We start from the raw sequence: 144179 nt of genomic DNA, 5'->3' as shown, positions 1-144179 counted from the left end.
CTGATAAGGGTCTAATCTCTAAAACATGTAGAAAACTTTCACAACTCAACAACAAACAGACAAAGAACCGAATTACAAAAGGGGCAAAGGACTTGAACAGATACTTCACCAAAGAGGAAATTCTAGCAGCCAGAAAACACATGAAAAGATGCTCACAATCACTAGCCATTAGAGAGATACGAATCAAAACTACCATGAGATGTGATCTCACCCCAACTAAAATGGCACTAATATAAAAACAGATGACAACAGGTGTTGATGAGGATGTGGGGAGATTGGAACCCTTATCCATTGTTGGTGGAACTATAAAATGGTACAATCACCATGGAAAACAGTATGATGCTTCCACAAAAAACTAGAGAACTACTTCACGATTGAGCAATCCCACTCCTAGGTATATACCCAAGAGATCTAATAAAAGAGACACTGACAGACAAATGCACAACTACGTTCATCGAAGTATTACTCACAATAGGAAAAAAAATGGAAACAGCCTAAATGCCCTTCAACAGATGAATGGATAAGCAAAATGTAATACAAAGGAATACTGTTATTGTTAGGTGCCACCCAGTCTGTTTCACCTTGTAGTGATCCGATGTACAACAGAACGAAACACTGCCCCGTCTTCACCATCTCACAATCATTACTGTTGCAGCCCATTGTTACAGCCACTGTGACTACCCATCTTGTCTTCCTCTTTTTCGCTGACCCTCTACTTTACCAAGAATGATGTCCTTCTCCAAGGACTGGTCTTTCCTGATAACATGTCCAAACTATGTGTGAAGAAGTCTTGCCATCCTCACTTCTAAGGGGCATTCTGGCTGTACGTTTTCTAAGACAGATTTGTTTGCTTTGCTGACAGTCCAGCATTCTTCACCAACACCATATTTCAAATGCTTCAATTCTTCTTCAGCCTTCCTTATTCATTGTTTTCACATGCATATGAGGTGATTGAAAACACCATGGCTGGGGTCAGGCACACCTTAGTCCTCAAAATGGCATCTTTGCTTTTTAACACTTGAAAGAGGTCTCTTGCAGCAGATTTGCCCAATACAATACGTCAATTGATTTCCTGGCTGTTGCTTCCATGGGCGTTTATTGTGACTTAAAGTAAAATGAAATCCTTGACAACTTCAATCTTTTCTCTATTTATCATGATGTTGCTTACTGGTGCAGTTGTGAGGATTTTTGTTTTCTTTTCTTTATGTTGAGGTACAATTCATACTGAAAGCTATAATCTTAAATGTTCATCAGTAAGTGCTTCAAATCCTCTTCGCTTTCAGTAAGCAAGGTTGTGTAATCTGCATACTGCAGGTTGTTAACGAAACTTCCTCCAGTCCTGATGCCTCATTCTTCTTCATATAGTCCAGCTTCTCGGATTATTTGCTCAGCCTACAGATTGAATTAGTATGGTGAAAGGATACAACCCTTCTACACATCTTTCCTGATTTTAAACCACACAGTAACCCCTTGTTCTATTTGAAAGACTACCTCCTGGTCTATGTACAAGTTCCACATGAACCCAATTAAGCATTCTGGAATTCCCATTCTTTGCTATGTTATCCATAATTTGTTATCATCCACGCTCGAATTTCTTTGCATAGTCAGTAAAACACAGGTAAACATCTTTCTGCTTTCAGCCATGATCCCTGTGACATTGACAATGATATCCCTCCTTCCACATCCTCTGCCAAATTTGGCTTGAATTTTTGGCAGTTCCCTGCCGCTATACTGCTGCCACCACTTTTGAATTACCTTCAGCAAATTTTACTTTTGTGTAATATTAATGGTATTATTTGATAATTACCTCATTCTGTTGGATCATTTTTGTTTGGAATTAGTACAAATGTGGATCTCTTTTCTGTTGATTGGCCAGGTAGATGTCTTCCAAACTTCTTGACAGACAAATGAGTGCTTCCAGCATTGCATTCATTTGTTGAAACATCTCAATTGATATTCCATCAATTTCTGGAGCCTAATTTTTTTTTTTTTAATTTTTATTTTTTGGCAATGCCTTCAGTGCAGCTTGGACTCATTCCTTCAGCACCATTGGTTCTTGATCATATTCTACCTTCTGATATGGTTGAACATTGAACAATTAGTTTTTGTTCAGTAACTGTGTATTCCTTCAATCTTTTGATGCTTCCTGCATCATTTAATATTTTGCCCATAGAATCCTTCAATATCGCAACTCAAGGCTTGAATTTTTTTCTTCACCTTTTTTCAGCTTGAGAAATGCCAACTGTGTTCTTCTCTTTTGGTTTTCTAACTCCAGGTCTTTACACGTGTCATTATAATTCTTTACTTTGTTGTCAGCTCTACCACTTCATCATTTCTTATAGCCGCTTTAGCTACTCTCCATTCAAGAGCAAGTTTCAGAGTCTGTCCTGACATCAGTTTTGGTCTTTTGTTTCTTTCCTATCCTTTTAATGGTTTTTTGCTTTCTTCATGTATGACGTCCTTGATGTCATCCCATAATTTGTCTGGTCTTCAGTCATTTGTGCTCAATGAGTCAAATCTATTCTTGAGATGGTCTCTAAATTCAGGTGGAATGTACACAAGGTTGTACTTTGGCTCTCATGGATTTGTTTTAATTTTCTTCAGCTTCAACTGGAACTTGCATATGAGAAATTGATGGCCTGTTCCACAGTTGGCCCCTGGCCATGTTCTGACTGATGATATTGAGCTTTTGCATCACCTCTCTGCACAGGTATAGTTGATTCGATGCCTGTATATTCCATCTGATGAGGTCCACTGTACAGTTGCCATTTATGTGGTTGAAAAAAGGTATTTGAATTGAAGAAGTTGTTGGTCTTGCAAAATTCTATTGTGTGATCTCCAGAATCATTTCTATCACCAATGCCATATTTTCCAACTACCAATTCTTCTTGTTTCCAACTTTCGCATTCCAATCACCAGTAATTATCAGTGCATCTTGATTGCATGTTTGATCAATTTCAGACTGCAGAAGTTGGTAAAAGTCTTCAATTTCTTCATCTTTGGCATTAGTGGTTGGTGTGTAAAATTCATATTAACTGATCTTCCTTGTAGGCACATGCATATTATCCTGCCACTGACAGCGTTGTACTTCAGGATAGATCTTAAAGTATTCATTTTGAAGAGGAATATGATGCCATTCCTCATAAGTTTATCATTCCTGGCATAGTAGACCACATTCTAAACCGTCCATACCAGTCCCTTTCAGCTCACTAATGTGTAGGATATCAATATTTATGCATTTCATTTCAGATGACTTTCAATTTTCCTACATTCATAATTTGTACATGCCGCTTTCCAATTATTAATGGATGTTTGCAGCTATTTCTTCTCATTTTGAGTCATGTCAATGAAATAGTATGTAACCACAGAGAACAATAATGAGTCCGAGAAATGTATTATAACATGGCTGGATTTGAAGGGCTAAGTGAAATAAGTCAATCACATAGAACAAATATTGCATGATCCTACTTTGATAAGAAGATAAGAATAGATACATATACAGGTACCAATGCTCAATGATGATTACCAGGGTTGAGGGGGGAGGAAAATTCAATCTCTAGATTGTAGATACTTCTTATTTTTGGTTATGGGAGAAGTAGCACCAAATATGGGTGTAATGAACACAGCTTGACCAAAGTAAACGATGCCACTTTAAGTGTACAGGAGAAAAGGATGTTTGTGCTAAAGAACATGACATGTATAATCTGGCAACAACACCAACAATAACCAAAAAATGAGTGTATGGTTACATATGCATGCATATAGGCACATGTGTGTATGGGTAGGTCCAGGTGTGTACATATGTGTGCACAGATAGAAGTATCTATATGCACATGTACTGTAGATATGCATGTGTATGCACATATATTCATAGAGGACACAGTTACAAATACTTCTCATACATACTCAAACACCTTGTGAGATTGGTTTTCTGGGTTAAAGGCATAAGACCTTAGTCTCATGGGACAGCTCAATCAATTGGCACCACAGAGATCACGTTCTTCATCCCAGTGAGTTGAGTACAGTCTGGGGTCTTACAAGCTTCTGAGCAGCTATTTCAGATACAACTATCGGTCTCTACTCATTAGGAGAAAAAGAGGAAGAAGAGAATCAAAGTCTCAGAGAAGAAACTGGTCTACAGGGCTAATAGCCTACACAAGCTACCGCCTCATTTACCCTGAGATCAGAATAAGATGGTACCTGGTCACCAAACTGACAATTCTGATCAGGGCCACTATATAATAATCTGGATAGAATAGGAGAAAAACATGGAACAGAACTCAAATTCTTTAAAAGTCCAGAATTACCAAACCAGTCGAGACTGGAAGACTCCCTTAGCCTATCTCCCTGAATTACTCTTTAAACTTTGAATCAAAACTACCCCCCGAGGTCAACTTTTAGCAAAATAATAGATTGGCACACACAAAAAAAGGATATTACTTGTGAGTATGTGAGTACGGTGCTCCATTAAAAAAACTATCTACATGAGACCAAAAGGTCAACAATTACTCTAAAGCAAAGTTAAGAAGACTAGGGGGAGAGGGAAACTAGAGTATTGGAAATGGAACAGCCAGAACACAATTAATGAGAATGATGACACATTCGAAAAATGTAACTAATGTCACTGCATAACTTGTGTAGAAAACCAAGAAACATATCAACCTATTGCAACATGTAGACCTTCTTTGGATTCAATTCTAGCAACGATTTGTCAGATAACAGGGGAGATGTGAACACCCACTTGATGTTGAATGACATTTAGAGATCAATGGTATTTTTTTTTTTTAGGTGTGTTAATCATATTGTGTTATTTTTTTTTTAAAGAAATCCTTATCTTGTAGAAATACCTACTAAAATACAGTTGAAATGATATGAAGCCTGAGATTTGCTTCCAAATATTCCAGGGGGTTGTGGAAAGTGGAGAAAGAAATCAAGCGTTTATTGTTGAAACTGGGCGAGGGGTCAATCAAGTTCATTATCCTTTCTCGCGGTTTCTGTATATATTTGAGTCAGTGTCGACTTGACAGCAAATAACAACAACAACAACAATGAGTAGAACAAGGAAATGGACTGCAGAACTGTGATGGGCCAGGTCCATGGTGATGCTGCGGCAGCCTGGTATAGCAACAACTTGCATTCCCAAGGACATTCCAGGGAATTTTCTCCTCTGCTCTTCAGGAAGTTTGGCTGTTCTGTGACATCTAGGGACAGTTTCAGTGTCAGAAATTATAACCAACCATAAAACATGTTATTTTCGCCAAGCAGCAACCATCTCTGTTCTATGAATATGGTGGGAAGAAAGGTGACTTTGCCCAGGGATTCTGGCTGTAAACTCCAGGGCCACACCCAGCTCTGCCCAGTTCAGTCTCCTGACCCAGTTCCTGTGAAGTCCTCTGGCTCTCTCACACACTAAGGCTTTAAGGGAATGACTCAGATTCCCGTCCCTTGCCTGAAACCATCAGTACTGAAAGATAGAAGTCCTCACCCTTCAACTCAACTCGTGCCGAACTGAAGGCAATTACCTTTCTGCTGCTGGGAATATAGAATGGCTAGTTCCTTCACCCGCCACACACAGACATTTATTTTGCCGCACTTTGGGACGTGGAAATGTGAAGGTAGGAAACAATTTTCTTCTGGGCGAAGCAACTCAAGCTCCCCCGCTGTCAACCATTCCAGCCCCAACTCTCTCTGAAGGGCCCCTCCTCACATCTTACACTTTACAAGACCCTCCTACCTGTGGATGCCCCAAGGCATCCTATAATTTGACATTCCCAAACTCTACCAGAAGTCCCTCCCTCCACTCTGCCTCATTCCTTAAAGATGAATTCATGCTTTCTTTTGTGGGTGTATGAATATGTGCATTAAAATGATTTTTTTCTTCAGTTCAAGTACCACCTCCTCCAGGGAGCCTTCTTTGACTTTCCCTGGCCAATTTGGGTGTCATATTCCTTCTCTGGGTTCTCAGAGCACCTAGAGTTTCTCTCTATCAAAACAGCACAAAGCAGTAGTTATGGCCATGGGTTTGGGGACCAGGTACACCTGGGTTCAAATGCCAGCTCTTATATTTATTTTCTATATATATTTACTTGGGCAGGTCCCTAAGCCCCATATTTCAATTTTATAAGATCAAGTTCATGATAACACTTACCTACTAAGGGTTTTATGGCAATTAAATGAGGTACTGCATTTAGGGCACTTAGCATAACCCCTAACATAGGAATGTGCTAGCAAATGTTTACATGTTTACAAGTTACAGTTTAACACAGATGAGTCTGCAGTGAGACGACACCCATGCGTTTCCCCACTGGACCACGAGCTCCTTTCTAATCCCAACTCCCGGTTCTGCTCTGGAGCCCAGCTCTTCTAACGGGCCTGCATCACCCACACCCTCAGAAGACTCTTTGGAAATTTCAAACAGCCTGAAACCTACTTAACCTGAGTCATTAGAATCAAATTAGTAAGTATTCATAAAGTAGCTACCATGTCCGGGATGGTGTGAAGGATACAAAGATGAAAAATAATACAAAGTCTTATTCCTCAAGAGGCTTACACTTTATTTTGGGGAAAGGAAACATACACCTTTGGAAACTTCAACCAAGAAATGAGATTTAAATAACAAAGATGGTAAAGTGAAAATCTATCAAAGTGAAAAACAGGATTAATTGCCAGGTGCCCTGCCTCTACAGCAAGCCCTGGCTGCTAACCGAAAGGTCGGCAGTTCAAATCTCCCAGCCACTCCTTAAAAACCATATGGGGCAGGTCTGCTCTGTCCTATAGGGTCACTCTAAGCAGAAGTGGACGCGACGGCAATGGGCCTGCCTCTGCTGACTGTAGCTCCCCAGAGCTGAGTCCCAGTCCTCCAGCCTAGAGCCACTGTCCCCGCAGGCCCCACCATTCCCACTGCCCCCACTGTCCCCCTTCCCAGACCAGTCCCAGGGAAAGGTCTGTGAACAGCCTAAACTCCCATCCATTCTCACTGGCATGGTATTCAAGCCTACTTCCAGGCCCTAGGGAGGAAGTGTCTTTATGCCCATTTTACAGATAAGAAAACTGAGCCCATGGAGATTAAATAATTTGCTGAGAGCCCCAGATTCAGTAAGTGGCAGGACCTGGATCCCAGGTCTATTTGACAGCAAAATCTGAGCATTCCCCTCTACATGGTCCACACGGGAAGCATTCAGTGGGAGATACTCCTGAAGTAGAAGGCAGCATTCCTGCCCCTTGGGGGGCTGTAGTCCAGCTGTGGGAACAGTATTGCCTCACCTGGAACCGCTGGCATGATGCAAAGGCAAATTGCATGTAGCCATCAGGGCTCCAGATGCAACAACAGAAACCCAACTCTGCTACCAGGAGCTCAGAATTGATGGGAAGATGGAAGAGTGAAGCTTAGGAAATGGGCAGGGACTGCAGGGGGCCCAGGAGTAGAGGTTCAGAGTCCTCTCGGTAAGGCCCACAAGAACCCTGCTGTCCCCACCACAGCTGGATACTGGGACTGCTGTTGCCACCTGTGGGTGCTGCCCTGGGGAGCGGAGTCCATACTTAAGACTCTGAGCCCGGGGTGGGAGTGTCCTTTTGGCAAAGCTTGAGTCTGTTTGTCCAGGAGCTGGATGCAGAAGCTCTGCTCCATCAGCTTCCACAGTGCGTGGCTCATCTCCTGCCAGTCATCACATAATGGGGCCTTCCTCCCAATGAGAAGAGGGTAAATGAGCTGGGCAGTCCCCCTCCCCAATAACAAACATCTCCTGCAGTGATGAAGAGCTAAAAGGAGGGAAATAAGCTTAGAGAGCTTAGAAATAAGCTCAGAAAAAAAGCACAGCGAGGGCAGGAAGAATTCAGGAGTGCTTCGCGGAGGAGGTGTGCCTTGGACTTGGCCTGAGCACAGATAGGATGCGGTCCCTGCTTTGTCCCCGAGGCTTGGGCTGGCCTGGTCGGAGGAGCGGGTTGCCTTCCAAAGGGCCTGTGAGTGCACCCAGCACCTCTGCTATTGAGTCAGAAGCATCACCTTTACAACTGCAGGCTCTGCACTGGGAGCTAGGATGCGCGCCTCCAGCTTTCTCAGCACTCTTCCAATCTAGCTTTATTGGCTCCAATTTAGAGATTAGGAAACTGAGGCTTGGAGAAATGCCATGTTTGCCCCAAGTACGAGGGAGACCATCTGACTGTGAAGTCGCTGTCCTTGCTCTCCTGAGGCCTTCCAGCAAGTCTGGAGAAGCAGCGGTAACACCTTGTATTTCATTCCTGCTGGATGCTTTTCCCAGGAATTTCCACATCCTTCATGAGCACCTATGAGAGAGTGAAGGCCATGTGTGGTTGAAGGACCAAGGTCAATGTCACCCAGCTTTCACGGACTGCAGCTGCTCTGCCCTGCCTGCGGCTGTCTGGCCTGACCCAGCAAGGGGCTGAACTAGCTCAACACCATGAGCCTGCTGGTGGGGAGGAGGAGGGACAGCGGGAGTGGTGAGAGGTGGGGCCGTGTGGGGAACAGATCTCACTAAGCTAAGTCCATCCACAGGAGGGAAGCCCACAGTAAGCCATCCCCAGAGCAGCATAGTCACAAGTGCAGAGGGAGTATTTGTCTGAGGAGAACAATGGGCATTGATGACTCTGGCAGCAGCTGCTGGCAGGCTCTGGAGGTGGTTCGGTCTGTGGCTTAGGTGTTTTTCACTTGGACACCAGAGCACAATTACTCATCATCCTTGCTCTACCAGGGCCCCTGGGCTGCTGCAGGGCACAGTGGGAACAGCTCAATAGCCCAGGGCATGTGCTGTTCCCCTGCCATCCCCTGCGGCTCCTTGGAGTGACCAGGGGTAGTGCACTGGCTGGGCACAGGCTAGCCTGACACGGCCCGTTTTAAGACTGGGACAGGGGCCTGGACACCCTGGGCCTGGGGATCCAAGGCCTGGGGGTCAAGCCTCTAGAGAGGACTGTATCCGCGGTCCATTTCCTAGCCATCTATGCCTCACTGCAAGCACATACACACTCACATTGAACACTCTCACAAACCAACATATTCTCACAACACTCACAAACACTCACATACACACACTTACACACTCATACTCTCACACATTCACAGACACATATACACACTCACATACACACTCATACTCTCACACATTCACACACACATGTACACACTCACATACACACTTTCACACACATACATACATACTCATAAAACTCACAAACACACATGTTCACTCACACACATACTATCACACTCACACATATACACACATGCACACACTATCACACACACTCACTCTCTTACACACACTCACACACTCTTTTACACACAATCACACACAATCACACATACACACTATCACACACACACTGTCACTCGCACTCATACACACCTCATACAATCACACACACACTCACACAGTCTCACTCACATACACACTCTTTCACACAACTCACACACACACACTCCCTATCACATACACACACTCATAGTCTCACACATACACACACACTATCACACACACTCACACTCTGTCTTGCACACGCATACACACAGACTCCACTATACACAAAAAGACCAGGCCATCCCTGCCTCTCACCAGCATGGTCACCTCATCCATCTGGTCTGGGAATCAGGTGAACTCGAGCAAGTCCTGGAATAGCCCTCAGTCCCTGGCATGTCAAGTCCCCTTTCTAGCCTCAGTGTCCCCAGCTGCAAATAAGGAGAGTGGACGAATCAGCCACTGTCGATGCACCACGTTGGACCCTCTTGCTTTATCACCTCTGCAGGGACTAACTCTGTACCTGCTGACTAGCTTCAGGCAGGACCCCCAAACACAACTTACCTGAGGCCCACGCGTATGCAACCTGGAAGGGGCGGGGGACAGCTGAGTAGGGGCAGGAAGGTGGGTAAATCCTCCTCTTTTTTCCCTAGGAGGAATAGTCCTGAGCCGCAGCTTGTGCGTGTTCTGGAGCTGGCCCAGGGGTTGCTCACTAAACAAGATCTCACACAGACACCAAAAGCCTCAGGCTCTGTTGGCTGCAGGCCAAAACAAAGGGCTATAGGACCACTGAGGTCTCATTCTGTGACACAGGAAGGGTGTTCTTCTAACCCTTTGGTGACCCAATTATTTTCTGCTTTGACCTTTCTGTTGATACCATGTGTTTTCATTAATGGAAGCAGGCTGAGTCATTGAGTGCGTCTGAATTTTTGGTAGATTATACGGATTTTTTTTTCTTGTCCCCTCCCACAAGCCTACCCTAAGCATTTTTATGAAGCACCCTAAACCAAACCAAACCAAACCTGTTGCCCTCGAGTTGATTCTGACTCATAGCGACCCTATAAGAAAAGTAGAAGAACTGCCCCCGTAGGGCTTCCAAGGAGCGGCTGGTGGATTCAAAATGCAGACCTTATGGTTAGAAGCTGAGCTCTAATTATACCCCAGAGTCTCCTCCCGGGTCTGTTGGTACATATGTGTAACAAATGAAAATTTTCAAAATTTCTATTTTTCCTACCAAAAATTCAGACACCTCATACAATACCCTGAGAAAACAGTACTTTGCGGCACACGCCCATTTCTTCAGTTTCAGACAGTCAAAAAGGCCCCTGCCTTGCAGCAGCATGGACTGCCAGTGGTGCAGCAGCTTCCCAATGAACTCCAGAGGCTGAAAAATTCACGGTCACTGTAAGTACCACTGCGCATGAAAGGGTTAAGGAACAATGGCAAGACCTGGGTCGTATGCATCTCACACCTGAGTTTGCACCCCTGCCTTCCTTGCTCACTGGATAACTATTCTGCCTGATTCTCAGTTTATTCCTCTGCAAAATGGGGCTAAGCCCTTGCAGAAGTGCTTAGAGGATTCTGTGAAATAATGGATATGATGCACCCTGCACAATGCCTGGTGCCAGGCAAATCTGAGGCTTGCCTGGACATCCCTGAGGCAGCAGTAGCTCCAGGCAGTTCCCCTGGGAGGGTCCAGCTGTCTCAGGCAGCACTGCCTTCCCTGGCTGGCAGCAACAGCAGAGGAGCCCCATCCACCCAGAACCACGTGTGGAGCTCCAGCCTTGGCCCCCTCCTTCCCTCACCCGCAGATCCAGGTCCACAGTGCATAGCACATGCCTTGGGTAGAGAGCCTGGCATCAGAGCCAAGATTCCGGCAGACACTCAAGATCAACAAGCTTCAGTCTTCGCAGTGGAAGTTGGGCACATAAAACACGTTCCTTCTTTCCAGAGGGAGGAGCAGCTAAACTCAGTCCTCATGCTTCTCCGACCCCCTAACCCCCAGCCCACCCCTCTGCCCTCGGTTTCCCCTTACTGCCTCAGCTGTGCACCTGAGCAAATGGAGCGGGCTTGGAAGCACCTCCGTGTAGCTCTGGAGATGACAACCAACTGCTTGCCTGGCGCCTGCTATCCTGCTCAGACCAGCTTCTCATCCTGGCATCACACAGCCCCAGGCTTCACTCTGATGGGACCGCGGCCAGCATCCCTGTCCATTCATCTCCAGCTGCACAGGAGGTCAAGGCAGGGCTGGAGCCATGGGGAGGTGGGATACTGGTGTGTAGGCAGAGGCTCAGGGCCAGCTTCTGCTCTACAGGTGGCATCAAGCACTTTGCCAGGCTGTCACGCCTGACAGTGTCTTGGCTGTCTGCCTGAAAGTACAGTTTGCCCAACACAGCCGTCTACAGCCAATGACCCACACTACAAATTCTGCTACAGCCTGCACATGCAGCTCCTTAGGAGGTCCTCCCAACACTCCTCACTCTCCCCATCTTCGCTCCCAGCTCTTGCCCTGAGGACCCATAGCCGGAGCCTTTAGAGTCAGTGCTGCCATTTCTCACACTTTCAGCGGTCCTCTCCTCTCACTGCCCTGGGACCCTCCACAGGAATGCCAAGACCCCAGCCTGCCCACTGCAGTGCACCCTCTATAAGTCTCCAGAAAGAAAGTTCTAGAACGCAACTCACATCAGGTTGATCCTGTGCTCAAAATCTATGTGAGCTCCAGTGGTCGTTGCAGCACTGTTTACAATCGCCAAAAGGTGGAAACAACCCAAGTGTTCATCAGCAGATGAGTGGGTAAACAAAATGTGCTACGTGCATACGATGGAATATTATTTAGCCATAAAGACACAGGAAGTCCTGATGCGTACTACAATATGGATGAGCCTTCAAGACATTATGCTCAGTCAAATAAGTCAGACCCAAAAGGGCAAATATTATATGATTCCACTTAAATGAAATATCTAGAACAGGCAAATGCATACAGATCAAAGCTTGTTAGCAGTTACCAGGGGCTCAAGGGATGGAGGAAAGAATAGGGAGTTATTATTTAAGGGGCACTGAGTTTCTGTTTAGGGTGATGAAAAACATTCAAAACTAGATAGTGGTGATGGTTACACAATATGGTGAATATAATTAATGCCACTTAAATAAAGTTAAAAATGATATGCTGATGGCAAATGTGTTTTATACATATATTTATAATAAAAAAGAAGCACAGATTAGTGGAGGAGGGAATGATACACTGAAGAAATAGAATCTTTTTTTGTTGTAGGTTGGTTTTTTTAATATGTTTCGCCACAGTAAAATAAAAAAAAAAATCTTTTTGTGGCTCCCTTGGCTTCCAGGATGAAGTCTCCAGGTATGGCATAAAAGGCCTCCACCATGTCCTCTTGCCTACAAGGCTACCAAGCCTCACCTGCCCCTTCACGCTCCCTGTGCCCACCTTGTAGAGTTCCCCAAAAGTTGCACCATGCCCTGTCACCATGGATCTTACTCGTTCTGTGTCTTCTGACCAAGATGCCCTCCCCCTTTTCTGTGACAAATTGATGCCTGCTCACCTTTCAAGACTCAAGCTTTGTCCTTAGAAAAACTTCCCAGATGCCTACAGGCTGGTCTGGGTGCTTCTCTCAGGCCCCACAGAACTTGAGCTCCTTTCTGTCCCATTATACCGATTACCTGTTTGCTTTTCTGACTCCTGAGTTCTTTGAAAGTAGCCTGCACGTCTCCTTCAACACCAGTGGGCCCAGCAAAGTTCCCTGGACATAGTAAATATGAAAAAATGTTTCTGAAATGCATAGGTAGATGGACAGGAGGATGGACGGATGGGTGGACGGATGGGTGGACGGGTGGGTGGGTGAGTGGATGGGTGGGTGGACAGATGGATGAGTAGGTGAACGGTTGAATGGGCAGGTGGATGGATGGATGAGTGGGTGGGTGGGTGGATGGGTGGGTGGGTGAAGGATAGATGCCTATAAGCAGCAACCACCACCATCAGTTTCTATTGAGTCGACTCCACCTCATGGTGACTCCATGTTTATCAGAGTAGAACTGCGCTCTATGGGGTTTTCAATGGTAGATTTTTGAAGTAGATCACCAGGTTTTTCTTCTAAAAAGTACTAAATTTCTTTATATCCTCTTCAATCAAAAACTTGGCAAGTAATTGGATTTAAATAATTGAGTGAAGAAGATCCCATCAGAGGAAGAGTTCTGCCCTTGGATACCATCTATCATCTTCATTCTCGTGGTCAGCATTTACTGCAAGCCTCCTGGCTGCCCAGAAAGAGAATAATGTCCAGTAGATGGAAGGCCAGGCCCCTGCTCACAGGAAGCTGGTGAAATCACAGAGAGAAGACACAGCTGGGGATACTCACAAAAACTAGCAAGCCCTCTAATGATGAGTAGTGCTCAGTAAGTGCTGAGAGATGTGAGGGGGCAGGTCAGTGGGCAGCAGAGATGGTCCCCTCAGAGCTGCCCCCTGGTGAGCACTCAAGTCCTTTAAAACTCTGAATCCTTTTCAACTCCTTCTTCCACACCCCATCGGATGCACAAAAACATGACCCAAAACTTTGTAGCTGACGCTTTAGCCCTGGCTCTAATATTATATCTAAACCTTAACCATATCTTGGAGGCTAAATCTGGTCCTGACCTTAACCTAGACCCTGACCTAACCTCGAGAAATCCTTTTTTGGCAAGTAGCCATGCTGAACGCAGAAACTCTCTGAGAGAAAAGCCTTGGCAAATGCAAAGAAGATTCAAAGGGCGGCTCTGTTGAAGAAAACCTGCCTCCAACCCCTTACCACAGCCCAGGCCCTGTGCCAAAGACTCAACTGTCCCAGAGAGAAGCATCCCTTCACCCCTTCAGGAAATGGACTGAGGGTCACTTTGGGCACCTGGAGCCAGTCAAATTATCTAGGAACACCAGGGAAGGAGCAATGTCGTTGCTATTCTCTGGGTGCCCCCTCGTCCTTTTAAGCCTCCCCATCTACCTGCTGACCAATTATTTATTTATTCCAACATGTATGTTGAGGAACTCCTACATGTGCCAAACCCCTGCTGGACACTCAGGCTGTAAGGGACCAGCACATGCAGACCTTGCCCTCAAGAGCCCCACTCTAGTTGGGAGGCAAGGCTTACCCACCCATTCATTCAGCATTTACAGGACATCTTCTATAGCTCCCAAGCTCAAAAGATGAGTTTCCCATAGTCCAATGGTTTAGAAGCCTGATTTAGGGGACACTCCAGCTGCAGCTCCATCTCTCTAGGTGGACTCATGTATAAAGCCTCCATGCTGATCTACTCACTATCATGAGCAGTCCTGGAGACATGGATGGAAACCACTTGGCCCATGACTGACACCTTCTCCCCCAGAGGCAGACCTTCAACAGAAATTCACAACCACCCATAGGCTGCTCAGTGAGCATGGATGTGGAACACAGAGAGCTGGGTAAATTGAGCGGTGCTGCCAGTGGGCCCAGGACTCCAAAAGCACATAGGCTAAAATGCTTTCCTTTTGTGGCCACTGCCAGTATTTGCCTCTATGGCCCTCCCTTTCTCAGTAGCAATGACTGAAACATTCCTTCTTTAGATGTTGTAGCAGGTAGGAAATACATCTAGCTTCAAAAACTATTACAGCCTTTTCCCTTATGCTTATTGACACATGGTGACAAGATGGCTGCTGCCCCTCTATGACTCACAGTCACGTTCCAGTTAGAAAGAAAAGGGAAGGGCAAAGAGGTCAAACAATTTTTTCCTGGCAAAGTTTTGCCCTTCCCTGGGAACTTTTGCCTGTATCATTTGTCCAGGACCGTGTCCCATGTCTACTCCTAGCAGCAAGGGAGGTGGAACAATTGAATAATTTAGTCTTCTAGCCTCTGTATAGAGGAAGGCAGGGGGAGAGGGCTGCAGGTCGTAGCTGGGCAAACAACCAGCAGAGTCTGTCACAGATGAGTTATTACCTTGGTCAGAGTATAGCGGAGCGTCTCTTGTTTGGGAGCAACTTGTCCCCTTCAAGGGACTACTCTCTCCTTCCTGATCAGTGCTGTTTACCTGACACGTTAGTGCGGAGGCTGGTCTGCTCCCTCATTTTAAGTCTTTATTGAGGTACCTTACTAGAGATCTCAGGCATCTAAAGCAAGTCCTCTGGGCAGGTGCCCCTGCTCAGCTTTCAGGTGAGTGATGAACAGGTCTCAGTCTCTGCCTTTCCCAGGAACGAGTGTTCTCTGCTTGTAATTCTAGCCATTTGGTCTCTCCTCTTGCAATGCCCCCTGCTCCTGGCTGTGCCTGTGCAAATCCACTCACCCTTCCCCATTCACCCATGCCCCCTCCTCCATGAAGCCTGCCGGGATGGCCCTGCCTCTTCTCTCGACTCCCTTCTCTCAGCCCCTGACTGCCCACCCACAGCCAGGCCTGCCTCTGTCCTGAGTCTTGCTTCCACAAGCCTCCCTAAGGCGACTGAGAGCTTCTGTGGGCAGAACTCCAGGACCCAGCTGGGCAGTAAAACCCCCTCCTTCCCCACGTGCTGCCATACTGATTAGCCAGCATTTTCTTTGACTCTTCAAATGGCACAGGCTGAGGGGACAGAGGCTGCCCTGGGTAGCTCCTGGGCCTGGTCCCCATACAGCATGCATCATCTCAGGTGGTCTCTGAAACACAGCCTGGGTCTTAGCACATTCTCTTCTCCCTAAACCCTCTGAGAGCTCCACCTAAAACACCCATAACACAAGGCCACCCATTCCTCTGGCTGAGTGCCTTCAACTAGCCCTGCTGGCCGCCCCAAGAGTTCTGCCCAGGCCTTTTCACCTTCCTTCATCGGTAAAGAAAGCCGGCTCCCATGTGTGTTCATCCCCACAGCAGGGATAATGGAGAAGTATTGGAAGGAGCCAGAGTAATACCCTGAAGTGCCAGGGAGGGAAAAGGGCCTGTGACCGTGGGGAAAGCTGTCCCAGAAAAGCTGGGAGGCAGTTATAGAGAGAGACTGGCCTGAATCCAGGGTGCTGAAGTGTCTCCCATGATTAAAGGGGCTTTATAAGATCTGCTCTAAATCCTTCTCAATGCATTTGGCCACAAAAGGTCCTACTGAGCACCCCCTGCCTACAGAAGGATGTCCTTGGCCCCGGGGGAGTCCAGGCTTTCACAGAGTTGCTCTCACTCGCTTCTCTTTTAAGAGTTATGGTTCCCCTCCTGCCCTTCACCCAGATCTCCTGACTGCAGGGCTCTCACACTCAGATTTTCAGGTTAAAGCAGACGTCCTCAAAGGGTTTGCCTTTTAACACTGGTGCCTGTGAGCTGTCAGAGTGGTGGTGGGTTGGGAGAAAACTCTGGGAGATTGAACGGGGTGAAAGCATCTCTGCACTGCAGACCTTTTCAGAGTCTTTAATGTGCTCTAGCATGCAGTCCTCTCCAAGGGGAGACACAACAGGCAGTGTTTCCCAAACTGACTCGGACTATGAAATGCCAAAGGACACCCCTGGAGCACAGTTTGGGAAACTCTAGAATAAAGTAATCCACTCATTCTTTCGTTCACCCAACTAATATGTGTCAGGCCCTGCCCACTTGCAGGGGATAGTCCTATCTACATACTATTTCTTTCATTCAATACATACTGAGTGCCCCAGGTCCCAATCCAGTGCTAGACACTGGAGACAGAAATGGGTCAGACATGATTCTTGGCCCGAGGAATTTGGTAATTGGCCAAACTAAGGGACTCTTTCACTGGTATAAAATACAGGAGGTATAGTTTTTTGCAAAGGAAGTTTCATGTCTTTTTCCCTAATCCAAGCCACACCAACATTCTTCCCTGTTACTCCTTACACGCTCCTTGAGCCCCTCCACCGTGGACCAGGCACCCCTCTGAAGGCATCCCACCATAGCAGAGAGGGCACGTCCACCCGCACCTCTGGGCAGCCTGGTAGTGTTCCCTGATGGGCAGCCACCAAGCCTAGCTTTCTAGCCTCCTAGAGGCTCTGAGCTCCCTAATCTCTTTGAACCAACTAGGTGAGCTAGGGTGCTTGTAACCAGGCATCTATCTCTCCTGGGCTCCCCAGCAGCAGCTGTATGGTGGGAGATGCTCAGGCAGCACATTTATGAATGAGCACCCTAGAGTCTATAAGCGGTGGTGGGCCCAGTGGGGCAACAGAAAGCAGGGCTGGGCAGAGGCAAAAGCTGGACTGTGGTGCAGTTGCAGCAGACGTCTCAGCAGACCGCAGAGGCAGCTCTGGAGCTGGGAGGGCCCTGCCGAGCCTAGGGGCCTCATGGTCACTGGATGATGGAGCTGGGAGGGCCCTGCCGAGCCTAGGGGCCTCATGGTCACTGGATGATGGAGCTGGGAGGGCCCTGCCGAGCCTAGGGGCCTCATGGTCACTGGATGATGGAGCTGGGAGGGCCCTGCCGAGCCTAGGGGCCTCGTGGTCACTGGATGATGGAGCTGGGAGGGCCCTGCCGAGCCTAGGGGCCTCGTGGTCACTGGATGATGGAGCTGGGAGGGCCCTGCTGAGCCTAGGGGCCTCATGGTCACTGGATGATGGAGCTGGGAGGGCCCTGCTGAGCCTAGGGGCCTCGTGGTCACTGGATGATGGAGCTGGGAGGGCCCTGCTGAGCCTAGGGGCCTCGTGGTCACTGGATGATGGAGCTGGGAGGGTCCTGCCGAGCCTAGGGGCCTCGTGGTCACTGGATGATGGAGCTGGGAGGGCCCTGCTGAGCCTAGGGGCCTCATGGTCACTGGATGATGGCCTCTCCATGCAGGCGGGGAGGCAGGGCCTGGGTGGGCCATTCCAGTATCCCCACATGCCCTGACTGCAGGAAGCAGTGTGGCAGATGGAGAAGACCACGGCTTCAGGGTAGCCAGGCCTCCAGCCAGGCCCCAGCTCTCTGCTCTACTAGCTACTCTGCTCTCTGAACCTCAATTTCTTTGAAACTTTCAGGCTTTGGTGAGGTGAATCACGTCACAAGTGTGAACTGGAGGTCTCCTTGGAGGAGGCGATGCCTGAGCTAAGTGGCAAAGGGAAATGGGAGGTAGGAGTTGACCAGTCTGGGTGGGAAAACTTGCTCCAGGCAGAGGAGGATTGTGAGATGCTAGAGGCCTAGAGGGCTCAGGGAAGCTGGATGTGGCCAGAGTGGAGAGCGAGGGGGTTAGAGATGAGACTGACCGTGGGCAAGGGCCAGATAACGAAGGACTGGAGGGTCAGGCTCGGGGAGGCTGTCTCATCCCATCTTTGGGAGGGATCATCGAATGTGTCCTCATCCCATCATCATGGCTCTCATTTGTGTGGGGCACACAGTGTGTTGGGGCTCTTCTGAGCACTTTCCTGCATTAGTTCATCTAACCTTCACAACAGTGCTAGAAGTAAGGATTGTTATCATTCCCATTACCCAGATAAGACAAACTAAGGCACAGAGAACTAAGTCCATTGTCCAAGGTCACACAGCTAAGTAGCAAAGTGAGGATTCCCACCAGGCCATCTGGCTCCGGAGTCCATGTTCCCCACCTCTGCACCATTTGTCACAGGCACACTCCTGGTGGCCCTGGGCAGTGATGTGACCACTCGGATTCTGTTTAACACTTGTTCAGGCACCTTCCCCTCTGCCAGCCAGATGGAGATTTTGGCCACCCCTGTGCCCAAAGCAGGTCCTCAGCCCTCAAAGGCAACCTCTCTTCCAGGCACAACACTGCCGACTCCAAGCCCCCAGGGGCTGGGCAGTAGGCCAGGGGCATGGTTTGGCTCCAGAACATCCCAGCAACTTACAACCCTTCAAGTCTCATGGAGCAGCCGAGACAGGTGATGTGCAGGCCTGTAGGAGGATCGCCAGGTGTTGGGTGACTCCCCAGGGCATGGGCAAGGACCAGGCAGGAACAAGGGCCACAGCCAGAACTTCCAGCCAGCACACCTGCATTCTGTGCACTGCCAGGGCCCCCGCATTTGGGTAGGGTGTGCAGCCTGGCCCACCCCAGCCCCTTCAGCACCCCGTGTTGGTGCCCTGCTGCAGCCCTGCCTCTGACCACCTTCCATACGTGTCAGTCATTTCTGCCCCTATGGAGCACACACCCCCTGAGGGTGAAGATGGCCTGGCCTGACCTGCCCTGAGCTCCGATCAGCATGGGTGGGATAATTGACCAGGGCCACTGACCTCTCAGCAGATGAACTGGGTCATTCATAACTCTGGACAGCCAGTGCTCACTGTGGGCTGCCGTGTGCCAGGTACTGTCATGGGTTTATCTTCCTTGTGGCTTCTGCAAACATAGTCTGAACTACTATGTGCCATGTACCCTGACAAGAGTGTACGGGTAAGACCCGGGCCTGCTGTCAGGACCCTCACAGTAGAGTGAGGGCCGCCTCACAGGCAGGGGAGAGAAGTCCCTGGGAGCTAACAGGACTTGCCTCACTGTGATTCACATGGCCAGCGAGTGCCTGGACCAGGCTTGCACACTGAGCTTGCTTCGTGCAAAACGTGCCATCTCAGTGAATTCCCCCACAGCCCTACAAAGCATGTATTGTCATTGCACTTTAGAGAAGATGAAACCAAGGCTCAGAGAGGTCAGGCTGCTTGCCCAAGTTCACACAGACAGCTAAGATGGGATTTGAACTCAGTTTTGAATGACTCTGAAGCCCGTGTGCCTTCACTCAACCCTGGGAGCATGTCCCAGCAGGTGGAAAGCTCAGACAGAACACAGCGGCTGGAGCAGGAAGCAGAGGTGGGAAGTGGACATGAGAGAGGCAGCCCTTTGAGAAGCAGGGTGACTCACCAGAGAGACTGTGATTACAAAACAGGCCGGCCCGTGCCAGGCCTCAGCTCTCATTTCATGCTTTCCATTCCTTCCCTGCCCTTCCACTCCCTGTTCTGGGGCTCTCGGAGTACATTCTGTTCTCACTGAACTTCTTACCCAACAAGGCAACTAGAGTCTTCTTCGGAGGACAGAGGGCCTGTGCTGACTGGGATGACCGGCTCCTGCACAGGCCTCCACACAGGACCTGAGTGAGACTGGCTGGAGGGAGCGTCTACACCTGACACTCCCTGGCCTGCTAGTCTGCAGGGTCTCCAGGACCTTCAGTGTCAAGGTCAACCCTCTGCTTAGCTCCAGGCCTTTATGGTTAGTGCTGTCCACTCTGCAGCCTGGTCTCCACTACCCTTCACCTACCCTCGGCACACAAGTGCTTCACAGCTCTCCTGCATGCTAGCCTGGCTGTGGGGGCCCAGGTAAAAGGTCTGCAACTGAGTCGGAAAGTTTTTAGAAAAAATTTAGATAGGTAGATACATAGATAATAGATAGATGATTGATAGATGATAGATGGTAGAGAATAGATAGATATTTAGACATATGGCAGAGGATAGATAGATATTTAGATAGATGGTAGAGAATAGATAGACAAACAGATAGGTGGTAGAGGACAGATAGATGATAGATGGTGGATGGATGGATGGATGGATGGATGGATGGATGGATGGATGGATGGATGGATGGATGGGTAGATAGATAGGTGGGTAGGTGGGTAGGTAGGTGGGTAGATAGGTAGACAGATAGGTAGGTAGATAGGTAGACAGACAAATAGACAGGTAGACAGACAGACACATGGTAGAGGATAGATAGATAGGATAAAGAAAGGGAAGGGGAAAGGAGAGGGAGAGAAAGAAAGCAACCATGATAAAATGTTAACATTTTGGGGAATCTGAGTGAAGGATAGCAGAAATTCTTTGTACTCTTTTCGAAACTTTTCTGTAAGTTTGGAATTAGTTTCCCAAAAACGTTGCAGAAAAGTGGAGGAAAAAAACACCAAGCTCACACCTCATCTCTAGAAAGCCCCTGTGCCCCATGGCTAGGTGAGGAGTTTCTTGGAGGCACATCCCCAGTGCCTCCCTTACCTGTTTAGGTCCCGTCACACTTCATGTGAGTGGTCTGTGTCCCACATTAGACAGCAAGCATTTTGTGGACAGGGGTGGTGTCTAATTCATCTCTGTGATCCGGATGAAGGGTGTGTGTCTCTGGTTCTGTTCTCAGAGCTCTGAAAAATAGTGCAGCACAGCACGAAGTTTACACTCGAACAGAGAACTCAGATGTGTGTATATGAAATGAAGGGGCCAGCGGTGGTTCAGTAGTAGATTTCTTGCCTTCCATACGGGAGACCTGGGTTCAATTTCTGGCCAATGTGCCTCATGCACAGACACCACCCATCTGTCAGCAAGGGCTTGTGTGTTACTATGATGCTGAACAGGCTTCAGCAGAGCTTCCAGACTAAGATGGACTAGGAAGACAGGCCTAGAAATCTACTTTTGAAAATTAGCCGATGAAAACCCTATAGATCACAATACAACATTGTCTGATTCACTTATTTTGGACATTTCATCAGGAAGGATCAGTCAATGGAGAGGGACATCATGTTTGGTGAAGCAGAGGGCCGATGAGGGCGAGGAAGATCCTCAGTGAAATGGATTGGCACAATAGCCACAACAATGGACTTGAGAATGCTAGCGATCGTGAGGACGACTCAGGACTGGTCAACGTTTTGTCCTGTTGTACATATGGTTGCCATGAGTTGGAGTTGACTGGGCAGCAGCTATCTATCTCTCTATCATCTATCTCTCTGTCTATCTATCTATTACTGTATTTATTTTCCCTTCAGATTTCAAAAGAAATTAAAATTAAAACATGTTCATGGACAATTCAGAAAAGGAGGGTAAGAATAGTTACACACTTGAAGAATGTAATCAATGTCACTGAATTGTACATTGTACATGTAGGAGTTGTTGACTTGGTTATGCTCTGCTGTGTATATTCTCAACAACAAAAATAAAATAGACTAAAACAAACCTGACAAAAATCCATGTTCATGGGCTCCTAAATATATTGCAGGCCCTCAGCAGGCACTGTACCCAGTGGGGAAGCTGGCCTGGGTTTTGTGTCTGTGGCAGAGTATGGAAGGAGTGGGAATTGGTTAAACCTCCGATGGAGATGTAAGAGGAGCCAAGGAAAAGAGACCAGACAGCCCGCCTGCCCTGTTCTGACCCTTTTCTTGTTCCCATGTCAAGGTCTACTGGACTGTCAGTGCCATGAAGATAGGAGCAGTGTCTGTCTCCATCACCGGGTCTCCAGAGCCTGGAAGAGCCCTGGCCCCAGAAGCCCCATTGGCTTCCTGCAGGGCTGCAGTCACCCTCACTGCTCCAGCGACTTAGAGGGCCTCCTTGTTCCTTGAAATCAAAGGGCTTCGCAGACCACCTAGAACTGGGCCATGAAGGAGGAGGAAGATGACAGGTGACATGGAAGACAGGAGCATGTCCCAGGCAGAAGAAATTCCATCACAAGGCCTGTCCCCAGGGAAATACTTGCACACCCTTACCACAGTGAGAAGAGAAGGTGATTCTGTTAGTGGGAAATAGGGAGCAGATAAGGTGTCGGCCAGCTTCTAGGGCTAAGCAGATTCGGCAATAGTGGCCTCCATCATGGAAACAGCCAGACCCCTTTCTCAAGTTGCCTCCAGGAAGCTGGTGCTGGGTGAGCTCCCCTGCCTCCTTTCTCTTGCCATTTACCTGGAGGGAAGTCACATGGGCCTTTTAGCGCCCCTGGCCTGCACTGATATGCCAGCTGCCCATGAAGAAGAGGTCTTGGTTAAAGGCCAAAGGGATTTCAGCCATGTAAGAGTGGACCTCAACTGTAGCCTCCATTACTGTCCCCAGCCTCCAGGATTGTTTTCTGCCCCCCATACACACACGCACACACAAGATCACTGATCCTCCCCAAGGTCACAGCCAAGGTCAGCTATAAGCATGGTACTTTGCTTAGTGGACTTGGGGGCTCCCACTCTGCCCAGCATTAGCACAAGGCACTCAGAGAGCCATCATGCAGGATCAGAGAATAAAGCTGGGAGGAAGGAAAACGAGTCACAGACCAGTGTTTCAACTCTGACCCTCCATGATTTGTGACCTTGGGCCAGCCTTAAAACTCTAGTTACCTCATCTGTAAACTGGACATGAACCAACTGCTCTGCAGGGTAGTTAATGAGTGTGAGCAGTCACCCCTTCCAGATGCCTGGCTTAGGGAGCCTCTCAACAAATGATGGCTGCTTTCACCAGGAGAGGGCTCATCGCAGTGGTTAGCAGTGGTTTGTTTCCCATCATTATCTTCCACAAGCCCAGGAGCCCCCCAGGTGTCTTACTGACCCAGTGTCTCCAGTGCTAAGCACTGTTCCTGGTACACCATAGGTGCCCAGTGTTTGTCATTAAGGCCCGAGTGTCCACCCAGCTTCCATTCTGCAAGTTGGCACTTGCATTGGGGATGTTTCCAATGGAACCTAACTCTACCCAGCTCTGACCCCATCCTCCCTGGAAAGAGGCCCCTAACACAAGCCTTTCCTTTGTCAGGTGGTTGTCCTACCCTGTAACCCTTGCTTGTCAGCTTCAGAGGGGCCTCCCCCTAGATTTCACCCCTATCCACCAAGATCAGGATGAGTGTGCTGGTCAATAGAAAAACCTGGCCCCATGGGCTGGATTCTCTGGACAACCCTTCAGACCTACAGACAAGTTAGAGAGCTGGGTGGCAGAGGTGGTAAGGACTGCATGTGCTAGACGGGGAGCTAAGCAGCAGCATCAGTTCTGGGCACCTCTTCTGATTATCATCTTTCACCTCTGTTTGCTCATCTGGAGAATGGATGCACTGACACTCATGAGGGTATCCTGAGAGAATGAGTGTGAAGCACCCACCACAGTGCCTAGCACAGAGTGGGTTCTCAAGAAATTTGTATGTGATGGGAGTGGTAAGCCCTGGTGACAGCCCAGAGGCCCCTTCAGGGATGAAGGACTTACTCCCCAGCTGCTGGGGGCACTGCAGTCGGGCCTCAGCTGTCTACACCTAGAAGAGTTGCCTCAATCAAGGTCATGCCTCTTCCCCAGTGGCAGGCACCCCATGACTGACTCACATCTAAAGGACTGTCCCAGCTTCACGGTGCCCTATGCTGTGCACTGAAGCCTACATTAAGAAGATGTCACAGCTCAGCTGTCCCGTGTGCCCACACCTGCTTCCTGTGCCCTCACTGCTGTCTCAAAGGCTGCTTCCTGGGGAACCCAGTTCTTCACCCAATTCCAAAGTCTGAATTTATAGAAGGAAAAAACAGACTTTGTTACATTTCAAAGGAATTCTTTACTCTCCAGAAGAGCTAACTCATCTCAGGCTTTCTGTAAATAATATGAAGAATCAAAGAAATCTAGCAGAGGGGTGGGGATTGCTCTGGACAGCTGGTCAACTGCTGTCAATGTTATGCGGCTTCTGGGCCTCCGGGATTTCATTTATCCCAGGACCACGGATCATTCCCTTACTGTGCCCAGGTCCTGGGCGGGTGCTAGAGCACCTGGAATACAGCAGAGTCAGAGCTGCCTGTGTTGTGGGGGCTTCTAGGCCAGTGAGAGGACAGAGGACGCTGAGCACCATGGCTGGAGTGAGCCCAGGACTGTAGGAGCCAGAGGAGGGGTGCTGTGCCACCTGTGTAGGAGGAGGTAAGGAGGTCTTCCTGGAGCAGGTGGAAGAGCAGCATGGCCAGGTTAGTGTTTAGACAGCTTCTCAGGTCTGCAGATGGGAAGGCAACCCTGGGCAAGGAAACAACAATGACTGGGCCCTCTCCAAGCAGGCACGGTGCCACATGCTTTCCATGTGCCATTGCATTTAAGCCGCAACAGTCCTGGGGAAGTAGCTGTGATTATCCCTGTCCTACGGGCTGAGAAGCCAAGGCTGAGAAGTTGGCGGGGCGGATCTGCCAAGTCCATCCAGGTACCAGCTGGCCCAGGTGTGAGCAACTGGCACTTGTCCCGAACACCAGGGACTCTTGGGGACTGGACTTCCTGACACAGGTCGGGGCAGACCTGTCTCTGCCCCTGCACTACCAGCAGCAGTGGGCCTGGAAGGCAGAGGCCTGTTCCCACCCATTGTTCAGACACCCCATTCTTCAGAGCACAGAGGCAAGGTGGCACAGTGGGCAAGGACAATGGGAACCACCCCATTTTGCCTGGCATGACTGCCCAGGGCGTGAATGGGGCTGGGAAAGCCCTGGCAAGGCTCTGCATGGGGCTTCATGCGAATGCCAGGCACGTGGACCCCACCAAGCGCGGGAAACCCTAGTTTGTGGAACAAACTGGAGGGCAGGCAGTGGGTAAAGAGGAGGAGACAGAACTGCCCATCCCAGATGGTGGCCCTCCAGGGTGGGTCCTTCCACTGCAGAGTGACACATTGCATTTACTGAGCATTCCTTCTTGTTTTTAAACATATTTTATTGTGAAATGTAAAACATCTCAGAAAAGGTGCAAACCAAACCTACAACTCCCTGACTTGTCACAAAGTGAACTCCCATTAAGTCACCACCTGGGCCAGGAAATGGAGCTGCTGGATGCAGACCACCTCCAACCTCATGCCCCCACCTCCCTCCCCTCCCCCGAAGTTAACCACTGTCCTGACATTTATGGTAGTGCTTCCTTGTTTTCTTCCGTAACCTTACAACCCTGGCACACATCCCTGAACATCAGTTGGTGCTTGCCTGCTTTACCCAGCAAGGAAATCCTACAGCACACAGTCTGGTTCCTGGCTTCTTTCACTCACTGTCCTGTCTGAGGCTCACCCATCCTGCAGTGTGGGCTGTCACTGGCTCATCACTGATGATCCCTACTGAGGTTACATCTAGACTATTGGTTCAGATGCCATCTCTGGAGCCCAGCAGCTTTCCCTCCCCAGCCCCTCCAAGGATCTTTGTCAGTAGATGACCAGGTTGCTGAGCCTCTTCGTGCTTCAGTTCCTCATCTGTGAATGGTTTCCAACTGCTCTCTAGGATTGCCAGGTGTTGGGCTGGCACAGGAGAGCATGGCTGTCTTAGCTTCTTAGTGCTGCTATAACTGAAATACCCCAAGTGGGTGGCTTTATCTAACCAAAATTTATTTTCACACATTTTGGGAGGCTGGAAGTTTGAATTCAGGGCACTGGCTCTAGGGGAAGGCTTACTTTCTCTGTGGGCTCCGGTGGAAAGTCCTTGTGTCTTTTTAGCCCCTGTTCCTCAGTCCCTTGGAGATCTTCATGTGGTATGACATCTGTCTCCCCCCTCTGTGCTTTACTCTGAGCCTAATCTGCTCTTTTTATATCTCAGAAATGATTGGTTTGAGACGCACCTACACTGATATGGCCTCATTAACATAACGAAGAAAACTCTATTCCCAAATGGATTACATCCACAGATATAGGGGTTAGGATTTACAGCAAGTATTTGTGGGGGGACACAATTCAATCCATAAAAGTGGCCCAACTAAAGATTTCCAGAGCTAACTTTGAATCCATGCTCCACTGCTGTCTAGCTCAGTTGTTTTAAGCAAGATGCCCACTTTCTCTGAGACTCAGTTTTCTCATCTGTAAAATGGTGGTAATAATATTAACCTTGCCGGAGGGTTTTAAGAATTACAGATGCTTGAGTTAAGTACAGGTGCATGGTAAGTGTCATTTCCTACAGCTGTTAGTATTCTCAACCAGATCAGCAACTGCTTTCAGAGAGGGACATATTTTCTCCTTTGTGTTTGACAGCATGATACCAAAAAAAAAAAAACCAAAAACACCCAAACCCATTGCCATCAAGTGGATGTGTTACTTAGTAGAACTGTGCTCCACAGGGTTTTCTTGGCTGTAATCTCTACAGAAGTAAGTCGCCAGACCTTTCTTCTGTTTTGCCTTTGGGTGGGTTTGAACAGCCAATCTTCAGGTTAGTAGCTGACAGCAAGCCACCCAGTGACCTTGAAAGCACCATAGTATCAGTGAAATGCCCCCCTCAGCAACTGTTACAAAGGAGGCCACCTGCAAACATGCTTTCTGCCCATACACATTTCCTTGGATTGAAGTAAATGGGAGCAAAAAGCCTACCAAGTCCTGTCCCAACAGAAGCCCCCCTTTGCCCTCTGAATTCCACTCCCTTGGCACTCAAAAGTGCCCACTGAACATGTTACACAGCCCTTTGTGCTCTGCAAGTGTGGCTGTTTCACACTGACCTGAGCGCTGGTGTCAGAAAGAAAGGCAGAGAGGGTGATGTGCCTAGACAAGGCTGGAAATTGTGGAAAACAGGGGGCTTGGCAGGACTCTTCCTTCCCCACCAATCCACTCTTCCCCACTGAGGCACCTTCTGATTAGAGTGCCAGGCCACCTGGGAATGGGTGCGCCCTTGGTCCTGGCCCTGGCCCAACCCCGGCCTCTGAGTTTGTCCTCAAGTCAGCCAAGATGCTGCTTTGAAGTCACAGTGTTGGGAATCATGGCCAGGTAGAAATGAATTTTAAAATACAGAGGACAATAGTAAAAATAAAATAAAGCGAGATGAAATACAACGTACTCTTTTACACGTGCAAGCTCCAATTGCATTGCCGACTCTGCTTTATAATTTCATTCATGGATGAAGGTGTTCCACCAATGAAGAGAAATGGAACTGGCACCCTGGTCCCTACATGTCCCTCCGGTCCTGTGCTGCTGCTGGACTCTGATGAGGATGGGCTGGAGAAGGCAGGCCTGGGTCACTTTCCTTAAACTGGAGATGGGCGGCATAGGCCTGGACCACAAACACTAAGCTAATTTTCTCCTCAAGTCAGGAACAGTTCTAAGCAGCTCACTAGCCACGAGTAGGAGGGATAGGGCGGAAGGGTGGGAGCCAGGGCTCTGCAGCCAGAAATCCCTCATCCAGATGTTGGTCCACACTGATATTCTTACTGCAAGTGATTGACAAGGAACAGGACAAGGATGATAGGCCCTAAGTCACAGGTGTTGCAAAGATTTGGTGATCAACTTCTGCCATGTCCTTAGGGTGATGCCTGGACTGTGGTGAAAAGTCTCTGAAGTGGTCTCCACAGTCCTAATATTCCTGTCACTCCTCATTAAAGGGCAGCTGCCCCACTGCAGAGGGAAGTTGGGGGCTTGCTCCCCTCCAAGCCAGACCACCTTATCAACTGCCGCCATCAGGCAGGTACGCTGGTCCCCTGGGAGCCATCCGTAATGTTCCACCTCCAGCTTCCACCACCTCAGCTCTTCCAGCTTTGCCCTGCACCCCTAATTCTGGGAGGCAGCCCTCTCTGCCTGCTCTCCCAGGTCCAATGCCACTGCCTGTGCCAGCTGTAGCCCTCCTCGTGGCCGCACCGCCCAGGAATCACTCATTCTGCACATTCCTGATAACCTCGACGATTTAGGCTGCCCCTGGTGTGTTAGGGCCTGTGTGTGAAGGACCCTTGGCTTAGGGAAATGGGTACTTGGTTCCTTTGAGGCTTGGGTGGGCCACAAGTCACCAGGGGACCTAGGCATGTTGCCTCCTTTCTATGGGCCTCGATTTCCCCAGCAGCAATGACCATGACAACCAAAGAGGTTAGACAAGCTCCAGGTTTTTCCAACCCTGAACCACAGAGCCCTGGGGGTCCGCAAAGGCCCCTCCCTTAGCTCTGCAGGGTCTTGCCCTCCCACCTCTCAGGCAGTTCTGGGTTTTGAATATGCTGCCACATATTATTTCCTTTAATGAAGGTTGAAGGGCAAGTTTGCACACTCCTAGTCTGTAGGTTTCCAAGCTTCCCTGAAGCGAGGCTCCTCCAGGGCCATGTTAGGCTGGCTGTGGCTCAACTGTGCAATGTCACAGAGTGTCATCTGGGGAGCATCCTCTGGCCCACCTCCACCTCCTTTGGTGCCAGAGACTCTCAGGGTTGAAAACAAGCCTGGGAGCAACTAGCCTTCCCAACAGTGGCCCTCTGTGTGCCACTTGCCCCAGAAGCCATCCTCCAGGCTCAGCCTCTGTTTTGTACACAAAGACCCGTGGTGGGGCATTGGCGCCTGCAGGCCAGTTTTGTCTTCCCAACAACAATGCACTTTTTTTTCTTAAAGGCTCCTGTGCTCACATTTGGGTTTGGGAAGAAAGAAGACACAATAAAAAGGGTCTAGAGGAGGTGAGTGGCTACCATGGCCCTCTCATTACTCCTGCACCCCCCACACTGCACCCACCCCACATAGCCCAATACCTGACCCACCAAGGGCTCAGATGACTGTTGGCTTAAACAATGAATGAATACTTGGGGAGGAACAGCTCAGAAAAGGAGGGTGAGAATTGCTACATAACTCGAAGAATGTAATCAGTGTCACTAAATGGTAGTGAGACAGATAGGGTTAACTGTGCTGGCAGAACAAAAGAGCTGTTAAAAGATTACTATCAAGAAGTTGGGTAAACAGGAACCACATAAGGTTGAAACAACCCATGAATTATTATCTCCTTCTTAGTGTTTTTCTAGTCCCTTCCCCCTTTACAGGCTTTCCATGAGCAGAAGAACAAAGTGTGAGGGCTGTTTCCATCTTGGATATCAGCGGATCCCATCTTGGATTCCAGAAGTGCCCACAACCTAATTATCATGCACCTCCATTCTGAGAAGTACCCATCCCTTGAAAGAAGCCCACTAAATATTCATTCCACCTAACCCATATAATCCCTAGCCCTACTTCCCTTTTCGAATCAGGCTTTTGGAAAGGCTTAGTCCCCCACTGACCCCTTTTGCTTGACTCAAGCAAAATAAAGCTTGCTGAAGATAGTTTGTCTTTTCGTGTGTACTTTTACTGAGGAAAAGACAAGGACCCTTTGTGTCAGATTGACAATTGGTAACAAAATTTGGTGACCCAGCCAGGAAACTAGAGGCTCAAATTAGCCCCCGGTTAGGGGACCCACACCAGAGGGACTGAGCCTCTGGAACAGACCTCTACTCACATACAAGTGGCTGCCCAGACCTTTTTGTCTGGTGTCTCTTCGAAGTGGTAACTTCAGGCGACTCTGCCCCTCAGTCCTCCTACCACCTTCAGCAACATTTATTATCCTCTTTTTTTTTCTGCGTACCTTGTCTCCATTTTTTTTCTCTCTCTTCTTTCCTCTTTCCACCAAAAGGGGCATGAGCCCTAACAAAGGGGCGTTCACGGAGTGTGTTCCGGTCACTTGCCTTTCACGAAAGGAGAGTTGGGAACAAGGAGTGAGTCCTTGTGAGGGCCTGATCACCCCATATCCCAACGGCAGGTTGCAGATCTTGGACAGAGCCATGGAGAGCGCCCACCAAGTGGGTCTCGAACCCCACCAGAGGGCCGCGGAGAGCATCCCGGTAAATTGAGTGTGTTGCAAGACTCCGATAGGAGGAGGCCAAGGAGGATTCTCTGGAGCGGGTCGCATACCCCCAGGGGGAGGTCGTGGAGAGCACTCCAAGAGTCTACTTCCTTGACTTTTTTTCTTTCCTTTCATTTTTCAACTATTCTCTCAGGAGGCCCTTCTACTGGTGTCTATTGCTCCAATTTTTCCTCTCTTCTTCTTTCCTCTCTCCACCAAATGGGTCACAAGCCCCAATGAAGGGGGAGCAAAAGGAGAGTTGGGAACAAGGAGTGAGTCTTTGTTAGGGGCTGACCACCCCATACCCCAAGGACAGGTCGCAGATCTTGGATAGAGCTGTGGAGAGCACCCACCGAGTGGAACTCCACCAGAGGGTCGTGGAGAGCACTGCGGTAAATTGAGTGGGTTGCAAGCCACAGAGTGCTCTGGAGCAGGTTGCATACCCCACTGGGAGGTCAAGGAGAGCACACATATAGTCTATTTCCTTGGCTTTTTTGTCTTCTTTCCTTTCATTTTTTAAACTATTCTCTCAAGAGGGACTCTTGGTCTTGGTTACTGTAGAGTTTGGGCAGGCATATAAGTGGTGGCAGCCATTGTTTTGTGTGTCCAGATGTTGTCTGTTTCTGGTTGGTGCACCCTGGTTCTGAGGAATAAATGTAGAAACCTCTATCTGTTTAGATTGGGAGGTTGAAGCCCCTCCATCTGGTATTGGAGATAGGAGGTATCTGGAGGGTTGAAGTGGAGATTCAGATATTCCTAGTAAAGTGTCAGACCTCACTAAGATCAACCTTGCTCCCCCTTTCCCTTTCTGGCTTGTCTGGTTGAGCACTGTTTGTCTGTTCGTCTTACGTGTAAATCTTATGTGTGAGTGGGATTTCTGGGAAGTTGAGATTGCAAGATTATCTCAGTCACCTTTGTGTGTGTCTTACGTGTGATACATAGAAATTAATCGGTGAAAAAATTTCAGGTTGAATTAGAACTTACTTATAGAGATTCATGAGAATTTATTGACTGGGCTGAAGAAAAAGATAATTTTGTCTTAAAAGTAAAAGTAACAGTTCCAGAACAGTAAAAGGGAAAGAAATTAGTTCTCTTTTGCCTTTCAAAAATGTCTAGGTTGACTTAAACATGAGTAAATTAATTAGAATGACCTAATCTTGTCTTCTACCATGAGTTAAAAGGTAGGTAAGGGTGGGGAAAGATCAGGCCTTCTCAGCCCCCAGCCCTAGTCTCCAAGGTATAGCTCCAGCAAAGCTTTTAAAAGACCGTTTTCAACTAGGCAGAGACATTTTAAAAAAAGATAGGGAAAATTGCTGCTTTACTATAGTATCAGAAATTGGGTAAATCCTAATCCTAAAAGAACTGTAAACAAGTTCTCTCTATTGTAAAAGCACTTTAAGAAGCATATATGTGTGCGTGTGTGTGGGTGCGTGTGTGTGTGTGCGTGTTTTGGGTGTGCTAATAAGTTCATTTTTGCCATTTAAAGGGATGTAGTATAAGAGATATACAACAAAAAACATTTAAAAGGTTTATTGAGAAAAGAAATTTATTTGATAATGGTCAAAAGTTTTATCCACCTGACTAAAGCTTAATAATTTATGAGATATTTAAGAGCTTTAATGTTAAATAGCATATAAAACAAAGAATTAGGTTTCTTGCGGTTAAAATAAAAGTTTCTTTGATTATTGAGTTGAAGAGTTAATCTCTTCTTTGTGTAATCTGCCTCTCTCATTAGAATAAGATTCCTGAGCCAAGCCACATGGCTTTAAGAAAAAAGAAAAAGCTAAGGTTTTTATTTTAAGATCTTTGGTTAAATAACTAAAAGTACTATTTCTTGATGAGACAGATAGGGTAACTGTGTTACCATCTAGAAGTTGGGTAAACAGGAACCACACTCTGTCAACATAAGGTTGAAACAACCCATGAATTACTTTCTCCTTAGAGTTTTTCTAGTCCCTTCCCCCTTTACAGACTCCCGCATGCACCGCGCAGAAGAACGAAGTGTGACCGCTGTTTAACCTTCCTTAGCCCTCTGAAGATGGCGATGAAGTGCCAAAGATCCGTGCACTTGCACTATATCCCATAATAAGTGACGTCAAGGGCTGCTGAGAGGACTCCTTCTTGCATGTCAGCGGGTGCCATCTTGGAATCCAGATGCGTGTGCAACCTAAGTAACATGCACTACCACTCTGAGAACTACCTGCCCCTTGAAAGAAGCCCACTAAATATTCATTACTCTTGTTGTCCCCACCGAACCCACATAAGCCCTAGCCTTGCTTCCCTTTTCAAATCAGCCTTTTGGAGAGGCTTAGTCCCCTACTGACTCCTTTTGCTTGGCTCATGCAAAATCAAGTTTGCTGAAGATAAAGTTTGTGTTTCGTGTGTATTCTTACTCAGGAAAAGACAAGGATGCTTTGTGTCAGATTGGTAACATTGGTAACTTATGAAAAACTGACAAGTTTGAAAGTCACAAAAAAATTTTTTATTAAAAAAATTGCTAAAATGGTTTATTTAACATGTTGTAAATTACCTAGAACATATTGTTAAAATCAAGAGCACTATTAAGAGTTATGTTTATAAATTAATCATGGCCATATTAAGTTTTGTCATCTACAAACAAGTTTTAGCTGATTTTTTGAAAACGTTTGACCAGAATATCTCAACAAAAAAGATGGACTATATTGAAATTGTAAAAGACTGTGACTAGACTCAACCAAGATTTCCAAAACTCTCATACAGAAGCTGATGGTTTTGCAGACTGCAATAGACCCAGAATCACGTGGAACAAAAACTACCTACATAAGACTGAGTAAATGAAATGATACTGTGGGTTTTCATGTGAGAATGTTGCTAAAGTTTTAAAGTCTTTCTTTCTGGAAATAAGAAATGTTTTAAGGTTCTACATCCTGGAGATAAGAAACCATTTTCCTCTTTTCTTCTAACTCTCGAATTAGAAGTTTCTGGATTGGTAAACCTAGCAAATTTGTAAGTATTATAACCATAGAAGTGTCTGAAATTTGAGTTAAGATTTTATAAATTAGAATAGCATTAGATTTCCTGTTAGTTCGCTCAAAGAATAGTTTGTGCCTTAATAGATAAATGTTGCTGTGTTTATATGTAATCTTAGGTGTGGCAGAATGTAGTTGTTGCTGAGGCACATGAAAAACAGTTACATAAACAAACACTTCATGAGATTTGTTTCCTTGCTTCAAAGACCTTAGGATCATGGTTTCATTTATTATATCAGACAATTGGCCTAATATTATTGTTAGTGTTTTTATTCTACCTCCTGATTTACTGTATGGTGCCTGGGATCTTTAAAACCAGATGATGCCCAATTATCATTTATTGAGAATTTTTGATCAAAGATTCTATAACAAGATCATGATTCAAAGAAGGTAACCATGAGAGAGTTGTATGTAATTCTCCTAGAATCCAGATTTCTGACTTTCATGGAGGTTGGGGCAACCTACATATGCCATCTCTTTTGGGTGTCCTTTTGAACCCCGAGCTTTGAGAAAAACTGATTCCTGAAGCCACTTTGAGTCAAACAATTGTCCAGATAAACTAGCAAGGCCATTTTTCTCTGGGCATTGTGCCTTTTTTTTTTTTTTTTTAAGAATTCAGTCTGTTTTGAGAAGATTGGACTGAGAGTTATATTTAAGGTAACAGTAATTGTTTTAATCAGTCTTCAAGACAATGTTGTAAGAAATACCCGTCTAATGTTTGTATTCAATCTCTCACCCTCTTGCTATACAGAAAATTATGTATCTTAAATCAGATTCTAGGAAGAGATTGATCTCATGGGTCAGATTCCATTTTGTCTTAGGCTCCACTTCTGTTTCAGAGAAAGTGACCCATGACTGTTAATAGGTAAACCAAGAAGGGGCAGCTTGCCCTTGGGAAAAACACTTAGTATATTTTAGACAGATTAACTAGAGACCTCCAACAGGAGAAGTCCATCCTGTATTATTTTGTAATCATGAATTCTCTAATGAAAACTTGGTTGTCACATGTAAGTTCTTCTATATTTTCTGTTTTCTCTAGACAAACTGTGTGTTCCCTCTAGATATGTTTTTATGTGATATATCCACCTATACTAGTTTAGATGATCCCTTTCCAACTGGTAGTGAATTTACGTGGACAATTTCATGTTTAAATTCCTGATAAATGCATACACAGTACACTTTGGGAACTTTAGGGTTATCTTTAGATATCCATAGTAAACATTAGAAAGGTAATGTTAAATTTGTTACCCATTGTAAAACAAGAGTCAGAAGAAACCCCACTGGTCCAACAGTAAGGGTATGTTTGGTAACTTTAATTCCTACTTATGGTATATTTGAACTGGAGAAATCTTTAAGAAATTTATCAATCACTTTGGGACAAATAACAGACAACGTTGCTAGTCGGACACAACATTGATCTCTGACCTCATCAAGCCAGGTGACATGAGATAACAAAATAGCCTTAGACTTTTATTTACTGGCCAAAGAAAAGTGTAGCCTGTGCTGTAACAAATACCAAACCAAACCAAATCCAGTGCCATTGAGTCAATTCCAACTCATAGTGACCCTATACAACAGAGTAGAACTGCCCCATAGAGCTGTAACAAATACCTCTTGTTAAATAACACAAGAGAAGTAGAACACAAAGAGTTGGACAACAAGCTACTTGGTTACACACTGGAACACCCTTACAAACACCAGATTTATTTGGTTGGTTACTATCAAAAATAAGTACATGAGCTAGATCACTACTGCAAGGGATAGTCCTGACAGTATTAGATGTATTACGATTTATCCTCTATTGTCTTACACACTTAAAAGGCAAAAGAAAAGCCTCGGGCTAAAATGTTGATGTACATTGAGTCTGCAATTGATGAGAACTTTGCTCTTACTTAAGATCCTGGTGAAGAACCGGATGGTATCCAGTAGAAAGCCAGCACCGTGAGTTTAAAGGGCCTGCAATGGCCACCATCTAGGAGCTCAACTAAGTTCAGGTATTGATCATCGATGTGTTCCCTGTCCTTGAGCATAGAGAGTGCGACCCAGCTGGAGCTGGGCTCACAAGGACTCACAAAGACACGTCAACTGAGCCCTGAGGTAAAGACAATAGATGGGACAATCTTGAAAATTACCTTTTATGGAAGAAAAATATCTTTTAGGGAACTTTTCACATAAAGCCAACCAAACAGAACACAAAAGACTTTCCACTCTTATCTCTTTTCTATTAGTAAAGAGGAAATTTGTTGGACCAATGAAGACTCCTAAAATCCTGACAAACTGTCACCTAATAACCCAGTCCCTGGAATTGATCCAGAGTGGGACTACTATTCGAAGGAGGATATGAGTAGGCTAAGGCATTACTGAAAGTGCTTACTAGAAGGCCTTAAAACTGGGGTACAAAAACAGAAACGCCTCTCAAAAACTTAGGAAGTAATTCAGGCACCTAAAGAAAACCCCTCTGAGTTTTGCAAAACAATTTTTCAGGCCTTCCAGAGACACACTGACATAGATCCTGAAGCTACTGAAAATCAACAAATGGTTAATATCATCTTCATAGGACAAAGCTCTACAGATATCCAGAAAAAAACTCCACAAATTGGATGGAGGACCAGACTGTAGCTGGTGAGATAGTCACGTACCTCCAGTCACGGGCCCTGTGAACAAGGAAAAATACAGGGACCTGGTTTGTCAGTCAAGTACTTGAGTGTTATCTGGTCGGGTAAGATGTGAGTGAAGCACTGATAAGGTCCAAGCCTACCCCCACCCAGAAACTGCAAAGCAACCACAGGCATTTGTTGGGCTCCTAGGATATTGGTACCCCATATAGCCCACACCCTACGGCCCCTATACAGGTTAGTGAAGAAAAAGTGAGACTAAAGGAAAGAGAAACAAAAATATTGGATGAGAAAGTGATACAGGAGGATAGAGAAAAGAATGGGTGACAGGGAGAGACAAAGATTGGAGAGAGAGAGAGAGAGAGGTGAGACTGGGGAGAGTTCTAGAAAGTGAGCGTGGGAGAAGAAGAGAGAGCCCATAAGAGAGACAGAGACATAGAGAATGTAAAGAAAAAAAGTGTGAGATTGAGAAACAAAAGAGAGGGAGGCCAAGATATTTAGTGGACAGTGTGGGAGGCACTCCCCTCTATTACTTGGTTTATACACTTTCTGGGCCCCCTAGTTGCTATACTTCTACTTCTGACTTCTGGGTCTTGTCAGCTCAAGCTTCTGATAGAATTTGTATCCTCTAGGTTACAGCAATTCCAAGATGATGAAACTGAGACCACCAGTCCTAACAAAACTTTAGACCAGATAAGGAGAGATTTCAACTCTGCTAGGCCAAGGACCTAGTGTCAGCTTGAAAATTTTACAGAAGAGATCTCAACTCCTACACCCTCATAAAGAATCCTGACTATGAAATCTCTCAGGGGGGATTGAGACAGATAGGGTTAACTGTGCTGGCAGAACAAAAGAGCTGTTAAAAGATTACTATCAAGAAGTTGGGTAAACAGGAACCACACCCTGTCAACATAAGGTTGAAACAACCCGTGAATTACTATCTCCTTCTTAGTGTTTTTCTAGTCCCTTCCCCCTTTACAGGCTTTCCATGAGCAGAAGAACAAAGTGTGAGGGCTGTTTCCATCTTGAATATCAGCAGATCCCATCTTGGATTCCAGAAGTGCCCACAACCTAATTATCATGCACCTCCGTTCTGAGAAGTACCCATCCCTTGAAAGAAGCCCACTAAATATTCATTCCACCTAACCCATGTAAGCCCTAGCCCTGCTTCCCTTTTCGAGTCAGTTTTTTGGAGAGGCTTAGTCCCCCACTGACTCCTTTTGCTTGACTCAACCAAAACAAAGCTTGCTGAAGATTGTGTTTTCACAACTATTCTTACTCAGGAAAAGACAAAGACCCTTTGTTGTGTCACATTGGAGACTGGTAACAGTATAAACCATTGAATTTGTATAGTTTTGCTGTGTATATTCTCAACAACAAAATAAACTGACATACAAAAAAAATGAATGCATGGGTATTGATGCAGTTTCCTACAGATCGACCCCATTTTTTTTTTTTTCCTCTGAGTTTGTGTCTCAGAAAGCAGAATCCAGAATCGAGTAGTGGTTTAGTGCACAGACTGGAGTCAGACCACCTAGCATCAAATCCTATCTTGGGGGAGTCAACTAACCTCCCTTGGCTTCAGTTCCTCCTTCCTAAAGTAGGGATAATGGTGATGCCACCAAAAGGGGTTGTCATGAGCACTGGTATCTACAGTACTCAGAACAAACCTGGCCCAGAGGTGACCCCGCAAATGTCAGCAATTTCTTTTTTTATGCATTCTAGTGGGTTTTTTCTTTTTCTTTTTTTTTTCCTTTCTTAAATGCAGTTGTGGCAGAGAATGCTGGGCCTATAGCTAGAATGGTTCCCCTCTCCCAGCAACCCAGCCAAGCAGTTGGGTGGGGCGGTGTGACTGTAGTTTGCCCAACGTTTATGCAAACTTAAGTGATGACCTGGTCTTCAAAACCTCTTCCAACCTGCAGTTTTTGTTCCTCTACAAGGAGCAAGATGTTACATGGAGGACTCTGAGGCCCTGGAAACTGGCAGAACCACTAGATGAAGGGAGCCTGGGTCCCTGAAGGACTACATGGAGCAGACAACCCTGGAAACCCACGTTGGCCTGAGACATTAGGAAAATTGAGCCTTTATTGTGTTAAGCTGCCCATTTTGTGGTATTTTGCTATGGCAACCCTAGGCGACTAAGACACTAGGACTCTGGCCCTACCATCATAGCCCTGCTTTCTGTACTCTAAACTGACAAGTTCATCTGAGGTCCTGGAAAGGCGTGCCAGCGTATTCCCTGTGTAATACAGGCCTGCTTTTGTTAAGACCTCTGGGCCTCACTCCCTCACTGTCCATCATTCCATTGCCACCATTTACTCATCTAGCAAACCTCCTGGATAGGTTTCTCTCTGCAGGGCCTGGGCAAGACTCCAGAGCTTCAGTGACCAAGCCAACCAGACCCTGTCCTCAAGGGGCTCCACCAAATGGGAGAGACAAATTGACAGCTACAGTTCAAGCACAGAAGCCCTGGGAGCCTGGAGGAAGGACACAGAGGAAGGGCAGGGACTGGTGAGCTCCATGACTTTGTTGGTGCCAGGAAAGCACAGAGTCCATCCCTGGTGCTCAGTAAACATGTGTGGAATGAAGGGAAGGAAGGTTCTCTTCTACCCAACTTTCTCCACCCTGGATACATGTATCTGGCCCAGGCCCTTTTGGAAGGGAGAGAGGAAGAGAGGAAATGAGGGAAAGAAGGAAGGAAAAAACAAGGGAGGAAAAGAAGAAGGGAGCGAGAGAGGAAGGGAGGGAGAAAGGAGGGAGGGAGGAAAGGAAGTAGGCAGGCAGGCCTTCTTCTGCCCACATTTCTCCTCTCTGGACACAGGTTGGGGCCAACACCTTCCCCCACTCCCTGTCAGCCTATAGGGGTTATCAGATATCCCAATAGCTGCTTCTGCCAATAAGCCCTCTCCAGATAACCCCTTTCCCTTGTAATTGAGTTTAAATATTGATCCACCCAATCAAGGCAGGTTAATGTTCAACACAGGCAAGCCTCCCCACCCTATTCCCTGGGGCTGAGGGAGAGGCTGGAATGGGAAGGGGGGAGGGGGAGGAGCAGCCCTTTCCAGGGGTCATGTGCACTGGGGGCTTGGGCTGGGGACTAAGTCCTGGCTGTGGACACCTCTCCAGTGTCTGAGCATGGAAGCGGCCCCAGCAGCTCCCTCAGTGAGAGGACCGGTAAAGGGACGGAAGGGCCACGGTGCTGTGGGAAGTATACAGGGCTCCAGCAGGGGAAGGGCTCAGAAGAAAAGCCAGTTCTGCTCAGTTGGGTGAACCTGTCTAGACATCTCCCTTTGGGGACTCTGCTGTGGTTTTTTGGTGTCCACAGGCTGCCTGGATTCCTCAGAGCCATGCAGGATGATTTTCTCCTGCACACAGGGGCTGCCAGACAGCTGATCCTCAAGGATTGTAGGGGTTTGGTCCTCATGAGTCATCTTCCAAGGCCCATCCCCAATGACACGCTGGGCTGAGGCCAGATCCCACTCTGCAGGGACTTGGCTGGAGGGGCTGGGAACTTTCCCTGGTCCCTCCCACAGGTCCCTCCATGGGGACTGCTAGTCGGTAATCTGGGAGCCACTGTGCCCAGGATTTCCCAATTTGGAAAAAACGCCATGTTTGGCTGCCAATCCTGGGCTCAGAGCAAACAGTGGGGTGGAGGGCTAGTGACCTCCATGTGGCACCCAGGGGGTCCCTCTGCCTCCTCAGGGGCTCCGTCAACAGCTTTCATAACTCCAATCAGGTAACCCTGAAAATGGGTATGGGAGGGTCCTAAAGCTTTGACCAGCTCCTCAGGAGCCGGTGGCCTCTGTGTCACCTGGCCCTAACATTCTCCAATCCTCCTTCCCACTCTCAGCCTTGGTGCATCCTAGGTCCCACCTCAGAGCCTCTGCCCACACTGTTCCTGCTTCACTGGGAACCCTGTCCTGTGCCAGCCTGTGCTCACTGCTTCACAGGCCCTCAGACCACCTCACAAACTTGCAAGGCAGGCAGCATTCCCATTTTACAGATGAGAAAGCAAAGGTTTAGGAAGGTTAAGTAGCTTGCTCAAAATCATGCCGATCTGGATTCCAACCCAAGGCCCTCAGCCCCTCTCCCTGTCCATACCTTTCCCACTGCTCCTCTGGCAGGAAGCACAGGCAGGTTGGAAGGAGAGGGAGCACCTTACCAGCATGAAATGGGAAAGCAGGACGTACTCCACTAGGCCTGGAGGATGGGGGGACAGGGACAGGAGACATGGGGGTGACTGTGTACACAGCCACGGAGGAGTTACAGCTCTGGGCACAGCAGGCATGCAAATTTTAATGGAACAGGACACTTTGGAAGGCGAGGTCTGGGGAGGGGGTTTCTGAGCAGGGGAGAGACTAGTTTAGGAGGGTCAGTGAGTGGCTCACTTGCAGAGGCCTGCAGCCCTGACCCCATTAGGAGGTGATAAGGGACCAGGGTGGTGGCAGGGCAAACACGTGAGACATGCATGCAGCACAGCCCACCCACTCATCCAGTTTCAAAGACCCAGACCCAAACCACGGGGGCTTCTTACAAACAGTTTTATTTGCCCTCTGACTCAAGCACAGATCCACAGACAGGTTTCTCATCTGCACACCAGTACATACAGTGACAAGTGCAAAATATGCTTTATTGCAGGTACAAAAATGTGGCAGTATGACAACTTCAGTGCAGAAGCCCACCTCCCCCAGGATGTCACATCCACTTCCCACACCCCAGGGCCACACCATCCTAACACATGCTCCCACCACCTTCTGAAAAAGAATCACCCAATCTGAAGACACACAGGGCAGGTGCATTCCAGAGAAGAAATCACTTTAAATACACAAACATTAGAGAACACAGCAACCAAGATTTCACACGGCAAGGAGGTCAGGGGAGAGGCACAAAACAATCCTTTCTCTTCCGTCTTTAAGCCTGAGAGCCATTTGCCGCCAGACACACCCACCCAGAAATGAAGCAAGCACTGCAGTAGACTCAGAGTCTGCGTCAAGGCCACGGCACAGCTAGAACGGATGCCCGGGTTCTCATCTGGGCTCAACCATTTTCTAACTTTCAAGTCTTGATGCCTCGCCTGGAAAACTGGGCCCTGGGGCTGGGTGAGGATACATAGGACAAGGTAGGAAAGGAGAGGCCAGTCAGCACCAGCTGTGATGGCTACTACCTATAACTGTCACTAATGGGGGCTGGATAGCAGCCTCCACAGTCTACATGTGGTGGGGGCAGTGACCCACCAGGCCAAAAGGAGGGTAAGGCCATCAGCTGGAAGTGGGACCACAGCACACAGGATTCACTGTGAGGCTGGGATTCAGGTTCCCTCTAGCTTTTTCCAAGGCGTCCCAACTTGCAAGGGCAGAGCCAGATATCCGGGCACATGAAGCCCTTCCAGAATCACCAAGCTGAGGTCAGCACATGTGGTTCCCTTCCTAGGACGGCCTAGTCAAGTACCCCTGAAAGAGCAGCAGAATGTGTAAAGAGGGGTTTGTGGGGGCCCAGAGAGGCCCAGAGTACCATGGCCTTCACTGCACTAACAACAACGACAACAAAAAACCCATTGCCGTTGAGTCGACTCCAACTCATAGCAACCCTACAGGACAGAGTAGAACTGCCCCATAGGGCTTACAAGGCACGCCTGGTGGATTCCAACTGCTGACCTTCTGGTTAGCAGCTGAACTCTTAGCCACTAGACCACCACGGTTTCCCACAACACTAGCTGGAGGTTAATTCAGGCTGCACCCTCTGGGGACAAGAGTGTTCAAGTAACCTAAGTCAGGGAACCACTACCAACTGTTGGCTGTCAATACCAGACAAAAATCCTTCTTCGAACCACTTCTCTCCTCAACTCCCAGGAGCCAGTTCAGGTCAATGGCCCAAGAGGTCTCCAGGAGCCAGAGCAGGAGAGAGGAGCTATACGCCCACTCAGAGGCTAGGGCGGACTCCAAAAGAGCAAGCTGAAGGACCAGAACCTTCCAAGGTGGACTCGCCAGCCTTCACAGAAAATGAAAGATACACGACAGACAAGGGTATCGCAAAGACATCTCATCCAAATGCTTCTCTTGCTTCAAAGCTCAAAACAAAACTGTGTTTGCGATTATTTGAAACAGCTCTTATTGTCTGGGATTTTCTTCAGAATAATCCGCCAGGGCTAGAAGGTAATGGCGGTCTAGATCGCCATTCAACAAGCTCTTTTTGTAAAAGGCTAAATTGTAAATATTTCAAGTTTTGATGGCCAAGAGACAAAACAGCTACTACGAAGGTAGTAGAGGAAAAAAAATTCCAGAAACCTTTTATTAATGAAATTCAAAATATAATAAGTGAGCACAATTTTCCATAACAGAGGTCTACTAATGAGAATGGGTTTTTTTGACGGTGATGGGGATAACACTGCACTTAATTGGGCTCAAGAATAGTGTTCCCTGTCACCAAATCCACTGCAAAAACAGACAGTGAGCTAGGTTTGGCTGATGGGTTACAGTTTGCTGACCCCTGGTGACAGTGGACCTCGGTGGTTAATGCTTTTGGTTGCTAACAGAGAGGTTGGAAGTTTGAGTTCACCCAGAAGCACCTCTGAAGAAGTCTGGCAATCTACTTCTGAAAAGCTAAGTCACTGAAAAACCCTATGGAGCACGGTTCTACTCTGACACACGTGGGGTCACTGTGAATCAACTCAACGGCAATTGATTTTGCGGGGGGGTATCTTTATCCAAACCAACTTTGTCAATGGCACACTCTCCAGGAGTGTCACCTAAGGTAACCAAAGATAAAAAGGGAACCATTGTCTCCTGAGGCAGTTTGTCTCCCCCAAAATTCAGTACAGGTGCATGCCCAGATAAAGGAAAAACCACACCTCGCTAAGCCAAGGCTCTTTGGGGCAAGCCCATACCAAACACGGGGCAGAGGAAGGGTCCCCTGTGCACAATAAGCACACATGCACACTCCCACGTGGGCATCTATGACATAGCCACAAACCCGGCTGATGCTTGCAGCCAATCTCAGACTGGCAGACAGCTCAGAAGGCCACCCTGCACCTGCCCAAAGGATGGCTGGCCAGTTGTGAGATGCTTTAGTTCTCAGACATGGCCAAGACAATGACTCACACTGAACATACCTTGCAATGGGATTGGCCGAGTGAGAATATCAGGGTTACTACGTATAACTGGGATGAATAAACCTCCATCCATAAGCTGCCTGTTGTAGGATTGTGACGATGGGAACATCAAGAAAGCTGGGCCACCTCCAGTCACCACAAGACTCCCAAGGTCACCCAGCTCTTATTTTTAAGGGGAGAAGGCAGAGACACAGAGAGACAAAGTGACTTGTGCTGAGGGCAGGTTTGGGGGCCTAGGGCCCCTGCTTCTTGTTCTTTCCTCCTCCTGCACCTCTGGCAGTGCCAAGGTTTCATTAGTTTTTCCTCCTCCCTACCACACCCATCCTCTGCTTTTCCACCTTCAAGAGCCCAAGGGCTTTCTCCCTCTGTTCCACTGACAATGGCCAAAGAGGCTTTTCCATTTTTCATCAACTTGTTAATGATTTTCAGACCTTAAGTAACTCAGGCCAGCCCCTGCAGCAATACTGGACTTGGAAGCTTGTGACAGGCTGCTCAGCCGGCTCCAGTCTGTCCTCTGTAAAGCCCTATCTAGGTTAATGGCTCTTCTTAAGGGGGTAGGGGCTGCCTGGGCAAGAGGTCACTTGGGCAACCTCTGACCTTTGCTTAGGACTTCAAGGTAAGCCTAAGCTCCCCACCCCCAACCCCAGCAAATCCTACTGTTCCCCCACTCAGAAGTCTTTGCCTCTTTACTGTAAAGTTGTAATTTGGTAAACAGGAAAAGGTTTATCACAACCTTGCAAACAGACACTTCGGGTCTAACAGCAAAACACCGGGCATAGGCCTGAGCACATACATGTGTATCTTTTCCTCCAAGGTTCACTTTAATATGCTGCTGTCAAGAAGCCACAGCCTAGTATCTTTTTCTCTGAGGTTCACTTTAATATGCAGCTGCCAAGAAGCCACAGCCTAGAACACAGGGGTGAGGAGGAAAGACCTGGGGGGTAGAAGTGGAAGGGAGACTGACCTGCCCAACAGGTCCAGGCCTCTGGACTCAGAACTCACAGAAAAAAGAAAGGACAGGAGGGGAAAGGGTTATATAGCTTGTCCATACTTTGGTAAAATGAAAAATAAAACCTACAGCTTTAGCTCACCTTACCCCTTTGGAGATGACATCCTGCTGATATTTCAGGTACCCAATTATCATGTATAAGCTTTTTGGGTACTTATTATTTTCTACATCTTTGTAATTGGACCGGGAAGCATATTTATATACCTAAGGAATCATGCCGTAAGAGTTAACTATAACCATTATGAAAATGCAAGAAGAACAGACTCCAGCGGATGGTGTCACAGAATGGAAGATTCCACTCGCAGAAAGTTAAGGTGCCAGACCTTTATTAGACTCTGTTTCAGAATTAAGAAATAAAAAAAGGTAGCCCACATTTCTTTGAGTTAAGAAAATTTAGCCTGCCATTGTTTGGCTTGGATAATGGTATCACTTAGGTACAGTGACTTGAGGGACTGGAGGCAAAAAGACCAAGCAAGGTTCCAGGCCAGGTGTACCCTTGAGCACATTAGTCCACTTCTCCATGACTCAGCCTCTTCATCATCATTCAAGAAAAAAAATGATTGGTCCTGACCTTCCTTAGCATGGGTGTGTGGAGCTGGACTAGTGCACCAAGAAAGATTGCAGAGTAACATCATTCAGACAGGTAAAGGAGGAAGAGAGCAAGAAATAAAATAGAAAGCCAGTTGTAAGAATGCTGGAGCCAGGCATGGACTAAGTAAGAAGGTGAGCTTTCCAATGACAGCACTATGTTCCAGAAAAAAAAAAAGTCTCCATGAGAATTAGGGGACTTTAACAAAGGTGCTGCTCAATGGAGAAATAGTCTTTTCAACAAATGGTGCTGGGGCAGCTGAATTTCCACAGGTAACAGAATGAAGCTGGACCCCTACCTCACACCATATACAAAAATAAACTCAAAAGGGTCAAAGACTTCAATGTAACAGGTAAAACAATAAAACTCTTAAAAAAAAAAAAAGAGGGATAAATCTTCTTGACCTTGGACTAAACAATAGTTTCTTAGATACGACACCAAAAGCATAAGCAATGAAAGAAAAAATAAATTGGACAATTTCAAAATTAAAAACTTTCATGCTCCAAAGGACGCCACCAAGAAAGCAAAAAAACAACCCCCCAAAAAGGGGGAAATTTTTGTAAATTATACATTTGATAAAGGACTTACATATAAAATATGCAACTCATACAATTGAAAAAGAAAAAGACAACCCGATTACAAATAGGCCAACTAGCACATGAAAAGATGTCCAACATCATTAAATATCAGGAAAATGCAAATCAAAACCACTTCACACTCACTAGTATAATCAAAAAGACACAGAATAAGTGCTGGCAAGGATGTGGAGAAACTGGAACCCCCGTACACTGCACGTGGGAATGTAATATGGCGCAGCCACTTTGAGAAACAGTTTGGCAGCTCCTCAAAAGGTTACCATATGATCTAGCATTTCTACTCCTAGGTATATTCTCAAGGGGAATGAAATCATATGACCACACAAAAACTTGTGCTCAGATATTCACAGCAGCATTATTCATAACAGCCAAAAAATGGAAACAACCCAAAGGTCCATCAACTGATGAATGGATGAACCAAATGTGGTATATCTGTATAACGGAATATTATTCATCCATAAAAAGGAATGAAGTACTTACGCATGCTACAACGTGAATGAACCTTGAAAACATGCTAAGTGAAAGAAGCCAATCACAAAAGGCCACATATTATATGAATCCATTTATATGACAGGCAAATCCACAGAGATAGCAGATTTTCCGTTCCCAACAACTAGTGAAGTTAGGAGAATGGAGGGAAGGTGATTGCTAAAGGGTAGAGGATTTCTTTGGGGACTGATAGAAATGTTCTAAAATTGATTGTGGTGATGGCTGCACAACTGTGAGTATACTAATATATTAAAACCAAAGAACTGTACACTTTAAATGGATGAATTGTACAGTATGTGAATTATAGTTCAATAAAGCTGTTACCCTCTCCCCACCAGAAAGACAAAGAATCAGGGGCTGACCCTCACTCTGTAGGAATGCCACACTTGTTGTCCCAACATAATTATTAATAGAGCCTCCTTTCACTTTCAGAAGCGTCCTGGCTTGTAGGCTAAATTTGAGTTCCCCGTCACCTTATCACGTCACCCTATGACATTATCCCATCACTGTGACATCAGGCAGATGCCTCGCCTCTCTGTAATACAAAGTCTACTCAGTTCTGATCACCTTTGAGCCTAGTACTCTATTCCCCAAAAACTCCACTGCAGAAGCTGTAAGAAACTGCTCAGGTGGTCAGAGGGTTCACCACTCTTTGGAAGATGAGCCTAAATTAGCAAAGAGCTGAAGCCTGGGGCCAGTACAGATCACTGGATCCTAGGAACCAGAGGCAAGACAAAGACTAATTTTGGAGTCTACCATTTTTTTTTTTTACCGTACTCACTGATACTCGAATTGCCCTGTAGCTAGGCCATGAAGAAAGGTGGTCCGACTACCTTCTACAAATGAAAAAAGATAAACATTTAAATGTGGGGGGGGGGCGGAATATAATGTCCCTAGGAAACTTGGCAAATATAGCAGTGGTAACCAAACATCTTCTCCAAGTGGGATTTTGTAAATTCATCCAAGATGGTCTTTCCTATTCATGAGAATGTGCCTGAAAATGACTCATTCTCCCTCTGCCATCTATGTGGCTAGTCCTACATGCACATCGTGGGGGCTACCACACCAATGCAGGGATATGAGCCCATATCTGGTTTTTACAGTAGCAGATCCTTAGGACAAGGTCAAAGTGAAAGAAGCAGAAGGCACAGAAGTAACCCCATTCCCATCAATCTGGCCAAGAACAGGAGGGATGCTCACCAGGGCCACTAAGAACAAAAACAAACAGGATGACAGGAGAATGGTGACAGATCAGCCACCTCCATCCAGTAAGTAGGCCTGGTCATGGAGCCAGTCAGCAGAGAGGCAGCTGAAGGTACGGGGTGAGGCAGAGCTTTCTCTGGGGGCAGAAGAGGGGTCAAAAGGAGGTAACACAAATGGGACCTAGATAGATACCAATGACTCAGCCTTCAACGAAGGGGGCAAGGGGTCTCAGGGAGCATGCCCCCACTGTTTGCTTCTTTGAAACGTCAGGGTTGGGAAAAAGAACAAGGAATAGTTCAAAAGCTGAAGGCCAGGAGGAAGGGAAAGAGGAGCCTTTAGCTTCCTATAGTCCAGCGACTGTGCGTCCGTGGGTGTCTGCTGGCTGACGATCTGTAGCTGTCAGGGTCTGTGCAAGGTTCCTCCTCGCCTCCGCTAACCAGGCAAGCTGCCGTTGACAGTGGTGCGACTTCTACATCCAGGGGTCTGTGGGGCTGGGAGTCGGAGGCAGGTGCACATCTGGCCTCTGCTCAGAGTCCACATTTCAGGATGACATGGTAGCCGTCATTGCTCTCAGCTACAAGAGAGAAACACTGGGTGTTCGGCAGGAAGAGAAGAGCAGCGTCGTGGCATTTGAGAATCAAGGAAGACATGAGATTAGGGTACTGGCAGCCACCCTGCTGTGCATATTGGCAGATACCACTAAAATAAGACTGTGTACAGCAAAGTGTGCTGGTAAAAGCTGGGACTTCAACCCACACCTTAGCCTCTATCTACTAGTTTCTTTTTCACAGTGGGCCCTTCCACCACAGCCCTTGGTCCAAGGACTAAAGGATGAATGTCCAGAGTGGCTTTGGACAACCTGTGGTTCTTCGGGAGGTTACAGCCCTCAGCCCCTGAGGGCACTTGTCTAAATCCACAGAGCAAGAGGGCCAGTGGTCTCATTCATGGCTCAGGGTCTAAGACCTGGTTAAAAAAAAAATCAGTTGCCGTCGGGTCAGCTCCGACCCATGGTGACCCAACATGTGTCAGAGTAGAACTGTGCTCCACAGAGTTTTCAAGGACTGATTTATTGGAAGTAGATCACCAGGCCTTTCTTCCACAGCACCTGAGTGAACTCCAACCTCCAACCTTTCAGCAGTTAGCAGCAAGCGCATTAACTGTTTGTACCACCTGAGAACTCCTATGACAGGATGAGAGGGCTTTAATTCTGACACAACTCACGTGCCCAACCTCCCAGCCCTAGGGAAGGCCATCGCTTGTCTTTCCTTTCTCTACCTTCTCTGAATGAACTTGCTTCTGTCACGCATGTCCCTCCTTCAGGAGTGCAAACATGCTGATGCTCCTCTCACACCTTCCTCAGGTGGGCCCTGTGCCCCTTCCCAAGTCCCTACCTGCTCTGACTCCAGACTCAGCTGTTGTAGCCACCTTCGGTCTCCTAGGAGACACACATTTTCAAACAGCTCCAGGGCATCGTACTTCTACTCCACACTAGGTGACCTCACAGAGAGCACACTGCCTGGCCCAGGACTTCCCTTTCGTAGAAGACTTCGGGGTCAATTTCACAAAGCTCTAACATTTTAGGGCTGGGTTTCACAGGAAGCTCATGTCTGCTTTTCCCCAGGGGATCCTCCCAGCTAAGCATTCCCTCGAGGTGCCACCGTGCAGGCAGGCAGGCCCACCTCCCCCATCCAACTCTGCCCTCCTTCCTTCACTCCGAGGGGCATGGCCAACAGACTTCAATGAAAGGAGAGAGAAAAAGTAAGAGAAGGCAGTGGTCTTTACCTTTTAACGTGCTGAGGATAAAACAAGATTCGTCTTGGAAATTCTGCACCATCTAAAGGGCAAGAGAGAGAGAACACATGCCCTCAACAACGAGTCCATACAGGAAAAGCCACTTGCTGAGTATGACACGGCTGTCAGAAGGGACACCGTCCCAGCGCTCACACAAAATAGGAACATGTTCGTGCTGTATCATTCACTGAGAAAAGGATGATACAAATAAGTGCACAACAGGATTGCCATTTAAAGCTGCAACTAAAAATGGAGCATAAGGGAAGGAAAGAAGCCTGGAAGGGAATCAAGATGCTAGCACTTTCTGTGGGACTATGGATGGTGCTCCTCCTCCCAGTTCCCCCGAGTCGACTCCGACTCATGGTGATCCCATGTGTGCCAGAGTAGAACTGTGCTCCACAGGGTTTCCCATGGCTGATTTTTCGGAAGTAGATTGCCAGGTCTTCTTCCTTTCAAGGCACCCCTGGGTGGTGCAAATAATTACTGGGCTCAGCTACTAACCAAAAGTTCGAGTCCACCCTGGGGCACATTGGAAGAAAGGCCTGATCGTCTTCTGAAAATCAGCCATTGAAAACCCTACGGAGCACAGGTCTACGCTGACACATGGGGTCGCCAGGAGTCAGAATCGAATCAATGGAAACTTTCCCTTTTTTAATGGTTGATGAGTGTTTCATTTGCTTGTTTCTGTTTTTCCTTTTTCTAATTATACCATGTATTTCTATTCCTATAATAAACATTATAGGAATGCGTATTTGTATAACAAATCAAACCAAAAACTGTTGCGTTGAGTTGATTCTGACTCACAGAGACCCCACAGGACAGAACAGAACTGCCCCACAGGGTTTCCAAGGAGCAGCTGGTAGATTCCAACCGCTGACCTTTTGGTGAGCAGCCGAGCTCTTCACCGCTGCGCCACCAGAGCTCTTCATAATTAGCAGTATCTGCATACCAGAGTCCAGGGGGGCAAAATGTAAATAGAGTGCTACTCCTGTGTCCGCATATACGGCAGGAATCTCAGGGTTACTCATGAGCCTCTTTGAAGATCTATCTAATTTTAATTGACCACCCAGTGAGTAACTTTGGACAAGTCAATGTTTTTTCTTCCTCCATGGCTCTATCTGTAAAATGGGACTATTTCTATCACAAATATAGAACTGGCAAAATTTTTCAGTCAGCCAATACCAACATTGCACAGGATGCAGGGCAAGGGTGGTGGGACTATCAATTTATACATAAGAGTTAAGATGACCAGGAATTAATACAAAGTTCAGGCTAGCAGTTTACCTGGGGTGCAGGGCTGGGATATGAAACAGTCCACAAAGGGGCTTTTAAAGAAACAGAAAACATCTATTTCTTAACTTGATTCTTTAGAATGTACAGATAAGCTTAATAGATGCTTTTGCACATGTACGCTGTATTTTGCAACATAAATTTAAAGAATATTAAAAAAAAGTACACATAAACATACCCACAAACCAAAATGACAGCAAAACCTCTTTCCAAACTACAAAGTGCAACGAGGTTGTATTATTGCCTGCTCTGGATTATTGCTCCAAATCTTTCGAACCCCGCCCCTCCATGGAGCCCTGCCCCTCCCCGAGGGACCTAATGATGCATGCAGTACATTTATTCTATGTTGCTGGCCTGCTCCCTCCAGGACTCCTGGCAGCCTAGCCACCTGGGCATGAAAAACCCTAAGCAGAGCCCACTCGGGCTTAATCAGTAACTCCCTTGTCTAATAAAGTGCCCTTGCACCCCAGGAGCCGGCTCTACGGCCGGCCAGGCTGCTTCCAGTGCTCCAGGCAATTAAGAACCAAAGGTTTCCAACTGATTCAGGGTTAGGAGACAAGGAGACCCTGGGGAATACGAATCGCCTATTTAAGCTGAGGTGGCATTTGAGCTCTGTTCTCAGCTTCACTTGCTTAGCTGCCTACTCTTCAGGGCACAGGGCAAGCCGGGAAGGAACTTCCTTAGGGACCTGTGAAAATACAAGGGTTCTGCACATTCTTACTTTCATCTTCACAGAAAGAAATTCATCCTTAAACGCAAAGTGACTACTCTCCCCTGCCACTACGACTGTCCATTGCTCTGGGCACTTTAACCTTCCTGGCTATTTTCTAAGATAAGCACTCAGTTCAGGGCTTCATTTTCCTTCTCTGTAAAATGTGGGTCAAAAATAAATAAATAAAATAACCGCATTAGATTTGAATTTGATAGTATGGAGGGAATTCCAATTTGGTAACAAAAATAGCAAGTGGCAGATAAATACAGAGCCTGATCTTCATTGTGTGTTTTAAAAACCCACGAAACCACTGGGCCACATCTACCACGGCCTCCGCCAGACTGAGTCCAGTACAACTACATGGTGCCTGGCCACCACCGCTGACTGCTCTGACAGGGATCACAATAGAGAGTCCTGGACAGAGCTGGAGAAAAATGTAGAACAAAATTCTAACTCAAAAAGAAAGACCAAACTTGCTAGCCTGACAGAGACTGGAGAAACCCTGAGAGTATGGCCTCAGGGCACCCTTTCAGCTCAGTAATGAAGTCATTCCTGAAACCCATCAGCCAAAGATTGGACAGGCCCATAAAACAAAACGAGACTAAAGGGGCGCATCAACCCTGGGGCGAGGACTGGAAGGCAGAAGGAGACATGAAAGCTGGTAATAGGGAACCCAAGGTTGAGAAGGGAGAGTGTTGACATGTCATGGGGTTGTTAACCAATGTCATAAAACAATATGTGTACTAACTGTTTAATGAGAAGCTAGTTTGTTCTGTAAAACTTCATCTAAAGTACAATAAAAAATTTTTATTAAAAAAAAAAACCCACAAAACCCACACCTACACATAATCCCGTATACAGAACACACGTCACCTGACAGGATACATGTCACACCTGACGGAAGCTCATCTAGGAAGAGACAGTGGTGAAGGTAAGGGCCTTTCACCTTTGCTCTCTGCCGTTCCATACCAATTGACTTCTTACACTAATTGTGAATTACTTTTTAACTAAAAAGGAAGGAAAAAACTGCCTTGCCAATCTCTGAGACTGAAACGAAACTCCTGTGAAATAAGGAGGTTAAACGGGCTGATGACAATCGGAATTATAAGTGGCAATAGAGTTATTACTAATAATGACAATTTGCAAAATATCCAGACCATTAAAAGCTTCACATTTTATACACATCTAATCTAAAAAGATCTGTCCCCCATGTGCTTCCAGAACAACAAGTGCCCAGCATGAACATTGGCAATTACGACAAACCAGTTGTCATCGAGTTGACTCTGACTTATGGTGGCCCTGTGTATGTCAGAGAGGAACAGGGTTTTCAATGGCTGATTGTTTGGAAGTAGGCTGCCAGGCGCCTCTGGCTGGATTTGAACCTCCAGACTTTCAGCTAGCAGTCAGGTATGTTAATTGTTTACATCCAGGGAGTCCATCGGTTATTTAGTGTCTGCCAGTGCCTGACAGTATTTTCCCATTTATCCTTACTACAACCCTACCTTGTGTGGAAACTGAGGCCCAGACAGGTTAGGTAAATTTGCCCAAAGTCACTCAGCTACCAGGAGGTGGTACGAGGTGGGGAAGCCAGTTCAATTCTAAAGTCCACATTTTCTTTCTTTTTCCCAGTCACTACTCTTGTACCCAGTCTCCTCTATAATGCTCTTGTTAGCTGCTCACGCATAACAGGATCGGACCTTTGGGACCCATAGGGTTTTCATTGGCTGATTTTGGGGAGTAGATCACCAGGCCTTTATTTCTATTTTGTCTTAGTTTGGAAGCTCTGCTGAAACCTGTTCAGTACCATAGTAGCACTCAAGCCCCCACTGACAAATGGATGGTTGCTGCGTATGAAGTGTACAGTAGAGAACCGAACCTGGGTTTCCCACAGCAAAAGTGAAAATCATACCACTGAACCACCAGTACCCTCCTGGTGTCCTCTACACACAAGGTTTCAGAGTGCCTGGACTTGCTGTAGACTTAAAAGCTCCATATCCTGGTGGCTCTGGCTCTGCAGCCTACCTGCCTGGGTCCCACCATAGGTCCACCCCACAGCACCTGTGCATGTATAATAGCCCCCAGCCCACAGGGAGGCTTTTAGGGCTAAGAGTGTACTGAGAACACTAGCCGGAACACAGCCAGCCCTCGATAAATGCTGGCACTCATTTCTGTTGTTTATAGGAGGAAGGGTGACGTGGTCAAACAAGAGATTAAAGCCTCTCTCTAAATATGCAAGGGATACCTAAACTTGCCACACACCTCTTCAACAGCCCCCTCCTTAGCCATGAGTGGGGTCACATCACTCGGGCACAGTTCCACCAGGTCCTCAATTCTTGTGCCCTTCTGTCAGCAGCTGCTTTGCCCTGCACAGGTCTCTGTGGTACCAGGGACAGACCAGGAAGGCTGTGGCACCTTTACTGCTCCTGCTAGCCATGTCCTCTACATCACCTAACCCCCAGTGCACTTTTCCTCCTCCCTTCTATAGCTTCTGGAGGGCAGAGGGAGAGTTTGTGCTCCTGGTTTGCCATAGCACCTATCCCAGGTACCGTAAAGAGCAGGTGCTCACCAACTGTTCAGAGCCCAGGGGTGTCCAGAGCACTATCCCTCTCCAGCTCTCCAGGAAGCCACTGCAATCGAGAGCAGGGGCCATGCAGATGAAGCCTGCTGCCATTTTTGTAAAGTCATCCCAACCCCCACTGGGTGCATCTCTGGTCCAGGGCTCTGCTGCTTCTCTCCAAGCCCAAAGCCCCAGACTGTCAGAAGGGGGTGGACGATGACCCTCACCTCATTGTTCACCACCACGTGGATACCTGTGGGTCCCTGCCGGTAGACTCGGTGAATGTGCTGGGGGGAAATGCTGTACAGATTGGCAATCTTCTCGATCAACTCCAAGGCAGTCAGCTCTTCCAAAAAGATGGCATGGTACACTGAGGAGGAAGGAAAAGGTCCTTTCTGAAGACCAAGTGCCTGGTTTTTAAGTAGTCATTTAAATCAGCATGAACATGCCTGCCTCACCCCCCACCTGAGAAATCAATACTCATTTGTAAGAATGCCATGCCCTGTTTCAGGGGACATCTAGGTCAAATTGGGATAACAAACTTTATTAAGAAAATGCACTGCATTTCACTTTGGTGAGTGGCAAGCAGGGTCTTAAAAGCTAGCGAGCAGCCATCTAAGATGCATCAATTGGTCCCAACTCACTTGGAACAAAGAAGAATGAAGAACACCAAAGACACAAGGAAAATATTAGCCCGAGAGACAAAGGGGGCCACATAAACCAGAGACTCTGTCAGCCTGAGACCAGAAGAACTAGATGGTGCCCGGCTACCACCAAAGACGGCTCTGAGAGGGAACACAACAGACAGTCCCTGACAGAGCAGGAGAAAAGTGGGGTGCAGAATTCAAATTCTAGTAAAAAGACCAGACTTAATGGTCTGACTGAGACTGGAGGAATCCCAAAAGACACGGCTCCTGAACTAAAGCCATTCCTAAAGCCAACTCTTCAGACAAAGAATAGACTGGACTATAAGACACAAAATGATACTCGAGAAGAGTGTGCTTCTTAGTTCAAGTAGATACATGAGACTAAATGGGCAGCTCTTGTCCGGAGGTGAGATGAGAAGGCAGAAAGGGATAGATGCTGGTTGAATGGACATGGGAAATCTGGGGTGGAAAGGAGGAGTGTGCTGTCACATTAGAGGGAGAGCAACTAGGGTCACATAACAATGTGTGTATAAATTTTTGTATGAGAAACTAACTTGAGCTCTAAGCTTTCACCCAAACCACAATTAAAAAAAAAGTCATGCTCCAATCGATCAGGTGGAATCTAGCTGCCCTGGGTGCTTGCCTAGAAGTCATACAGCTGAGGGTGCTGGTACCAGGCCCCAGGGCAGCCACCCACAGTGAAAAGATGCTGGGCTGTGGTTCTTATGTCTGCTTTAGTCTCTCTTGGAGCTCTTATGTAAAATGTAGGGATTCCTGGACCCACCCCAGGCCCAATGACACCCATCTGGGGATTGGGCTGGAGGGAGAAGGGCTTCCGGTGATTCTGGGATGAAGCCAGGTGTGCAGCTCACTGCAGGGAGGAAGGAACTCCCATGCCCCAGGATCTTTTTCATTGTTGAAAGGGGTTAGTGATGGCCTCAGGTGGAGGGCAGTGAAACTGAAAGGTGACTCCGCTTGACTCCGAAGACAGTTCCCCCCTCACCCCTTCCCCACCACATAAGCAGCACTCACTGGCCTGGGCCCGCTGACCACAAAGAGAGGGGGCAAGGGGGCGCGGGGAGGAGGGGCACCAGGAGTGTGTGCGCTGTCAACACGTCAGAAGGTAAAGTGTTTTCTCATACAAAACCCACACCAGCAGGGTATGAGCAACCTCCCCAAGTGGCCTGGGGTGGATAACACAATTCGCGGGGAGCCTCAAGTTTCCAAAAGTAAAACACAACTGGATTAAATTAGAGGTTCCCAACTTCTTCCTTAACTAAGGAACCCTTGGTCGAAAAATTTCATCAGAAATCTAATATTTTAAAAATAAACAGAGTAGCCCCACAGTTAGAGCCACAAAACAGATTTGATTTTCCAGGATTTCAAACAGGCTGACCCACACTTAGATTTGTGTTCAAAGAATATGGTTACTGCACTGTGTGCCTCCCAATACTAACACCAGCTATGAATCCCAGGCCTCTTTTACAAAGCTCCTTTTTATAACAGAATCCTAATTGTACTTCCTTTTTTCTTTTCCAACTTTTCAGAGCCAGTTCCACTTTTTCTGTCTTTAGTCTAAAACAAATACGACTGCTGGCAAAAAGAATCCGAAAGACCTCAGGCTGGCACTGGTGTAGTCTTTCATCACTGGTCTTTCCTGCCCCCAGCTGAACTTGGCCACCCAGAGGTGCCCAGAGCACTCTGGAAATGCCAAGAGGCCCCAGAGCAGACCAGGCTGGGTTCAGATCCTGACTCTGCCCCCCACTGGACACAAGACCTTAGACAGTCTCTCCACCTCCTGGAGCCCTACCCACTCAGGGATGCTGCAAGATCAACTCATTCGCTGGGCATCAAGTACTGCACGGAGCAGGAGCAAATACTGGGCCGCCCTCTGCATATGGGTGGGAGCCCTCACAGCCTAACAGTAGAAGAGGAGAAGCGAGGATTTGGACATTCGCCAGAGATGGACAGGGGTCAGGTGAGGACTCTGAAGCCAGATGCTGAGGTCTGAATGTTTGCATCTTGGTTCTGCCACTTACAACACTGTGACCTTAGGCCAGCCAACCACTCTGTGCCTCATCTTCCTCCACAGTAAAACAAAGACAACAGCAACGTCTATGTCACGGGGGCACTGTAAGAAGCAAGTAAGTGCATACATGGAAAACCCTTAGGGTAGTGACTGTGCTCAAGAGGTGGCTGTTCTTACTTATCTAGGGGAACTTCCATTCCAGAGAGGTAGACAGGCAGGGCGAGCTCATGCTCTCTCTTTCGCACTCTCTGCAAATGACACACGGAGTGCTTGACCACTCAGGCGTTGCAACAGGGCAGCCCATCAGACCTGCAGGACTCACGGGGCCTCAGAAGCAAAGAGCTTTACACACATCACCTCATTTAAACCTCACACCTCTAGGAGGTGGGCAGTGTTATCTATCGTACACATGTGGAAGCTGAGGCACAGGCCTTAGTACCCAGCTCTAAGTCACACGGCTAGTAGGTAGCATGGCCAGCACTGATATCTAGAGATGGCTGACTCCAAAGCTTGTGTCCTGTCTCTCAAACTGCCTCAACACTGGCAACCCCAAAAAAGTTGCATACTCCTGAGGTCCTCCAGGACCTCCAGCTGTGCTCCTCAAGCCCCGTGCAGCAATCTTAGTAGAGCTTCATATGGCTGGGGGACAAGTGCAGGAGGAATCGCTCAGGTAAGGTAAGTCCAGCTTCAGAGTGCACAACTGTGGGACACTGATCACCAACAACAGGGGAGAAAGCCCAACTGCCAGTTCTGCTGGAGAGTAGCTAAATGGCCTTGGGGGAAGGGGACAGGGTACATCCCCTCTAGGGGCCTCAGTCTCCCCAGGTGTAAAATAGGAGGCTGGACGGATATTCTGGGAGAGGTCTCTTGTTCTAACATTTCAATATCATGATGAGGTCTAACCAAAACTTGTTGTACATGAAGACTGCTACCTGACCCCATGGTCGAGGTGCTCCCCAATAAACCCACCACAGAGGCCACTGTCCCCACCGCCATCCCGCTTCTGTTGCAGGGGGACCCGGTTCTGCTCCAGCTCCTGGCAGACATAGATGGTCATCTTCGGCCTCACGTTCCTGGCAAAAGAGGAAAGAAATGGCAGGTGAGTGGACCGGGCTCCAGGAACAGAGCATGGAAACAGTAGTAGGAGGGACCAGAGGAGCCAAGAAGGCTGTTCCAGAACTAAAGGAATGCGAAGCATGCTCCTTGGAGAGGAGGCGGGGGCATCCCACCCAGGAGGACCTTCAGGGTTTCACACAGCTTGCCTGGAGACGGAAAGTTGAACAAGATGACCCCTCCCAGATCCTGCAACTGCCAAGAGGTTGAATCTCAAGGTGAGACTCCCAGGATGGTAATGAGGTAAAACCCTCACTTGGGCTCACTCTGCCAGGCACTATCCTTAGGACTCCACGTACATAACTCATTTAGTCCCTGCACAACCTGTGAGGGAACTAGGGCCGCCCTCGCTTTACAGATGAGGAAACTGAGGCTCACAGGGGTTAAGGGCTTTACCCAGCAGCACAGAAATAAGAGGCAGATCTAGGATTCAAACCCAGGCTCTCTCACTCTAAAATTGCACTATCCACAAATGGCTATTAAAATTTTAATCAAATGAAATTTAAAACTCAGTTTGTCAGGTGCAATGGCCTCAGTTCAAGTGCTCCACAGCCACATGTGGCTAGTGGCTATCATACTGGACAGAGTGGCCATAGAATACTTCCACCATCACAAGAAGTGTTCTCGGTCTATGCTGGTAACTACCACATGATGGCTTCCTCAGAGAGCAGGTGGCTTTGAGACAAGCATCTGAGAACTTGAGGAAATGACTAAGGGGCCATGATCCAAACCAAATGCGGAAGGCTGCAGGTAAGTGGAGAAGGAAAGGGGCCTCAAGACAGGATCTTCTGCAGCCTGCTGTGTCTCATGTCACTGTCTCACCACACTGCAATGGCCCTGACCTACACCCCACCATGCCTCCACCTGCATTTGCCCCCACACTGCAAGAAGAAGCCAGCCTAAGGAGCACCTGTCCCACCAGGCAGCCCACTAAGCGTAGCCAGCTTTCTCGAACCCAAAAGACAGTGCTCTGTGCTTCCTGCCTTGTGGGGCCAGGTGACTACCTCCAGCAGCTCCCCCAGAAACCCAATACTCACCTGCCTTTAATGGCATTGAAGAGCCGGATCCCATCAGCAGGGCCGCAGATCTGAACCAGATCATCTCGGGACATCTTCAGCAAGTCAGCACCTAGGCAGGAAAACAGGTTCGCGTGTTACATGGGACACAGAGAAACGGCTCCATCCCCAAGCACCTTGCACATCCTGCACTGGGGGTAGGGGGTGAGAGAGAGGGGAAAATGAGAACCTGCCTCACCCTCAAGGGGCTCCAGGAAGTCCACGGAGACAGAAACAACAAAGAGCTCAACAACATCAGAGGGTCACAGCCCAAGAGGTTTCTGAGCTTAGTGACAAGACAGGCACTTACAGAAACCACTAGGTCCTCACTGCCTGTTTGCTGCCATGCCTCTACTGGTGTAAATGCGTGTGTTCACTCTGAGCACACTTCTGTGACCAACACGCAGACCAAGAGACAAGCCGTCACTGGCCCCCCAACTCTAGGGTAACCACCATCCTGACTGCTCACATCACAGTTGAGTTTTGCTTGGTTTTTGAAATTCATATAAATGAAACTGAATCATGTGTACCCTTTGACATCTGGCTTCCCTCCCTCGGAGTTATGATTGAGGGGTTCATCAGTGCTGCACATAGTTATGGAGGGTTCATTCTCATTATAATGTACTATTCCACCCTGTGAATATAGCACAACCCAGCATCCATTCTCTGTGGGCATCTGGAGCAATGGTGATTAAGGCTCTATGGAAACTCTCACATCTGCCTTCTGGTTCGTACATGTGTACATATCCTGAGCCCAGGAGCTGACTGCGGGTCACAGGGCATGTGTATTTGGCTTTGGTTGCTGTTGTTAGGTACCGTCGAGTCGGTTCCGATTCATAGCAACCCTATGTACAACCGAAAGAAACACTGCCCAGTCCTGCTCCATCCTCAAATTGTTGCTATGTTTGAGCCCATCATTGCAGCCACTATGTCAATCCATCTTGTCCATGGTGTCCTTCTCTCGGGACTGATCCTTCCCAATAACATGTTCAAAATATGTGAGATGAAGTCTCGCCACCCTCACTTTCAAGGAGCACTCTGGCTGTATTTCTCCCAAGACAGAACTTGTTCATTCTTCTGGCAGTCCATGGTTCTTCACCAACACCATAATTCAAAGGCATCAATTCTTAATTCAGTCTTCCTTATTCATTGTCCAGCTTGTATGCATATAAGGCAATTGCAAATATCATGGCTTGGGTCAGGCGCACCTTGGTCCTCAAAGTGACATCTTTGTTTTTTAACTCTTTAAAGACATCTTTTGCAGCAGATTTGCCCAATGCAACATATCATTTGATTTCCTGGCTCCTGCTTCCATGGGCATTGATTGTGGATCCAAGTAAAATTAAATCCCTGATAACTTCAATAATTTCTCCTTTTATCATGATGTTGCTTACTGGCCCAGTTGTGAGGATTTTCTTTATGTTGAGATATAATCCATACTGAAGGCTGTAGTCATTGATCTTCATCAATAGTCCTCTTCACTTTCAGCAAGCAAGGTTGTGTCGTCTGCATAAACAGGTTGTTAAATGAGTCTTCCACCAATCCTGATGCCATGTTCTTCTTCATATAGTCCACAGCTTCTCAGATTATTTGCTCAGCATACAGATTGAATAAGTATGGTGAAAGGATACAAACCTGATGCACAACTTTATTTTAAACCACACAGTATTCCCTTGCTCTGTTCGAGCAACTGCCTCTTGATCTATGTACAGGTTCTGCATGAGCACAATTAAGTGTTCTTGAGTTCCCATTCTTCACAATGTTACCCATAATTTGTTATGATCCACACAGTCGAATGCCTTTGCATAGTCAATAAAACACAGATAAAAATCTTCTCATATTCTCTGCTTTCAGCCAAGATCCATCTGACATCAACAATGATACCCCTCCTTCCACGTCCTCTTCTGAATCCTGATTGAATTTCTGGTAGTTCCCTGTCAATGTACTGCTGCAACCACTTTTAAATGATCTTCCACAAAATTTTACTTGCACACGATACCAATATTGTTTGATAAATTCCATATTCTGTTGGATCACCTTGGCTTTGGTAGGTACTGACAGTTTTTTTTTTCCAAAGTGTCGTATCAATGTACAGTCCCATCGGCAGCCTATGAGGACTGACCTGATGGTTTAAGAAACATAGGCAGGTGGCTCTATCAAAGGGACAGAGAATTGTGGGTCAAAGAAGAAAGAACCCAGGGTCATTGAAAAAAGCTGTAAGCCTAAACTGCCTTTTACTCTTACTACAGAGTCTGCAGGCTCCAAAGTGACCACCAGGACTTTCGAAGGGCCAAGAATGACACCAGTCTTTTGCTTAGAACCTGCCAAAAGCCAAGAGGCCTGGAGCCACTCTTTCCATCTTCTGTCTCTTGCCACCAGAAAGAGACAGCCTTAGGGACAGTTCTGTGTGCACAACTCTTGCCTTTTCGTTGGGAGTAAGCCGAGTCCTCTACAATGGCCCAATGACCTGCCCATGGCCCATGCTGCCTCTTGGCCTCCCCTCACTGCAGTCTTCAAACTTCCCCTCTGCTTGGAAAGCTCTTTCCCAAACACCCACTTGGCTCACTCCCCACCTCTGTCTAGCCTTTGCTCCATGACCCTAACCACCCTACTTAAAACCACAGCCACCTCTGCCCTCTTTCCCTGCCCAGTCCAGATCAGGTCCTCTCTGAGCGTCCTCCATCACAGATGGGTCACACTGCACTGAGGCTGAAGACTGCTGGTATATGGGTCTGTGCTGACTCAAAATTGCACACTGCTGAGGGCAGGACCACCATCTTACTGCTGCTGCACCCCCACTTCTAACAGAGAAGGCTCTTAGAAGTGCCGAGGTGACAGAATGGATAGATGCTGCTTCCCTCCACACCACTGTCCTTCCAGTATCATTCAATTTCATTAACCAAGCAAAATGTGGTTGTGCTGTGAGCAGTCGGGATAGTGATTACCCTTGAGGTGGGAGCATGGCAGGCATGACAGGCCTGGGGGCTGGATACACAGATGCTGTCAGACTGAACACACAGCAAACCGCACACACACTGCAGGAACGTGCATGCACGCTGTATGTCAATAAAGGAGCCAGGCAAGGGGAGGCAGGCCCAGGCAGTGCAGACCTATTGGTTTCTGTAAGTGCCTGTCCATCCTACTCACTTTGGTGAGCACCAATCACTGAGCTCTGACATCTCCTCCGATGTCATTTGGCTCTTTGCTATTTCTCTCTCTCTCTGTAGAGAGGGGGAAAGTGAGGCTCCTCTAGTTTTGATCAAATTTTAAAACAGATGTTTCCTGTCCCTCTGGACTGACTCCATTGATGGCAAGGTGCACTGCTCAGTTCACCATTGTGCCCCCCAGCCCCTGGCTCAAGGACCATCAGCAAGGGCTTCAAAACCTTTCCAAGGGGGGGAAGAATCACCTTGCCTCCTCATCTGTGGCTTTACCTCCATCTCCCAGTCGTGACTCCAGAGACCATGCGATGAGCAACATTTTGGTTGAAGTGTGCAGAAGCCTCACCCAATGTGCATTAGGCTGCTTGGCTAGTAGGGGGGCTTCCCAGATCCCACCTACTTAGGTAAGAGTTACCCAGACTGTCTTCCTAAAGCCCCACTGGACTGGGGACTTCTAGGGACAGGATCTGTCTCTAACACTTGACTGAGGGGGCTACTCTGTGTTCTATACAAAGCCACAGCCCTCAGGGCCATGAGGCAGCCCATCAGGTGCTCCTAAACCTCTGTGGCTCTCGACACAGTTGGAAGGTGCTCACCCGAGAAGCTGGCGAAGAGCCGGCAGAACTGGGAGAAGCGGTTGCGGTGGAGCCACTGCTGGGCGTCCTGGATGGAGGCAGACGGGAGGAGGTGCTGCAGGGCAGAGAGAAGAGGGCCTGAAGCAGCTACATGAGGACCCAAAGGAACAGTTAGCCCCAGAGCCTGACTGCAAACACTTACGTCAATGCCAAGGGGCAGGGCCTCCACTGGGTGGGTTGGAGAGCTGTTGCTGCAAAGGAAGGAGACCCACAGTGAGAAGACAGGACCCTGCGAGGCTGCCCTCATCACCTGCTAGCGCTGTCCCTGCCCTGCAGGTGTGTCATACATTATTAAGTAGGACTTGTTTTAAATAAAGTGGGTTCTCAAGAATTTCCCGTCCCTAACTAGCACTTTTGAGTGGACGGGAAGCTCTGAAAAACGACACTGCTCCAGCCAATGACAACCCCTCCATCTCTGAGTAATCAGATTACAGCCAAAACTGCACATGTAAAAACTGTCAAGCAGGTGTCTGTTTAGTTGTACATATTTTCACAAATATAAAAGATTACAGCCAAGAAAACCCTATGGAACAGATCTACCGTGTAACACATAGGGTTGCCATGAGTCATGGGGCAACTTGATAGTAGCTAAAAACAACAACCTCCTACTCGGAGTTTCTACCCCCAGGCCCAGCCAAGCGATAGGCAACCTGACCAACAGGACACAGGTGTTGAAAAGGACACAGTAACTCAGAGCTTGAAGAGCTACAGCCAAACCAGGGGTCATAAACCCAAATACTTCTCTAACTGGAATCAGAACAGGTCACAGGAATCTCACAGGAATTATTCTTCAGTGAGTAACCACCCACGGTTTGCTACCCATTATTAAGCTGACAGTCTCAGTTTTTCCCCAAAAGAGAGGCATGCCAGTCCCTGCTATGAACTGACTCATCGGGTAGACACAGACCTCAGTGCCAGGGTTGATAAGCTGAGAGAAAGATATACTTAAAAAATAACCGTCCCGACAGGGAGCACAACAGAGAATCCCTGAGGGAGCAGGAGATCAGTGGGATACAGACCCCAAATTCTCATAAAAAGACCATACTTAATGGTCTACTGTGACTAGAGGAATCCCGGCGGTCATGGTCCCCAAACCTTCTGTTGACACAGGACAGGAACCATCCCCGAAGACAACTCATCAGACATGAAAGAGATTGGACAGTGGGTAGGAGAGAGATGCTGATGAAGAGTGAGCTAATTATATCAGGTGGACACTTGAGACTGTGTTGGCATCTCCTGTCTGGAGGGGGGATGGGAGAATAGAGAGAGTTGGAAGCTGGCAAAATTGTCACGAAAGGAGAGACTGGAAGGGCTGACTCATTAGGGGGAGAGCAAGTGGGAGTAAGGAGTAAGATGTATATAAACTTATATGTGACAGACTGACTTGATTTGTAAACGTTCACTTGAAGCTCAATAAAAGTTAAAAAAAAAAAAAAATGTCCCAAGGACACTCCTGAGACAGTCATCAGTCAGAGCAGCGGTACTTCATAAAATGTCCACGGACACTGGGCATCCTACACACGCTCCTCCCGAACCTGCATGGAATTCTTCCTCCCTTTGGCAATAAGAGACTTAGAGAGCTGTGAGCTCCAGGAAAGTGCAGAGTTAAGGCTAGGTGTGCCTGAATTTAAATATGACACCTCTATTTCTCAGCCTCTCAGGGAGGCCTCTCTTCATCTTGGTAAAACCAAATTCATGGACAATCTCGCTTTCCCATGAGAAAAGTTCTCTGTCCACTAAGCACGAACTCGGATGAACCTACGGCAGAAACTGTGCGGTCCAAGTTCACCTGGTAGGCTGCCCAGCTTCTCCCTGCCTCCGTCACTGCCCCATGAAAAGGACACACCCGGGACAAGCCAGGAGGCTGCCTGCCAGCCCCTTGCCTGTGTCCTTCCCACATCATCGAGTAAATGAGTCCGAATGTTTTCTGAGCTGGGTAGTCAGCAGGAAGGCCAGTTTCTGTGTGTTACAAGCATGAAACCCAGGGCAAGAAAAGCCCAATCCGACCAATGCCACATAGTAAATGAGCACAAGAGAGTAAAAAGAATCAAGACAGCCCCTCCCAGCTGCTGCAGCCATCCAAACAGCTGTTTCCCAAGGTCCCATCTGTCCAGGAGGGCCATTCTGCCCTGGGGGAGGCCTGGCAGGTGTGGTCCTACCACACCTCAGACCAGCCCTGTTTTTAACAGGTGGGGCAGGGCAGCAGGTTCTGAGTTGCTGCCCACAAGACAATATTTATAGAAGTGTTTCCAAGCACAAAAGCTATACAAATGCTAGGAATGAAGGGACACTAGAACGTAATTCAAAGCTATACATAAAAAGAAAGATCCCTAATAAAGGGAAATGCATGGACAAGTATAAGGGCTAGTAATAAGGTATTCATGCTTGATAATTCTCAATGTTTTGTCCTTCATGCTTTTTAATAACAAACATATAAAAGGCAAGAATAAAATTTTGTTACAGGGCACATGAAATACAAACGTGTAATTAGTAAGCCCTGGTGGTACAATGGTTAAAAGCTCAGCTCCTAACCAAAAGGTGGGCAGTTCAAATCCACCAGCTGCTCCTTGGAAACCCTATGGTGCAGTTCTACTCGGTCCTACAGAGTCATTCTTAGTTGGAATCAATATGACAGCAACAGGTTTGTTTTTTTGGTTTAATTAGTGACATCAACAACAAAGGTGGGTGGGGAGAGGAATGGTAGAGACATAGAATTTCTTACATGTTACTGAAGTAAAGTTGGTACCAACTTACCCTACGATATGACAAATACAAGCTCTTAAATGTAATATTCATGGTAACCACTAAGGAAATATATAGAAAACATACACAAAAGAAAAGGAGATGGAGACCAAAAAGGCTCACTACAATAAATCAACAAAACACAAAAGCAAGGAGTAGTAAAGGAAAAAGGCAAAAAAGGCTTAAGACACACAAAAAACCAATAACAAAATGGCAGAAGTACATCACTTCTTATCAGTATTTGCAATGAATGTAAATGGACTAAATGTTCCAATCACAGGGCAGATAGTGGTAGAATGGATTAAAAAAAAAAAAACATGATGCAACTATACACTGTTTACAAGAGACACATCTTAAGCCCAAGGACAAAATAGGTTGAAAGTGAAAAGATGGACAAAAATATTCCATTCAAATAATAACCAAAAGAGACCCAGTGTGGAATTCTTAATATCAGAGAAAGCAGACTTTAAGACAAAATCTGTCAGAAGAAATAAAGATGGATATTATATAGTAATAAAAGGGTCAATTAATCAATAAGATTTAACAATCATAAATCTATATGCTCCTAACATTGAGGCACCTAAATATATAAAGCAAACACTGATAGAATTGAAGGGAGAAATAGATAGCACTGCTGTGATAGTTGGAGACATCAATACTGGACAGAACATCCAGAAAGAAGATTAACAAGGAATCAGGAGACCTGAATGACACTATAAAACCAACTAGACTTAGCAGGCAAATATAGAACACTCCACCCCAAAACAGCACAATCTACATTCTACTCTAGTGAACATGGATCATTAGCCAGGATAGACCACATCTTAGTTCTCAAAGCAAGTCTTGATAAATTCAAAAAGACTAAAATCATACAGAGTATTTTCTATGACCACAATGGAGTGAAGGTAGAAATTTGTAACAGAAAAAAACTTAGAAAATACACAAACATATGGAAATTAAACAACACACTATTAAACTACCAATGGGCCAAGGAAGAAATCACGAAATTTCTTAAGAGTCATATAAAAACGAAAGCACACATACTAAAACTTATGGGATGCAGCAAAGGTAACACTCAGAAAGGAACTTATAGCAATAAATGTCTACATAAAAAAAAGAAGAAAGATCTCAAATTAATAGCCTAACTTGACAGAAAGAGACTAGAAGGAGAAGAGCAAACTAAGCCTACCAGAAGAATGGAAATAACAAAGGTCAGAGCAGAAATAAATAAAATTGAAAACAGAAAAATAGAGAGAATGAATAAAACCAGGAGTTGGTTCTTTGAAAAGATCAATAAAATTGACTAACCTTTAGCAAGACAAAGAAGAGAAAAGATAAAAATAACAAAACAAAAATGAAAGACTGGATATTACAAGAGGTCAGCATAAATGGACTAAACCAAAACCAAAGAAGTTTCCTGAATAAACTGAATGCTTCGAAGGGCAGAGTAGCAGAGGCAGGGATCTGGGGACCAGGGATTCAGGGAACATCTAGGTCAATTGGCATAATAAAATCTATTAAGAAAACATTCTGCATCCCACTTTGTTGAGTGGCGTCTGGGGTCCTAAACGTTAGCAAGCAGTCATCTAAGATGCATCAAATGGTCTCAACCCACCTGGAGCAAAGGAGAACGAAGAACACCAAAGGCACAAGGTAATTATGAGCCCAAGAGACAGAAAGGGTCACATAAATCAGAGTATATCAGCCTGAGACCAGAAGAACTAGATGCTGCCCGGCTACAACTGATGACTGCCTGCACAGGGAACAAGACAGAAAATCCCTGGTGGAGCAGGAGACCAGTGGGATACAGACCTCAAATTCTCATAAAAAGACCAGACTTAATGGTCTGACTGAGACTAGAAGGACTCTGGAGGTCATGGTCCCCAGACCTTCTGTTAGCCCAAGACTGGAACCATTCCCAAAGCCAACTCTTCAGACAGGGATTGGACTGGACTATAAGATAGAAAATGATACTGGTGAGGAGTGAGCTTCTTGGCTCAAGTAGACACATGAGACTATGTCGGCAGCTCCTGTCTGGTAGGGAGATGAGAAGGCAGAGGGGGACAGAAGCTGGCTGAAGGGACATGAAAATACAGGAGAGAAGGAGCGCGCTGTCTCATTAGGGGGAGAGCAAAAAAAAAAAAAAAAAAAAAGGTATATATAAATTTTTGAATGAGAGACTGACTTGATTTCTAAACTTTTGCTTAAAGCACAATTAAAAAAAAAAAAAAAGTGTAGACATTACAACTGACCCAATAGAAATAAACAGAATTATGACAGAATATTATGAACAACTAAACGACAACAAACTGGATAACCTAGATGAAATGAACAAATTCTTAGAATCACACAACTTACCCAAACTGAATGAAAAGGAAATAGAAAGTCTCAACAGGCCCATAACAAGTGAAGAGATAGAATCAATGATCAAAAACCTCCCAAAACAAAACAAAGTCCTGATGGCTTCACTGGGGAATTCTACCAAACATTAGAGAAGAAATGACACCAACACTGTTTAAATACTTCCAAATGAAAGAAGGAAGGAATGCTTCCTAATTCATTCTATGAGGCAAACATAACCCTGATACTCAACCAAGACAAAGAAATCTCAAGAAAAGAAAATTACAGGCCTTTATCTCTTATGAATATAGATGCAAAAATTCTCAACAAAATACTAGTGAACAGACTCCAACAATATAGTAAGAGTCATACACCATGACCAGTGGGATTTATTCCAGGAACGCAGGAATTGTTCAACATTAGAAAATCAATCAACATAATACACTACCATCAATAGAACAAAGGAAAAGAATCACGTGATCATTTCTACGGATGCAGAAAAAGCATTTGATAAAATCCAACACCCTTTCTTGATGAAAACCCTAAAGAAGAAGGGAATAGAAGGGAAATTCATCTATATGATTCAGGGTATATATGAAAAGCCAACATCACACTTAATGGAGAAAAACTGAGAGCTTCACCCTTGAAAACAGAAACAAGACAAGGGTGCCCACTCACCCACTTCTATTCAATACTATATTAGAACCCTAGCCAGAGTAATAAAGAGAAAGAAATCAAAGGTATCCAGACTGGAAAAGAAGAAGTAAAATTATTTGCAGATGATATGATCCTACATATAGAAAATCTCAAAGAATCTATAAGAAAACTTCTAGAGCTAACAGAGGAATTTGGCAAAGCTGCAGGATACAAAGTCAACAAACAAAAATCAGTCACGTTTTTAAACACTAGCAATGAGAAATCTGAAAAGGAAATTAGGGAAATGATCCCATTTACAAGAGCGTCTAAGAAAAAAAATACCTAGGAATACATCTAAAGAGGGACATAAAGAACTTATATAATGAAAATTATAAAACACTGCTGAAAGAGATTAAAGAAGACTTAAATAAATGGAAACACGTTCCATGATCTTGGACTAGAAGACTTAATATCATTAAGATATCAATACTAACCAAAGCAATCTATAGATTCAATGCAATATCAAAATTTCAAACATCCTTCTTTACAGAAATAAAAAAAACAATTCTCAACTTTATATAGAACGACAAGAGGCCCCAAATGGCTAAAGCAATGTTGAAAAAAGAGAACAACAAAGTAGGACTCACACTTCCTGATTTTAAAACATACCATATAGGTACAGTAATCAAAATAGGATGGTAATAGTATAACAACAGACATATAAACCAATGGAATAAAATTGAGAGTCCAGAAATAAACCCACACATCTATGGTCAACTGATTTTTGACAAGGTGGTAATTCCATTTAATGAGGAAAGAAGAGTCTCTTCAATAAATGGTGCTGGGAAAATTAGATTTCCACATGCAGAAAAATTAAACAGTGTCTGCGCCTCACACCATACACAAAACAAATTCAAAACGTGCAAAGTAAAACCATTAAATTATTAGAAGAACAAGCAGGGGCAACGCTGCCAGGCTTAGGTTTCAACAATGGATTACCTAATATAATAACAAAAGTATAAACAGCAGAAGATAAAATAAACAAATGGGACCACATAAAAATTTAAAATTTTGTTCATTAAAATACCTTACCAAAAAAAGTTTAGAGACAAGCCACCAACTGGGAAAATATCCTCAGAAACGATATATCCAACAAGAACCTAATAACTAAAATACATATAAAACTTCAACAACCTAACAACAAAAAGACAAACAACCCAATCATAGAATGGGCAAAGGACTTGAATAGACATTGCACTAAAGAGGACATTCAAATGGCCACCAAACACATGAAAAGATGTTCAGCATCATTAATCATGAAAGAGATGTAAATCAAAACCATAATGAGATACCATTTCACTAAATAAACAAAAACAAAAAAACCAAACCCATTGCCATCAAGTCGATTCCGACTCATAGCAACCCTACAGGACAGAGTAGAACTGCCCCATAGCGTTTCCAAGGAGTGCCTAGTGGATTCGAACTGCCAGTCTTTTGGTTAGCAGCCATAAGCTCTTAACCACTACACCACCAGGTTTCCCACCATTTCACTAGGATGGCTAAAGGAGCCCTGATGGCCAATTGGTTAAGAGCATGGCTGCTAACCAAAAGGTTGGCAGTTCAAATCCATCAGCTGCTCCTTGGAAACCCTAAGGGGCAGTTCTACTTTGCCCTATAGGGTCGCTGAGTCAGAACTGACTCAACGGCAATGGGTTAAGATAGCTAAGATCTAAAATAAAAAAAAAAAATGTTGGTGAAAAAATGTGGAGAAATTGGAACACTTATCCATTGCTGGTGGGAATGTAAAATGGTACAGCCACTGTGGAAAACAAAAGAGTAAAAATACAACTACCATGTTATTGTTGTTAGGTGCCATCAAGTCAGTTCCGACCCACGGTGACCCTATGTACAACTGAACGAAACACTGCCCAGTCCAGTGCCATCCTTACAATCACTGTTATGCTTGAGCCCATTGTTGCAGTCACCGTGTCAATCCACCTCGTTGAGGGTCTTCCTTTTTTCTGCTGGCCCTGTACTTTACCAAGCATCATGTCCTTCTCCAGGGCCTGATCCCTCCTGACAACATGTCCAAAGTATGTAAGATGCAGTCTTGCCATCCTTGCTTCTAAGGAGCATTCTGGTTTTACTTCTTCCAAGACAGATTTGTTTGTTCTTTTGGCAGTCCATGGTATATTCAATATTCTTTCACCAACACCACAATTCAAAGACATTAATTCTTCTTTGGTCTTCCTTATTCATTGTCTGGCTTTCACATGCATATGATGCGATTGAAAATACAACTACCATATGACCCAGCAATTCCACTCCTAGGTGTATACCCAAAACTCAAAAGCAGAGACTCAAAAAGAGGCCTATACAGCAATGTTTACTGCAGCACTATTCACAATAGCCAAAGGTTGAAACCACCTAAATGCTCATCAACAGATGGATGGATAAACAAAAGTGGTACATACATACAATGGAATACTACTCAGACAGCAGGAGAAATGAAGTCTTGATACACGTTACAGTATGGTTGGAACTGAAGATATTAAGCTAAGCAAAATAAGTCAATCACAAAAGGACAAATATTGTATGACCTCACTTACATAAAAAGATAAGACAAATGTATAGAGGCCAAAGTTTATTAGTGGTTACCAGGGGTGGGAGAGAGGGAAAGAAGCGGGGTTAGTTAAGGGTGATGGAAAACCGGCATTGATTAAGGGTGGGTTGCACAGCTGATTATTGTAACGCTGTCAATAAGTTGTATACTTGTAAAAAGTTGTATTGGCAACAATGACCAAAAAAAAAAAAAAAAGAGTAGCGCTGAGGCTGCTTACGTATAACCAACCACCTCATGGGATTTGGTTCCTTGGTTTGGTGGTTTAAGATCATGGTTTCATGGGACATCCCAGTTAATCAGCCTAATAACGTGTTTAGTGCTTCTGTTCTACCTCCTAGTTTGTTCCACATTGCCTGGTGTCAGAAAATCTTGCAAGGGGCCATCTAAGGCACAACATTTAGTCTCTATTTACCTGGAGCAACAGAGGAAGGAGAGTCAGGAATAGGAGGAGGTAATGGGATGTGTGACAACTGTCTTCTTCAACAACTGCCTCCTTTGCTATGGGACCAGAAGAAGTGAATGGTGCCCAGCTACCATTGCTCAACATTTTGATCAAAGATTCTATGGACAAATCCTGATCAAAAGGGGGCAAATGCAGAACAGAATTTGAAATTATTACAGACCCTGGATTTTCTGGAGTCATTGAGGCTAGATGAACCCCCAAAATTATTACCCTGAGATAATCTTTAAGCTTCAAACCAGAACTATCCCCTGAAGTCTTCTTAAAACTAAGCAATAGTTTAGTTTCACCTGTAAAGAATGCCTTCAGCATTATGTTCTTTTTAGAACTATCTATATGGGATCAAATTGACAACAGCAACTCAAAAGTTTAGATAGGAACCTTAGGGGGCAGTGAGTTTATGTTAATGAGGGGGGAGCAACTCACAAAAGGCAGATGAGAATGGCTGCACAACTTGAAGAACGTAATCAATGTCACTAAATAGTACATGTAGAAACTGTTGAATTAGTATGTTTTGTTATATATGTTCTCAAAAACAACAACAACAAAATAAATAAAATTTAGGGGAAAAAAATGCTAGGAATGGTTGTTACTGCAACACCAGTTAGCTCCCTGAAGCCCAAAGTAATGCCAAGCTACAGAAAGGAAGATACAGAGGAAAGTCAGGAAGGGAACCCGCCACCGTCAGTATCCCAGGGGATCCGAGGGGAGAAAGGTTGAACATACCCTTCGCCAAGGCCGAAGCTGTTTGGAGAGCCGTTATAGCTTGGGGATGGGGCGCCGTTCACCTGGTAGGCCACCTCGGGCCACGGAGAGCACTGAGGAGAGAGCACAGGCTGCAGTGACTGGAGGGCCCGGGGACTCGTTGCCGAGGCCAGGCAGAGGGCTAAGAGCCTGCTCCTCTGGCCCTCCCAGGCAAGCATCCATTGACGCCAAAACAAGAAACCACAGACCCTTCGACACGCAACCCACACTGACCCAGTGCCCACAGCGAACCAGGGTGAGGACTCAGGCCACCCAGACGAAAGCAGATATGGTAGAGAAGAGACCTAATGTTCAGTAAGTCCTCCCCCGAGCAAGTAAAGTGTGAGATGTGTTTCTCTGAGTCTCCTGAGAGTCAAACCAAACCATCATCAGTCACAAGATTCCTGGGTCCACAAGAGAAGAGAGTTAAAAACAAAACAGGGCAGTTGCTGAGAAGCTTGGCTTTCTTGGTACAGACAAATAGACAAATGTGTGTAAATACATGGTACTGAGAGCAAGGACCATGAACAACTTCCAAACAAAAAATACTCAGTAAAATATGCTATGAAAAGGTGTGTTTTTTTCAAATACAACCTGGGCTCTCTAATAGCGTCCAAATGCTGACAGGAGCCTCGGCAGACAGAAAAGTCACCTCACACAGTCACCGTGAGCAGCTCCTCTTCAGCACAATCCCACACTTATTTATTAATTTAGAACATTCTGCTAGGAGCTACAGGAGACACAGTAACACCTAAGATGTGATCTTTGTCCTCTAGAAACTTCTTGTACAGAAGTCAAAAAATGAACACATGTGGGAGTCTCCCAAAGAAAGCCACAGACACCCAGGTTTTGCCTATTGAGAGAAGTCTATGATGAAGAATTTCTCTCTGCCCTTCCCTGCAGTGCTGCCTCCTTGGAGAGTTTCAATTTGAAACATTCCTGAAGATTTACTATCACCCACCTAAGCACAGGGCTGGTAAATATTCAACTCTGCTGCAAGCGTGGGCTGGAATTTGTCAGTGCTGATGAGCTCACAGAGGTGGGAGCTTCATACGCCATCACTTCCCACCTGACTTCAGACAAGGTCACTGGCCAGGCGGGGATTTCCACCAACTGCACCACACAGTCACCAGGGCATCACGTGAGGTGTACCAGGACCTCAGGGGGGAGTCTGAGGATAGGAGGGCGTGAGACTCAGCCAAATGGAAAGGTGGGGGTGGGGTGGAGGGTGATGGGAGTGGAAGCACTCCAAGCAGGGTCTCCAGCACAAGCAAAGGTGTGGAAAGAAGAAAGTGTGGGGACAGGCATGGGGAGAAGCTGGTCTGACGTCTAACTCAGAAAACACAGGCCTCACATCCTGGTGCTCCTCTACCTGCCCAGCAATTAAAGGTCTCGCGCCGTGGCCAAGACTAGGGGAAGTCTCTTCCCACACCTGGTCTCTCTGGCCACTGGCATCCTTAGAGTCAGGAAAAATGCAGTGCACATCTGTCTGCCCACAAAAGTAGCTTTTATACTATAAAAAAAATACTGCAAATACTCTTCTGCATGTGGCTCATTACACACTCACATGTATGCACACATGTATATGTATACACACACATATGCACACACTCACACACACCAACACATGTGTGTATACACAGCTCGTCAGCAAGGACAGGCCACTGTTCTCTTAAGACACTCTGTGCCCGGGCCTTGCCCTTAACCTTAACCCCCACACTCTTGGAGGGCCTCCTTCTGAGTAAGTCAAGTTATTCGCCGAACAAACACTAACACCTATTAGTTGGCCTGACTGCAAAACACTGTTGGGAAAATTTTGTTTGAGAAAAATAGGGCCTAGCAAAAGAGGAGGCGCTGGCTGTGACCTGTGACAGGAAAAGAGGAGCCTGTGACATGGGGCATCTCAGAAGTTGTACAGATGGTTGGAGCAGGCTGGTGGAGGGGCCAGGTTTAAGAGAAATCTAACAGCTATCGAAGAAACAAGATAAGTGCACATGCCCTCTGACCCTACTTCTAGAACCGAATCCTGCATATATTCTTACCTACGAGCGGAATCTCACGCGCACAAGGTTATTCACTGCAGCACTGCCTGCAATGGCAAGATGCTGGAAACAACCCAGTGCTCACCCACAGGCCGTGTGTACAACCAAAGCTGCACAGCTAGATAAAGACCCAGAAAGCTCTTGGTGGACCGATAGGGAGTGGGCTCCACGGTGTGTGTTAAATGGAGAAACGCAAGCTGCAGGACACCGTGGTCAAGTGTGTTACTGGTGCAGAAGAGCAGGTGTGCAGCACACATTTGTACGAGCTGGCTCTATGTGCACAGAAAGATCAGATAGAACACAGGAACTTAGAGATGTGGGCTGTCCCTGGGGAGAGAGACCGAGTGGCCGGGGACAGCAGTGGGAAGGATGCTTTTTGGAATACACCCCTGTACTTTTTCTAATTTTAACCATGTGAATACATTACCTATTCAAAAATACAAAAATCAACCTAATTTTTAAAAGTGCATTTGAACACAGCAGAGAGCTAGAAATGATTTCTGAAGCACCTCCCCAGCCACTGGGCCTCATAAGATGAACATAGGCTCCAGACACAGGGAACACACCACAATTTAATTGGAGCTCAGAAGAGAAGTACTGACCAATTTCACAACAATCTCAACCAACTGCAATGCCTAGCTCCTCACAAAAGGGCATTGGGGCTCTATCACAACAGTCCAGCCACTTACCTCTGTGAGGATGGTGGTTTCATAGGACGGCTGGTATTTCTCCTTCTCTTGGGCGGTTCTTTTCTCCATCTTCTCCCGGTCAGTTTTCTGTTTCCGGTCGGCTCCCTTTGGCTGCAATTGCAGAGCACAGAGGTACAATTAGTCCAGAGTAGGCAAAGGTGGGCTGCTGAAGGAAGACTCAATGCCGAGCAATGGCTCCACTGCCTGCAGGACCTCCTCTCTCTCTAGAGCTCCGGAACCCCAGGCAGAACCTCACAGACTAGACAGCATCTCTCTCATCTCCCAGCCTCAGACACATGTTCCGAGAACACTCTTCCCTTGGAAGCTCTACTAGGTCCTATTCACTCAGCTGCTTATGGGGTAATGCTTGGAAAAAACCTTTCCCAATGGCCACTTGCTTACAGAAAGGAACCTTTAAGACCCGTAAATCTGTTGCCATGGCATCGATTCCAACTCATAGAAATTCTATAGGACTGAGTAGAACTGCCCCATAGGGTTTCTAAGGCTGTAAATCTTTACAGAAGCAGACTACCCCATCTTCCTCCCATAGAGTAGCTGATGGGTTCAAACCACTGGCCTTTCGGTTAGCAGCCAAGTACTTAGCCACTGTATCGCCAGGACTCTGGAGTCTTCAGGAGCCATGGCAAATCCCAATGCATCCTTGGGTGACTCACAGACAGTAAACGCAATGAAGGACTACGAGGGGCCACTGGTCAGCTTTTGGTCTACCCTTGTAGGCTATGAAATCCTGGAGACATGATGAAGGCTGCCACACCTCTAGCTCCTAGAACTCTGCCAAGCTTCAGTTTACACGGCACATGCAGGGTAGGTCTTCATCCTGACATGGCCATCACTCACATGGACCCACCACGGCTATATCATGGAGGGCACAGGCTGCCAGTCCTGGCCGCCTTGCAAACCCCAGGGACTTATAAAGGGTGTCCAGACCTTTAGGACAGTGAGGCTGAAATGAGCTTCAAGATCAGAGAGTAAGTACACCAGCGTTCACTGTAGCACTATTCACTGTCACCAAAAGGTGGAAACAACCAAGTGTCCATCAACAGATGAATGGATAAACCAAATACAGCACATACATACAACGGGATACTACTCAGCTATAAAGAGACATGAACGTCCTGATGCATGCTACGACATGAATGTACATTGAAAACATGCTGAGTGATACATCAGACATGAAAGGACAAATATTAGATGATCCCACTTACATGAAGTACCTAGAATTGGCAAATGCAGAGACCAAAGTCTATCAGTGGTTACCAGCAGCTGGAGGAGGGGTTACTGCACAGGGGCACTGAGTTTCTGTTAAGGGTGATGGGAGACTTTTGGAAATGGATAGGGTGATGGAGGCAACCATGGTGAATGTAATTTTTATCACTGAATTGTACACTTAAAAGGAGTTAAAATGGCAAACTTCATTATATGTATTTCACAATTTAAAAAAAAAAAGGGGGCAAGAAAAAAAAAATAACAGAGAGTAAGGAAGTACTGGCAAGGGTTCAAGTGAGAGCACCCAGAAGCACGCCCACCACCAGGCTGACCCAGCTGGGCCACCAACAGGGACTTTTCTGACATCCCTGGACTACCAACTCTTGTGCATGTACCGTTCATGAATCCATGGCCTAGTTGGCAAGTTGCAACAAAGACTCAGAGCACCCCGAGAACTGAGCTGTTTTACTGTGTATGAAGTAGGCTACACACATGGTAGGCAGTGAATGAAAAGCAAGTCAGTCCTCAAGTTCAATGGCTTTTTCTTCATTGTATCTTCACACCACAGGACGTTTGAGGATTTTCATCCCCGCACATGCCTTCCTCACCCTACAGCTTTTGGCTCCTGCTCAAGGGCTTTTGGAGAAATAGCTCTGAGGGTAATGCCTACCCTCAATCACAGACAGAGGCAGGCACACAGGGCTCAGACCAGGTCATGAATGGCAGAACCAGTGTCTAATGTGTGAGTCTAGGTGGAAGGCAGCAGGAGCCCAGGCATGCTGCAGCCAAACCCGTGACACCTGGCCTCCCCGCTCCACCTCCAAGCCCCTGTCCCTCACAGGGAGGCCCTTCCTTCCAGCCCAGAAGCCACAGGGTACAGGAGGACCATGCCGGACTATGGCCAGGCATGCACAGGGTACAGGGCACTCAGCCCCAGTGAGCCTGCAGGAGCTGGCTGTCCCAAGAGGGACACTGTCCCTCCAGGTCTCCTGCCCCTCAGAGACTCAGGCACCCCACAGAGCTCCAGGGTGCTTCTAGTGATGGGGTGACCTGAGGTGGGAGGAATGACTCAATGTTTGGCTTTCCTCTGCCTGGCACTTGGCACTTGTTCACCCCCCGTCTCAAATGGTTCTGTGAATGAAACGGTGGACGGGGTGGGCACACCTCCTCAAGCATCTTCCAAAGCTAGTTTCAGGTGACCTGGGGCTCCTAACCTCCCTGCAAGAGAAGCCCAAGCCATCCTCAGGAAACTCACAGCAGGCAGCTTGCAGCCCAGCTCCCAGAATAATGTCTGGTGTGTGAGTGAGAAGCCTAGTGGGCATGGCCGTCAGTGTCCCCTCACTACTGAGCCTCTGACTTGGGTATAGAAAGGAGAGTGAGCAGGGGACACGGGAAGGGCTGGGTACTGCATGAGGGCATAGGCTCCACATTGTTCCTCTGTGCAGCATGGTGTCTGACCCCCGGGGTACACTAGATTAGGAGGTGAGCCGCAGCCTGAGGGCAGAATGTGGCTGTCACGGTTCCATGGGTATGCGTCTGTCATGGGACAATGTATGACCAAGAAACATGGGAACCACAGAAACAGGCAAGACCACTGGCAGCGCAGCTGCAGACATGTCACAGCGGACCAGGATCCTAAGATCCCAGAATGGGCAATAACCAGAAGCTGAATACACACTGCACTGATGGATGTGGTGGGTACAACAACAGAGATGGCCTCATCCTACTCCCCAAAACCTGTGACTATATTAGGTTACATGGAAAATGGGAGTTAAGGCTACAGATGGAATTAAGGTTGCTAATCACCCGCCCTTGAGATAGGGAGGTTACCCTGGATTATTCAGGCAAGCCTAATGTAATCACAAGGGTCCTTATATGTGTAAGCAGGAGGCAGAAAGTCAGAGTCAGACAAAGATTTGAAGATGCTACACTGCTGGCTTTGAAGATGGAGGAAGGGGCCATGTGCCAAGGAGTGCAGGCAGCCTCCAGGAGCCAGAAAAGGCAAGGAAATGGGGCCTCTGGAAGGAATGCAGCCCTGCCAATGCCTTGGTTTTAGCTCAGTGGGACCTATTTTGGACTTCCGACTTCCAGAATTGTGAGATAATAAATGTGTGTTCCTTTAAGCCACTAAATTTTTCGTAATTTGTCACAGCAGCAAAAGGAAATTAATAGAGGGGAGACATGCTACTTCCCACGGAGGGTGATGTCAGTGCTTCATATCCTGCAGCAGGTTTCTGAAGGCTCTCACTGCTCTGGCAAGAGACAAAAATATGTTCTTACCACAACTTCGGGGGCACTGGTGGTTCAGAGGAGAGTTCTTGTCTTCCACGTGGGAGACCTGGGTTCAATTCCCAGCCAATGTTCCTCACGTGTAGCCACCACCTCTCTGTCAGTGGAGGCTTGTGTGTTGTATGATGTTATACAGGTTTCAGCAGAGCTTCCAGACTAAGATAGATTAAGAAGAAAGGCCTGGAGATCTACTTCCAAAAAATCAGCCAACTGGGTCTGATCTCATCGTGCCTGGATCATCATGAGTCAGGGGCCAACCTGATGGCAGCTAACAACCACCACCACCTATTCTCCCTCCCTCACCTGGGCAAACACCACTAAATGGTCGTGCGTTCCACTCCATGGAGCCCGGCTGTGAGTCCCATGCCCACAATTCTTAGGCAGCCAGTTCCTGCCATTCGGGGCAGAGCTGCCAACCTGGTTATGTGACCTCTTCCTTGGTTCGCCCTACTTCTGCTGTGAGTGGCATGTTCCACAATTCACTGTGCCTACTCTCTACCAGGCTCTGAAGATGCTACAAGGAGTCAGACGTCATAGCCCACCTCCGGGGCTTCCAGTCTGGTTAGGAAATATCAGCCACCAGGATGGCGGTCTACCTGTGCATATTTCCACATCTCTCACCTCCAGAAGGTCCACACTGATGTGGTTTTCTCTCTAACAAGCCCTGTCTGAAAAGACTCACTCTTGGATGTCCAGCCCCAGCAGATGGACTTGTTCCTGAATGTAGCAAAGGGGTGGCCAGGAAGGTACTGGGGGCTAGTTACTCAGGCAACTCCTGCCAGCAGGCAGTCCACACCCTCTCCTCCACAGGCCACCAGGCAGGTCCAGCCTGCTGGCAATAGAGCTACAGCAGAGCCGCAGGCCTGCTCAGGCCCCCACCCTCACACCCGAGAACGAGGCCAGCAGCAACCCTCTCTCTGCCCGAGGCCACACTGGACTAGGAACTGGATCACAGCTGCCATCTCCAGGAAACAGTCCAGGCTGATGAGATGGAAAACAGTGATGGGCGACTACAGGGTTAGGCAAGAAAGAGAAAGAGGAGAAAATGTCTTTATCCCCAGCAGGAAGCCACTGCAGAAAGAAAAATGGCGTCAGGCCTTAAACATGAAGCTATATAGCCAGGGCCCCAGGAGGAGTCTCTTGATTTGATTCTTAGGGGATCCTTAATGTGAGTACCTATGGGCAACTAGAAAGTACTTGGGAGGACCAAAATCTAAAAATGCGCAAACCATTGTAAATTGAGCTGAGCACTACTACATCCAGAGACCCTGACATTTCTGGTGAAGGCTGAGTAGATGCCACACCTAAAAGAATATCTACAAAGGGGCAAAGGCCATCACCCCAGGACCCTGCAGCCCATCCTCATCCAGGGGTCCAGGCTGAAAAGAGTCCAGCCACGAGGTAAGCACAGGCAGGAAGTATCAACAGATGGGATCGCAGGGCTGGAAGGAGCACGTGAAGAGGTTGTCCTACCTTGAACACCTTGATCTGGCAGCTGGCAGAGTGCAAGTGCTCGGTGTATTCTCCATTTTCATTCTGCTTAAACGTATCAATCTGCACCCGGAAGGGCACACCCTTCTCACCCCCGTGCTTCCTTGGGGTGAATTCTGTGCTGATGCAGTGCACCTGGAAGGGGAGACATCGGGCAGGTAGCAAGGGTAACAGGTGGGGGGAGTGTGGGCTCGGTGTCTCTCTCCAGACGGAGGTCTCCATCCCTGCCTCACAAGGTGCAGACTTGCCTCAGCCTCCCAACTCTCCCCACCTCCGTCCCCTCCATCAAGCTGATGGCCCGTACCCTGCCTGCACCTTTGTCCCTTTACTTCAGAGACCCTGACTGACCCAATGAGGCCCACCCTCACTCCTCGCCCTGAGACCTCTCTCTCCCTGGGTGACTCACACACATCCAAGCAGGGACACAGCTCAGCCCTTAGTCTCTCTATGGGCCTGTGTCCAGGTTACTTTAGGCAGGCTAGAAGAGTAACCACAAGACTAGAACCATTTCTGTATGTCTGTTACACAGAAGGCTCGTGATGTAACACTGATGACAGCAAGTGTCTACGGAGTAATTACAGTGGGTCAGGGGCCACATTGATGGCTTTAATTCATTATTCGATTTAGTCTTCATAACAAATCCCTATGATAGGTTCTGTAGAAAATAATACCACTGGCAGAGGGGAAATGTTCAAAGATGTGAAGGAACTGGCTCAAAGACACACAGAAGTGAGAGAACTGGGGTCCATCTAAAGCCACAACATCACAGCCAGGTGTTTCGCCAGCTCTGTCTATCACAGCATCTAGCACAAGGCTGGATACAAACCTGGTGCCCAAAACTAGTGTTGATCATTACAGACCAGAAACTACTATGAAAAAATGTTTTACTTTCCAATTATTTGTGCTACCAAGTGCCTGTTTTTAAAAAGCATATGTATTCTATAAGCAAAATCCAAACAGACTTGGAATTCTAAAACATTCCAAGTCCTTTTCCCTAGCAGCCAACCAGCACCATGGGTCTGAGCCACACTCAGACTTTCTCTCTCTCCTTCAATTTCCTTCCCTGGAACAGGGGACAGGAGGCCACCAGCCCCCTACCCAGATAGGTTGGTTTTGAGGAGATGCAAAATAAACCCAAAGCCCTGGCTTCCCCACAGAGGGTAAAGTCCCCTTCCACTCACCTGAATGAATGCAGAAGCTCGCTTTGAAGGGTCCCACAAAAACTCAACTGCATTCAGCTGTGTCGGGCTGGCCCTGGGGTCCAAGATACCAACAGACAGTGGAATATCTGTACACACATACACACACATAAAAGTGCAATCGTCAGCCACTCCAGGTAGTCAGGAAGGACCCTCATTACATGTGCAAATTCCTTAACCACAATTTGAAATGCCAAAAGCTCAGGATTCAAAAGTTGTGTATAGTCATTTGGCAAAAAGCCTGACTTAAGCTAACATGAAGCTGTTTGTGGTTTTTATCCCATTTGGTATGAACAGTCATTTCGCCTTGCCACAGAAATATGATTGTTTGATGGTCTATTGAATACATGACGCTAGGGGTATGTTTTCGTGTACCACAGAGTCGATTCCTACTCATAGCAACTCTATAGGACAGAGTAGAATGTCCCCATAGGTATTCCTCTTTACGTACTGTTTATGGGAGCGAATCGCCAGGTGTCTTCACCCATGGAGCTGCTGGTGAGTTAGAACTGCCAACCTTTCGATTAGCAGCCAAGTGCTTAACCATCGTGCCACCAGGGTTCCTCCTATGGGTATATGTACCCCCACCCCACCCTCATTATCATTCTAACTTCTGAATTCCAACACCTATCTGATCCCAAGAGTTGTGCTTGAAGGACTATGGACCCAAATCCCAAAATTCCATTTTCATTTCCCATCTCTGTGATGCCCGCCTCCCCCTTCATCACTTATCAAAATCCTCTAAGGCATGCTTCTTGTGCAAATCCTTCCCTGACACCCCAACAGCAGGCCTTTCTTCTCCCGTGAAAAGGGGTCTCCATGAGGCAAGCCCAGGTGGCATCTTCACTCTGCAAGCTCCCACCACCACTGCACAGGGTGGGGGGCACTAAAGATCCCAGCCAGGCATGGGTACAGATGGTGTCCAAGAAGGGCCCTGCGTGACTTTGGGCACCTCATGCCCTACCTGGCCAGGCAACTCACCGATGTCCAGGATGCGGTCCCCTGGGCGGCTCCAGCGCCAGCCCTCCAACTGCTGGTGCTCCATGTACTGCAGCCGGCGGTCATGGAACACCACCCGGATGATGCTCTGGGGTGGGGGGTAAGGGAGAGCAGGGAGGTAGGTGAGGACTGCCCAGGAGCCTCACTTCCTCCCCCAGCCAGGGCAAGCCCTCCCTACCTTCGAGGCCCCTCCTCCTTGGGTTCCCGCAGTACTATATCTTCCTCAGAACCCCAATAATGCTCATAACAGCAGCAACGGTAATAATGAGGACTACTGTTATGGGTTAAACTGTATCCCCTCAAAATATGTGTTGGAAACCTAACCCCTATGCCTGTGGGTGCAGTCCTTTATGGAAAGGTGGCTTCTTTGTTATGTTCATGAGGCTATCTCAGTGTAGGGTGTGTCCTAAACTGAATCACTTCTGAGTTATAAGGAGCAGCAAAGACACAGTGACCAGACAACACAAACAGGGAAGACAGATGCCACGTGAAGATTGCCAAGAAGCCGAGGAATGCCGGGGCTTCGTAAGCGGAAACAGACCTGTCCCCCTAGAACCAATGACCTGGTTTCGGACTTCAAGCCACCTGAGCTATAAGAAAATAAATTTCCATTCTTTAAAGCCACCCACTTTTGGTGCTTCCGTTAGAGCAGCACTAGATACCTGGGACGATTACTAACTACTTTAAATACATTTCATATTTGTGAATCCCTTGGTACAGACGAGCGAAGTAGAGCTCGGGAATTCAGTAAATGACAAAGCCAGGACTTGGATCTGAGTCCTTCCAATCCAGAGCCCATTCCATCAGCACAAACCATGCGGGCTCTCAACTCTGACAACCTGTCCCCAGAGCACAGGACTGCATTGCATCCATGAAGTCCAAGTTGAACACCACTTCTTCCTCTGTAGTCTTCCAAGCCTTCCAGCCTATTCATGACCTCCCTTCTTCCTCTGTAGTCTTCCAAGCCTTCCGGCCTATTCATGACCTCCCTTCTTCCTCTGTAGTCTTCCAAGCCTTCCAGCCTATTCATGACCTCCCTTCTTCCTCTGTAGTCTTCCAAGCCTTCCGGCCTATTCATGACCACCCTTCTTCCTCTGTAGTCTTCCAAGCCTTCCAGCCTATTCATGACCTCCCACAGCAGCCCAGATGCTCAGACCCTAACCAGCACCATGTGGGAGGGGAGCAGCTCCGCCAGCCTTACCTTGACATATTTTGTGTTCAGATCTTGAAAGTCCCCCAGCTTCCGGTTCTCTAGGAGTCGGATTTCGTAAGACTGACCTAGAAGGGGATAATGGTACATTTTTCATTGCTGAATGTTCTCACATTTGGCGTTCACCCAGCTATGGGTCTTCTCAGCATGCTCAGCACCTGCCCAGGCCTTAGCCAGCTCAGACCACTCTTTGAGTTGGATACCCCCAGTTTCTATGTTCAGCCTGCTCATGCCTATGACACCCCAGATAATGTGCCACTATGACAGAAGAAGAGGGAAAAGGGAGGAAAAACCTCTACAGCTTTCAAAAACATAGAATCCAACAAAATATAGTTAGCACTACAATGACACAGGACACAACTTCATCTTTCTTTATTAAAAAAAACACCTCCGTCTCCCCATACACTTGGATGGAGAAACAGGTCCTTAAATTCATATAAGGAGTAAATAACTGACCATGCCTTTCTTGAGAGTAGGCTTAAAAGCATGAATAAAAGCCTGTTAAACATTGTCTCTAATTGCAGAATGAAAAATATTTCCAGTTTAAAGAATTTCATGCATTTGAAAGGGTGTGGGTATTCCATTTGGTGACATATAACCAGCGCAAGCTGGTTAAAGAATGCAAACAGAAAAAAGACACATCTATAATAAAAATAAGAAACTTAATTTTTTTCTATAATAACAATAAGAAACTTAAAAGTTATCTATGAATAACTGGAAGAAAACCACACACAGTTTACTGAAAGATGAAATACAGCCTAAATAAATAGGATACACCATGCTCCTAAATGGGACAACTGAATATTGAATGGTGTCGATATCAATTTTTTCCAAAATAAATAAGTATAAATAGGACTCTAAAACAACCTGGCTTATATCACAACTTAATAAAGGACACTTTACAAATAAGAGAGAATAAATTATTTAATAATTGGTATTAGAAAGTTTGATTAACGTATCTTAATTTTAATAATGATAAACTCACAAGAAGTTGTGAGGCCCCAGGCACCCTTCACTCAGATTCCCCCAGTGATGACACCTTCTACAACTGTAGTTCATTACCAACCCCGGGAAATTCAGGCTAGCACAGTACAATGAGCTATAGACAATTAGTCAGATTCTCCTGGGTTAGCACGTACTCATTTGTTTGTTACGTATGTATATACCAGTTGCTGTCAAGTTGATTCCAAGTCACGGTGGCCCCCTGTGTGTTACAGTAGAACTGTGCTCCATAGCATTTTCAATGGCAATGACCTTTCAGAACAGATCTCCAGGCCTCTCTTCCAAGGTACTTCTGGGTGGGTTCAAACAGCCAATCTTTAGGTCAGAAGCCAAGCACTTAACTGTTTGTGCCGCCTAGGGACTCCATATGTATGCATTAAAAAAACAAACCAATTGCCATCCAGTCGATTCTGACTCATAGTGACCCTATAGGACAGGGTAGAACTGCCCTATAGGGTTTCTAAGGCTATAAATCTTCATGGAAGCAGACTGCCACATCTTTCTCCCGAAGAGCAGCTGGTGAGTTCGAACCACCAATGTTTCAGTTAGCAGCCGAGCACTTTAACCACTGTACCACCAGGTCTCCTATGTATATATATAAACCAAAAGAAAAACCAAACCTATTGCCATCAAGTCGATTCCAACTCATAGCAACCCTACAGGACAAAGGAGAACTGCCCTATAAAGTTTCCAAGGAGCAGCTGGTAGATTATCGAACTGCCGACTTTTCAGTGAGCAGCCAAGCTCTTAACCACTGTGCCACCAGTGCTCTCTCTCTATAAATAGGTCTATGGCATTCTTACACTTGCACGGATTAGCTATTTTTTTTAAAATCTAGATCCACATCTCATAGGAGATGTCAGTACAAGTTGCCACTGGATTAAAAAATCAATTTCTTAACTTTTTATTTTATGTTAACATGAAGCAACTGCTTATCACTCAATAGGGATGGCCTTTGTGAGCCTAAAAATCAATGGAAAAAAAACAATTCTAGCTATACAAAACTTAAAATAGGTACATACGTGTGTGTGTGTGCATATGTGCATGTATAAAACTTAAACACAAACTAGCAACAGCCACAAACCAAATGGCTAATGGCTTTAAGATAGCTAAAAAGCAATTGATAAAAAAGAAGAAAAAAATGCTCCCTGTGGCGGGCTGAATATTGACCTCCAAAAAGACCTGCCCACATGCTAGGCTCTCAGACCTGCCCACACTCTAGGCTCTGAGATCTGCTAATATAGCTTTATTTGGAAAAAGATCTCTGCAGATGTAATTAAGTTAAGGATCTTGAGATGAGGAAATTATCCAAGATTATCTGAGTGGGCCCTAAATCCAATGACAAATGTCCTTGATAGAGACACACAAAGGAGACAAACAGAAGAATGCAGCAATGTGATCACGGGGGCAGAGACAGAGTGATGCAGCCACAAGGAATGCCTGGAGCCACCAGAGCTGGAAGAGGCAAAACAAGGAGTTCCCAAAGGGAGCACAGGGGAGTTCAGAATTCTGGCCTCCTGACCTGTATGGGAATAGGTTTCTGTTCTTTTAGGCCAACACGTTGTAGTAATTTGTTACAGCAGCCACTGGAAACTAATACTCCGCCTGGTGAATGGTGGAATGGGCAAAGAATGTGCAATTAAATCATTCCTTCCAAGTGTTTGCTGAGAACAGCTATGCGCCCAGCACTGTGGGACCACCTCCTGAAGACAAAGGGAGAGCACAGCAGATGCAACGTGTGCGTCACAGAGCTCACTCACCCGACTCCTGCCAGGCCAGGAGTGAGGCTGGCCTCCCTTCTCAGGAGGGTGGGACCCTCCCCACCTGGTTTTTACAAACTTATCCTGCATGACCCACAAACATTGAATGAGTGCACCAGACCCCCAGCACTGCTAGGGGTGGTGTACCAGCCATCAGACAGAAGAGGCCCAAAGCCCAAACTCTCATCTTGCCCACATGCCTATTCAGAAGACGTAACTCATAAAAGGGTTTTGCTGACCTACTTGACCCTTATAAGCTTTCTGAAAAAGCCAGATTTTTTAAGATACGCTTCTGGGCTCCTGAACCAAGAGTCCAACCCTCCCTTGAACACTAAAATAAAATGGAATCTCACACACCTTAACTGTTTTTTCTGTGTCCTTTATCTGCCCCAATGGAAAATGTAAGCTGCTCCGGCATGAGGCTCAAGATCCAAGTTGTCATTACCAGAAGGTTACAGGGCCTCCAGGACACAATTAGTACTGACCCCAGGCTCTGCAGGGTAACCTCAGCTCATGCCAAGCAAGCAGCAACCCCTGCTCCATGCACAGCATTTTCCAAGCCCAAACATAAGGAGCACCAACTCGAAGATCTCCTGTACCAGGCAATATGAGCAGGCAATACTCCTCCATCAGCAGCCAAATATTCTTTTTCATGGCTTCCTCTCACGCATACACTCTAGAGTTCCTCTCCAGCCATACCACACCTCCCCCCACTCAGGTCTCCACATTGGACTTGCACCTTCCTCCATACGCCTTCCTCAATGTCAACTGCACTGTGGCCAGACTGACTTCATGACCCCACTCTCACAAGGCACAGTGACGCCCAGGTCACTCATGGTCATGCCCCAGCTGTTTCATGACAGCTGAATCACCTCACGGCGCACAGGTATTTCTCTGCTTGAAGAGTTCCATTTCTGGGCATGGATGGGGCTGTGGACAGTGGGCCTCATGAAAGTACAGTGGTGCCTGTCTTCTCAGAATCATACAGTCTGGGACATCAACTATGCGCTCAGCAAATCCTGAACTCTAATTTCACATTCTCTGCAACGTTATTCTAAGCTAGAACTACAGAATCTGCGAAAGTAAGACACTTCCCTGCCCTAAAAGGGTTGGCCATCTTCTGGAGTACATCAAACAGTACAGGAAAAACGCTAACATATGGTAGAATATGAAAAGTTCCCTGGAGAGACAGGAGAGCCAAAGGCTGGTAATACTCACCCAGTTAGGAGTGGGGAGGAGTGAAAGGTGAGGAAAGGCTTAAACAAGGAGACAACAAGTGAGATAGGCTTGGAAGAGTGGGCACGACTTCTACAGTCAAGGGATAGAATTAATAACAAAGCAATCCCAACCAAAGGTACAAGCAAAGGTGAGTGGTGGGTAGGGAGAGACATGCCTCTAGAGAACAATAGCCGTAACATCTTTGGATGCTCAAAAAACAAACAAACAAACAGTTGCCATCTAGTGATTCCGACTCATGGCGAACCCACATGTGTCAGAGAATTGTGCTCCACAGGATTTTCAATGACTGATTTTTTAGAAGTAGATCATCAGGCCTTTCTTCTGAGGTGCCCCTGGGTGGACTCAAACCACCAACCTTTGGGTTAGCAGCTGAGTGCTTGACCACTTGTGCCACCCAGGGACTCCGTTTGCATGCTTACCCTATAGCAAACTCTGCTTCTGTGCTAGCTCACCTTAATCGCAGAACAATCCTATAGCAGCAGTTACACTGACAACAAGCCTCAACTGACAGCAGGAAGCAGAGGCTCAGAGAGGTTACCTGACTCGGGGCAAGCTCACACAGCTCACACATTTCTCCTTTCTGGAGAGCCTCTGCCTCCACTGTGTAGACCAATCAGTTTTCCTACAGCATCCTATGGCATATAAGCATATAGATGGCCCGACCCCACCATCCCTACCCTGAGTTAAAATGGTCTTGTTCTTCCTTCTTGCCTTCAGGACTAGCAGTGAAGATGATGCCCAGAATGACCAGCTCGACTTGTCGGGTGACCCTGGACGAGGCATGTTGGCTCCAGTCTCTCCTTCTCTGTAAAATACTCTGTTTACTATGTTCTAAACAATGATCATGGAGGAAAAACAAATCACTACAGGAAGTGATGGTAAAGCCTGTTCCGATTTCAGACTTGTGAAATGCGGAAAAAGAAAAGGTTGTTCTTAGAATCAAGGAAGTAGGGTAAAAAATAACCAAAATTCATTTGCTGTCCAGCTCTGTACCCCAATACCGCTAAGCCCCTTACATGCACTATTTTATTTAGTGCTCTCAACAATCCACAAAGGAAGACCCATGTTGCTCCCACTTTACAGATGAGGAAATTAAGTTCAGAGAGGTTAACCAACTTGTTGAAGATAAACCCAGATCTGTCTGCCTCCAAAGGTTGAGCACCAGCCGCTGGATTATCCATTTCACATTTGCTAAACTACTGCAAAGGATATCTGATTGCTCCAAAGGTCCCTCCTAGCGCTAATATTCAGAGTCTGTACATTGTATTTCCTAATTTCCTGATATTCATTTTATTTCATGACCCTCTTCTACACACCTAAACTTTCCCCTTCCTTTAATGCTAAAATTCCTAATACCTCGTGAACTTGGTTCTCTGAATCAAGGTAGACCACAGAAAATCCGATCTATAGATTCAACGCAATCCCTACAAAAATTCTAACAGCCATTTTTGCAGAAATGGAAAAGTTGATCCTCAAATTATATGGAATTGCAAGGTGCCCCAAACAGCTAAAACAATGTTGAAAAAAGACAAAGTTGGAAGGCTAACACTTCCTGATTTCAAAACTTACTACAAAACTACAGTAATCAAAACAGAGTGGTACTGGCATATGGACAGACATATAGATCAATGGAATAAAACTGAAAATCCAGAAATAAATCCATATATCTATGGCTAACAGATTTTAGACACGGGTATCAGGTCCATTCAGTGGGGAAAAAATACTCTTGTCAACAAATAGTATGGGACAACTAACTGGTCACCCACCTCATATCATACACAAAAATTAACTCAAAATGAATCAATTGCCTAAATCTAAGAGCTAAAACCATAAAACTCTTAGAAGAAAGACTAGGGGTAAATCTTCATGGCCTTGGACTTAGTGATAGATTCTTGGATACAATGCCAAAAGTACAAGCAAAAAAAAAAAAAAAACTAGATACTTCATCAAAATTATAAGCGTTTAAGACCAGACTTACTGGTTGGACAGAGACTGGAGAAACCCCAAGAGTATGGCCTCCGGATGCCCTTTTAACTTGGTACTGAAGTCACTACTGAGGTTCACCCTTTAGCCAAGATTAGACAGGCCCATAAAACAAAACAAGACTAAGTGGGTACACCAACCTAGGGGCAAGGACGAGAAGGCAGGAGGAGACAGGAAAGCTGGTAATGGGGAACTCAAGGTGAAAACAGGGTGAGTGTTGATACATCAGGGGGTTGGTAACCAATGTCACAAAACAGCATGTGTATAAAATGTTTAATGAGGCACTAATTTGCTCTGTAAACCTTCACCTAAAGCACAATTAAAAAAAAAATTGTTAAGACCTTGAAATTTCCAGGTCAAAAACAATTGTGATTAATTATGATGAATAAATGTATCTACCCAACCAATTACGAAAAAATTACAAACATTTGTGCATCAAAGTACATTATCAAGAAAGTGAAAAGACAACCTACAGACTGGGAGAAAGTATTTGCAAATCAGATATCTGATAAGAGCTTAATATCCAGAATGCATAAAGAACTCCTACAACAAAAAGACAAACAGCCCAATTAAAAAAATGCACAAAGGGCTTGAATAGACATTTCTCCAAAGAAGATACACAAATGGCCAATAAGCACATGCAAAGATGCTCAATGTCATTAGGAAAATGCAAATCAAAACCACAATGAGATCCCACCTCACACTCATAAGCCACCCTACAGGACAGAGCAGAACTGCCCCATAGAGTTTCCAAGGAGCAGCTGGTGGATTTGAACTGCTGGACCTTTTGGTTAGCAACCACAGCTCTTAACCGCTGCACCACCAGGGCTCCTCACACTCACTAGAATGACAATTATTAGAAGAATGAAAAATAAAAAGTGTTAGCAAGGCTGTGGAGAAATTGGAACTCTTATCTACTACTGCTAGGAATATAAAAGGGTGTAGTGGAAAACAGTGTGGTGGTTCCTCAAAACGTTAAGCGTAGGATTACTGTATGATCCAGAAATCCTACTCCTAGGTGTATACCCAAAAGACTTGAAAGCAGAGACTCCAAGCAAATACTTATATACAAGTTCACTGCAGTATTATTTACCATGGCCAAAAGGTAGAAACAACTCAGGTGTTCATCGACAGACAAATAGATGAACAAAATGTAGTATGTACATACAATGGAATATTATTCAGTCATTTTAAAAAATGAAGTTCTGATACATGATATAACATGGATGAAACTTGAAAATATTATGGCAATTGAAATAAACTGGACACAAACATTGTATGATCCCACTATATGAAAAATCTACTATAGACAAATTCATAGAGAAAAAAGTAGATTAGAGTTTACCCAGGACCGGCGGAGGGAGACAGAGGGAGTTATTCCTTCACAGGTAGAGAATTTCTGTTTGAAGTGATGGAAAAGTTTTGGAAATAGAGGTGATGGTCACACAACACTGAATATACTTCATGCCACTGAACTACCTGCCCATTTTAAAACGATTAAAATTGGCAAATCTTATATAATTTTTAAATATACGTGTGTGTGTGTGTGTGTGTGTGTGTGTGTGTATGACGCACCTTAGGGGGCTGATCAATATATCATCACACTATAGAACCACCAGAATGGAAATAAAAATGAGAATGTTCATGCATTGTGAAGGATGTAACCAGTGTCACTGAGCAATTTGTGTAGAAATCATTGACTGGAACTAAACTGCCATGTAAACTTTCACGGAAAACTCAATAAAATATCATTTCAAAAAATAATAAATCAATAAATCTCCACAATGTGGCATAAGGTTTGATATTCAATTCCAACTCATAGTGACCCTATAGGACAGAGTAGAACTGCCCCATAGGGTTTCCAAGGAGCACCTGGCAGACTTGAACTGCTGACCTTTTGGTTAGCAGCCACAGCACTTAACCACTACGCCACCAGGGACTCCTAGAAAGAGTTAAACCAGAAGCAAATTTGGCAAGGCTGAGAAATCTGTGTATCGGGCACATGGGTAATTCTATTAATCTTTGTGGTATTCAATAGATGTGAAATTAAAATATTCCACACACTCAAAATAATGAAGTGGAAGAAAAATACTTGGAGCCAGTTGTCACTCTGCTTTGCACTATGGTTGCGTGTTTTTGACTTTCCGGCCCCACCTTATGGGCCTGGGCTCCACTGCTCAGCATTCGCTGGACAAACTCCCACCTACCCCGTGTCAGCTACTTGGTGGGTGCAGAACATTCCAAGCCACTAGCTGGAGCAGCGTTCACCACCCTCATTCACTCATCATCCATGATTCTGTCACATCAAGAACCAGCTCCACGGTGATGAACCTTTAAACTTTTTAAACTTACTTTTTTTTAATGTGTATCACACCTACCTATTGAAAATCATAATCATATGCCATAAGTAAACAGTCATAAAAATTATACAGATATTCAGATACCAAAGTTCTTCTACATACCCTAAAACTATCTTGGGTACCTGGTTAAGTGCCCAGGGTTGGGGCCTGGGTTTACATCTGGGCTGCACTACTTACTGATGGTGTTAAAACCCACTGGTGTGGAGTTGACTCATGAAGACCCCGTTAGTGTCAGAGTAGAACTGTGCTCCACAGGGCTTACAATGACTTTTTGGAAGTAGGTTGCCAGGTCTTTCTTCCGAGGTATGCCTGGGTTAGCAGCCTAGTGCTTAACCACTTTCCACCACCCAGGGACTCCACTGATGGTGGTGGTGGCTGTTATTGTAGTTGCCACGGAGTCGATTCCAACTCACGGTGACACCAAGCACCCTTGGATAAATCACTCTGTTTGGGAGCCTCAGTATTCACAAAAGGTGGACAATATTAATACTTAGCTCATAGAGCTGTCGGGAGTATTAAAGGCACACCTAGCAGAAAGCCTGGCACACTGGGGTCTTCTACCTCGCCCTCAAAAACCTCAGCCCAGTTAGGTGGAACCAGACTGTGAAGGTGAAACCCCCCCCAGCCCAGTGAGGTGGAACCAGACAGAGAAGGAGGCCTTGCAGAAAGACATCCAAGGCAAGCTCCCACCCAGATGGTAATTCCAACCCTCCCAAGGTCAAGGTCAGGCTGCTAAAGGCCTTTAAAGGAACATTCAGCCAGGCTAGCAGGGAAGGAACCCCAGTATCAACACTTTGTGATGTAAACTGGCCCTTGGCAGGCAGCCATCACCCAGTCCAGAGGAACCAAGGTGACCCAGGGCCACACACACACTCAACCCCCCCTGCAGGGCCACAACCCTTTACCCTACCCCCATAGGGCCTGGCCCAGCACTATCAGCAGGAGAAGGGGCAGGAGCTCCTGGGGCACCCATGGGGACTGCAATGCCACACCCACTGGCATGGACCTGAATGGGTGCCCAGTCTTCCTTCTACCCTCACCTTACGGCTGTTCAGACTCCATTCTATTGCCTTTCCTCACCTCCACTCGACACAGGGTAGTAACAGAAAGGAGACAGGGGGCAACAGATAGAAAAATAGAAGAAAGACTAAATAAAGGATGCCTGTTAGACATTCTATACTGTGCCCAGCCCAAGGCAGGTGCTGGACAAACCTGTTTCCTTCCCCTTCCCCCATGCAATCCACAACACCTAATAAGTTCTAGCCCCAAACCCAAAACCAAACCCGCTGCCGTTGAGTCAGTGCCAACTCATAGCGACCCTACAGAACAAAGTAAAACCATTCCATAGGGTTTCCAGGGCTGTAAATCTTTATGAAAGCATACTGCCACATCTTTCTCCCAGGGAGCAGCTGGTGGGTTCCAACTACTGACTTTTCAGTTAGCAGCCGAACACTTAACCACTGCGCCACCAGGGCTCGTTTTAGCCCAAGGATCAACAAACTTTCTGCAGGGGCCTGAGAGTAACAGTGTTTGACTTTCTGGGCCATAAGATCTCTGTGGCAACTACTCACCTCTGCCCTTGTGGGGAGAAAGCAACTAGACAATAGAGAATAAATGGGTGTGGCTATGTTCCAATAAAACTTAATTTATGGACACTGAACTATGAATTTCACATCATTTTCATGTGTCATGAAATATTTTTCTCCTTTTGATTTTTCCCCCAACTGTATAAATATAAAAATCATGCTTAGCTAGTAAGCCTTAAAAAAAAACTCATACCAAACCCTCTGCCGTCGAGGTGATTCCAACTCATATCAACCCTATAGGACAGAGCAGAACCGCCTCATAGGGTTTCCAAGGAGCAGCTGGTAGATTTGACCTTTTGGTTAGCAGCCGTAGCTCTTAACCACTGTACCACCAGGGCTCCGTGCCTTAAAAACAGGCAACATAAAAAAATTAAAAAAAAAAAAAAAACAGGAAACAGACTTACATAAAATATCTAGGATAACTAAGTGTATAGAGACTAAAGTTTTTTAGTGGTTACCAAGACTGGACAGGAGGATGGAAAAAAAGGGGTATTTGGTGTTCAGGGGACATTAAGCTTCTGCAAGGGTTCTGGGGAAATTTGGAAACAGATAGTGGTAACGGTTGAACAACATGATAAACCACTAATATTACTGAACCGTACAAGTGAAGAACATTAAGATGGCAAACAATTTGTTATATATAGACCTACTCTTCATTTATTGACTATTTTGTTATCAGATATTTTGCATTTACGATGACAGTAAAAAAATCTACCATCCAGCTATTTGGCACATTAACAACGTATGCCTGGCAGTAATGAATGCGAAGGTGTGAGGCAGGAGTAACACTGGCTGTAACGGTTAATGTTATGTGTCAACTTGGCTGTGCCATAATTCAATGGTTTGGCAGTTAGTAATGACGTAGTTTGGTAGTTATGTAATGATGTGATTTTGCAGTTATGTAATGATGTAGTCATCCTCCAATTTTTGTGATCTGATGTAGTCATCCTCCATTTTCACATAACACCAATTTTAGCATAACTGCCTGGTCTTAACCATGTCAATAAGTGAGGAGTAAGTGTATGTATTTACCACAATTAAGAAAAAAACAGGAGGTGGGCTGATTGTGGATCACCCTCTGTTCTAGGTGGTTGGGGTGTGGTTCCACCACTCCCTGTTACTGGCCCAGGGACTCTCCAAATCCTTCTTCTAGTTCAGGGAGTTCCTGAGGAGTTTCTGTCTCCAAGACTCTAACTCCTGCTGATCTCTTCCTTCCTCCCAACTTCTTGCAGTGCTTGGTGACTTTGACTCCCAGCATTCTTGCACAACTGTCAAGTCACAGCTCCTCCACCAAACATGAAGCTCTCTGACAATAGACCTGCTACCAGTTCCTGAACCAGGTTCACACACACACCCAGCCCCTCATACAGTACTGGCATATGACAAGTTTTCAGTTAATGGTGGAAGAATTTGATATTAAATTCCCCAGAACAGTTAACTGGGCAAGGAGGGACAATTTGAAGAGTGAGAACGGTTGCACAACTTGAAGCATGTGATCAATGTCACTGAACTGTACATGCAGAAACTGTTGAATCAGTGTACGTTCTACTGTGTATATGCTCAACAACAACAAATTAACTAAATAAATAAATTCCCCAAAGCAAATAACAGAGCTGGAACTAGTCAGCCAAACCAAGAAGCACGTCAAAAGATGCTCAACCTTACTAGTGATTAAAGAAATACCAAATAAAATAATGCAATGCCAGTTTCATCCAACAGATTGGCCAAGATTGAACAAATGGCTAACATCCTCTGAGTACAAAGATGTGTGGAAATGCACCCTCCCACATGCTGAAAGTGGGAGATAATGTCATAGCCTATTGGGTATTTTGACAATACCCATCAATATTAAAATGCACATAGCCTATGACCTTGTCTCCAGAACTGCCAACACATGTGCTTAAAAATATTTTTATGTGGTACAACCACTTTGGAAATCTATCTGGCGTTATCTTAAACTACCATACAACCCAGAAATCCCACTCCTCAGAATATACCCTAGAGAAACAAGAGCCTTCACACAAACAGATATATGCACACCCATGTTTATTGCAGCTCTGTTTACAATAGCAAAAAGTTGGAAGCAACCAAGGTGCCCATCAACAGATGAATGGATAAATAAATTGTGGTATATTCACACAATGGAATACTATGCATCGATAAAGAACAGTGACGAATCTCTGAAACATTTCATAACATGGAGGAACCTGGAAGGCATTATGCTGAGCGAAATGAGTCAGAGGCAAAAGGACAAATATTGTATAAGACCACTATTATAAGATCTTGAGAAATAGTAAAAACTGAGAAGAACACATACTTTTGTGGTTACGAGCGGGGGAGGGAGGGAGGGAGGGAGAGGGTTTTTTATTCATTAATTAGTAGATAAGAACTGCTTTAGGTGAAGGGAAAGACAACACTCAATACATGGAAGGTCAGCTCAGCTGGACTGGACCAAAAGCAAAGAAGTTTCCAGGATAAAATGAATGCTTCAAAGGTCAGCGGAGCAAGTGCGGGGGTCTGGGGAACATGGTTTGCGGTGACTTCTAAGTCAATTGGCAAAATAATTCTATTATGAAATCATTCTGCATCCCACTTTGAAATGTGGCGTCTGGGGTCTTAAATGCTAACAAGCGGCCATCTAAGATGCAGCAATTGGTCTCAACCCACCTGGAGCAAAGGAAAATGAAGAACACCAAGGACACATGACAACTAAGAGCCCAAGAGACAGAAAGGGCCACATGAACCAGAGACCTACATCATCCTGAGACCAGAAGAACTAGTTGGTGCCCGGCCACAATCGATGACTGCCCTGACAGGGAGCACAGCAGAGGACCCCTGAGGGAGCAGGAGATCAGTGGGATACAGACCCCAAATTCTCATAAAAAGACCAAACTTAATGGTCTGACTGAGACTGGAGGAATCCCGGCGGCCATGCTCCCCAGACCTTTGTTGACACAGGACAGGAACCATCCCCGAAGACAACTCATCAGAAATGAAAAGGACTGGTCAGCGGGTGGGAGAGAGACGCTGATGAAGAGTGAGCTAATTATATCAGGTGGACACTTGAGATTGTGTTGGCAACTCTTGTCTGGAGGGGGGATGGGAGGATAGAGAGAGAGGGAAGCCGGCAAAATTGTCAAGAAAGGAGAGACTGAAAGGGCTGACTCAAGAGGGGGAGAGCAAGTGGGAGTAGGGAGTGAGATGTATGTAAACTTATATGCGACAGACTGATTGGATTTGTAAACGTTCACTTGAAGCTTAATAAAAGTTATTAAAAAAAAAAAAGCAAGCTGTGGAATAGTATATGCACAGTGTGATTGCACTTCCATTTCCAAATAACTGTTATACACATATCTCTATATCTGTGGAAGAATAAAGAAAAGTCTAGTATGTGCATCTAAAAGTATGGAGAGAAGGATCTTTCTCTTTTAAATTATATAAACCAAAACGAAACCCATTGGCATCGAGTTGATTCCTACTCATAGCGACTCTACAGGACAGAGCAGAACTGCTCCAGAGGGTTCCCAAAGCTGTATATCTTTACGGAAGCAGTCTGCCACATCTTTCTCCCACGGAATGACCAGTGGGTTTGAACAACTGACCTTTCCGTTAGCTGTGGAGCACTTTAACCACTAGAAATATATTACATGTGAATTTGAAAAAACATACAAAACAAAGAAAAGGGAGGGAAGAGTCCCAAATACTGGTCCAAGCATATAACAGGCACTTGCAATAATAGTGATTGGGATTTATTCTTCTAATGTCAGGCTGGTACCCGAAAGTCAGTCAGAAAGATGGACATTTGGGCAAGAGTCTTCATCCAACAGAACGCTAAACACATGCAGACTATGCCAGACATATAAAAGTATTCCAACTCAGGGTCTCACTGGGACTGTGTCCATTCTAGACGGAAGGAAAGAAAGGTCCAGGAAGGTGGTGGCATGCAGGCCACACTGCTAGTTAATGGCAAAGACTCAGCAGCAAGCATCCTGGCCCAAAGCAAAAGGGGAGAGGGGAGCTGAGGTCAGGCTAGATACAGTGGGGTTGAGTCCCGAACTTCCTGCCTCCCGGCTGCCTGACTGTGGGCAAGTTCTTGAACCTCTCTGCATCTCTTCATTTGGAAAGTGGTGATAGCCACTTTGCAGACCTGTTGTGAACATTAAATGAGATTGTGGCCTTCAAGCCTGGCATGTAATAAATACTCAACAAATGTCAGTTACCATTACCATTACCACTTCCAAGCAACAATAGTGTTACATGAACTGTTATCCGGCACCAACCACACACTGGTCACTGCGCTCAGAGCTCACAAATAAACTCATCCTCCAGCCCTCACAGCAGCTTCCTGCACTGAGTGGCCTACTTGTCTGGCCAAGGTCACCATGTCACAGGGACAAGAGCAGCTGTGCTACCTCCTCTGGACCACCAGCTGTCCTCTGGGGGTCTGCTGCTGCCAACACAGCAGTGCCCAGGGCCAGGCCTGCCCCTCCCTCCTTCCCCTTGGGCCATGCCCACCAGATGCTCTGCATCGCAGTGTCCACAGGCCAGCACAACTCTGCCCACCTAGTGGAACTCACACAGGGCCTCCTGCCCAGATCACGGTGTTCCCAAGAACAGGAGGCAATAGCCCGGGCCAGCAAAGATTTACAGGTTGTTTAGTCTCCAATAGCGATTAGTTTTGGTAATTAATGCCACATAAAACATAACGGAGGCCATCATTACCCCAGAGAATGGCTGGCTGAATGCCAGCAGTCCTGTGATTCCAGCAGATGGAGGAAAGCATAACAGTGCACTCTCTACGTCCAGCACAAGCCAGTACCGTCTTGTCACTTGCGTGTGTGCAGTGCTATGTGACAAGACAGAAACTGCATGCAATGGACACAGCATGTTGACACAGAACCCCCACACACAGATGGCGCACTGCAGGGAGAAAGCTTTGCAATCAACACTCATGTCCTGATCCTATGGACCACAACCTGTGTGATCCTGCCCTCTCATAGCTGCTTAGGGCCACTGTGGACTAGGCCTGTGCCTGGCACCCAATGGATACCTAATCAGTACTTGAAAGCTTGCATGTATGTGTGTGTGTATGTGTGTACAAAAACAACAAAAAAGGGTAAAACATATTCTGGAGGTTCCTTGGAGAAGAGGCTGTATACAGGGCTGGAGCAGGGGAATACAAGATGAGCAGTAAACATCTTACAGTGCCAAAAAGTGAGAAATGCTCAAAAAAAAAAAAAGAAGGGAGCATGTCAAGGACCACAGGAGCCAATCTGAAGGAGCTTCCAATCGCCTAAGCTGGAGGATTTGAGCAAGAAAATAAATAACAAATAGCATGAAATTTTAACTTATAGAATAAAAATAATATTCCTGAGCCCACATTGATATAATAAGTGCATAAACTAATAGCAGAAAAAGGAAAGCTCTTCCTTGCAGTAGAATTCCACTTAATAAATGCAAAAAAGAAAGGGGAAACAGAAAATCCCCATTAGGCAAACACTACAGTGCTCATTGGTGCAGACAGGAGCCCCCAGTGGGTGGTAAAATTATTGGGCAAAAGTTTGAGGAAATTCAGGATATCAGCACAGTCTCCAAGTGTTACCACCCCCCCCCGATATTTATTAATTACAAAAAAGGAAAATAGTAACTTTACAGAGGACAAACCTGGCAGATATTATCTTAAGGAAATGATCAAATTAATATCACCAGTGTCTTAGCCATCTAGTGCCGCTATAACAGAGATACCACAAGTGGATGGCTTTAACAAAGAGAGATTTATTTTCTCACAGTCTAGTAGGCTAGAAGTCCAAATTCAGGCCATCACCTCCAGGGGAAGGCTTTCTCTGTTGGCTCTGGAGGAAGGTCCTTGTCATCAATCTTCCCCTGGACTAGGAGCTTCTCTGCGCAGGAACCTCAGGTCCAAAGGACATGGTCTGCCCCCAACACTGTGTCCTTGGTGGCATGAGGTCCCCAATTCTCTGCTTGCTTCCCTTTCCTTTCATCTCTTGTAAGATAAAAGGGGCTACAGGCCATATCCCAGAGAAACTTCCTTTAGATTGATCAGAGATGTGTTCTGAGCTAGGATGTTACATCCCACCCTAATCCCCTTTAACCAAAAGCAGAGATTATGATTTACAACACATAGGAAAACCACAAAATGGAACATAGCCTCACAATAGTGGGAATCCTGGCCTAACCAAGTTGACACATATTTTGGGGGACACAATTCCATCCATGGCACTCAGCAATAAGAAATATGGGCATCACATATCCAGTAGGGTACACTGACAAAAACACGTCAATATCCTGTGGCATCCTTGCCATTAATACTAGTCGCTGTTGTTCGCTATGAGTCAGAATCAACTTGAAGCCAGTGGGTTCGGTTTTGGTTTGATTGTTGTTACTGACCTCAAGTTGGACCCTGATTCATCATGTCGACCCCATGCACAATGGAACAAAATGCTGCCTGATCCTGCGCCATTCCCATGATCTGTTGCAGATCGGACAGCTGTGATCCACAGGGTTGTCACTGGCTCATTTTCAGAAGTAGTACCAGGCGTTTCTTCCTAGGACATCTTTGTCTGAAAGCTTCACTGAAACCCGTTCAGCATCATAGCAACACACAAGCCTCCAATGACAGATGGGTGGTGGCTGCACCTGAGGTACATTGGCCAGGTCCTCCGCATGGAAGGTAAGAATTCTACCACCAAACCAATGTCCTCCGACAATGCATAACTGCAATCCAATGATTTAAAAAATCAGATAATGCTTACACAACATGGTGTCACTGAATTGCATACATAAAAATGGTTGAAATGGCAGCCATCCAAGACACAACAGTTGGTCTCTATTCCCCTGGAGCAACAGAGGAAGAAGGAGAGTCAGGAATACGAGGAGGAAATGGAATGTGTGGCTAATTGCCTCCATCAACAACTGCCTCCTTTGCCAACAGACCAGAAGAACTGAATGGTGCCCTGCTACCTTTAATGAACATTTTGATCAAAGGTTTTATAGAAGAATCCTGATCAAAAGGGGAACAATGAGAACAGAATTTCAAATTCTCAGGGACTCCAGATTTTCTGGAGCCATGGAGGCTGAAATTATTGCCCTGACATAATCTTTAAACCTTAAACTAGAAATACGCCCCAAAGTCTTTTTAAAACCAAACAATAATTTAGCTTAACTAGTAAAGAATGTCTGCCTTGAGCATTATGCTCTTTTAAGAACTATCTATATGAGATCAAACTGACAACAGCAACTCAAAAGATTAGACAGGAGACTTAGGGGGCAGTGAATTTACGTTAAAGGGAAGGAACAACTCAGAAAAGGAGGGTGAGAATGGTTGCACAACTTGAAGAATGTAATCAATGTCACTGAATTGTACATGCAGAAACTGTTGAATTGTATATATTCTGCTGTGTATATTCTCAACAACAACAAAAATAAATTATTTAAAAAATGATGAAAACCCTATGAAGCAGAGTTCTATTCTGACACACACAGGGTAACCAAGAGTCGGAGTTGACTTCACGGCCATTGGTGATGGAAGCTGGACTGGTCTTATGCAAATCTATCACCACTTCTGGTCACTTCAGTGACCCAGTCTCCTATCTTGACATACCACTTCTTTTTTTTTTTTGTCTCTTGGTGTTCTCACTTTCTTTACTCCAGTTCAATACCCCATTAAAAACATGTTCACAGTAAACTAAAAAAAAAAAAGGTTGAAAGGACAAATGTCATAAAAAACAAGAAAACAAACCCAAATTGAGAGGCACTCTACAAAATAACTGAACAGTAAGTATTCTTTAATTCTGAAGGTTGTGAAAGACAAGAAAATACTGAGTCATAGACTGAAAAAGGCTAGGAAGACATGACAACTAATGCAATGTGGGATCCTGGAAGAAAAAAAGTAATAGAAAAGCTGGCGAGATTTGAATAAAGACTATAGGTAATATTACTGAAGCAATGTTAATTTTCTGGTTTCAAATAACTACTATGGTTATATAAGATGTTAGCATTAGGGTAAACTGGGTGAAGGAACTCTACTATTTTGACACTTTTCCTTAAGTCTAAAATTATTTCTTTTAAAAAGTGCTGGGTTCCCAAACCCCAGCCCCAGAACTGTGGAGAGCAGACCTAGGTGGGGCCCAGGGATCTGCATGTTCATAAGCACCCCTGAAATCTTGGTGGTGTAGCAGTTAAGTGCTACAGCTGCTAACCAAAAGGTCAGGAGTTCAAATCCACCAGGTACTCCTTGGAAACTCTATGGGACAGTTCTACTCTGTCCTACAGGGTCACTATGAGTTGGAATTGACTCGACAGCAATGGATTATTGTTTCTGAATCGGGAATCTTTGGACCATGCTTGATTTTCTAAAATTCTCCGATTTGCTCTCAGTACTGGTAATGGTACCCGCTTTTCCAGTTTTATTTATATACACAGTGACTGCTGGTACATAGGTGTCTGGGTGGCACAAATGGTTAAGTGTTCAGCTACCAAGCAAAATGCTGGTGGTTTGAGCCCACCCAAAGGCAACTCAGAACAAAGGCCTGGTGATCTACCCTTGGAAAATTGGCCATTAGAAACCCTGTGGGGTTGCCATGAGTCAGAAGCAACTCAACAGCAGTTGCTTTGGTATTTTTTGTATGTTGATCTTGTATCCAGCAATACCACTGAACTGAATCCTTAGAATCTAGTAAGTTGAAGGATGTGAAGCTGTAAATAATCAACCCATTTCTATTTACAAAATGGCAATTTCATATGATTCAAACTAAGATAATGGTTCTTGCAGATCAACAAGTAAAGGCCAACTAAAAAAAGGGGACTGGGCATAAACGGTCAGTTTTTAGTAAAAGGAATACAAAGAAGGAGAAATGCATGTCTGGATTCACCAACAAGTGCCTCTCTTCCTCTCTTCCTGCTGTATTTGACACCCTCATTCATTGTGGTGGTTTTTTGTTATGCAAAGAATATCGTTTCTTCATCAAAAAAGAGGGAGGAAAAATACAAAGGGCTTATAAACATGAAAAGATGCTCAACTTCACTTATAAATTATCAGAAATTAAGTACATGAAGCTAAAATAAGATGCTAATTTTACCCACTTTTTTTTTATACTAGAAAAGACTCAAAAGGTTAATAATACAGAATCTAGGCAAGGGTATCAGAAACAGGTACCTTCCCAGCCAGGGGTGGGGGCGTAAGTAGGTGCCATCTCTTTAGAGGTGATCTGGCAGTATCTACAGAGATCTTATATGTATCTCTAAATGGCATTGATAACTGCTATTTGTGTGCATGTGCATGCATGAGTGTGTGCTTTAGAGGAAAGAACAGATATACACCTTTTACATATGCACAGCTGATAATATGAGCTGTTATCCTACAAGCAACTGATAATACCAGCTGCCTTTGAGGAGGGGAACTGGGTGTCTGGAGGAAGCAGTGAAGAGGAGGCTTTTACCATACATACCATTTGAATTTTGAACCAAGTGAATGTATTATCTTTCTAAAACAATCAATTTCAAAACCATAAAAACAAAACAAACAAAAAACCCTTGCCCAGTAAATAAATAGGACAAAGGATGGTAAAGGGTAGAAAACCAAATCTCTGAGATAAGGTCCGAACTATGACTCACACAGGCACCTCCCATCTACCCTCTTTCCACCCCCCTTCCCCACCCCAGCCCACGAAGGCTGGAGGCTCTGCCAGGAGGAAGAACCATGTACTGGGCCAAAGCATTCATGTGCCCATGATTGGCCAGGCCTCAGAGGTGGGGCCATACCACTGGTCACCACTGTCTGCCTGCCCCCCCCCCCCCCGTTTTCTGCCCTGGCCTCTGGGGAGAAGAAGGACTTGCCCTGCAGTCCTTGTTGAGCACATAGGCCCTGTCAGGCTCCTGTAGCCAGAGCCCTGAGCCTCTTCTTCTCCCTCACACCCAGGCTTCCCAGAGGCGCAGACACCTACAGCTCCTCTACAGGACTGCCCTCCCCCACCCGCGATGACAGGGTAGACAAGAGGGAAGTGGGAACAACCAGGCCAACAAAGAGCCCTTGGGCCACATCCCATCCAGGTGAGCCAGGTCAAGATCCAGGAGACAGGGAGTGAGGATAGCAGCCTCTTCAGGTGGCTGGGTTGAAGCATGTTCTCAGGAGCAGTGGGCAACCTTCTGGTCTGCTCTGTGGCCACAGAGGCAGGGAAGATGGTAAGCCATGAGCACAGTGCAGGAACAGAACTGAGTCAGAGAAGCCTCGGAGTCCCTAAGCCCCTGTTTCAGTTTGTTCCTGAGGTCTAGCTACAACATGCATTGTGTGACGCCAGCAGGTGTTCAGCAGTGATCACCAGTAGAGGCCCCCACCACCCATTCCTCCTCCATCACATCACAGTGCTAATGGAACCCTGTGTAAAGATGACCAGTGGAACCTCTCAACTGTGTCAGATACTGTACTAGGCTCTCTGCCTTGGTTCCCACTTAACCCTGGTGACGTTCTATTGTAAGAATGATTACCCCCATTTTACAGAAAGGATACTGGGCATTGAGTGATGAAATAACATATCCAAGGTCACATGGCTACAAAGTCAGCTTGCATCCTGCCAGCATGGGCGAGATGAAGAGACAGAGGCTCCAGCCCAATTCTGGCCCTGGCACGGCCCCTCGCCCTCAGCATGTTCGGAACATTCGGCCTCTGTTTCCTCCATCTATAGAAAGGCTACAGTTGCAACCTGATATTCCTTAAGAAAAAAGATGCTGGGTGCTCACTTTAGCAGCACATACAATAAAATTGGAATGGTACAGAGAAGATTAGCATGGCCCTGTGCAAGGATGACATGCAAATTCTTGAAGTGTTCCATATTCTTACTGGGAGTTTCTAAAAATCAAACACTTATGCTCATCCAAACACTTCACCAAAACAGTGAAAAGACGATCTACAGACTGGGAAAAAAAAAAATTGGCTATGACAAATCCGATCAGCGTCTAATCTCTAAAATCTATAACATACCGCCACACCTCAACAACAAAAGACAAACAACCCAATTAAAAAATGGGCAAAGAATATGAACGGGTACTTCACCAAAGACATTCAAGCTAACAGACACATGAGGAAATGCTCACGATCATTAGCCATTAAAGAAGTGCAAATCAAAACTACAAGGAGATAACACCTCACCTCAACAAGGCTAGCATTAACACAAAAAGCACAAAATAATAAATGTTGGAGAGGTTGTGGAGAGACCGAAATACTTATACACTGCTGGTGGGAATGTAAAATGGTACAACCACTTGGGAAATCGATTTGGCCCTTCCTTAAAAAGCTAGAAATAGAACTACCATACAACCCACTCCTTGGAATATATCCTAGAGAAATAAGAGCCCTCACACAAATAGATATATGCACACCCATGTTCCCTGCAGCACTGTTTACAACAGCAAAAAGATGTAAACAACCTAAATGTCCACCAACGGATGAATGGATAAACAAATTATGGTATACTCACACAATGGAATACTACACAATGATAAAGAACAACGATGAATCTGTGAAATATCTCATAACATGGAGAAATCTAGAAGGCATTATGCTGAGTGAAATTAGTCACAAAAGGACAAATATTGTATGAAACCACTATTATAAGAACTCAAGAAAAGATCTAAACACAGAAGAAAATATTCTTTGATGGTTACAAGGGTGGGGAGGGAGGGAAACAGGTATTCACTAACTAGATAGTAGACAAGAATTATTTTAGGTAATAGGAAGGACAAAACACAATACAGGGGAAGTCAGCACAACTGGACTAAACCAAAAGCAAAGAAGTTTCCTGAATACAACCAAACACTTTGAGGGACAGAGTAGCAGGGGTGGGTGTCTGGGGATGATGATTTCAGGGACATCTAGGTCAGTTGGCATAACAAAGTTTATTAAGAAAACATTCTGCATTCCACTTTGGTGAGTGGCGTCTGGGGTCTTAAAAGCTAGCTAACAGCCATTAAAGATGCATCAATTGGTTCCAACCCACCTGGAGCAAAGGAAAATGAAGAACACCAAAGACATAAGGAAAATATGAGCCCAAGAGACAGAAAGGACCACATAAACCAGAGACTACATCAGCCTGAGACTGGCAGAACTAGATGGTGCCTGGCAACCACCAATGACTGCCCTGACAGGAAACACAACAGAGAGTCCCTGATGGAGCAGGAGAAAAGTGGGATGCAGAACTAAAATTCTAGTAAAAAGACCAGACTTAATGGTCTGAGACTGGAGGGACCCCTGAGGACATGGCCCCCCAGAATCTCTGTTAGCCCAAAACTAAAACCATTCCCAAAGCCTACTCTTCAGACAAAGACTAGACTGGGCTATAAGACATAAAATGATACTAGTGAGGAACGTGCTTCTTAGCTTCAGTAGATACATGAGACTATGTGGGCAGCTCCTGTCCAGAGGCAAGATGAGAAGGCAGAGGAGACAGGAGCTGGTTGAATGGACATGGGAAATACAGGGTGGAGAGGAGGAGAGAGCAAGTAGGGTCACATGACAATGTGTGTATAGGTTTTTGTATGAGAAACTGACTTGAATTGTCAACTTTCACTTAAAGCACAATAAAAAAAGACAAAGATGCTGGGACACTCAGTAAAGATTATGGCCCAAGTGGTGAGACACCCTGAAAACAACATGAAAGCTTCTGAGTGACTGCTTCCCTCCTGGGTGGGTCAGCTTTACCCTCCTGCCTGGAGAAGCTGTGAGACTTCACCTCAGCAAACCCCACAGGAAGTGCCCCTCTCTGCAAAGCAGGCAGAGGCGAGCCTCACAGTGGGCGAGAATGAGTCTATCTTCTCTCCTCCTCCCTTAGGAAGACTCTGCAGTAACACAGGCAGGGCTTAGTGTGTTCAGCCCTAGCAAGGGATAAAAGGACTTTTTAAGAGACAAGGAATAAGGGAACTGGAAAATCAGCAAAAAATGTTTAGAATCTTCCCAAGGCCTCAGGAGGTAAGGCAAATGGGGAATATGCAGAGCTGGGGAGAGATAGATGGGGGAGAGGGGTAAAGGACAGGAGGGTGTGAAGGGGGAGAGACCAGCACTCTTACTGAACAGAAGACCCTAAAATCCCACATGACAGAGACAAGGAATTCCAATTACGGAAGGGCATCTGGTCTGCTAAGTGAATCTGGTTAGTTTTCCACCTGGAAGTTTCCAGATGCTCCCGTGCCACTGATATCCCTATACAGTCATGCGTTGCTTAACATTCACTATACGTTCTGGGAAAAGGACGCTATGTGATTTGGACCTGATGGGAACACCTGGGTGTTCACAGGGTGCGGGGCTCTTGGGCCCACGGGCTGCTGTGCAGTGGGGCCGAGGACGCCTCAGGTGAGTGCTGGGCTGGGTCCCATCTGGCTTGCACCCTGTAGTCCGGTGAAGGTCACAGTGGGGAGGCTCCCCAGGGGCAGCAGGGGAGTAGTCTCAGCAACCCAGTGCCCCTGCCCCCAGCCCAGCCCTGGAATGCCTGCTGACTTAGGTGCTCCAGAGCAGGTGGGAGCTGCAGGGGTGCCTGTTACCACAGGTGGAGGGTGGTGGGGTAGGCTCCTTGCTGACTTGAGTTGTGGGCATCCCCTGAGGATGCACACCAGACCACAAACATATATACTGTTGGATGTTGCCTGAACATACGTAATGCAGCACATGACTGTACAGGCAAAGTTACCTCTCCTCTACTTGCTTTCTGGCTTCTCCAGCATAACAAAACCTAGCCTCCAATCCCCAAGGCTCAGCACAAGTTAGGTGCCGGAAAAAATGTATACCAAATACTAAGTGCAAGGCCCAACGAACCTGTTAAAATATGGTTTCATCAGCCCCAGCTTTGCTTCTGGGTTTAGAAGTTAGAAGATATACTGGGGGAGGTAGAGAGGCTGGGCACTGCAGGCGACCTGGCTTCTGTCTGTTCCTACAGGTTGTCTTAAGCACATCTTCTCATTTCCCCAAGGCTTGCTTTCCTCTACTTTGAAAGGAGCAGGATACTCCTAGAATACCACTGGCTGACAGCCACCAGATCTCCCTCATTAATCCATTGGCCCCATGTAGAAACAGAAGGTCAGAGCTAAGTAGTGTGCCCAAGTAACACAGGTAGTAAGAAGCAGCTGATAAGAGATGGGACATAAAATCCAACATGTATTTGAAGACAGCAGGGATGGAAAAAGAACACTAGACCAGCGAGACAAAAAGAGCAGATTGAAAACACAGGAATAAATCTTTGTGATCTTGGGTTGGGCAATAGTTTCTTAGATGCAACACCAAAAGTATCAGAGACAAAAGAAAAAAATAGACATATTGGACTTCATCAAAATTAAAAAACTTTGTGCTGCAAATTATGCCATCAAGAAAGTTTTACAACCCTCCCAGAAGGAGTTCCCAATGGCCAAAACTGGAACCATTTGAGGAACATAATAAATGACATAGTATTAGATTATAAAACCAAAGTAAAAAATAATTATCCACGAGTATAACAGAAAAAAAATATACTGACATAAATTAACAACTGAATAAATAGGACAGAAAAGACAAATTTCCCACACAGAAGAATTCCTGATAATTTATGCAGATACCCATGGTCAAGGAGGTGGAACAAAACTTCTCATCCTGTAGATGTGGGCTTCGAATGTGACTTCCTCCAGATAATACACCTGAGAAAGGGAGGGGGCCAGCAGGGTGAGAGTAAATTCACGGAGGGGAGTCTGATAAACAGCACCTCAGCCAAGCGATTAAGGTCAAAATCAACAGTGACAAGAAATGTGGATATAATGTTCTCTTGATTATGATGTGAAGAGAATGGCACTTTCTCTCTGTGTTCTTCTTTGTCAAAACCCAAAACCTCAGTCAAATCATGAGAAAAAAATCAGATAAATTCCAACTGAGATTATACAAACTACCTGACAAGTAATCCTCAAAACTGTCAAGATTATCAAAAACAAAAAAAGTCAGAGTAACATCACAGTCTAGAATCTACACTAGCTAAATGTAATGCAGTACCTTGGATGGACCCATGGAAGAGATAAAGGATATAAGGTAAAAACTAAGGAGCTCTGAATAAAGTACAAGCTTTAGTAAATAATAATGTATCAATACTGCTTCATTATTGTGACAAGCATACCATACTAATATAAGATGTTAATAATAAAGGAAACTGGGTATGGGGTAGAAACCCTGGCAGTATAGTGGTTAAGAGCTATGGCTGCTAACCGAAAAGTTGGCAGTTCGAATCCACCAAACACTCCTTGGAAACTCTATGGGGCGGTTCTACTCTGTCCTATAGGGTCACTATGAGTCGGAATCAACTCGACGGCAATACGTTTGGTTTTTTTTTGGGGGGGGGGGTACAGGGTATATGGGAATTTCTGCACTATCTTTGCAACTTTTCTATAAATCTAAATACAATCTAAAATTAAAAGTTTATTTTAAAAAAGTGAAAAAAAATTTTTTGAAGACAACCCACAGAATGAGAAAAAAAATTAAAAATAATGTACCTAATAAGGCATCTATATCTAGAATATAAAAGAACCATACAAATCAATAATAAAAGACAAATAACCTAACTGAAAATTGGCAAAGGAACTGAAGACATTTCTCCAAAGAAGATATATGTATTGCCAATAAACCCATGAAAAGACACCCAGCATCATTAGCCATTAAAAAAAAAAAAATTTTTTTTTCTTTTTTTTTAGGGCTAATGCAAATCAAAACCACCATGAGACACCACTTTGTTTTCATTAGGATGGCTAGAATCCAAAAGATGGAAAATAACAAATGCTGACAAGGAAGTGGAGAAAACAGAACACTCATACACTGCTGGTAGAAATGTAAAATGGTACGGCTGCTTTGGTAAACATCCTGGCAGTTCCTCAAAAAGTTAAAACAGAATTTCCATATTACCCAGTAATTGCACTCCGGGGTATATACCCAACAGAAACAGAAACGTATGTCCACACAAACACCTGTAAACAAATGTTCACAACAGCATTATTCGTAATTGCCAAAAAGTGGAAATGACCAAAATGTCCATCAACCAAAGAGTGGATAAATAAGATGTATATGTACACACAATGGAATTTTATTCAGCAATTTTAAAAAATGAAGTACTGATATATGCTACAACATGGAGAAACACTGAAAACATGATACTGAAAAAAGTCAGTCACAAAGGATCACATTTTATATGATTTACCATTTTATGATTTATATAAAATGTCTAAGAGATTACTGGTTGATTTGGGCTGTGGGAATGGGTAGGTAAAGGGAAAATGGGGATTGACTACTAATATGTATGAGGTTTCTTATAGGGAGGGACTAATATGTTCTAAAATTAGATTGTTGGGATGGTTGCACAAAACCATTGAACTATATACTTTAAATGGGTGGACTGTATGTGAGCACAATCTCAAAAAGCTGTTTTAAAATTTCAAAACATAAACAGAAAGAATATTTGAAGAACTAATGACAGAAAATATCCTCAGTCTGATGAAGGACATGTATCTACAACTCCAATAAGTTCAAAGAACCCCAACCAGAATAAATCCAAAGAGATCTACAACAAGACACATCATAGTTAGGCTCTCAAAAAGTAAAGATAAAGAGAATCCTGAAAGCAGTGAGAAAGAAGCAAACAGTCACATACAAAGGATACCCAATAAAATAAAGGCCGATTCCTCATTGGAGCCCAGAAGACAATGGAATGCTGTATTTAAAACGCTGAAAGAAAACAACTGTCAACCAAGAATACTATACCCAGCACAACTGTCCTTCAAGAATGAGGGTGAACAAGTTCTCATAAAAAGACCACACTTAATGGTCTGACTGAGACTAGAAAGACCCCGGAGGTCATGGTCCCCAGGCCTTCTGTTAGCCCAAGAGAGGAACCATTCCCAAAGCCAACTCTTCAGACAGGGATTGGACTGGACTATGGGAAAGAAAATGATACTGGTGAGGAATGAGCTTTTTGGATCAAGTAGACATATAAGACTATGTTGGCATCTCCTGTCTGAAGAGGAGATGAGAGGGTAGAGGGGGTCAGAAGCTGGCCAAATAGACACGAAAAGAGTGGGGGGAAGGAGTGTGCTGTCTCATTAGGGGGAGAGCAATTAGGAGTATGTAGTAAGGTGTTTATAAATTTTTGTATGACAGACTGACTTGCAAACTTTCACTTAAAGCACAAAAAAAAAATTTTTTTAAAAGAATGAGGGTGAAATTAAAACATTCCCGGAAAAACAGAAGCTGAGAGAGCTCATATCCACCAGACTGGCCTATAAAAAATACTAACAGGAGTTCTGCAAAGACACTAAAAAGTAATTCAAGACCAGGCATAAAAAAGAAAGATCTCTAATAAAAGGAATTACACAGACAAGTATAAGAGCTAGTAATAAGGTATTTATGTTTGATAATTCTAATTGTTTTGACCTTTGTGTTTTTTCATAACAAATATATAAAAATAAAGGATAAAACTATGTTACAGGGCACATGAAATATAAATATGTAATTAATGATAAGAATAACAGAAGGGGGGAGAGGAATGGTATAGATATAGAATTGTTTGTATGTTACTGAAGTTAAGTTGATACCAACTTACCCTAGGATGTTATAAATACAAGTTGTTAAATGTAATACTCATGGAAACCACTAAGAAAATATCTTTAAAAAAATACACAAAAACAAAGGAGAAGGGCATCCAAATGACTCACTGCAATAATCCAACAAAACACAAAATCAAGCAGTATAAAGGACAAAGACAATGAAGGCTTAAGACACCCCAAAAACAAAAATAAATAAATAAATAAAATGACAGAAGTAAGTCACTTCTTATCGGTAATTACAGTGAATGTAAATGGACAAAATGCTCCGATAAAAAGGCAGAGAGTGGCAGAATGGATTTAAAAAAAAAGAAAGAAAACCATGATCAAAATATATGCTATTTACAAGAGACACACCTTAGACCCAAGGACACAAACAGGTTAAAAGTGAAAGAATGGAAAAGAATATTCCATACAAAACCAAATAGAGAACCATGATAACCAAAAGAGAACTGGGGTGGCAATCTTAATATCAGAAACAGTAGACTTTAAGACAAAATCTGTTGGAAGAGATAAGGATGGACATTATATAGTGATAAAAGGGTCAATTAATCAAGAAGATTTAACAATCATAAATATATATGCACTCAACATTGGAGCACCTAAATATATAAAGCAAACATTCATAGAATTGAAGGGAAAAATAGTACTATAATAATACTTGGTGACTTCAATATACCACTTTCAAAAGTGGACAGAACATATATAAAGAAGATCAAAAAGGAAGCAGAAAACCTGAATAACACTATAAACCAACTAGACCTAACAGACATATAGAACACTCCACCCAATGACAGCACAATATACATTCTACTCAAATGCACATGGATCATTCTCCAGGATAGACTATATGTTAGGTCACAAAGCCAAGTCTGGATAAATTTAAAAAGACTGAAATAACACAAAACATTATCCCCGACAATAACTTAGCCTTGTTAAGATGTCAATTCTACCCAAAGGGATCTATCCCAAAACCAAACCCACTGCTGTCGAGTCAATTCCGACTCACAGTGACCCTAAAAGAGTCAATATAATCCTGACCAAAATTCCAACAGCCGTCTTTACAGAAATGGAAAAACCAATCCTGAAATTTACGTGGAATGGCAAGAAGCCCAGAATAGCTAAAACAATACTGAAAGAGAAAAACAAAATAGGAAGACTCACACTTCCTGATTTTAAAACATACTACACAGCTACAGTAATCAGAACAGCCTGATACTGGTATAATGAAAGACACAAAGACCAAAGCAATAGAGTTGAGAATCCAGGAATAAACCCACACATCTGTTGTCAACTGATTTTTGACAAGGGCGTTAAGTCCATTTGATGGGGAAAGAAGAGTTTCTTCAATAAATGGTATTGGGAAAATTGGATTTCCACATGCTGAAAAATGAAACAGAATCCATGCCTCACACCATACACACCAAAAAGAAATTTGAAATGGATTAAAGACCTAAATGTGAAGACTAAAACCATAAAATTCTTAGAAGAAAAAACAGGGGCAACATCATCAGGCCTAGCTTTTAACAATAGATTATGTAATATAATAACAAAAGCTCAAACAGCAAAAGACAAAATAAATAAATGAGAGCTCATAGAAATTTAAAATTTCTGTTCGTCAAAAGACTTTACCAAAAAAGTGAAAAGACAAGTTACCGACTGGGGGAATATCTTTGGAAGCCATATATCCAACAAGAATCTAGTAATCACCATATATATAAAGCTTCTGACAATTTAACAAAAAGAAGATAAATAACCCAATCATAAAATGGGCAAAGGACTTGAAAAGACATTCAAATGACCATCAAGCACATGAAAAGGTGCTCAGAGTCATTAATCATCAGAGAGATGCAAATCAAAACCACAATAAGATATTATTTCACTCCCGCTAGGATGGCTAGGAAACCGTGGTGGCATAGTAGTTAAGTGCTGCAGCTGCTAACCAAAGGGAGGGCAGTTTGATTCCTCCAGGCACTCCTTGAAAACTCTATGGGGTAGTTCTACTCTGTCCTCATAGGGTCTCTATGAATTGGAGCCGACTTGACAGCAATATGTTTAGTTACCGAGTTTTGCGACGGCTAAGATTTAAAAAAAAAAGAAAATAACAACTGTTGGTGAGGATATGGGAAAATTGGAAGCCTTATGTATTGCAGCTGGGAATGCAAAATGGTACAGCCATTTTGGAACACAATGTGGCGCTTCCTCAGAAAACTAAAAATAGAACTACCCTGTTATCCAGTAATCCACTCCTAGGTATAGACCCAAAAGGCTTGAAAGCAGAGACTCATACAGAGACTTATACATGAATGTTCACTGCAGCACTATCCACAATAACCAAAAGGAGGAAACAACCTAAATGCCCATCAACAGATGACTGGATAAACAAAATGTGGTACATACATACAATGGCATACTACTCAGTAGAAGAAATGACGCCTCGATACATGCTAAAGTATGCATGGAGCTTGAGGACATTATGCTGAGAGAACAAGTCAATCACAAAAGGACAAATATTGCATGACCTCACTTATATAAAAAGATAAGAATAGGCAAATGAAAAGAGACCAAAGTTTATTAGTGGGTACCAGGGGCAGAAGTGAGGAGGTGAGGGGGCTTATTGCTCATGGAGTACTGAGTTTCAGTTTATGGTGATGGAAAAATAGAATTGATTAAGGTAGGGCTGCACAGTCTATTACTGTAAGAGTTATCAATAAAGTAAACCTGTAAAAGCTGAATTGGCAGAAGACTTAACATTGTAAAAATGTGTATTCTACCAAAAGTGATCTATATATACAATGCAATTCTGATCCAAATTCCAATGACATTTTTTAATGAGATGGAAAAACAAATCACCAACTTCATATGCAAGGGAAAGAGGCCCTGGATAAGTAAAGAAAAAGAACAAAGTGGGAGGCCTTATGCTGCCTGATTTTAGAACCTATTAAATCACCACAGTAATCAAAACAGCCTGGTACTGGTACAACAACAGATACATAGACCAATGGAACAGAACTGAGAATCCAGACATAAATCCATCCACACGAGCAGCTGATATTTGACAAAGGCCCAAAGTCTGTCCAATGGGGAAAAGATAGTCTCTTTAACAAAAGCTGCTGGCATAACTGGATATCCATCAGCAAAAAAAAAATGAAACAATATCCATACCTCACACCATGCACAAAAACGAACTCAAAATGGATCAAAGGCCCAAATATAAAATCTAAAACAATAAAGATCATGGAAGAAAAAACAGGGACAATGCTAGGAGCCCTAATACAGCCATAAACAGTATAGAAAACATTACTAACAATGCACAAACACAAGAAGAGAAACTGGATAGCTGGGAGCTTCTAAAAATCAAACACCTAAGACTTCACCAAAAGAGTAAAAAGATTACCTACACACTGGGAAAAAGTTTTTAGCTTTGACATTTCCCATTCGGCATCTGGTCTCTAAAATCTACATGATACTGTAAAAACTCAACTACAAAAAGACACATAACCCAATTTAAAAAATGGGCAAAGGTTATGAACAGGCACTTCACTAAAGAAGACATTCAGGTAGCTAACAGATACATGAGGAAATGCTCACGATCATTAGCCATTAGAGAAATGCAGATCAAAACTACAATGGGATTCCATCTCACTCCAACAAGGCTGGCATTAATCCAAAACACACAAAATAATAAATGTGGGAGAGGCTGTGGAGAGATTGGAACACTTATATACTGCTGGTGGGAATGCAAAATGGTATAACCACTATGGAAATCGATTTGGTGCTTCCTTAAAAAGCTAGAAATAGAACTACCATACGATCCAGCAATCCCACTCCTTGGAATATATCCTAGAGAAATAAGAGCCTTTACACAAACAGATACATGCATAGCCAAGTTCACTAGAGCACTGTTTACAATAGCAAAAAGATGGAAGCAACCAAGGTGCCCATCAATGGAAGAATGGATAAATAAATTATGGTATATTCACACAATGGAATACTACATATCAATAAAAAACAATGATGAATCCATGAAACATTTCACAACATGGAGGAATCTGGAAGGCATTATGCTGAGTGAAATTAATCAGTTGCAAAAGGACAAATATATGAGACCACTATTACAAGAACTCAAGAAATAGTTTAAACAAAGAAAACATCCTTTGATGGTTACAAGTGTAGGGAAGGAGGGAGGGAGGGGGGTTTTCACTAATTAGGTAGTAGACAAGAACTAATTTAGGTGAAGGGAAAGACAACACACAATACAGGAGAGGTCAGCACAACTGGACTAAACCAAAACCAAAGAAGTTTCCTGAATAAACAAAACACTTTGAAGGCCAGTCTAGTGGGGTGGGGGTTTGGGGACCATGGTTGCAGGGGACATCTAGGTCCACTGGCATAATAAAATCTATTAAGAAAACATTCTGCATCCCACATTGGAGAGTGGCATCTGGGGTCTTAAACGCTAGCAAGCAGCCATCTAAGATGCATCAATTCTTCTCAACCCACCTGGAACAAAGGAGAATGAAGAACACCAAAGATACAAGGTAATTATGAGCCCAAGAGACAGAAAGGGTCACAAAAATAAGAGACTACATCAGCCTGAGACCAGAAGAACTAGATGGTGCCCGGCTACAACCAATGACTGCCCACACAGGGGACACAACAGAGAACCTCTGAAGGAGCAGGAGAGCAGTGGGATACAGACCTCAAATTCTTGTAAAAAGATCAGACTTAATGGTCTGGCTGAGACTAGAAGGACCCCAGTGGTCATGGCCCCCAGACCTTCTGTTGGCCCAGGACAGGAACCATTCCCAAAGCCAACTCTTCAGACAGGGATTGGACTGGACTGTAAGGTAGTAAATGATACTGGTGAGGAGTGAGCTTCTTGGATCAAGTATATGTATGAGACTATTTGGGCAGCTCCTGTCCGGAGGGGAGATGAGAAGGCAGAGGGGGACAGAAGCTGGCTGAATGGACATGGAAATACAGGGTGGAGAGGAGTGTGTTGTCTCATTAGTGGGAGTGCTACTAGGAGTATATAAAGCAAGGTGTATATAAATTTTTGAATGAAAGGCTGACTTGATTTGTAAACTTTCACTTAAAGCACAATAAAAATTAAAAAAAAGAAAAGCTGAATTGGCAAAATTTGTTTGACAGATATATTTACAACAATGACAAAAAATAAAGTAGCTGTTGAGGCTGCTTATGTACAACCAAACAAGTCATGGGATTTCGTTTCTTGGTTTGAAGGTTTAGGCTCATGCTTTCATCAGACATCCCAGGTAACCGGCCTAATAACATGTTTAGTGTTTCTGTTCTACCTCCCCCTTTGTCGCTTGCTTCTGTTCTATCTCCTAGTTTGTTGCTTAATGCCTGGTGTCTTAGAAGCTTGCAAGCAGCCATCTGAGGTAAAACAATTGGTCTCTATTCATCTGGAGCAACAGAGGAAGGAGTCAGAAACAACAGCAACTACTGCCTTTGCCACAAGACCAGAACTGGATGGTGCTCAACTACCATTATTGAAAAGTTGATCAAAGATTCTATAGCCAAATCCTGATCAAAAGGGGGAAAATGCAGAATAGAATTTCAAATTATTATAGACTCTAGACTTTCTGGAGCCATGGAGGCTGGATGAACTCCCAAAACTACTGCCCGGAAATAATCTTTAAACCTTCAACCAAAACTATCCCCTGAAGTCTTCTTAAAACCAAACAATAATTTATCTTAACTAGTAAAGAATTGGAGCCCTGGTGGCACAGTGGTTAAGAGCTTGGTGCTAACCAAAAGGTCAGCAGTTTGAATCCACCAGCCACTCCTTGTAAACCCTACAGGGCAGTCCTACTCTGTCCCATAGGGTCACTATGAATAAAGAATGTCTGCCTTGAGCATTGTGCTCTTTTAAAAACTATCTATATGGGATCAAATTAACAACAGCAACTCAAAAGATTAGATAGGAACCATAGAGGGCAGTGAGTTAACTTTAATGGGGGAGGAACAACTCAGGAAAGGAGGGTGAGAATGGCTGCACAATTTGAAGAATGTAATAATGTCACTGAATTGTACACGTAGAAACTGTTGAATTGGTGTATGTTCCGCTGCATATAGTCTTAACGACAACAACAAAAATAAATCATTAGAAAAAAAACCTCCTGAATCCACCACAGCACAGATCACCTGAGCTGGGCACAAGAGAGGTCCTCCACCGGCAAAGCATAGACCCAAGAGTGAAAGAGTGATGATGCTTTGTTTTCAAGGTCCAGCTCTCTTGGCCCAAGGAAAGAAAGGAAAGGAAGAGGTACAGAACAGCAGCAATTAGAAGCCTGTCACACCCTGAATGCAAGGGCTAAAAACACTCCTCATATACCTAACACTCAGTCACCTGGGGGACCTACTGAAAACAGATTCCTGCCTCCCCCACCAGCCCAATTCTAGTGAAGTAGGAACCATGCACTCCTAGAGACCGATGCCAATGGTCCAAGGACCACTTTTGAGAAAACACTGTCCTAGAGCCAACTGAGAGAGAAGACAAGGCTGCGCTCCAGGAGACTGCCAGGAAGCCACTACACATTCTTCATGCAGCAGAGAATCTATATTTATTCTTTCAAATAGTAATTCCAACCACAGTTCTATGGCCCCTGAGACCTGACCCAGGCCTTTCCTAAATGAGACATCCAACACAAAAATAATTATAGTAAAGACAAATAAGTCTGATCACAGAAACTTATAAAAACTGTTATTATGTAAAAGAATAAGCAAACAAATGAAGAAACTTAAATAAGAAAGGAAGAAAATATTTATAACATGTATTATCATATCCCAAATAGGCAAAAAGCTCTTACAAATAAGAAAAAGATGAAAATCCCACTTGAAAAAATGAGCAAATCTCAGGAAAGGCAAAAAGAAATAAAATAACCAAATAAAATGTGAAAAAATATTCAGCATCATTGAAGAAGAGAAAGTTAAAACAGGAATGTCCTATTACACTCCCCTCAAATTACCAAAAAGGAGCCCTGGTTCTGCAATGGTTAAGTTCTCAGCTGCTAACTGAAAGGTCAGCTGTTCAAATCCCCCAGCCACTCTGTAGGAGAAAAGACCTAGCAATCTGCTCCCATAAAGATTACTGCCTAGAAAATCTTATGGGGCAATGCTACTCTGTCCTATAGGGTCACTATGAGTTGGAATTGATTCAGTGGCACACAACAAGATTACCAAAGGATTCATCTGGCTTATTTTATGGACATGTTATCAAAAGGGACCAATTCCTGGAGAAGGGCATCATGCTTGGTAAAGTAAAGAAAGCAAAAAAGAGGAAGACCCTCACGAGATGGATGGACACAGTGGCTGCAGCAATGGCCTCAAACATAACCAACGATTGTGAGGATGTGCAGGACCAGGCAACACTTCGTTCTGTTGTCCACAGGGTTGCTATGAGTCAGAGCTAACTCAACAGCACCAAAAAACAGATTACCAAAGGTTAAAAAGCACTGGCAAATGTATGGAAAAAAATAGACATAATTCATTCATTTAATGAAGCTAAATATGCCAGGCACTGGGTTTGTATGCTAGGACTAGCAGTGAACAAGATAACCAAGGTCCCTGCCTTCAACGAGTTTGCATTCTAGGTGTAGTAAAGATAAGAGAACAGATGATAAGGGAGGAAATAAGCAAGTATTCAGAAGGTTGTTGTTGGCAAATGTCCTTTATTGAAGGGCAATATGTCAAAATTTTGTGCTGGTAACTCTATTTCTGGATATTTATCCTACAGACACCCTCACTCTCACTTAAAACAAAGACGTGTAGAAGGATGCTCACTGCAGAAGTGTGTGTAACTAGAATAAAATGGACACAGCCCTAATGTTACTCAAAAGGAAAATTATGTAACATCCATACAAGAGATCACAATGCAGCCAGTAAAGACCAGTTCAATTTTTATTTTTTTAATGTTCCCACATGGAAAGACATTGAGGATATTTTGTTTAAAAAATAAATAAAAATAAAAGGAAACTGTTGAACAGTTTGTATAATATGATCCCATTTCTCTTTTAAAAAAAAAAGTATATATATATGGAAACCCTTGTGGTGTAGTAAAGAGCCTCAGCTGCTAATCAAAAGGTCAACAGTTTGAATCCACCAGGCACTCCTCAGAAACCCTATGGGGAGAGGCTTTATGTATGTGTATGTGTGTGTGTGTTTCTGTATATTTAGATATAGATGGGTTAGTATATGTCTAAGAAAAATCTGGAAGGTAAGATTATGGAAAACTTTCCATAGAGTACACATTTCTGTACTGTCTGGCTGTCCTGTTTTATAAGCATGTACCATTTTATATTCAGAAAAAAATATAAGGGAAAAGCATTAAAATACATAATGTATTTTAAAGCCGTTTGTTTTACTCAGCTTATTTCAAACTTCAGGCTAAAAATTAATTTGGAAAAAAGCTTCCGCTAAAGAAAAAGAATAAATTAACAGAGTAACTAACTAATCTTTTGCCTCATTCCTTAAACTCAAGAGTCACTGATGTAATTGGAAGGAGAGAAAAAATAATACTGTGCTTACTTGTTATTCACTTAATTCTCAAGGCAACCCACAAAGTGAATTTCACCCAGTTTTACAGGCAAGAAAACAGAGGCTCCGAGAAAGATTAAGTGACTTCCCTGGAGCAAAATGTCAGAGCTCCTAAAAGACAGAGCTGCAGTTCTGCCTGCCCTCTAGAAGGAAGACAGGATATCCCAGCTGAAGCTTTTACCTGGATGGCCATTCCATTGGGTCACTGGGTGGCGTGTGGGCATTGGGGAAGGGTAGGAAAAGTTTTGTTTTGTTTTGTTTCTTCAAGTTTTCTCCCCAATCCATTTTTTCAAGGTCCTCTCTGCAGCAAGCCTCATCACACACACCCTCCTTTAGAGCTGCACTTCAGATTTCCTTCAAAGAAGCGCCCAGCCTAGTAACCTGTTAGGAGGAACTCCCAAAGAAAAATGCCTAGGCAACGGGTGACCCCTCTTCCAGGACCCCCTGCAATGTAACAGCACAGCTCAGTCACTCCCCAGGCTAGCCTGGTTGTGTGACATGAGGAGGGGAGGTCTCAAAGGAGAACACTGGAAAGTGCTTCGTAAATTCTAAATGAATAAGTATCTCCCTGGAGGCTGAGATCCCCATCTCTGGGCCTTATTCCTTAACAACAGCTCACATCATTTAAGAGACCAGTACTTGTGTAATCACATTTTTTAAACAGTATTTTCTTTAAGAAAGGTGTCCTCAGGGTCTATGTCTATTATCTGGTTGTGAGGTGAAGGAACAATGAGTAGAAAAGTAAAGCAGGCCTCCCTTTCTTTAATCTGTGACAAAGCCAGCTCTTTTCAATTCCAAAAGGTGCTGTTTTTAGTACTGGGGCTAACCAGGTACTAATCTTTGAACTGGGGAAAGGATAAAAATAGTAAAAATGCTCAAAGCCTCAACTTGATGACCTCGTTAACTTCTAAAATAACATTAGGGAAAATAGGGAACTACACATCTCCACCTAAAAATATTAGTAACAATGGCTAACATGATTGTACACTACATGTCAGGCACGTTTGCAATGCTTTCCATGGATACCAGCTACTTTGTAAGCTTTGCTTAGCAGCTGTAGCTCTTAACCACTATGTCACCAGGGTTTCCAGCTACTTTGTAGAGATGTTATTTTCCCCATTTTACAGATTAGGAACTGAGAGGTTAAATGACTTGCTTAATCAGCAGTAAACATAACCATATAAAATATGCCTCAGCAGGGCAGTGAGAGCTCTTCTTGGTCATCTGGTCTACTCTCTGGCCATATCATTCACATTCCTTGTGTTCCAAACCCTAGTCATCCTGAACAGCTTAGGATTCCTAGGATAGACAGTGCGCTCATTTGCCCCCGCCTCCCACACACATACCTCATTCTTGTACTTTGCACAAGACTCTCTCTACTGACTGAACCACCCTCCTCCAGGAGATAGGAAATTGTATCCCATGAATGAATGGAAGTAAGACTTTTGTGAAAATTCATTGGTATATTTAAGACTCAAGCATTGTTTTGGTAGAATATACCAAAACTTTCTAGATCAGAGGCCCCCTTGCTAAGCCCTTCTTATCTCAAAGCCAGTATTGCCTGGGGTTCTGCTTTCCCTGATTCTGCCACCACCATCACCACCCACCTACCCTGTTCCTCCCCTCAGGCTCCAGCCGTCAGGAGAGATCTGTCCACAGTGACCTTTGGCCACTGACAAAGAGATTATCTGAAAGTCTGAAAACTTCTTTTCAACCCTTAGGTAGTTGGCCGCCATCTTTTTCGTTACTTGAACCATTTTAGCCATGTTCAAAATTAGCCATCGGGCTGGTGTGGTGTGGTATATGGAACGTGTGTTGTCAACGTATCCACCTGGTACCGCACTGAGACATGGGCATCCAGTGGTTTAAATGATCCTTTGACTTACAAAGCATCCCTGCAAGTTTCAGAGAACTTTAAACTCATCATTAGATAAGAAGGAAGATGTAAATGGCCTCAAGAAAATAAGGCAATAAGCATCAGTCATGCAATAAATATCAGATACTTAATAACAAATATTTCAGCTAACCACAAAGGTCTTGAATGATGTGTCAAAACTACCGTTTTTAATGGAAAGAATCAACTCCTATAAGCTTTGTCACATTGTCGTTGTATGCCATCGAGTTGATTCCAACTCATAGTGACTCTATATGACACAGCAGAACTGCCCCATAAGGTTTTCTTGGTTGTAATCTTCACAGAAGCCACGTTCTTTCTTCTGGGGAGCCACTGGGTGGGTTTGAACTGCCAACATTTTGGATAGCAGCTGAGCACTTAACTCTTTAGCCACCAGGGCTCCTTAAGCTTTGTCATTTGTTGTTGCATGGCATCGAGTTGATTCCACCTCATAGCAACCCTCTAGGACAAAGTTTAACTGCCCCAAAGGGTTTCCTATCTTTACAGAAGCAGACTGCCAGGTGTTTCTCCCATGGAGCTGCTGGTAGGTGTGAACCACCAACCTTTTGGTTAGCAGATGAGTACTCACCCATTGAGTTACCAGGGTTACTTAAGCTTTGTCACAAGACTTAAAAAAAAAGACCACTTTTTACAAGGTGTCCAGTAAAACATTACTGATAATAGTAATAAAAATATATATACTAATTACATATAAAAATTATATAGATATATATTTTTTAATGTAAATAAAATAAAGATGTTTATAGGCACCACGGTCATGGGGATACAATGGTAAAAAGTTAGATAGGCTTGGCCTTGCCTTCATAGGGCTTGTATTCTATTATGAAAGACAAGACACTAAAATAATTACATTGTATGTTTTCTTTCAGCAGTTATGGCAATATTCTGTCCTAAATAACAAGAAGAAATACTCAGTGAGACAATATGCAGACATTTTAAACAATGTGTGAGATGTTTTAGTAATAATGAAATAGTATTTAACAAAAAGCATGGTCTCATCAATAAGCTTTTTTAAAAAAGGTACAGAAATAATTCTCAGTGGTTGTAAAATTTATCTATAAAAATAGATATCTGGGAATGGTTAAGAAGAATGGTAAAAGGAATGTCTATTCCCATATTTCCAAACTACAGTAATCAGTTCAATAAGTAATACTACAATAATCAATGGACATCAAGGGTACAGGAGAGAGAGCCATTCACGGGACTGTTCCTGGCCTAGCAGCTTAGATCATGGTTTCTGAAAAGTCTTAAAAATGGGATTTTAAACCAGTGAGGAAAAGCTACATACTAGGCAATAACAGATACTAGGTAAGAGGTTAACAATTCAGAAAAAAGAACAGACTAACACTGTAAATTCCAAATGCACGTGAATGTTGAAATTTAGAAACCATTAAAGAAAATTCAGGAAACTACCAAGCTGACCTGGGGGTGGGCAGGCAGTTGGCAGCACAGAAGAAAAACATTTTAAAAATGAAAGATTTGACTGTAGTCAATCAGAATAAATTTCTAAACATAAAAAATTTGACATATTCTATACCATAAATGTAGGTATCACACCAGCAACTAATAAGGAAAAATATTTGCAACATATGACAGCTAAAAGGTTGACCGTCTTAATATAAGGATACTCTAAGAGACAAACACCTCAATAAAAAAATGTAACATGGACATAATTCACAGAGAAATAAAGATGGTTAATAAACGTATTTTAGAATTGTCAACATTAAAAAAAAAAAGTCAACATTAGCAATCTTAAAAAAACCCACTGTTGTGGGATTGACGTCATGGTGACCCTATAGGGCAGAGTAAAACTGCCCCATAAGGTTTCCAAGGAAAAACTGGTGGATTTGAACTGCAGGCCTTTTGGTTAGCAGGCGGGCTCCTCTCCATTGCGCCACCCGGAGTCCCTAACAACCATAAAAACCAAACTCATAGCCGTCGAGTCAATTCCGACTCACAGCAATCATAGAAATGCTTAAATTCCCGGTTTAGCTCATCATATAAAAAATCACAAGACCCAATATTGGCAAAAAAGACAGTAAAATATATAGGGCAGTTCTACTCTGTCCTACAGGGTTGCTATAAGTCGGAATAAAAACAGACCACTTAAAATGGTGCACGCTGCTGAGGTCATTTGGTAATATGTGTTAAAGGCTTTAAAAATGCTCACACTCTTTAACCCAGTAATCCTACTTTTTGGGTATTTATTTTTTTTTAAAAATCAACATTTCACACAAAGATTTATGTACAAGGATATTCACTACAGCAGTGTTTAACTTCCAACATATATGAAGCTACGTGTCAATAACATAAATGACTTAGTACACTGACTGCTAACCGCCACTGTCCAAAGTTGGTTGACTAAAAAAAGGTGTATGTGTGGTTGGGGGGCAGTGAGTAGGGAGCACAACCAAAGGCCTTACCAACTGACTGGGGTACGGTGGAGATGCAATATATTTGCCCAGCAGCAAGGCCTCTGATCACTCACTCCTTAGCACCATAGGATGTGGCCATGGACAAGAACCACATCAGAGCTCAGTGGACTCTAAAAATCATCTAACTTCCATGCTTTAGGCAAGAAAGCAGAGGAAAGAGACTGCTCAAAGGCACACAGCAAGTTGGTAGTATCTAACCTTCCATGAAAAAGAAAGGAAAATGGTAGAAGCCCTTCCATAAATAAGCAGACACACAAACAAGCATACACACACACAAACAAGCATACGCACAGAGACATTCTGTTGAACCAGGCACCATCCAGTCATGAGGCCAACAGAGCTACCCAAAGGGATAAACCATCATCACCTTCTACCTGAGTCGCATCGACAATGGGGAAGGGCTGTCCCTACCTAGAGGCAGACACAGAGCCACTTGCTAGTGCTTGAGCTAGCTTCTTGGCCCAAAAGCTGGCAAATTCAGCAGCTGGAGGAGAGCTTGATGACCAGGGTGGACTTCTATCCCCAGAGGGCTCCCCAAATTAAGGAAAGTTCTGTAGAGAGGAGATCCCGCATATAAGACAAACTGCTACCCCCTTTAGTTCTCAGGTAATTTGGTGCAACCCTATAGAATGTGCTTCCTCTGTCCCTTGCTCTTCTCATTTAATACACAAGGGCAATGAATCTGCTCTACACCAGGTATGGATGACGTGACCCCGGAAGAAAGTGCAATAAACACATTCACACTGTTGTTATAAAAACCACAAAAATACCATTCATCAGGACACTGATCCATGTGTTCTGGAAAAGGAAACAAGCAGCTGAACAACTACTATCTCATCAGGACTTCACGTAAGCTCATTCTTTTAAACAACATGAAGTCATAATCCTCATTTTACACGTGAAAATACTGAGGGTCAGAGAAAGAGGAAAAGCAGCTCAAAGTCACAGACCTAAGAAGTGTTAGAGTTGGAATCCAAACTCTTAAGCCCATGCCATTTCTCTCAGGACACAAAGGGTGTCAGACTACCACGTGTGGTCCTTTAGGACATGGTCTCCATGTTCCCAGCCAGGTGCAGCTCTAGAAAGAACAGCTGGCCTAGTACACCAAAGGTCCAGGAAGAACACTGTGATCAGGGAAGTAGGCATGGTGATACACCTACCAATTACTGAGGATCTACTGCTGGTGGGCCTGTATGAGGAAATGCATCCCATGAAACCTGTGAGAGCCAGAACTCAAAAGGATTGCCTTGTTTTTCCAGGTCTCGCGAGTTTTCCGTCTTTGACAGGATGCGGTCTTACCACTTTTCTGTCACTGTCTCTAAGTGTTTTCCTTCTGACAGGTTTCCGTCTTACACAGTTCTCGCTTTCCCAGGTTTTACTGTACATATTACCTACATATCACCTATGTAATAACATAGTTGATATCTTGGTTTTTCAAATGAAGACACTGAGGCTCAGAGGAGTGACACACCTAAGAAATGGAACCTGAACCTAAGTCTGACACCACAGCCTATAAACCCAGTTAGCACTGAGCGGGTTTTGACTCATGAAGACCCCATGTGTTGACACCGCAGCCTATAAACCCAGTTAGCACTGAGCGGATTTTGACTCATGAAGACCCCATGTGTTTCAGAGTAGAACTGTGCTCCACAGGGTTTCCAATGGCTGCTTCTTCAGAAGCAAATTGCCAGGCCTTTCTCCCAAGGCACCTCTGAGTAGACTTGAGCCACCAACCTTCAGCCAAGTCCGTTAACTGTCTGCACCACCCAGGGATTCCTTCCCAAATTCTACCCTGCCCATTGTGAAAATGTAATGAAGCCCAGATGGGTCTTTCAGGCCAACTCCCCACTCCTTCTGGGTGGAGGGGCCCCCAGTTTCCAGCCCTAGCCCAGAGCTCCAGCCACTACCTTGGTTGAGGTAAGTCAGTGTCTCTTCATGCAGCTTCACAGCTGGGGACGTGGAAGCACACAACACATACTGCAGGGGCGGCAGGCGAGCCTCGTTCTCAGGAGACAGCTGGGGCTCCTCCTGCTTGAATATGGGCAGAGCGAGGACATCACTGCAACACACAGGGGAGAGAGGTCAGGAGCAGGGCAGGAAGGAGCCACCTCACAAAGACAAAGCAAGGTTGGAGAGGTGGCTGCAGAACACTGGCACCAACTGCAGTACAGCCGGGAGCTCAGTTTAGTCCTCGATACCTCAAGTCACAAATACTCTAAGGTGTTTTAAAACGAGTAAACCAAGCCTTTGTGATTCTGTGTTCACCGAACTGCCCTCAGGAGGTTTATTCAATACAGTCCTGGAGAAGATAAAAATGCAAAGTTATCTAAGGTGTCCGAATTACAGAAGTCTTTAGAACACAGGGACCAGCAGCAGTGGTTTCTATTCACGGGCCTCACTTTTACAATGAAAACCTGGTCTGGCAAATGAAAAAGAACAATTTTGATTTTTTTAATAAAGTAGCATACTTATCGGACAATTCTCAGACCAATACACCTATGTGTGCCCCAGGGGCTCCATAAACTATGCAAACGCAGAAACCGTTTCCCTCTCCTGGCCTGAGACATCTACTAAACTTACTAGCCATTCTAAAACAGTACAACCTGCTGATAAACCACCACCTTCCCCGCCCCTTTTAAGGGTCACACTAATCTCTCCTAAATGTAAATCAGGAAGGAAGGTTTCAATTCTGTTTTCTTATCCAAATGGAAGCTCTTGAGAAGCCCAAGGATTAATCAGCATTACATCAGCATGTGACTAAGGGAACTTATTTCTAAATCATATTTTTTAAATGAGCTCACAAGGGGGAAAAAAAAATCCTTGAGAACCTGAATGTCCCGCGAGCAGGAGAGACTTCAGACCTATAAATTATAAGCAGTACGGAAACAGGTGCCAAAAAAATGCCAGTGCCTTTATCTTGATCAACCTCCTCCCTTGGTGTGTATCCTGGGTCATGGATCAGATTAGCTGACCCCACTTCACTGTTTAAACAGCAAAGTCACCGGTACAATCTGTTCCTCATACAACACAATAAATGAGCGTTTCTAAAACACAAGCCTGGCACACACCTCAACAATGTCTAACCAATTCTCAAGGAAAAGCCTGGCCTCGGGCACATTTTTGGGACAGTTGCCCATGGGGGGCCTCCTCAGCCTCTGTCCACTGGCCAGAGCCCTGCCTGTGTAACGCTGTCTGGGCTTCCCAAGCACCGTGTCTCCTTCCTCCAAAGAGGGGCACACTTCCCACCAGTGTGGTTATCTAGGAACATGGAGAAGTCAGTAGGCAAGCCTGCTCGCCTGGGGATTGCATAACGTCATGTTTGCCCAGACCATGTTAATAATCCATGAGCTGCTGCCTTTAAATAAAAAAAGGGGGGGTGGGTGGCTAGAGCCATCACTCAACAGTAACCTGTTTTAGGACTGGCATCCTTATTTGCCAAGGGATAAACATCATGAGAACATCAAACCGAAGGGGGAAGAGAGTAAAGGCCGCTACCCTGGTGAGGTCAGACATCATGTAGAAAGACATTTCACAGAGTGAGGACAGGGCCAAAAATAAGACACAAAAGTCAAGGAAAAGGACCAGATCTTCACTCCTCCAGTCAGGGCATGAGGAGCAGCCGCATATTCGCTGTGCCCCTCCCAAGCCTTGGCCTTCACTGAAGCAAAAGCCCCAGCTTCCAGTAAGTGAAATAAAAGCCACTTCTCTATCCATGGTCCCAAAATGACCTCAGAAACTAGTATGGCTTTAATAGCACCTTTCACTCCAACTCAATACTTTCTCCTCTCCTCAATGCAATTCCAAAATCCTAAAAGGCATTTGAGATATTCCAAAAATAAGTTATCATCTCAGTAGCAGATGGCGAAACTTCCTCCCATGCATCAAACCAAACCCGCTGCCGCTGGCTCTATCACATAGCGACCCTACAGGACAGGGTATAACTGTCCCATAGGGTTTCCAAGGCTGTACACTTTTACGGAAGTGGACTGCCACGTCTTTCTCCCACAGAGCAGCCGGTGGTGTGAACCCCTGAGCCTTCAGTAACCAGGTGAGCGCTTTAACCACACACCACCAGAGCACCTCCCTTCCATCCCCAAGGAGGGTCATTCCCTAGCGGCATCACATTTTAAATACACTCACCCTCAGCCCAGGGTCACCTTCAAATTCATTTCTGAGGTATGGCCACATACTTAACGGCCACAAAGTAAGATTTCCGCAAAACTAAAACTCTAGCACACAGATGAACAGAAATAAGTGTCAGTGAATGGACGCCTGCATCCTCACCCTAGACTTCTACCATCTCCTAAACCTCGGGCTGGCGAATAAAAAACAGACACATCAGGGAAATCCACTCATTACTTTGCTTTCTGGAAGGAGGATGTCTTCAGGGGGGACTACTGAACCAATACTTATCAGAAACCAGGATTCACAAGTATCTTTTGGGGGCTAAAAAAGATCATTGTGGATGGCTCTCACCTTGAGGCCCTCGGTGCCCTGCGACTCCTTCGGCCTCACCAAGCACTTTCCCAGAGCCCATACCAAATGCCCTTTGGGTTAAATTAGGCACATTTAATAAACTGTGACTAGGATGGAAATAAAGACAGGCTAAAGCTGGTCCAGGCAAGTTCAAAAAGTGAAACGACTGCCCATTAGTACCCAGCCAGCTGCAAAACACGCGAAAACAATCTTCCAGGAACTGAATCCAACGGGGGTCCTACTTTCTTAAAAGGTAGATTCAGGGGGTCGGAGAAAACTTTGCAAAACAGGCAGGACTTACTTTTCCCTCTGAAGAGCACTAGTCAAATCCCTGCAGAAGAAGAAAGATTTCTATCAAGGGCAATAAACGTGCGGCCCTCAGGCAAATACACGCCAAGACCACCTCGGGGAGGGGACGGGAGCCTCTGGGTCGGCTGCTAGGTCTGGAGGCCAGGGTCACGCTCGGTACCCACCGCCCCTGGGCCCGCCAGAGGGCACAGGACAGGGCCCCGAGGGAGTGGGCCAAGAGCAGGGGACTGGATTCCCCGGACAGGCACCAGACTGAGGGCCGAAGCTATCTCTTCTCCGACACGAGAGGGAAGAGAGCCGGGAAGGAGGGGAAAGAGCTGGGGTGGGCTGTAACCAGCAGGTGCGCGCCTCGAGCCCGCCCGGGGTCGCCGGGGGAGCAGCCCAGGGCCGGCGCTACACTCTGCGCGCCCGCCTCCCGGGCATGTCCCGAACTCCGGGCTCGGGTCCCGCCGTGGTGCGTCTGTCCGTCCCCAGAAGGCACTGTGTGTGGGGGACCCTCCCTCTGTCTCCCAAGGGCCGAGCCCCGACGCCCCGAGAGAAAAGCGGACTCCAGCGACCTCGCCGTCGCCGGGGAGGCGAGAGCCCAGCACCGGAGCCCCTGACCGGGGCCCGCCAGCTCCTCGCCCCGCCCGGGGACCATCGAGGGGCGCCCAAGCCGTCAGCGAGTGCGAGTCACCCCGCCGACCTCGCTCGGGCCCCAGGGCTGCGCCCCGTCCGGCCCCGGCGGCGCAGGCCCTTACCGCAGGTAGCTGCCGGAGTTGTGCTGGTTGTAGTGCTCGGGTTGCGTGTGCCAGAACAGCATGGCTGAGCCCCGGGCGCCGCCGACCTGCGCGCGGGCAGCACGTCCACCTGAATACCGCGCTCCAGGTTGGGCTCGCCGGCCGGCAGACACATTTATGGGCGGCCCGTGGGGCGGGGCCGCAGCGGGCCCGCCCCCAGAAAACGCCGAGGGCGGGCGGCTCTCCAGTGGCCGCTGCACCTGAGCTAACCTGTGTGCCGCCCCTCCTCAGAGGACGAGAGGGGCGTGCAGCCGCGGGCTGGGGCCGGCTCCTCTCTCACACCCTAGGGGCACCCAGGTGACACTCCCGCAGCCGTCCGGAATAAGAGAAGCTGGGATTTTACTTTAAATATGAAGGGAAGCCCCTGAAGTGTTTGAAGCCCAGGAGTCGCATTTCCAACTTGGGTTTTGGAAAGATTCGGCTTGCAGCAGTGCTGACAATGGGTTGGAGGGCGCAGGAGTGCAAAGGGGGCCAGTGAGGAGGGAGTGGCCCTCCATGAAGCCATGGCCCACACCCAGGTGATATCCGGATCCCCCTTTCCATACATAGCACAGCCCCGGGACAGAGGAGACAGACGCACTATTACTCTCGCTGTTAATTGACTCGAATGAGGTCCCATGGAGATCCGGGCCCAGAACCCCCAGCTCCCTCAACCATGGACGTGGGCAAAGCCCTTCCCCACCCTGTCCTCCCAGCTCCCGTCCCTCCAGGTACAACTTCCAACTGGCTCCTCTAAACAGCTTTCAAGGACTACCGCTTCCCACTGCCTTTCAAGGAACATGGAAATGTGCCGTTCTGATGCCTTTTGGTGGAAGGACTTTCTGCCCTAGCCGCAAGGAGTGCTCTCAGCAGACAGTCCTAAGCACCCTCAGGGGATGCCTCTGCTGCAGATAGCCACTCCGTCTAAGGCCACACCCTTCCTCCTGTGGCCCAAGACCCAATGATATCCAGGTAGGATGACTATCGAGGCAGGAATATAAAAGTCTGGCCATTTCAGCCTGACTGGAGACAAGGCAGAGCCCTGATGGCATAATAGTTAAGAGCTGGGCTGCTAACCAGCTCGAATAGACCAGCCGCTCCTTGGAAACCCTATGGGCCAGTTCTACTCCGTCCTCTAAAGTTGACTCTATGGCAACAGGTTTGGTTTTTTGGGGGCGACAAGGCTGATAAGCCATTTCAGCCCATGGGCTCCCGGTGGGACCAGTCAAAGCTTTCACCACACCTGCATGTACACTCCCTCAGTCCACTCCTGCTTCCTTCGCTTCCCTTGGTCTAAAGGGCACTATTATGGATTGAACTGTGTTCCCCAGAAAATATGTTTTGTAAATCCTAACCTCTAAACCCTGATGGTGCAGCAGTTAAGAGTTGAGCTGCTAACCAAAAGGTCAGCAGCTTGAATCCACCAGCTGCTTCTTGGAAACATTATGGGGCAGTTCTATTCTGTCCTATAAGGTCACTATGAATCAGAATTGACTCAATGGCAATGGATTGTGCCTGTGGTTATAATCCCATTTGGGAATGGGTTGTCTGTTATGTTAATTAGGCAGGATTAGCGTAGGGTGTACATTTGAGATATGAAAGAGGTTACACAAACAAGCTAGGGAGCAGAGGTGTGGGAAGATAAATGCCAAGCCACATGAAGATCACCCAAGAGCAAAAGCTCAAAGAGACAAGGACCTTCCTCCAGGGCCAACAGAGAGAGAAAGCATTTCCTTAGAGCCAACACCGTGAATTTAGAACTCTAGACTCCTAAACTGTGAGGAAATATATTTCTGTTTGTTAAAGCCACCCGTTTGTGGTATTCCTGTTATAACAGCACTAGGTAACTAAGACATGCACCAACATCCTGTTTCCCTTCCCCTTCAATCTAGGCTTGCCACATGGCTTGCTTTGACCACAGGATGCAGCAAAAGTGATGCTATCCCAGTTCAGGGCTAGCCTCTAAGAGGCCTAGTGACTTCTGCCTTTGCTCTCCTGAAGCTCTGGATCACCATATACAGTGAGGCCCAGGAGGCCCTCAGGTGTTCAAGCTTGGATTTCCAATGGGCCTGCTCCAGCAGACACCACATGGAACAAAGATGAGCAGTCCCCACCAAGCCCTACCCAAAATGCAGATGTATGAGCAAGTAAATGGCTGTGGGATAGCCATTTAAATTGTGGGATAACTTGCTTCATAGCAACAGAGAACTGATACTCTGGTCAAGTCCCTTAGTCCTTTTCAGCCTTAGTTTTGTGACCGGTAAAATGGGTGACATTAAGGTTTAGTTTCAGGATTGTGATGAAGCAGACGGGTCAGATGAGTGTTGTTATCTGCTGTTGAGTCAACCCCCATGTAGTGCAAGGGATTTCCCTTTATATATGGCCTTTGTGGCCTTGGGCTTATAGTTCTGCCAAAATGATTAGCTAGGCCACAGTCTTGTAAGGGATTGGTTAGTCTACTATGCAAATAAGATGCATAAAACCACCCAGTAGGATTAAATGACTTTGCAGGGATTAGTTGATTGCTATGCAAATTGAGTGATTTGTGGTTTACCGGGGGATTGGTCAATTTGTGGTTTGGGCCATGCATTGAAACTGAATGTAAGGCCAATCCCAAGGAGGTTGAGGAGGACCTTACTATCATCAAGAAGAGTCTGGAGCATAGTGCATCCTTTGGACAGGGGTGCCTGTGCTGAAAACCTCCTAGACACAGAAAAGAGAGAGCTGTAATACTGAAGACTGTTTGAGACAGCTGCAGTGGGCTTGTCAAGCTTGAGAAAGCTGAGCGCCTTTCGGCAGGAAGCTTGCTGGTGGAGTGGGGTGCCTCTGGGCACTTTTCAGCAGAGCTAAAGAGCTGTACCACTCGCCCAAGCAGGGCAGAAGCTAAGAGAAGTCCTGGCAGCAGGCTCAGTGGGGAGAAGGCCTGCCTCAGGCACAGCTGAGAGAAGGGCTGCCTGCCTGTGGGCATGGCTAAGAAGCTGAGAGCTGTCTTGGTTAGAAGCTGCTGTGTTTGAAGAACTGTATCCTGTCTCCTGAGTTGTATCCTGTACTTCCAAGCTGATCCTGATCCTGAGTTGTAGCCTATTATTACCCTAATAAACCACATAATCACAGGGTCTGTGAGTTCTGTGTCTTCAAAAATCCAATGTTTGTCTTTGGGAATTGGAAACATTACATATAAACTTATGAATATATTTTAATACACACATACATTAAAAAACACACAAATCATAAAAACTTACTTGCACAATGAAGAAGAGTTGGATGACATTGGCATTTTGTCAGTTATGATAATAACTCCATATGTGGACAGGTCTGAATCTTCTGGATTATTCGTGTTAATAGGCATGGAGTTTCTAGTCAAAACTGGTGCAAGTTGTCTCTATGGTCCTTTTCTTTTTTTCTTCATATATTTTGCAGTAACATCTCACTGCTTCCTGAATCTGCCTATTGACTTCAGAAAAGTGGTTAGAGTTTAGGTCCATGTTTTCAAGCAACTGAAGCCCCTAATTTAGTTTAGAAACTAAATCTATATGGCAGTGTTTTGAACAGTAAATCATAAAATTGAACATCTGAAGGTGATAACATCCGCACATTATGCACTGCAACTTTGTATGTAGCACGTATTACTAATGATAAGATGCAAAAAAAAAAAAAAAAAGAACAATCCTAAGTGTGGTTCACTATAACTCGAATACGTAAGTCAGGGACTACCTGTAGTTGATCAAAAACTCCATGTGCCTGTTAGGGTTACATTCTGCAAGTAACAGAAAAACCCAAATAAAAATAGCTTAATCAGGAGGTGGGGCCAAGATGGGGGAGTCAGATGCTTCCAGTGATCCCTCTTACAACAAAGACCCAAAAAAACAAGTGAAACGATTATAATTCTGATAAGCTAGGAGCCCTGAACATCAAAGGCAAAGTTAGAAAACAGACTAGGCAGAGGGGGGAGGGAGAGATGGCTCAAAAGTGGCAAGAAATTGCCAAACTTGAATCACCAGGAACTCTTAGGCACCATTCCCTGGAGAGACCGCGGCGGGGCTGGCGATAGCGTTCTGGGAGCAGCTTCCTCAGGGAGAGACAGCTAGCCGCACAGCCTACTCACACCTCCAGAACAAGAGAAGAAGAACGCTCTTGGCAAAAGCTAAGTACTTGCGTTTATTTTACCATGCCCCCAGTCCCCAAGCTGGCTTCAGTGGCTGTAGATTTCCCTAGGCCTGACATAGGCGCTGCTGTATGCCCTGAGCCATTCTCCCAACCTTGGAGAAGGAATAAATTTACAACTGGGGAAAAAGGTAACCTGCCAGCTCCACTAAGCTGGGTAGCTGAGGATAGAAGTGGCTCCTGACCAGGCACAAATGATCCATGGGCTTTGAATACCTTTTACCACTCCATGGACCTGTGTGGGCCCATTTCAGGAGAATAGGCCCTTGTTGGCAGACTGCAACTGTTTCAGCTGTGTGGTGGAGAGGTGGGTGCCTATTAAACAAGGTCCTCACCTACCCACATCAGGGGCCTAAGGACTGGTGGCTCCACTCAGGTCACCCAGCCACCTGCAACTGAGGTCCAAGGATAAGTGGTACCTCACAGTCCTTACAACCAAAAGCATTGGGTACCCATGGTCCATCTGCAGAACACACCCACCTGTGCACTCTAGGGAAGAGGGACACGCTTTCCTCACAGACACTCGGGGGGCAGTTGTCAGCTCCCTACCTTGTTCAGAGCATGACCCCTGGCTGCAACCAGATACCTGTACCTACAGCAATCACCTCTGCCTCCCTAAGACTGCGGGACAGAGTCTGTACCACGCACTTGAAGACCAACTACCTGGACACCTGAGCTGAGTCCATACAAGAAAAGTGAATGGAAACCTAGGCTTATATGCCTAGTAACAGCTCCAGCCATCTAGTGACAGGACATTAGAGCTTCAAAGGTGAAAATAATCAAGCTAGCTCACTCAAGCAGCCTATTTGGACATATCAAAACAAAACAGAACAAGAAGCTACGATACAGTAAGCAAACATAAAATAAACTTATACAATAACTTGTAGATGGCTCGGAGACAACAGGCAATATCAAATCACATAAAGAAGCAGACCATGATCAATTCAACAAGCCCTCAAAACAAAGAATCAAAGGAATCCTCTGGATAAATGTGCCTTCCAGGAATTACCAGATGCAGAATACAAAAGATTAATATACAGAACTCTTCAAAGCATCAGGAAGGAGATCAGGCAAAATGCAGAACAAGCCAAGGAACACACAGATAAAGGAGTTGAATAAATTAAAAAGCTACTCAGAAACATAGCAAAAAATTTAATAAGCTGCAAGAATCCACAGGGAGACAGCAATCAGAAATTCAGAAGACTGAGAATAAAATTACAGAATTAGACAACTCAATAGAAAGTAAGAGGAGCAGAATTGACCAAGTGGAAGGCAGAATTAGTGAGACAGAAGATAAAACAGTTGGTACTAATATATTGGAAGAAAAATCAGATAAAAGAATTTTAAAAAATGAAGAAACCTTAAGAATCATGTGGGACTCTATCAAGAGAAATAACCCACAACTGATTGGAGAGCCAGAACAGGGAGGAAAAACAGAAAATACAGGGAGAATTGTTGAAAATGTGTTGGCAGAAAATTTCCTTGAAATCATGAAAGATAAGAAGATATCTATCCAAAGATGCTCATTGAATTCCACATAAGATAGATCTCAAAAGAAAGTCACCAACGCATGTTATAATCGAACTTGCCAAAACCAAAGATAAAGACAGAATTTTACGAGCAGCTAGGGAAAAACGAAAAGTCACCTACAAAGGAGAGTAAATAAGAATAAGCTTGGACTACTCGGCAGAAACCATGCAGCCAAGAATGCAATGAGATGACTTATATAAAGCACTGAAGGAAAAAATTTGCCAACCAAGAATCATATATCCAGGAAAAATGTCTCTCAAATATGAAGATGAAATTAGGACATTTCCAGATAAACAGAAGTTTAGGGAATTTGTAAAAACCAAACCAAAACACCAAGAGATATGAAAGGGAGTTCTCTGCTTAGAAAATCAATAATATCAGGTACCAACCAAAGACTAGAAGACAGGACTGAGCAACCACATGTCAACCCAGATAGGGAGATCACAAAAACAAATCAAGATAAACAAAAGCTCAAAACACGGAAACAGACATGACATTACGTAAAAGAAGACAACATTAAAACAATAAAGAGGGACTAAGAAATATCATCATAGATCTTCCATATGGAGAGGAAGTCAAGGTGATATAAAGAAATAAAAGTTAGGTTTAAACTTAGGAAACTAAGAGTAAATATTAAGGTCACCACAAAAGAGACTAACAATCCTACTCATTAAAATAAAATACTAGAAAAAAATAAAGACTCAGCAGAAAAAAAAAAAAAAAGCAATGAATAAGAGAAAAATACAAAGACAAACTAGTCGGCACAAAATATTAAGTGGGAAAAAGAAACTGTCAACAACACACAAAAAAAGACATCAAAATGACAACACTAAACTCATACGTATCCATAATTACGCTGAACATAAATGGACTAAATGCACCGATAAAGAGACGGAGAGTGGCAGAATAGATTTAAAAAAAAAAACACTATCGTCTATATGCTGCCTACAAGAGACACACCTTAGACTTAGAGACACAAACCAAAACTCAAAGGATGGAAAAAAATATATAAAAAAAACAACAATCAAAAAAGAGCAGAAGTGGCAATATTAATTTCTAAAAAAATAGACTTTAAAGTTAAACCCACCACAAAGGATAAGGAAGGACACTATATAATGATTAAAGGGACAATATACGAAGATGATATAACCGTATTAAATGTTTATGCACCCAATGACAGGGCTGCAAGATACATAGAACAAACTCTAACAGCATTGAAAAGTGAGATAGACAGCTCCAAAATAATAGCAGGAGACTTCAACACACCACTTTTGGTGAAGGACAGGACACCCAGAAAGAAGCTCAATAAAGACATGGAAGATCTAAATGCCACAATCCACCAACTTGACCTCATAAACATATACAGAACACTCCACCCAATGGCAGCCAAGTATACTTTCTTTTCTAGTGCACAAGGAACATTCTCTAGAATAGACCACATATTAAGGTATAAAGGAAGCCTTAGCAGAATCCAAAACATCGAAATATTACAAAGCATCTTCTCTGACCATGAGGCCATAAAAGTAGAAATCAATAACAGAAAAAGCAGGGAAAAGAAATCAAACACTTGGAAAGTGAACAATACCCTGCTCAAAAATGACTGGGTTATAAAAGACATTAAGGAAGGAATAAAGAAAACCATAGAACCCAAAGAGAATGAAAACACTTCCTATCAGAAGCTTTAGGACACAATGAAAGCAGTGATCAGAAGTCAGTTTATATCAATAAATGCACACATACAAAAAGAAGAAAGGAAGGCGGAGCCAAGATGGCGGACTAGGCAGATGCTACCTCGGATCCCTCTTACAACAAAGACACGGAAAAACAAGTGAATCCATCACATACATAACAATCTACGAACCCTGAACAACAAACACAGATTTAGAGACTGAGAACGAACTAATACGGGGAAGCAGTGATTGTTTCCAGAGCCTGGAGCCAGTGTACCAGTCAGGTACGGCACAAGCACAGAGAGCTGCTCCACCCCCCTGAACTAACCCTGGGAGGGGGATCAGCCGGTTCCACGGGCGGCGTGGGACGCAGCCGGTAGGAGAAGTCCCCAGGAGGCAGTGACTGGTCTTGGAGCAGGAAGAGCAGCATCCCAGCCAGGGAACCATCCCGCCGGGATTTGGACTGGATGCAGCGGATTTTCTGGAAAAACGAGTTTCCCAGTGATGGCTCGGAGACAACAATCCATATCAAACCACTTAAAGAAGCAGACCATGACAGCTTCTCCAACCCCCCAAACAAAAGAATCAAAATCTTTCCCAAATGAAGATACAATCCTGGAATTATCAGATACAGAATATAAAAAACTAACTTACAGAATGCTTAAAGATATCACAAATGAAATTAGGATAACTGCAGAAAAAGCCAAGGAACACACTGATAAAACTGTTGAAGAACTCAAAAAGATTATTCAAGAACATAGTGGAAAAATTAATAAGTTGCAAGAATCCATAGAGAGACAGCATGTAGAAATCCAAAAGATTAACAATAAAATTACAGAATTAGACAACGCAATAGGAAGTCAGAGGAGCAGACTCGAGCAAGTAGAATGCAGACTGGGACATCTGGAGGACGATCAACACCAACATAGCTGAAAAAAAATCAGATAAAAGAATTTAAAAAAATGAAGAATCCCTAAGAATTATGTGGGACTCTATCAAGAAGGATAACCTGCGGGTGATTGGAGTCCCAGAACAGGGAGGGGGGACAGAAAACACAGAGAAAATAGTTGAAGAACTCCTGACACAAAACTTCCCTGACATCATGAAAGACGAAAGGATATCTATCCAAGATGCTCATCGAACCCCATTTAAGATTGATCCAAAAAGAAAAACACCAAGACATATTATCATCAAACTCGCCAAAACCAAAGATAAACAGAAAATTTTAAAAGCAGCCAGGGAGAAAAGAAAGGTTTCCTTCAAGGGAGAATCAATAAGAATAAGTTCAGACTACGCAGCAGAAACCATGCAGGCAAGACGGGAATGGGACGACATATATAGAACACTGAAGGAGAAAAACTGCCAGCCAAGGATCATATATCCAGCAAAACTCTCTCTGAAATATGAAGGCGAAATTAAGATATTTACAGACAAACACAAGTTTAGAGAATTTGCAAAAACCAAACCAGGGCTACAAGAAATACTAAAGGATATTGTTTGGTCAGAGAACCAATAATATCAGATATCAGCACAACACAAGGTCACAAAACAGAACGTCCTGATATCAACTCAAATAGGGAAATCACAAAAACAAACAAATTAAGATTAATTAAAAAAAAAATACACATAACAGGGAATCATGGAAGTCAACAGGTAAAAGATCACAATAATCAAAAAGAGGGACTAAATACAGGAGGCATTGAACTGCCATATGGAGAGTGATACAAGGTGATATAGAACAATACAAGTTAGGTTTTTACTTAGAAAAATAGGGGTAAATAATAAGGTAACCACAAAAAGGTATAACAACTCTATAACTCAAGATAAAAGCCAAGAAAAACGTAACGACTCAACTAACATAAAGTCAAACACTATGAAAATGAGGATCTCACAATTTACTAAGAAAAACGCCTCAGCACAAAAAACTATGTGGAAAAATGAAATTGTCAACAACACACATAAAAAGGCATCAAAATGACAGCACTAAAAACTTATTTATCTATAATTACCCTGAATGTAAATGGACTAAATGCACCAATAAAGAGACAGACAGTCACAGACTGGATAAAGAAACACGATCCATCTATATGCTGCCTACAAGAGACACACCTTAGACTTAGAGACACAAACAAACTAAAACTCAAAGGATGGAAAAAAATATATCAAGCCAACAATAAGCAAAAAAGAAGAGGAGTAGCCATATTAATTTCTGACAAAATAGACTTTAGACTTAAATCCACCACAAAGGATAAAGAAGGACACTATATAATGATAAAAGGGACAATTGATCAGGAAGACATAACCATATTAAATATTTATGCACCCAATGACAGGGCTGCAAGATACATAAATCAAATTTTAACAGAATTGAAAAGTGAGATAGATACCTCCACAATTATAGTAGGAGACTTCAACACACCACTTTCGGAGAAGGACAGGACATCCAGTAAGAAGCTCAACAGAGACACGGAAGATCTAATTACAACAATCAATCAACTTGACCTCATTGACTTATACAGAACTCTCCACCCAACTGCTGCAAAATATACTTTTTTTCTAGCGCACATGGAACATTCTCTAGAATAGACCACATATTAGGTCATAAAACAAACCTTTGCAGAGTCCAAAATATCGAAATATTACAAAGCATCTTCTCAGACCACAAGGCAATAAAACTAGAGATCAATAATAGAAAAACTAGGGAAAAGAAATCAAATACTTGGAAAATGAACAATACCCTCCTGAAAAAAGACTGGGTTATAGAAGACATCAAGGAGGGAATAAGGAAATTCATAGAAAGCAACGAGAATGAAAATACTTTCTATCAAAACCTCTGGGACACAGCAAAAGCAGTGCTCAGAGGCCAATTTATATCGATAAATGCACACATACAAAAAGAAGAAAGAGCCAAAATCAGAGAACTGTCCCTACAACTTGAACAAATAGAAACTGAGCAACAAAAGAATCCATCAGGCACCAGAAGAAAACAAATAATAAAAATTAGAGCTGAACTAAATGAATTAGAGAACAGAAAAACAATTGAAAGAATTAACAAAGCCAGAAGCTGGTTCTTTGAAAAAATTAACAAAATTGATAAACCATTGGCCAGACTGACTAAAGAAATACAGGAAAGGAAACAAATAACCCGAATAAGAAACGAGAAGGACCACATCACAACAGAACCAAATGAAATTAAAAGAATCATTTCAGATTATTATGAAAAATTGTACTCTAACAAATTTGAAAACCTAGAAGAAATGGATGAATTCCTGGAAAAACACTACCTACCTAAACTAACACATTCAGAAGTAGAACAACTAAATAGACCCATAACAAAAAAAGAGATTGAAATGGTAATCAAAAAACTCCCAACAAAAAAAAGCCCTGGCCCGGACGGCTTCACTGCAGAGTTCTCCCAAACTTTCAGAGAAGAGTTAACACCACTACTTCTGAAGGTATTCCAAAGCATAGAAAATGACAGAATACTACCCAACTCATTCTATGAAGCCACCATCTCCCTGATACCAAAACCAGGTAAAGACACTACAAAAAAAGAAAATTATAAACCTATATCCTTCATGAACATTGATGCAAAAATCCTCAACAAAATTCTAGCCAATAGAATCCAACAACACATCAAAAAAATAATTCACCCTGATCAAGTGGGATTTATACCAGGTATGCAAGGCTGGTTTAATATCAGAAAAACCATTAATGTAATCCATCACATAAATAAAACAAAAGACAAAAACCACATGATCTTATCAATTGATGCAGAAAAGGCATTTGACAAAGTCCAACACCCATTTATGATAAAAACTCTTACCAAAATAGGAATTGAAGGAAAATTCCTCAACATAATAAAGGGCATCTATGCAAAGAGAACCTGAAAGCATTTCCCTTGAGAACGGGAACCAGACAAGGATGCCCGTTATCACCGCTCTTATTCAACATCGTGCTGGAAGTCCTAGCCAGGGCAATTAGGCTAGACAAAGAAATAAAAGATATCCGGATTGGCAAGGAAGAAGTAAAGTTATCACTATTTGCAGATGACATGATTATATACACAGAAAACCCTAAGGAATCCTCCAGAAAACTACAGAAACTAATAGAAGAGTTTGGCAGAGTCTCAGGTTATAAAATAAACATACAAAAATCACTTGGATTCCTCTACATCAACAAAAAGAACACCGAAGAGGAAATAACCAAATCAATACCATTCACAGTAGCCCCCAAGAAGATAAGATACTTAGGAATAAATCTTACCAAGGATGTAAAAGACCTATACAAAGAAAACTACAAAGCTCTACTACAAGAAATTCAAAAGGACATATTTAAGTGGAAAAACATACCCTGCTCATGGATAGGAAGACTTAACATAGTAAAAATGTCTATTCTACCAAAAGCCATCTATACATTTAACGCACTTCCGATCCAAATTCCAATGTCATATTTTAAGGGGATAGAGAAACAAATCACCAATTTCATATGGAAGGGAAAGAAGCCCCGGATAAGTAAAGCACTACTGAAAAAGAAGAAAAAAGTGGGAGGCCTCACTTTACCTGACTTCAGAACCTATTATACAGCTACAGTAGTCAAAACAGCCTGGTACTGGTACAACAACAGGCACATAGACCAATGGAACAGAATTGAGAACCCAGACATAGATCCATCCACATATGAGCAGCTGATATTTGACAAAGGACCAGTGTCAATTAATTGGGGAAAACATAGCCTTTTTAACAAATGGTGCAGGCATAACTGGATATCCATTTGCAAAAAAATGAAACAGGACCCATACCTCACACCATGCATAAAAACTAACTCCAAGTGGATCAAAGACCTAAACATAAAGACTAAAACGATAAAGATCATGGAAGAAAAAATTGGGACAACCCTAGGAGCCCTAATACAAGGTATAAACAGAATACAAAACATTACCAAAAATGATGAAGAGAAACCCGATAACTGGGAGCTCCTAAAAATCAAACACCTATGCTCATCTAAAGACTTCTCCAAAAGAGTAAAAAGACCACCTACAGACTGGGAAAGAATTTTCAGCTATGACATCTCAGACCAGCGCCTGATCTCTAAAATCTACATGATTCTGTCAAAACTCAACCACAAAAAGACAAACAACCCAATCAAGAAGTGGGTAAAGGATATGAACACACATTTCACTAAAGAAGGTATTCAGACAGCCAACAGATACATGAGAAAATGCTCTCGATCATTAGCCATTAGAGAAATGCAAATTAAAACTATGATGAGATTCCATCTCACACCAGCAAGGCTGGCATTAATCCAAAAAACACAAAATAATAAATGTTGGAGAGGCTGCGGAGAGATTGGAGCTCTCATACACTGCTGGTGGGAATGTGAAATGGTACAACCACTTTGGAAATCTATTTGGCGTTATCTTAAACAGTTAGAAATAGAACTACCATACAACCCAGAAATCCAACTCCTGGGAATATACCCTAGAGATACAAGAGCCTTCATACAAACAGATATATGCCCACCCATGTTTATTGAAGTTCTGTTTACAATAGCAAAAAGTTGGAAGCAACCACGGTGTCCATCAACGGATGAATGGATAAATAAATTGTGGTACATTCACACAATGGAATACTACACATCGATAAAGAACAGTGACGAATCTCTGAAACATTTCATAACGTGGAGGAACCTGGAAGGCATTATGCTGAGCGAAATGAGTCAGAGGCAAAAGGACAAATATTGTATAAGGCCACTATTATAAGATCTTGAGAAATAGTAAACCTGAGAAGAACACATACTTTTGTGGTTACGAGGGGGGGAGGGAGGGAGGGTGGGAGAGGGTTTTTTATTGATTAATCAGTAGATAAGAACTGCTTTAGGTGAAGGGAAAGACAACACTCAATACATGGAAGGTCAGCTCAATTGGACTGGACCAAAAGCAAAGAAGTTTCCGGGATAAAATGAATGCTTCAAAGGTCAGCGGAGCAAGTGCGGGGGTCTGGGGAACACGGTTTTCGGGGACTTCTAAGTCAATTGGCAAAATAATTCTATTATGAAATCATTCTGCATCCCACTTTGAAATGTGGCGTCTGGGGTCTTAAATGCTAACAAGTGGCCATCTAAGATGCATCAATTGGTCTCAACCCACCTGGAGCAAAGGAAAATGAAGAACACCAAGGTCACACGACAACTAAGAGCCCAAGAGACAGAAAGGGCCACATAAACCAGAGACCTACATCATCCTGAGACCAGAAGAACTAGTTGGTGCCCGGCCACGATCGATGACTGCCCTGACAGGGAGCACAGCAGAGGACCCCTGAGGGAGCAGGAGATCAGTGGGATACAGACCCCAAATTCTCATAAAAAGACCAAACTTAATGGTCTGACTGAGACTGGAGGAATCCCGGCGGCCATGGTCCCCAGACCTTCCGTTGGCACAGGACAGGAACCATCCCCGAGGACAACTCATCAGACATGAAAGGGACTGGTCAGCGGGTGGGAGAGAGACGCTGATGAAGAGTGAACTAATTATATCAGGTGGACACTTGAGATTGTGTTGGCAACTCTTGTCTGGAGGGGGGATGGGAGGATAGAGAGAGAGGGAAGCCGGCAAAATTGTCAAGAAAGGAGAGACTGAAAGGGCTGACTCAAGAGGGGGAGAGCAAGTGGGAGTAGGGAGTGAGATGTATGTAAACTTATATGTGACAGACTGATTGGATTTGTAAACGTTCATTTGAAGCTTAATAAAAGTTATTAAAAAAACAAAAAAAAAGAAGAAAGGGTCAAAATCAAAAAATTATCCCTACAACTAGAACACATAGAAGGAGAGCTACAAAAGAAACTCTCAGGCCCCAGAAGAAAGAAAATAATAAAAATTAGAGCACAATTAAATGAAATAGAAAACAGAAAAACAATTGAAAGAGTTAACAAGACCAAAACCTGGTTCTTGAAAAAATCAACAAAATTCGTAAACCACTGGACAAAAGAAAAACAGGAGAGGAAGCAAATAACCTAGATAAAAAGTGAGATGGGCGATATCACAGCAGATCCAACTGAAATTAAAAGAATCATACCAGACTACTATGAAAAATTTTACTCTAACAAATTTGAAAACCTAGAAAAAATGGATGATTTCCTAGAAACACACTACCTACCTAAACTAACACAGAAGTAGAACAACTAAATAGACCTATAACAAAAGAAGAGATTGAAAAAGTAATCAGAAAACTCCCCCCACCCCAATCCGTCCCAGCCAAAAAAAGCCCTGGCTCAAAAAGCTTCACTGGAGAGCTCTAGCAAACTTTCAGAGAAGAGTTATCACCACTATTACAAAAGGTATTTCAGAGCGTAGAAAAAGACAGGATACTCCCAAAATCATTCTATGAAGCCAGCATATACTGATACAAAAACCAGGTAAAGACACCACAAAAAAAGAAAATTACAGACCTATATCCCTCATGAACTTAGATGCAAAAACCCTCAACAAAATTCTAGCCAACAGAATTCAACAACATATCAAAAAAATAACTCATCATGACCAAGTGGGATTCATATTAGGTATGCAGGGATGGTTCAACATTTGAAAAACAATTAATGTAATCCTCCACATAAATAAAACAAAAGACAAGAATCACATGATTTTATCAACTGATGCAGAAAAGGCATTTGACAAAGTTCAACACCATTCATGATAAAAACTCTCAGCAAAATAGTAATAGAAGGAAAATTCCTCAACATAATAAAGGGCATCTATACAAAGCCAACAGCCAACATCACCCTAAATGGAGAGAGCCTGAAAGCATTCCCCTTGAGATCGGGAACCAGACAAGGATGCCCTTTACCACCGCTCTTATTCAACATTGTGTTGGAGGTTGTAGCCAGAGCAATTAGGCTAGATAAAGAAATAAAGGACACCCAGATTGGCAAGGAAGAAGTAAAAGTATCTCTATTTGCAGATGACATGATCTTATATACAGAAAACCCTAAGGAATCCTCAAGAAAACTACTGAAACTAATAAAACAGTTCAGCAGAGAATCAGAATACAAGATAAATATACAAAAATCACTTGGATTCCTCTACACCAACAAAAAGAACATTGAAGAGTAAATCAGTAAATCACCAAATCAATACCATTTACAGTAGCCCCCAAGAAGATAAAATACTTAGGAATAAATC

General features: G+C 44.8%; 1 protein-coding gene and 1 non-coding gene across 2 annotated transcripts; one reads left to right on the top strand and one right to left on the bottom strand.

Annotated features, from left to right (window-relative positions):
• Window positions 1–47023: 47023 nt before the first annotated feature.
• On the bottom strand, window positions 47024–128683 carry TFCP2L1 (transcription factor CP2 like 1). The gene is made up of 15 exons (XM_064287367.1): window positions 128622–128683; window positions 125004–125155; window positions 82639–82715; window positions 81420–81525; window positions 80421–80527; window positions 79222–79374; window positions 74233–74343; window positions 71484–71575; window positions 62099–62147; window positions 61918–62011; window positions 58143–58233; window positions 56962–57065; window positions 53544–53686; window positions 48749–48800; window positions 47024–47540 (listed from the first exon to the last, which is right to left on the bottom strand). Exons 1-15 carry the CDS (start codon window positions 128681–128683, stop codon window positions 47494–47496), a joined length of 1440 nt encoding a protein of 479 aa, XP_064143437.1. The 3' UTR covers window positions 47024–47493.
• LOC111752478 (U6 spliceosomal RNA) lies at window positions 103325–103430 on the top strand. Its single transcript, XR_002787398.2, has one exon. It is a non-coding gene; the product is annotated as a U6 spliceosomal RNA (small nuclear RNA).
• Window positions 128684–144179: the final 15496 nt, after the last annotated feature.

This window comes from Loxodonta africana, chromosome 6 (assembly GCF_030014295.1).
Source record: "Loxodonta africana isolate mLoxAfr1 chromosome 6, mLoxAfr1.hap2, whole genome shotgun sequence".
Lineage (NCBI taxonomy): Eukaryota > Metazoa > Chordata > Mammalia > Proboscidea > Elephantidae > Loxodonta > Loxodonta africana.
The sequence above is the reverse complement of the archived record's forward strand: the minus strand, read 5'-3'. Positions and strand labels throughout refer to the sequence as shown.

Coding starts and splice junctions, on each gene's coding strand:
- TFCP2L1 (XM_064287367.1), bottom strand. CDS start 128,683: ATGCTGTTCTGGCACACGCAACCCGAGCACTACAACCAGCACAACTCC. Junction 62,148..71,483: donor AGCTTCGGCCTTGGCGAAGG/GTATGTTCAACC, acceptor CTTCCTTTGCAG/CAACAGCTCTCCAACCCACC. Junction 48,801..53,543: donor ACGTGGTGGTGAACAATGAG/GTGAGGGTCATC, acceptor CTTGCCCTTTAG/ATGGTGCAGAATTTCCAAGA.